This window comes from Cuculus canorus, chromosome 4 (genome assembly GCF_017976375.1).
Source record: "Cuculus canorus isolate bCucCan1 chromosome 4, bCucCan1.pri, whole genome shotgun sequence".
Classification (NCBI taxonomy): domain Eukaryota; kingdom Metazoa; phylum Chordata; class Aves; order Cuculiformes; family Cuculidae; genus Cuculus; species Cuculus canorus.
The window spans coordinates 8,982,942-9,111,455 of NC_071404.1; the positions used below are offsets into that span (position 1 = coordinate 8,982,942).

The window sequence follows — 128,514 nt, forward strand, 5'->3', positions numbered from 1 at the left end:
CACATCTAACAGTAGCACTGCCCCATGCAAGAAACAGAGTTTGAGTAACATTTTGGTTCGGGCTGGACAGTGTCCACTCGTGGAGTTGTGATCCATGGCACTACCTTCCAGCAAGTAAATCCCTCTCAGGGCAGCTCTGCTGCCTCCTATTGCTGTAACCCCAGACACTGTGCAGAGCTGGTAAGGAAACAGCTATGACTGCCATCAGTGCCCTAGGGAGGATTTGTCTGGGCTGCCCACCTGGGAGGGAAAAACCAAGAGCCTATGGAGAGGAGAGGACCTGGCCACAAAACCTTATGTCTTTTCTTCCTCTGTCTCAGGATATGAGAGGAAATCTGGGGAAAAGTGTGAAGCTGCTCTTTCTCTTCAGGAGCAGAACAAAATTTGATCCACCAATGATGCTGCGAAGGATGACGCACACACAACTTGCCCCTGTGCACCAGTGCTCTTGACAGGGACCTCAGGGTGATGAGCAAAAGATCCAACAGCTTGGGTGGGGAGAAAAAGGTTAAAAAAATGATTTTGCCCAAAGGAAAAGGAAATGAACCATGGCACAGAGTCCCATCTCCCTGCCTACCATCAAAGCTGCTGCTGCATGAACTTGGAGAGTCGAGACCCTGAGGACCAACCCTTGCCTTGCTCCCAAAACTTCAGCAACAACCATGGCCCATAAGAGAAGCAAAGGCTTCTCACCCTTCCCAGGAATCTTCTGTTCAAAATGACCGATTAAAACATGCTCACTGCCTTGCTCAGGAGAAGTCCTTCCAAGACCCTTACTGTAAAAGGTGACCACACAAACCATTAATGTGGACAAGGAGTGCATGAGGAAGCAAGCACAGTTCAAAGGCACTCTGCTGATCAGCAAGACAACATTTTCCCCTCAAATGACAGCCCTGCAAATGCAGGCTGTGGTTGAAGCCCCCTCCCAGGTCCAACAGCAGCATATGGTCTCAGAACAGTGCCCTTTTGGCTGTAACTGTGGCTCAGGGAGACTGCAGTCCTCCGCCACCCTACTATGTCTGCTGGCATAGGGACACCCTGCCTGTCAGGAAAGAAAGGAGACAGCTCAGGTTTCCAGTTCCCAGATAAGTCTCCCAGGCAGCCAGCAAACAACCCAGAGCAAACAGAGCAAATGGGACCAGAGAGACAGTAAAGTGACAGAGCAGTTTTCAGACAGCCGGAGTATTTTGAAAGCCAGGGGTGATCTGAGTGGAGTTGGCATCAGGTTTGCATGAAGGCAAGGCACAAATAGCCTTTGTTGGCCAAACTCCAACATGTCCTACAAAACTAAGAGAAGGAATTGGAGGACATCCTGCAGGGTGCAAGTGTTGTGCTTCCAAAGCATCCTTCAAAGGTAGGGCCTGACCCTTGTTGGCACCAATGGTACACAAAGGTGTTACTCAACCTGGGATGGTTATAGTTGCACTGCATGAAAGGTGTCCTTACCCTAATCTGTTTTTCAGGCTGTTCAATTGTTCATTTAATTTAACCTCTTCCCCAGCCCTGGGAGTCCAGGGGCTGTCGCCTCGCAGGGCTCTTCCCTCCCACAGTTTCTCCACGATCAGGTCCCTCTCTGGCCAGAGGAGCTGCCTCCAGAGCAGCTGTGTGCAGAGGACCTCCTGGTCCCCTGCATGGGCAGTGAGGCTCCCCTGGCACAGCTGGAGCTCAAGCCACCCAGCCCTGGGCAGGTGAGACTCTCAGCCACAGAAAGGCAGTTGTTCTCCAAGGCAAGACCCATAAGTGTCCCCCCCAGAGGGCAAGTCGGTGCCAAAGGACACTCTTCAGATGGGGTGACATGTCCCACATGGGCAGTGGTCTCCACCCCTGCCAATACACTACAGGTGGCCACAGCAACTGCAAGCTGTCCTGAAACTGAAGCCTTTACAACTAGTTAGATAACAGATATGGTCCATTAGTTTGGCAGCCTGACAGACCCTCGTGCCAAAAAGACCATCTCTACTCAAAAGAGACACTGTTAACAGTAACTCAAGAGGATGCAAAAGAAAAAATAAACAACAGTTGAGGCAGTTGGTGTAATTGGCCAGCAGACGAAAATAAATATATGCCAGCTTGTGAATACGGCTGCTGAGCATGATTCAGTGCATAAATCGTGTGGCACAGAGCACAGGGCAGGCAGGAATAAAATTAAGTAAGAGACAAAGGCCAGGCTGCCTCTTGGAGAATATCACCCTCCAACCACCCAGTTTTTCCCATTTCTGCTCATTTCACTCACATGTGTCCCCTGACTTCATTAATGTATGGGTTTCCCAGCCAGCCATAAAGTTTTTCAGGAGGGACATATGCCTGGGCCACTGCTAAAACAAATACCCAAACCCCCCAAAACCCAAGCAGAATTAAAAGAAGAAAATATTCAGCAGAAAATCCCAACCATTTCAAGTGCTCTTTGAGCACCATACATGAATAACAAAGAGTGAGCCTGCCATTTATTCCTTTGCGGATCACTTTTAAGATCAGCTTTTGTTCTGTGCTTTTTAGAGCAGCTCGAGTCCAATGGACAAAAATTCCATTCCCAGGAGCACACAAGAAAGAACCGGGAGCCCTGGGCTGCACATTTCACCTTTACTTTTTTTATTCTATACTATAAATGTTCAGCATGGTCTTAACACGCTGAGCCAGCGTCTTCCTTTATGCAGTGGGGCCGACAGCTTGGAAACTGGGACTCTGCAAAGAGGAAAGGAGGGTAGAGGCTACAGATGGTGGGAAACACCTAGAGAAAATGAGACCTCAGCCAGCGTAGATGAAACCCAAACATGAACATAACCACTGCTTCACAGATGCTGCTTCTGGATCTTAAAGGCAGCAGAGGAGAAAATATCTCCCCTTTTTGTATCCTGACCTGGATATGTATAAGGTAATTTAGACACCTACTCACCTCCTAGTTTAGCTGCACACCACTTGCTCTCATCAGCTCTCTATGTGAAACACCGACCTACCTTTTTTTTGCAGGAAAGCTCCAGTTCTTGCTCACACAAAGGTGGTTTCAAAGGCAGCAGAGCCCCAGTGCTCACGTTCTCTCCCACCCTCACAGAAACGTCCCAGTTTGTTGCCAGCTCAAGCCTGTCTTTTGCAAAGAGATGGGCTCTCTTTCCCACAGAGAAAGAACACAGTTTGTTCCCACTAAACAAACTCCTAACAAGAACTGGTTTTCCTGCCTTTTTCCTCAAACTGGTGGACTTCTTGTTTCCCCTTCAAATCCTGATTTATTCAATCTATCTTTTTCAAAAAACAGTCAAATCACAGCACAAAATAATGAGATCACTCCAAACTCTGCAGAAGATGTTATCATTGCTATCCTGATTCCCTCAGTCTTTGCTTTGACTGCCTTGTTTTCCTGAGGCATATGGGAAAATACTGCCTCTTAGGAAAAATATAGAAGTGAGAAGTCTCAAGGGCTTTGCCTCAGATAACAAAGACACTAGAATTTCTTTAACAATTATAGCTCTAATAACTAGAATTTTTCCTTTTTTTTTAATTATAGAAGAAATATTTGGGCCAGATTTTCAAAGATTAGTTCAAATCCCATTTAAACACGGCAAATAAATGGCCTGGTTTTCCCCCAGAACTTAGAAGCTCTTTGAAAAATCAGGTCATAAAAATCACAGCAGGACTACTGAAGGCAGAGACCTTCTACCAAACCTCGCCTCAAACAGCTTCCCAAGCCAGCAGAGTCATTCCTTTTAACAGCCTCCCATAGAGCCTGGGAAATAATGTCACACTGGTAGCATCGGACAGCTGGAGGACGTGGGGACCACTGAAGTTACTGTTGTTAGATATAGCTGGCATACTTAAGTAAATACATTTTCATGCTCTGATAGGATGCACAGTTTCACTGAAACCAAGGCCATCAGGATCCACAGCTGGCTTCCAGCCTAGCCTCGTACGTCCAGTACAGAAACCATTTCCTCCTTTGAATATGACAAATACATCCATAGAACAACCACAAAGTCTCCTACACATAAAGCATTTTAGGGTAAGGTAAACTAATTAAAAATGAATTGTGTTTCTTGCCCATTTAAAACCACACCGTTTCTTTAGAAAAGTCATTTGTGGGCACATGTGGTTGTGTGCAGACACATGGAGGCACTCGCTGCTGCACTCTCTGATAGTGAGGAGGCTGTAACGTGTATCTTTGTACTCATCCAATGTCCTCCAACTGCCTTGCAAGTATTAATTGACAATTCACATCCTGAGGACGTAGGTAAATATCAACTCCCCTGTTTTACAGACGAGTCAACTATTGCATAATGGCAGTCAATGTCATTCAGAAACTAAAACTAAAAGGTCATTTTCTGTTTCAAGCCCTATATTTCATTCCCTATGTTGTGTAATATTAGTTCATGTTATGTAAATACTTTTTCCCAGTATTTTGTATGTGTTCCTATCCTAAAATCCATAACTTCCTTTGTTGTCTGTTCGGCAGGTGAGTTGTGGCTGCCCCATCCCTGGAGGTGTTCAAGGCCAGGTTGGATGGGGCTCTGAGCAGCCTGAGCTAGTGGGAGGTGTCCCTGCCCATGGCAGGGGGGTTGGAATCAGATGATCTTTAAGGTCCCTTCCAGCTCAAACCATTCTATGATTAATGTTCTGTGTATTTATTGGAGATCTCCCTTATCCGTAGGCCTTCATCACATGTTGGAGTCCCCACAAGCTCCCACCCCTACAAAGCACCACCAAGCCCCACGCAGAGGTACTGGAGGGGATAGTTTGGACCCACACTTCGAGCAGATATCACTGGGACAAGCTGTGAACCACATACTTGGATGTTTAATTATTGTCCAGATACCTCTGCAACACAGAAATCTTGCATCGAGCCTGGGTGGAAGGCACGTCTGCCCAGGTAACCACTGGCAAATCTAAGCCATCACTTGAGGTTCATTTCCAGCGTTTGGCACACAACTCCCCTCTCCATTTGGACAAATGCCATTGATCAGAGGCTTTTTCACTCCCCACACTTCTGGGGCAATGACTGTGTTAAACCACACCTTGTAAAGGGGTAGGGTGTGATCTTAGGACAGACGGTTACTGGAGGGTGACATAACCACAGTGGTCATTTCTCAGCTGTGGGGCCATATCTGCTCTTACTGTTGGTACCTTCTCCTGCTGCTTCATTATTAAAGCAGGCAATGCTGTCCAGCTTTAGAATAACCTTGCTTGCAGCAGATGTAGCTCCAGGTTTCATATCCCTGAGTTCATCTTCTGTTTACTTTTCTCTTTTTGGCCAAACCTCTGGTAGAGCTCTGCTCAGGATGACAACACCAAGTTACAAAGGCTGGGTAAATAAGGAACAGGAGATGAATTTCTCTAATGGATACACATACAGCATCAAGATACCAGGGTCAAGCAGAAAATGTGATTTCTTCTCCCTCTCTCTTTTTTTTCTAAGAAATGAGTTCTTGTCACAGCTGCAACATAGATGGTGACAAGAGACTCTAGAGGCTGTTAATCCTCCCACCACCACTCCAGTGTTCCATGGATGATATCCTGGGGAAAAGAATTACTTTGACAAGACTGCAACAACGTGTGCATCCCAGGAAGATCACCATGGGAGTAGCCAGGAGCTGGCTTTGGCACCAGCCCAAGGAGAGTCATGATCTGCCACATTCCAACCATTCACCTGCTTCCTTGACTTGTTCCTCTTGGACCTGGGACAGAGCAGGCCTCACATTGCCTCCGCTTCCACATTGCACAAAGTATCCTTTTAAATAAATAGTAAAGATAACAAGCGTTTTTTACAAACGCATCTTCTCATTCTTAATTGTGGAATTACTGTGTTCATCCCACCACAAGGGTGGATCTCACATTTTTGACCCATATCCAGCAATCCAGTATCTATGTCGGTGCTTGAGGCTAAAATATCTTCTGGGCAATTTACCTTGAGCTTCAAACTGAATCCTCTTTGATGAGGACAACATGATGAGTATGTCGCAGTGATGCTGGAGGACTCGACCTAGGAATGATCACAGCTCAACGCAGGTTAGAAAGACAAAGGGTAAACAGCACTTACCAAAGGAGCCTTCTCTGCTCAGTGGCATTTGAAGTTATAAAGCACCTGCTAGGTTCCTAAAAGGACCATTTTACTCTTAGACGGGCTCTTTAACTACTTTTCTTTCTCTTTTTGCAGCACAGAAGGGGAAACACAAGTCTTGCTGACTGAAAACTTTGTTTCATGGAGTGAAAGCTGGCAATACTGAAGAGAAACATAAGCTCGAGAAGGAACTGTGCTCAAACGAATGCCCTATTGTGAGATAAGTTTTTCTTTTAGCAATGAATCAACATAATAATCCATCTGTAATACTAGATGCGTCTGCCTGAACTGCAGCAAAGGGCCATCTGCCCATCTGCATATATGTTCAAAATGCTGCTGGGACAATCACGATGGTCTCTTAATGAAAGGCACTTAGCAATTAGTACTTAAGTGAAATTATGCCCTAGTGGTTCTGAACCCTCATTTGTCCTTCCCACTCCAATGCAACAAGTGTCTGTAACTTTTTCCCTTTGTTTTTATTCCAGCAAACTCTTTTTTAAGGCCAGTGGGGAAGGGCGAACACTTTCCAATTCCTGCAACAGCAGGAGCCGAGTCAAGTTGTAATCAACATATGTCTGGTGTAAGCTGCGTGGCCGCGAATTAGAGGGGCAAACTGCTCATCGCTTCCAAAATATCCACCTGCTCAGGGGCCAGGCTGCAGCAAAGCCATCCACTACGTGGCTCCATCTGTCTGATAAACAGGCTGCAGATTTGCTGAAAGCTGAATCATTTTGCCTCTATTTACTTCCTTTCTTTCCCTCTCTTCTCCCCCTCCTCTACTAATTGGAGCTTGCTTGAAAGGTGCAGACACCCACAAAAACAATGCAGCACAATGAGGCCAGCACTGACGTTCGTTAAACCGCTTCAACCGAAATCGGTGCTTGGCTGAGGCTGAGCAGGCATAAAGGAGACAGACCTTGTCAGCCTCCAGCCAGAGCGGGAAAACTGAAAATAAATAACCAAGCTATGAAATGGTGCAGAAAAAAACCCATTTGGGGTGCATTGTATTACACTTCGAAAACGTAGCTGCAACCAAGATGTAAAGAGTGCTTTATAACACATGGGTCCTACTGGAAAACCAGGTAAGAGAACATGCCTGACGTTAAAAGCTTGGAGGACTTTCCAGCACTGTGCAGCAGAGGGGCAACTTGTAAGGGTGATTGGAGCATCCTTGTGTCTGCCCCGAGCTCTGCCACAGACTCCCTCCTTGGTTTTAAGGTAAATCCCCAATGATTAAATTGAGCACAAGACCTGAGCACAAACCCCAGAGGCTACAAGAAAGTAACGAAAAGTTTGTGTATCAGTGTTGTAATGACTAAGCACGGGTAGTCAGGAAAGCCCAACTTCATGCAGGAAGACTTTCCTTGCTGCCCATAGTGCAAAATAGTCCTGGCAGTCCTGTTACTGGTAAAATAAGGATATTTCTATCCCTGCTGCAAAAAAATTATGGCCATGAGGCTGAATTTCTCCCAGCCTGGAAAACGCAGACTGCTGTGTGGAGTGTCTAAGCCAGGACATATTATGGTCACAAATTTCTTTCCTCCAGCGGCTTAACTTCATGAGGGAAATGCTAGATTTCTCCACTAATCAGACCCTCCATTTCACTGACAGAGGACAGAGAGAAGAAAAAGAAAGAACTGATTGTGATTCTAAGTACATTTTAGTAAAAACATTCAACAACTTCTACTAGACAGTAAAGACATCCTAGGAAGGCACATTATTTTCCCAGTAGCCTGGAGTATCTCCATAGGAATCAGATACATTTTTAGATGGACTGCTTGCAAAAGACACTAAAATTAGACAGTAAAAACTATTTGCAAGAATTAGCATCATTAGAAGCACCAATTTTCTGGTGAGAGTGAGAAATGGAGAATGAGTCAGGTTTCAAACACCTGACAAGTCAAAAAAGGGTCTTTCTGGGGATAACACCTCCTCTCTGCATATGACAAGGAGATTTTTCTTCATGCTTTGTTGCTGCCTCATTGCGTTTCTCCCCAGCGGGGCACAGAGAGGATCTGAAAGATGCATCAAGTTACTCAGGCATTTAGGATGGGAAGACTATGGGAGAATAATGTTTCCCACACACCTGAAAGTGTTGCTACATGCAGCCAATACTGCTGCCAAGTGCAGTAAACTCCTCCACGGGTTGCAGATGGAGTTAAGGGAAACCTGCGCAATCACTGGGTTACAGGCACCGCTCTTGCAGGTGACCATGCCAGCACACAGCAGCACATTGCTCTTTTCCAGTCTCCTACTACATCATAGAATCACAGAATCATAGAATCACTAGGTTGGAAAGGACCCACTGGATCATCGAGTCCAACCATTCCTAACACTCTCTAAACCATGTCCCTAAGCACTTCATCCACCCGTCCCTTAAACACCTCCAGGGAAGGTGACTTAACCACCTCCCTGGGCAGCCTCTGCCAGTGCCCAATGACCCTTTCCATGAAAAGTTTTTATTCTATGGTGATTCTATGATGTAGTGGGAGACTGGAAAAGAGCAATGCGCTGCTGTGTGCTGGCATGGTCACCTGCAAGAGCAGTGCCTGTAACCCAGTGATTGCGCAGGTTTCCCTTAACTCCATCGGCTGAGCTCTACCCCTGCTGTGGGCTTGCTGGCTCTCTGTCAGTCGTTGTGGAGGTGCTGGTTGAGTTTCCTATCCTTTGCCAAACATGCAGAAATGCCCAGGAGCCTCTCTGAAGCCAATGGCACAGGTTCCACAGAACTTTGTGCTGTGGGCAGATGTGCTGCACTGGGACATCTCACCTTGCCATTGCCACTGTGTGGCTATGAAATCCACGGCTCCAGTGAAAGCTATTCTTGGAAAGCACATCATGTGCCTCCACCGCCATCAAAACCCCAGTGCACTGTGCACAGGTGGCAGAGACCAGGGGTGCTCTGCCCTGGGTACAGTCGTGGCACCACTCACATGGATTCCTTACATCCTTCTTTAGAGCAGAGTTGGGAGCGGGTGTGAAGAAATAGGATTGGCAATTCACCTGGGTGAAGGCTGAGCACTGTTTCAGGGGCTGGGACTTCAGGCACTGTTGAAATCCACCCTTCCAAACTTTGAACTGCAATTAGTCACATAAATTCATCTCTTGAATATTTAACTGCATTGTTCAGGGGTGGGAGGACAGTCAAGATGGTCTGACAGGCAGTGGAGGTCCGTGGCGGGGGGAGAACCTGACCATCATAGTGGCATGTTTGTGGGGGAGGAAGTTTCTTACATGGGCAGATTGGTAGATAGGTTCGCAAAGCCAAAGGAAAACAGCAGATAACGCATAAAATGAATGGAAGAGGGCTGCCCTTTGAGATGTTGAACTGAGCGGTGCAACCCGTGGAGGAGTTTACTGCACTTGGCAGCAGTATTGGCTGCATGTAGCAACACTTTCAGGTGTGTGGGAAACATTATTCTCCCATAGTCTTCCCATCCTAAATGCCTGAGTAACTTGATGCATCTTTCAGATCCTCTCTGTGCCCCGCTGGGGAGAAACGCAATGAGGCAGCAACAAAGCATGAAGAAAAATCTCCTTGTCATATGCAGAGAGGAGGTGTTATCCCCAGAAAGACCCTTTTTTGACTTGTCAGGTGTTTGAAACCTGACTCATTCTCCATTTCTCACTCTCACCAGAAAATTGGTGCTTCTAATGATGCTAATTCTTGCAAATAGTTTTTACTGTCTAATTTTAGTGTCTTTTGCAAGCAGCCCATCTAAAAATGTATCTGATTCCTATGGAGATACTCCAGGCTACTGGGAAAATAATGTGCCTTCCTAGGATGTCTTTACTGTCTAGTAGAAGTTGTTGAATGTTTTTACTAAAATGTACTTAGAATCACAATCAGTTCTTTCTTTTTCTTCTCTCTGTCCTCTGTCAGTGAAATGGAGGGTCTGATTAGTGGAGAAATCTAGCATTTCCCTCATGAAGTTAAGCCGCTGGAGGAAAGAAATTTGTGACCATAATATGTCCTGGCTTAGACACTCCACACAGCAGTCTGCGTTTTCCGGGCTGGGAGAAATTCAGCCACGTGGCAGAATGTTGGTCCTCAGCTCTGCCACCGCTCTTCCCACGATGGGCTGAGCTATGGCAGATGTGGAGGCTGATGCCCTGTCCCATCCCCAGGGAGATGCCTGATGCCCAGAGATGCCCTGATTCCTAGATGGAGGAACCCAACCCTTACTCCCTAAAGTGCACCTCCAAAGCTGAGATCCCATTTCACAGCCCAGCAGTAGGATGCATCTGCTTCATCCTAGAATCTCCTGTACCTGCTGCGGGAGCTGGGCTGAAGCCAGCGAGCATCAGCTGCATCGCAGCGCAGTCAGTGCTCTCCCAAACAAGGTGAGAACCTGGTGCCTTCCACCCTGTTGCAGAACAAATCCGACACCAGGGCAATAAGGGCAGGCAGGTAGAGCAGCCCACGAACCCCTGCGTATTGTTGGAGGAATGAAAAGAGGGGCAGTATCCTGGGATCAGCCAGCTCGCTGTGCCAAAGCCTGGATGCTTGTTGAAACACTACAATTTTTTTATACCCCCATGCGCGGTTTCAGACAAAGAAAGAGGTAAGGGAGGAGGAGCAGGGCTGTGGGCAGGAGGAGTTACTCAGACCCTCTTACAAAGGCCATTTGGGCTGACCTTTGGGATTTTCCCCCCTTCTTTTTGCACGTTCCTCATTGTGGTGCTGAAGGTAAAGTTTTGGCTGGCAAATGGCAAACCCCACCGCAAAGCATCGCGGGTGAGCGCAACGGCCCCATCTAACGAGCAAGCCCACGTTACAAAGCCCAGCTTACTGCTTCGGGTGGTGGCCCAGCTGCCTTCCTGTGCCCCCCTTCCATTTGCATAACTATCCATGGGGGAGAGCAGGGCAGGCTTGCAGCTGAACAGCTGGCCATTCACAAAATGGATTATATCACCCTTTTGTCCCCATGTCTGTCTCGCTCTTCTTGCATATTCAAGATTTTCACCCCCCAGCCGAGCATTGAGTGTGCTGGGGAGACGCAGCGGCACTCGAGGTGCTCCCAGCTCAGCCCCTCTCCAGCAATTTGGTTTGCTTGAGTATAGAAGTGCCCAAGAAAGAAAAGGGAAATAAATCAATCGGGGCAGAGCCTTTAGCGTGAGGGAAGTTGAAAGGAACACGGGGAAATGAGGTTGGATGTTACCATATGAAAGTGGATTTAGGAACAGGTGTAATGCTGAATACTGGAGTGTGTGAAAATGCAGCGTTAGATAAATTAGCTGGGAGGGGGGAGGAGGAAATACTTTTAGGAGTCACTCCTTTCCTGTCTGAGAGCCTCTAGGGTCACAGCTACCATTCGGAACAGCTCTTACTATGCAAGATACACGTCTTCAGGAGTTCAAGGTCTAGATAGCTTTATGAATGCACAAACAAGACTTGCAGCCCCAGTCCTTTCCTGCTTATGGCCTAAAATCACACTCTTTTCCTACAGAGCAATGGTTTTAGGACACATTTCTTGGTGAGAACTCAAAGAGGCTGGTGCCTAAAGATAAGCCCAGTCGTTCCCACTAGCTCTGACTAAAGTAGACTGATAGAAATGCCTTTAAATAATAATCTCCTATATTAAATTGTTTTTCTATTCAAATTTCTCAATTTCTATTGATATTTATGTTTCCCTCCCCCTTTGTTTCTGTCACCATTTGCCCTGACAGTCTCCAATATAAGGATCTGGAAAGCAGAACATTCACCTTAGACAACTCAAACACTCTCATCCTGCTGTAGATGATGGAGAAGAGCTCTATGATCAGGTAGCCCAACACTTTCCATTACAAGATCCTCATTTTAGACTTGTTTTCAATGGCTTAAAAGTCATAGAATCATAGAATTATCAGGCTGGAAAGGACCCACTGGATCATCGAGTCCAACCATTCCTAACACTCCCTTAAACCATGCCCATGCCCCTCAGCACTTCATCCACCCATTCCTTAAACATCTCCAAGGAAGGTGACTCGACCACCTACCTGGGCATCCTCTGCCAGTGCTCGATGACTCTTAAACTGGTGTTCCTCTCCACGGAAATCTTTAGTAAAAGGCGAAAGATTTGAACAATCTAAAGAGAAACCAGAGTATAAAAGTGTTCAGGTTTAAGTTCTTCTATGTTAGGTATTTGCTTTGGGCTCATGGTTCAACATTCTTTATGCAAAGTTAAGGAAAGAAAATATTATGCTTTGCTCAATTAAATCAAGCAAACAAGACAACTACCAATCATATGGTTAAGCAGCCCTAGCATCTATAGGGATTTTGTCAGGGTTACTGCGATCATCACAAAGCTACTATCAGAAAAGAGCATTTGTCATTCCTGTGAAATTTCATTCAATTTTGCCCCTGCTTTAAGGGCTGGAAAAATACATTGGTTTATAAACTCTTCTTTGAGATTTGAGACTTCAGCAGCTCAACTGTAAATATTTCATAGGATCTGGGCACCCGTCTGCCATGCCAGCTCCCTGCTGCTGCCTGGATAATGCATGCACCAATGAAATCCTTCTGATAAACCAGCTCTGGACACGATTTTCAAAACTAAGAGAGGATGATGGATGTAACCGAGCAGCACAGAGGACAGAACAACTTGATTGGGGTGGGGAGGCATTAGGGATGTTAATGAGCCTGAGGGGAGAACAGGAACTAGATCCAGACTTAAAAAAAAAATCCAGAATAAAACCATGCTCCCTAGGCACAGATATTGCTTTTTTAGTAATAAAAAGCTATGAAGACATCCACAAAACATGCATCTTATTCCCCTCTGGTGGATCCATGTTATCAGAGAAAAAACAAAGTAGCATTCTGTTAGGTCACATAGTGAACGACTTTGTTGTGAGTCTTAAGATCATGACAATGCTCATGACCAAACCTGGAGAATTAGTATGCTTTTGTATCTTTTTTTTTTCTAGTAGAGGAGTTTTATCACATAATGTATTTAGAACGATGTGCTCAAGAGAGATGAAAATGGCAAGGTTCCTCAGGATTAGCAAACAGCAGACACAAGGCTGCCTACAGACTTGTAGTTTTCTCTCATGTACCTTTCCCTGTTATGTAAGATTCTCTATCCATTTAACAGTGCGCTCCGTCCTTCACAGGAATACATCTCATTCAGTGGAAAGAGCCGTTGGGAGGATGAAGCAGAGTCACTCAGCAAAATCAGGTCGTTGTATGTTGGACCAAAGCCTCATTAGCTGCAAAAAAAGCAAAAGCTGCAGACAGTACAGCAGTGTCTTCTGTGCCTCTTTTCCAAGATATCCCTCTTCTTCTGCTTGAGAATTATGAGAATGGATTTTGAGGAATATCTGCTTTTCTGAGATGTAAACAGCTCTGTATTTTCATGAGCAATCCCATTGCTACTGCACACTTTGGAAGTAAGAGCTACAGCGCTGACCTTTCTCCTGCTGTAGTTAGCCAGCCATGAGTTCTGACACTTCCAGAAACCCACGTAGACTGTCTCAAACCTCAATCTGATATAGAATAACTGTAAGATTAAGCAGGGAAGAGCAAAGAGAAAAAGAAAGAGGGCAGCTGGGGCAGTTGCATGTCACCCCAGTCCATAGCTGAGTGCTCCAGGAATACATTCTCACTCCACACTGCTGCAGGGAGGAGTTCAACCATCTCTGGTTTGGGACACAAGTACCCAACAGAATAGACCTCACTTTAAATTCACATCATCCCTCACATCAGACAAACTTACCTGAATCAGGACACCACAGCTCTTTTTCCAAACTGAGGCGTTATAAAAAAAATTAATATTATGGTTTGGAATACCAAGAGTTTAAGAAGCAAAATGCTGCTCTAAGGAAGTTTTAGATTTGTCTCCATAGAGTTCATGCAATATTTCCCTGGCTCAAATCATTTGCAGCAGGGATCTCTAGGACACTCTTCAGCAAGAAAACAAAAAATCACACAAGCAGTACTTCTGCATGGGTCCAAGAAGCTGCAGACAGTGAAAGCACCCTCGTTTCCCCTATTAAACACTAGCTTTCAGCATACCAATGACTATTGTGCTGACCAGATGGTGGTAGAAGCAGGAACTTGGATGATGTTAATTACACACAAACTCTAAAACAAGCGATGTCAAAACTCACTTTGAAAACACACCAGAATGGGCTTCTAAGCATGTGGTAGCGATGCTCCTCTAAAACAGTGTTTTATCTGCGTTAAACAACTGAAATGCCTCTAAGAGGTGCAAGGATGAGCAGCCCCCACAGCAGGGCTGCAGACCCAGCGATCTGATGCTGAGGAGAAGGCACACAGAGGTGCGGTGGAAGTGGCGACCAACAGTTCCCGAACCAGGCCCTTTGCAGGCTGAGCACATGCAACCCACGCTAGCTCACCTCTCCATGGACAAGGCAGAAGCCTTTAAAGAAACATCCTGTGTGATTTGCTGAGCTGCGCTGGATGATTTCTAATGAGAGGATGAGCCCTGCAGTGGAAGCTCACTGTGCAAGCTCACAGCTCTATACTCCGGTACTTTGAAAAACAAACACCGTATAGACTGCAAAATGTGTTCAGTGAACAGACCGAGAAAAATTATTTTGACATTTGCCAACGAGGACTTTCTAGCAAGCCTGTGTGTTTTCAGAGGTTCCGCAGCAGCTAGCTTTACACCAACAGATGTAAATTACCTATAATTCCAAACGAAATGCAAACTGAATCAGCACCACCCTACCAGAATAGACTTGTTTTTCAGAAACACGGTTTAGGCGAAACTCACAACATAGGGGGCTGTGTTTCAGCAAATACCAGTTCTGAATAGGATCTACAGATTAGAGTTGAACCGTGAGCTGGGAGCTCCTGCCTCTGCTCAAGTACTTTCTCTTTGCCGTGGTATTCTCAACTCCTCTTCATCCAGCAGTTACTTACCATGTGATGTTTAGGTTTGCTTGGAGATGCAAGTTGATCGGATCCAAAGGAAAACAGGATGGTAAAGGACTGTGGAAAGTCAGCCATCCTTCTCCTTTGCCCTAAAGCAATCTGAAATTTAGCTACTGCCTTTGACAGATGCTTGCTCTTGGGCAGCGAGAGCCTGGAGAGCTTCCCAGCAGGAAGGGCCTGGGCATTCCCACTGATGGCAAGTTGAACGTGAGCCAACAGTGTGCCTTGGTGGGCAAGAGGACAAACACTTTCCTAGGGTGCATCAAGCACGGCATTGCTAGCTGGTCAAGGGAGGTGATTGTCCCACTCTACTCCACACTGGTGTGGCCCCACCTCGAGTATTGTGTGCAGTTTTGGGCACCACAGTAAAAAAAGGGTATTAAGCTATTGGAGAGCGTCCAGAGGAAGGCCACAAAGTTGGTGAAAAGTCTAGAGGGGAACTTGTATGAGGAGCGGCTGGAGTCACTCAGTCTTTTCAGACTGCAGGAGACTGAGGAGAGACCTCATAACAGTTTGCTGCTTCCTCACAAGGGAAGGAGGAGGAGACGGCACTGATCTCTTCTCTCTGGTGACCAATGATAGGATCCAAGGGAATGGCAGGAAGATGTGCCAGGGGAGGCTTAGGTTGGATATTAGGAAAACGTCCTTCACTCAGAGAGTGGTGGAGCACTGGAACAGGCTCTCCAGGGAAGAAGTCACAAAGCACAGCCTGAAAACACAGAAGAAGCACTTGGACAATACCTTCAGACATACGGTGTGAATATTGGGTTTGTCCTGTGCAGGGATAAGAGCTGGACTCGACAATCCTTGTGGGTCCCTTCTAACTCACATCAATCTGCAATTCTGTAAACAGATTCTGTTTGTGGAAGAGCTACCATCTCTCAACACATCAGTTCAGTGATTCCCTGCCCTTGTTTTTTCATATTTGGCCTTAGAAGGAACTATCGCTCACTCTAGCTGCAACTTAAGCTGAGTATACCAAGTGATTTGAATCTCAGTTCTTTCAGTGCATCCTCACAAGTGCATTTTCCCACATTTTCAAGATATCAGTCATGGCACTCTCCACTGCTCTCTCTAGTCCCAAGTGCAGCATCTCGAGTTGCATACTTACAGGTGCTCCTGTGAAACAGGATTATCTTGGGTCTCGCCAAATACATCCCCATTTGTGAACCTTAGCCTGAAGCTTGCTTTTCTACCACCAGCAGGACAGACTGCCAGATCCTTTATGTGCAATCATGCTGACTAGTTGGCCCGACCATGAATTTGTGCAGTTGTCTAACCGTATCTAAATTTAGTGCCTTGCTGAAAAGGATCATCTTTCCCCACCATCTCCTGTCGCAACCATTTGTACAAGTTGCCAAAACTATTTTGAATTCTAATGCTATCTTATCTTTCACATCTGTCCAGCTTCCTGTTGACTGCAAATTAAACGAGCATACTACTTTGTTATGCAGGTTGCTAATAAAAAAGAAAGATAAGTGATCCAGAGCAACTCCCACAACCCCATGTAACAGAGTCTTCCGTTCTGACACTGGGTGCAAGACGGAAGGAAACCACTCCCTGACCAGAGCTGCTTGCACAGCCTAGCTAAGCCCGCTACCAGGCACAACTCAATCTCTGAAACCACGCTTTCCCTTTTCACAAACCACCTCCTGTATTTGCCCAACAGTCACCACAGATTGCATCCTACATTCAAGTGCAATAAAGGTGCCAAATTCATTATCTGCAATTTCTTTACGAGTAAAGGCTTCAGATCTTGTGCATGATGCAAAGCCAAATCCTGCCCCATCTGAAGTTAAGTTTTAACCAATAATTCTTTCTAGTCTTGGTTCTCATGGGGGATTACGCTAGCATCTGTAGACAGAGTGCAGATTCCTTGCAGCAAATTTCCTCATTTGCCAGTGTAACTGCACAGCTGTTCAACTACTTATTTTCCTGTCACCCACTACTAAGAGACTAAACTAGATAATTACTGCTTCCTACTTTTACAAAACTTGTTCTTCAGTATATAAAACCACTCCTTTCTGTTTGTCTCCATGAAAGGGCTATTTAGAGCCATAGCAGCTGGCTTACTGGTAGACTGAGTCCTGTGTTACCATAAGCAAATGTACCTGTACCTTATCTAAGGAAATCCCCCTAAGCGTGGGGGTAGGAATGTGGCTTTGTGTTGACTGAAAACAGCGCAGCTATGGGTGGGAACTGCAGAACCTTACCTTTAAGGCTAGAGAAGTCAAATCATCGAGATCACAGCCAAACCGTATTTCAGAGCTAGAACAACTATTACCTGGTCTTCTACTCTCGTCTTTGCTCTATCACCACCCCATAATCAATAACTTCAGAGCTAGGTGTTTTTTTCTTGACAAAGCACATGTTACCTCCTTTTATTCATGCACTCTGAGGCATTTTCTTCTTTTACTTCTTCCAGAAACTTGTCTTCTTTGTGGGAGGAAGGGCCAAATGGATTGCCACATTAGCTTTCCCATTGCATGTCATTACACTTTTAAGTAGAGTGCTTTCAAATAGCTAAATGAGCTTTTAAGTGATCTCAGGTGTAGTATTGGCCTTTGCTATAATCCTGCATTAAAGCTGATTCACTTTTACTTACCTCCATTACTCAATTAAGAAGAAGAGAAGACAAAATGTAGTTCTGCACCTTGTAATTGCAGTCCAGGATGGAGCTGTGTTGTTCCATTACTAACAACGACTACTCACCGCGCTATCGCACATTCCCCATAGACCCACAAGGGGAACTGGCTATACCTCATCTGCTACTTCTTGAAGTAGCTGATTTTTGACGGTGTAGTAAGAATAGTGATCTTCAGTTGCACAAAACTATTTCAAATAGAGTATACCACCATCTGCACGCTCTGTGCTACATCAGAGCAAGTATCTGTGGGGCGAGACGCACACAATTAACAGGAGCTTCTGTAGGAACTGAAGTCTTTGCTCCAACAGCAACTCCTTTGTTTACTCATCTAGAAAAAAGGAGAATGATTTTCGTTGACAGTGAGCAGCTTCACTTTCTCCCACACAATATATATTAACATATCAAGAATCTAGCAAGTCTCTTCAGTGTTCTTGCATCTATCTTACCACGCACATATACCAGTATCAATATCAGATCACTGCCACTTGTAGGCTGAATATGCAGTAGAAGTCAGAAAAGAAAGGAAAAAGTCTAGAGCTTCTTACTGGCTATCCAAACTTTAAAAATGTTGTATAGATAGAGTCACCTAAGTAGGTTTAGTAATTAAAAGCCAATTCTCTTTTTGCGCACAGGCTGACCCTAATCACAAGGCTGGAGCCTGTGTCATATGCCTCAAAATACTGATATTTTGCTTTAATCACATTCTATTAGTCGACTTAAATTATGTTGCTGTATTTTTGGTTTTATGGCACACGTTACAGTAGGAGCTGGCTCATTTAAGCAGACTAACATGACTCACTGAAATGTCATAATCTAAGCTTCCCCATTTCCAACAAACTTAAAACCATTTCAAGATTAATTTCCTCTCTTTTTCAGAAAAACCCTTATTGTAGCTGAACTAAGTAAATAAGTATGTGTTGCAATAATCTGCCATGAATGCAGTATTACAGTTAAGATTAGTGTAAGTAATCACTGAGACATTTGGGATCCAGTATGAGTTATTCCCCAGCTTCCCAAACCAACATGACATCATTTTCTTCTCAGATGACCAAAAACTTGCCCTCCCCCTCCCACCAAGTTCTGCACAAAAGTACCACATTACAGAATCTGCCAAACTACACAAATTCATAAGACAAGTGCAAAGCAAAATGTCATTTTATTTAATCCAAGGACTATTTTCCTTCTAGTATTGCTGAAGGGATCACCTCCTGGGGAATTGATCATTACAAAGTCCCTGTCTAAAAGTTCAAGTGCTCTTGTTGTACATTCTTTTGAACCACAGAAAACATAACGACCAAGTAGGTGGCCAGCTACTTGCAGTTTTATCCCACCTAAATTAGCATTGCTTCAGGCTAGAAAACAATTCAAGTAGTAAAATTATGGAAACTGTCAACCTTTAAGGTCACTACCATAGTATTTTGATCAAAAAGTCCTGAACATATGAAAAGAACATTTGTACATGTTATGAAGATTTTTTTAACCAGACACCGTCAAAGATGGCAGTTAAGTATTTTGGACCAGTTGTCAACCAGATATTTAAGAGTTCTATCTGAAGGTTTATTACCAATTTCGTTATGCAATTCACTTTTCACATTAAGCTCTTTAACAAAAGCAACATATACCCGCACCAGAATCACTGTAGACAGATTTAGTTTTATAGAATGCCCTTCTGAAAATTCATTTCAAAATAGAGACACTTTTTCTCCAGAACTGTAAAAGCCATAAAAATGCAAAATATCTGTTAGGAAATTTTTAATCAAAATTATTCCTTAATGTTCAAAATAACATTTAACCTCCTACTTTTTTGTTGTCATCCACATAGTGATCAATAGACTAAACAGGTAACAATGGTTCACATTTTTCCCCCACCTGAAACATTTCTTCTAACACAGGCCCAAGATAGGCAATACAGAGATTCAGGGACATGGATTATGCATGGCAAAGGTAATCCTCTATCATTTTAATTTAGAACAACTCTGATTCTAGCACACAAATTGGAGTCTCAGTTGTTTTCAATCTGCTCCAGGTCCAAGTCCCCACAGTCTAGAGGAAAGATGCCTTCTTCAGTGCTCTCACAATCACTTGTGTCCTCATCGCTTTCACATACTGCAGCTGCTTGCTTATAATCCCTTGTTTTGAAGCTACCTTGGCAGGACCCATGATGCCTTACTTCATCCAGCTGTTCTTTCATCGGACTAGAACCAGGGGTGATGATGTTCATAAGATCATTTGAGTCACATGGGGATGACACAATTGTCTTCATTTGTGTGTCATCATCATCATCTTCATAGTCAAGGGAGCAAAGACTTTTGGAATTTTTCAAAGTCTGCAATTAAAAAAAAACAACATGAATATATTAACCATGACTGTAGGAACAGAATAAATTCCTTAAAGTTCTAAATGGATTGAGAGTACACACTCAAGAGTGCCACATGTGGAAAAAAGTAAAAGGAAGAACAGTATTTATTTACTACACAGATACTTTGCCTATGTAAATTCTCGTTACTGAGCAAAACTACCAGCCTACCTATGCAGAAACATTAAAAAAACTTAGATTTAGCCAACTACATGAGGAACAACAGACACTCAGTTTGATATATTAGCTTTCTGGCAAATCCAGAGCAAAGCATTTGGTAACATCAGCATTTGGGTCAGACAGCTGCACCACAGCATACTCAACAACTAATTTCTCAAAGTTCCCAAGCGTGCAGACAGTGAACCCTAAGGCTCCACCTCGGACAGTGAGAGCTTGCAAGGCAAATGGCACTCTTGGGTAACCTCAAAACAAGAGAAAAGCAGACTTCTACTGGGAGAATCTTAGTCCAGAGTCTGCCTAATTTGTCTTTACATTTAAACAAGAGTTCAAGAATTTGAGAAATTATGAAGAAGATATTGAAGACAAAGGGGAACTTGCCTTTATTTAGACAAAATAAAAATGAAAAGAAAACCTCAGTAAATGTGCTGCCACCCCTGTCCCTCAGGTAAAGGAATAAAATGCTTTGAGCTTCTGATGTAACTGTAAGGGATCCTTGACTAGAATCCAAAAGCAGCATTTAAGGAAAACAGGGCCACATAGGCAGAAGCTAGGTTTAATAAGTGAGAAACACCTAAATTCCGTCTCATACATGCACAGAGTGAGAGGAGGGTGAAATGTTCAGGGTTCATCTCAGAAGTGGTAACAGCCAGAAGAATAAAGTTGTGGCTTTCAATATGTTACTGCTCAAGTGACTTCAGCCTCACATACGCATGGCAATTGTTTTATTGCAAGTAGATCCACGGGGAACAAGACCAACTTTCACACCCATTTTCAGCTTCCTCCCCCAGTTTGTCATTTCTTAAGTATTTTAGATTTGTTGACACATTCAGATGAAATGGGAACATTGCAACATTCCCAGTATGCTATATTCCAGATGCTCTCCCAGAGCACTGGATAATCTTTCTACTTCACCACTGCACATCAGCAGCCACATGAGTGGCTTACCAGTATCTTTGGGTGGGTTTTAAACAACACTTCACAAATTCAGAGGAAATCTGAATGAGTCAACCTTGCCTGTAAGCACCCGGATGAAGGGGATGAGAGTGAGGAAGCCTCACTGAGGTCAAGTGATTTGCCTGATCCCTTAGGGTTGATCTCGCATAAGGAACATCTTGCAGACAACCCTACTGCCACTCTGCAAGTTAATACAGTTCCTTAGACATCCCTACATCAAATCTACAAGAAAGTCTGAGAAAGCTCAGGTAAAAGTAAAAAGAAAACCACTTGAGTTTCAGAGTTCAATCACAGCACAACTGGGCTGAGGAGTGATGAGCAGCACCCTCCTCACTACCAGCCAGAGGTTTGTTATGCATGTATCACACATAGCTCTTCTCTTGCTTAAAGAACTTTCATGTCTTACAATATACATTGGGTGAACAGTTAACAAGCCATAGGTTTCAGGCCAGAAGGATAAGGGATAACTTAGTTTGTCTGGACAGGCACAAACAAGACCTCATTTAGAAGCTGATTTATGCAACTACAAGACCCGTATCCAAAGATCAGCTTTCAGAAAAAACGACTATTGACCGTTGTTCTGTCAGGGGGAATTCAACATCTTTGTTAGCCATGGTTAAAATCCACATCCATTTGCAAGTAACTAGTGTCAACAAAACTGATAACCTTCCATGATCAAAAAGCTTTCCAGTTCCAAATTTCACTCTCCTACGAAAACAGTTCTGGTATAAAATGAATTCCTGTTCTCAAAACGTTTCTATATAGCTCAAGGCTTATTCAAGTACACACATTTGAGCTTCTTTTTATGACTAAGAGGTATGAACTTCTCTCGTATTTACTTAAAAGCAGAACAGTATATTTCTGAAGTTTGAAGTATTAAAGGATATTTTAATCCTAATTCTATCTCACTACTTCAAAAAAAGAACACCTTTCCTGTTGTGTAGCTCCATACAGCGGACAATATTTTCAGTTCTTTATCTTGTAGTAGGCACTGGGAAGGAAAGGGATCAAATAAAGGAACACTTTGAAAGTTCTGCTTTCAATGTTTCAGAAAGGAATTCCCAAGTCCCCCTTCAAAATATCTTTTATTCAATTTACTGCTAGAAATTAATCCAACCACACAGCTGTCTTTCTAGAAGGTTTGTGTACATAAATGGAAAATTGCCTGTTAGCTGTACTGTGCTGAAACCACTTGAATGGGAACTTTTAGCCAGTTTCAACACAACAGCAAGTGCATTCAACTGGTTCTTTGTTCACCCACTTGTCACAAGCGCACCAAACTAAAAATAGGTGGATTTATTATCTCACAGCACAATCCCACTTCTTTCACAAAGCAAAAGGTAGAAATTGCAATGCATTCAAGCCCTCTGAACTGCTGCTTTACATGTTACACTGGTACAGTACCACACCTTCCAAGCACAATTGTGCTCAGTGGGGAGCCTGCGAGTACTTGCTCAATGGTCCTCATTTTATAAAGGATGCTGGACTAACAAGACAAAAGAGTCCACAGTTGGCAATGGATAGAACTCAATCAGCTAAAAGTATTCTTTTGTGTGATGGAAAAAGGAAAAAAAAAAAAGAAACTTGGAGTTTTAAAAGAAGTGAGGCGATAAAATGCCTGAATATTAAGAAAAAAAACTTTGTACCGAAAACAATGGTGGGGAAGGAAATAAAAGAAATCTCTCTAGACCCTTGCCATACAAAGCAAACAAGAAAGGCCCAGAGCAGCTTGAAAGGAAGATAATGTCTGTACTCTTTACTAAACCTCCAGTTCAGAAACCCGCAATACATCACTTTCCAAATATAAAAAGCAATAAAAAGGTTGTTTTTGTTTTACTAACAAAACTGGAGCATTTGCTACAGTAGTCAAGGGGAAAAATAAGTCATTTACGTGCATGAAAACGCAGTGTATAATGAAGGCAGTCGTTCTCATGCTGCTTCCCCATGCCCCCATCATACACGAAGTCCACCCATTTTCCTCCTCAGCTTTGAATAGGGGTGGAAGATACAGCTGCTCTGAAGAGATGCAGCTGCAGCAGCTGGCACAAAGTGAGCAGCAGAGGAAGCCTGAAACCACCGAAAGTCCTGAGCCCATCCTACTGTTCCTCAGCGCTAGTCATCACAACAGGATGGGCTGCTCCCTGAAGCCACAGACTTTAAAATTAAACTACTTATCTGGCTTGCTTTCTGTCCCAACCTGAGAATTTTGCCTGTGACTGCACAACACAAGAGATGGTGCTTTAAGAAGTACTGGTACATAGGGTTTTTTGACTGCTAATGTCCTCCCCAGGGATATGAATGATGTGGGTGATGTACTGGTTGTCATGATGAGATAATCTTGGAATTTCCTGGAATATCAGCATCCAACCTAAGCGTCAAATGCTGAAGAGGCAGCCCAAGCACGGAGCAACAAACTACTTTTCCTGTTGCTTCCCTAGACCTAACCAGTCAATGGAGGTGGGGAAGGAGCAGGTTAGAAGGGCTGCATATGGCTTTAAAGGCTTCACAGCTCCTTATTTCACTTCCTGGACTTAAGTTTCCTATAGATTAGTCAGACTGGCTCAAAACCATAAGTCTTTGCTGTTAGTAACTCAAGCTACAGTTCAGTTTTGGAACAGAAGCACCACAGCATGACGTGTTTTTATCTTGGACACCAACCTATGCCTGAAGAAGTTACAGTTTAGCTCAGCGACAGTTAAATCCAACCATGGTACAAATTCATTACATGGAAAGCTTCACTAAACAATTTAAGAGGGGAAACAAGCAATATCTTCAAATTATAAGAACAAACTTACAAAAGACTGGTCCTAAACAGTTCATTGAATCACACTGAAAGCTGCCCTATGAGCCTACCATCACCTGACTGACATCACATCTTACACAAAGAGATATGAACAGCATCCCTTCCTGTAAACTAAATTTTCCAATCACACATCTAATTACTTGCATTAATATCATTACCTGTGACAATGAAAGTTGGAGACAGTGTTGACTGTAAATCATTAGAAATATCAGCTGTTTTTATAAATTAAAAAATACTCCATCAGTCCTAATCCCTGCATCTTCTACCGTTCGTACAGCAAAAATACAGTAAGGCAAGTGCTGTATTTATGTAACAAAATATTAACCTTTCTGTGGAGTAAAACTTTTGACATTTGACCCCAACTTTTCTATCTTGAATAGCACTGAGCATTTCATGAACACTTCAATGTTCAGAGATAACTGTAAGCTTCTTAAAGTAGTGAGGTTAAGAACTACTGCTTAACCCATATGAAGTAACGCTGACAGGAGGAAAACAATATATTATTTTTCATAACGTTATATGCTTGAGCCTTTCTAATACACTCTAAAAGTTAAGAAACGAAGTTAACTGGGAAAGAATTTTTCCCTGCTCAAATAAGAAATTGGAGGCACCCAAAATAAGATAAGCTTTAACTTTAAAGTGCCTAAATATTTCAGGTCGAAAACCAATGCAGATTTTTAAACTATGCATTTGAAGCAAAAAATAAGTCTTTTTTCTTGCATTGAGCTACAAATCAAGTTAGTTAAGAAAAAAAATCTATTTTTGTATTTTGTGGAAACAGAATCAAATCCCTAGAAAATTCTTGACACCTTCATAGGCAAAGTTTAAACTCTTATCAAATTAACTTCAAGAACCAAACATGCCGTTCACTTTTTGTAGCTCTGCAGTTATCCCTCATCTTCCTGGAAATTTGACACGTTTTTTATATCAAAAAAATGCAATGCTTATTTCATCATCCATAACTAGGAAGCAGAAAATACATTAATATACTGGATATGAATGAGAAAGTGCTAACACCCTCTGCTATTTTGCCACACAGGGAATGGTTATTATTTTTAAGTGTCTAATTACATCAGAGGTAAAATTACTGCTGCAGTTCCTGTAGTCAAATAAGGCAAATCTCATTTGCAAAGCCAAAGGCCTGGTTAAAAATCAATATAAGTTGACATGCAGCAATATGGCTATGACTTGAAATGAAAGTTGTTCACTACTTTGTCTCTGCTGTATCTTCAAAGATTATTTTAATTTTTTAGATGTAGGTGCCCAGGAAGAGAAGTAAACTGACATCGACTCATTTCACATCAGATGCTAAACAGCATCATGATATAACAGGCATTCATCTTCCACTAGCCAGACTGTTCCAGATTTAAACACGCAGTTTTCTGGTGTAGTCTACCATGAAAGTTGATCTATTTATTGGCCTAGATTTTAGTGTTTATATTCTAAATCGTGCCACAGCATCCTTAAAAATTTTGTTTATGAGCTGTAAGAATTTGTGATTTAATTTGGCTTTTTATTTAGTGCTATTAGTTGAAAAAAATACTATGGCTTAATGAAATGCAAATATTTAAGTGAAATACTAAATTTGCCTAATTATACTCACATATGCAAGAATATAAGGCTGTTCATTATGTGAGATAACTGGCAAAAGCTACTGAAACAGTTGAAGTCCACAAATGAGAAAACCAAAACGCACAAAGACTGGGGATGACTGGGGTACAGTCACACACTGGTCACCCGTACTGGTAGGGACATTTTGGGAGTGGACTCATGCACTGCACTCTTCAGACCTGCACAGCTGCCTTCTTCTTTAGCTGGGAAACTTTGTAAGACCCAATTAAAATCACTGCTGTCACACCAAATTCTAGGTAGCCAAGGGTGAAGTCACAGGCATGGCAGATCCTAAATACAGGTGGGATTACAACCACCATGGACCAAGTTCAACCAGAAAACCTGCCTTGCCCCTGCCTCAAAGTCAGACAAAAATTACTCATGATAGGCAACTCCACATATGAAAGTAAATTTCACATTCAAACTGAATATCCTCTCCACATCCTTTCTTTGTAGTGGGCTGCAAAGATCACCTAAACAACCAAGGGGGATTTTCTCCTTGGTTGCTTAGGTCATCTTTGCAAATTAAAAGTTTGTCAGTCTGAAGGTGTTTCTCTAAACTGAATTGAAGCAGACAAAACAGTACTGCTGTTTCTCATCCATTACTTTCTAAATTAAGTTTTGGTCAAATAGGCGCAGCTTAGTACAGAGCTAACACCACTTACAGGAAAGCCCAGGACTACTCATCATAAGGTTTACTTTGTTCAGTTGTTTTTAAAAGACAAATCAAAAGCTAAGTGAGTTAATGCCCTACTTCATGTAATACAGTCAAGAACACGATTCAACAGCAAAACTAACATGAAGGGGGTGAACACATATGGCAATTTTCCCCTTATATAAAACCCAGGCCAACATTAAACTGCATTTTAAAAAGTTTATAGTATGGAATTTTAATTAAGATGTTGGCATCTTACATTTTCTGAACTGATGAATTTGTGAACTGCAACCTTTTACCTTTCCTTTTTTCAGTAAGTATAAATCAGCAATCTTATGAGAATATGTGGAATTACAAACACCAGATCTACCTATTTCATCTGCATGTAATTAAGTAAAAAAAGTTTCAACTACTCTTAGTACCAGTGCAGCAAGCATAAATACCTACAGATGCTATGAATTATTCCATTAACTAGAACAGAAGAGGCTCACACAGTAGATTTAACTGTTCTGAACTGGCTGAGGATCAATATAGTGTCAAAAAGTGGAACACAATGACATTTGCTTTGTTCAGCTGAATAATACAGGACAAGAGTTATGGTCAGGGAGAAAGAAGATTAAGCCAAACAAGACAACTACTATATACAACAGCAGCATTTATCTGAAATGCACTGACGCATTCCAGAGGTCTCCTCAAAGGAAAAGAAGCACCACAGAGAAAAAACTCAAAAGGGCATAGAAATAGCAGAAATAGTGTTGGGAAGACAGGTTCCAGCTCTGTTCTTGCTTGCAGCAGCTGCGGTCAGCAGTCTCTTGCAGAACCAAAGCAACTGCTCTGCCTTAAGGGAGACAATAGTCTTCGCACACCTTCATCTAGTTATTTCCCTACTCCCTGCTTCACCCTATGCACATCTAACACTGATAGGTGATTTAACCACCGTCTGGGTTGATAAGAGCTGGACAACATGGAACTGAGCTTTCACTGTGCTTTAGAGCTGCAGAAGTTCAAGAGGCTTCAATCTGGTAAATTCGCATCAGCTAACTGCATTAATGAGTGATGGTGTGATGAACAAACAGCTGCAGCATTTGTGTTCATGCAAGGACAATGAAAACACCTGGTTTTGTAGTGGAACAGCACAGAGGGAAACAATGCAAGTACACACTCTCTTCCAGCAGAAATCACTCCTGTTTTGCCAGAGTTATTCCATCTTTTCCTTTTCAAGACCTTTTACCTTTCTTTTCAGAAGGGAAACAGGCTCTGGTAACAAGAAACAACTTGAAGTGTGTATTACCATCTTCATTAGTAATATAAAAAAAATATTTTATAGTGACTTAGTTAAACAAAGTCAAATTCATATGGATTTTAAGGACCCATCTAGTTTTCTGCATTTTAAATTGGGAAATAAGGTACTCTGCTTACATCATTAACATGAGATACACACACATCCCTTCACATCAATATATACTAACACACTTCAGTTGCTCAAAACACTGATACCTTTAAGCAGTGCAAGAAAACTCCTTAAAAAGAATGATTGCTTGCTGTATCATCTTTCAGTGTTCATCATTCAAGGTCCAAAACCAAGGACCACCCCAGGCAGCCAAAGCCTTCTAATGCATTATTGCCATGACAGGGCAATTAACAGACTTGCATACTACAATCAGTTCTAAACAAACATAAAGCTACCTTGACACTCTGGAGTTTTACTGGGCTTCTAGACTTCTAACTAAATGTGTTCAAACAAGTAAGAGAAAACATCGTGCCTGTGCTTTCACAACACACTGAATAATCAGTCATGTTTTGAAGTTCACTTTACCATGCCAAACTCTGTTCTCAAGTAACAGGGTTTAAGTTGACTGATTATGCACCAGAGTAACACAGGACAGGATTTGACCCTTGTGGCTTCAAAACATGACCATATTGGCTTCATTTCCTGCCATTTGTGTGTCATCTATTTTTATAGGGAACTTCTATTCCTGAGCAGTTTAGCCAAGGTCTTATTCCTTCATGACTTTGCTATGAGCTGCAAACAATTACTTTCACAACTGAATAACATGCACTGATTTTTGCGGAGTACGCCCATGTACCAACTTCTCTTAAAATTCTAGCATGTTCATTCCCCCCGCCCCCAGGTCAAATAGTAAGTTGATACGATGGGTCAAATTTATAAGACATTAGAGGAGTAAACTCCCAATCCTGATTCTAAGGCTGCCCTCATTAGTTACTGACAGATGTCAGCCTCACCTATATTATTGGGTTATGCTGGCACTCCATCATAACCAACATTTTAAAGCATTCTGTAATTGGGCCATAAAGTTCACCTCTGCCAGGGAGGGGGAGAGAAAAAGGGAAACACAACCTCAGCTTGGGAACAGCTCCCCCTTCTTCAGACCTGTTTTCCACTACAGAAATACTTAGTCCAAAACAAAGCCTTAAGATCTTGTTATCCAAATGCATGCAAGCACACATGGGCATATACACATGCTGACAAAGTACAAGTGCAATTACGAATCTTTCGCTCAACTCAAAGCAAACCCCACAATTTAACAAAAAAAAAATTTCTAGGAGCGTTGATTGAAACTAATTATTTCCAGAGACAAGTTAAGTTGAACATAACACATTTGTTTAGAAAGAACAGCATTAGCACTGTTCACCTTCAATCTGCAATATGTGTACTGCATTTTTCTAGCTTATATCTCATTTTGGACATTTCTGAAGCTATGTGTCTCAGGAAGTGTTTTTGACATCAAGTGGCAAGCCAGCTCTGTATATGGAACATTGAGTCAACTTGGGTTAAAATTTCTGTTTGATAAATACAATTTGGACAAGTTTCCTCATTGGCTCAAAATACTAAAGCTGACAACACTTCAGCAGTCAATGCTCAATGTTTGCTAAAATAAGTTAGGTCAGGAAACCACATATGTGGTCCTTGATCATCCAGCTGTGCTAAAAAACAATACATGTTTTAAAATACACCATACCAAGTCAGAAGAGAAGCAAAATATATGCAGCTTCTGTACAAGACAATCGACATTCAAAAATCCTAAAGCACTGTGATAACACAAAAATTGAGGTGAACTTCTCACTGTATAGCCCACTGCAGTTTTCCCATTTTGTAATAAAATCAGTGTGCATGAAAAAAGCTGTTGCATTAAAAAAGCTATACATTCAAGTATTACAAACACTTTGCTATAAAGACTTGAATTTATACTACCACAACTTGCAAGCTTCCTAGCATCCCATAAAGCCTTTTAAGTTTTAATCCCACAGTTACTTCTATAGTGAAAACTGAAATCAGAAACTCATCAGAAGTCTCATTTATTTAAAATTCAATTTCTGGTAATAGTTAAGCTTTATTGCAGAAGCACATGTCATCATCAGCCTATAAAGAACAGTACTTTCAAATAAATGAACAGATTAGCTATTTGATTATCTGCAGCTAACCTTAACACTACACTATCACCTCTCTGATCACTTATGCAGAAAACATCTGCTTACAACTGTACTCCCTTAGAAGCAGTGTTATCTAAGCCACTTAAAAATCCACACAAACTTCTCTTTGGTCAGTACATACTTGAAAAAGAGCATGTAAACAAGTCAGTATTTCCCATCCTAATGGAAGAACAAATTAACATCACTAATTGATGCAGATAGATTCAAATCAGTTCATTTTCACATGCTTGAGACATCTGTTTTGCTTTTATCACACCTATGTAGCAGTATATAGGTGCAGCAGGAACTGATCTCTGTAGTGCAAGACTAATAAAAGACAAAGTGACAGTTAAGATTTTCCAAAGTGGCTATAATAAACCTCTCCATAAAGAAAAACCTCAGGTGAATCAGTTTGGTTTAGATCTCTTTCAAAAGATGATACATTAAGTCAGAAAGTGACTGTCAAAGAGCAAGGGTAGTTTCACAACAGATAATATTCAGAGCACAGAAGACCAAGGCCTAGTTTCAGAATGAAAAGAGTTCTTCTGATCTAGTACTATAAGGATGCATTAATCTATTAGTTTGAGTACTGTGTTATCACAAGGAATGCAGACTATTCAAGAGAACCCCCTCTCTCCAAACTACCCTATGTTAAAATAAAAGGGGGATAACTCATTTTCTTATAAGTCTTAAAAAATTAAATTAGATTTTCATTTTTTTCCAAGAAATCTAGAAAAAAATTCTCACATTAATGATTAAAAACTACTCAAATCTTCTGCTAGCTGCCACCTCTTGTGATTTAGAGCAAGGAAGAAAAACTAATCCCCTGCCACCTGCCAAAACCCAGATGGTAAAACCTGAGAAAAGTGCTCTCACCTCTCTTTAAACCCTCTGGTGCAGCTTAGGCACATTAACTGTAAGTACCCTATATATAACACTGAACCATAGCTCTTAACTCAATATTGTATTGTATTCCAAACAACATCACCAATAATTTTAACATAATCCAATTTTATGACAGGCTAAGTAATAATTAAAGAAGAATATCCACAGCTGGCTGAAACCTGGCTTGAGAGTTAATAGATGGCCCCTTCTCTCATAATGTCAAATGCAGCTGGTCTGGTACTCATTAGCTCTTTCAACAACGAATACTTAGTTGTACACACAAGAACTTGCCAGAAAGGAAAACCAAATCTGCTGCAGATATTAAGCTGCCTCCTCCTCTCACTAGCATATTGCTTACAGAATAGTACCACAAACAGAGGTAATTTCAGGTCCAACAAAGCAACACAGCACTGAACAGCTCTGAGAAGCTCCAGCTATTTGCAAGACATTTGTTACAGAATGCCATTTACAAAAGAGGGGGGAAACCTCTGTCCTTCATAAGATTTTCTTTCCTTCACTACCCTCAAGGCTTATACTCCCCGGCTGCCAGAGCACAGGGAACCTCCAGCACAACGGCTCACTTCATTAAATGCCATTTCAGGCCTAATTTCACATTGTGACCCACTCTGCTGATGCAAAGGAAGCAAAATGCCAGATGCTCTCTGCGCCTGCTACCTCAGCAGCATTTCATTCACTACTCCAAAAAACTTCCAGGCATCCATTCAAAAGCCAGTACCCCCAGCCTGGTCTGTCCTGTCACAGGACAAAGTGCTGGCTTGTCTTCAGCTCACTTTTGATGCTTGCCTATCATCTCCCAGCCCAGCCTACTCCTATCTCCTTTCCTTCTTCCCAAGCCTGCTGGAATTTGAACTTTAAATGGACGCCCTCCGTGGCAACAATAGATAAAAAAGGAGCCTTTGATTGTTCATCCGTTGGGGGAAAGAAAGGAGATTCATCCTGGCTGCGACCTAGCAGGAACTCATCAAGCACAGCTCCCCTTCCATTGCAATGGGATGCCTTCGCCTGTAGCTACTCATTCAAGCTCCCTGTGTCTATGTTTCCATTCAAAGAGGATGAATTCTTCAGGTTTCCCCTGTTAAGGAATTAAATGTTGATCCTACGAATGAAGGGCAACACCAAGCTTGGAAAGCTGCCAAAAGGTTCTGTAACACTCAGCAGTTTGGAGTTAATTCAATACTTATTGATATCTAGCAGGATTTATAGCTGCTTTATTTATAAGGAAAAATCACAGAGCCATATTTAGACCTCGGTAATAAACTATTTTTAGCACCATCTGTTTTTCTAGTTTGTTCCCTTGCTTAGGCAAGAACATACTTTCACCCAGTTCCCTCTTCCTTGTCCATTTAAAAGAATCCACAGAACCTAAACCAAAGCACAAGCGAGGATCCCACTGAATATTTATTGCACAGCAATCCTCCTAATCATGTTTTGAAAATGAAAATTGCTGACAAAGGACAGTCCAAGCCGATGCAACAGTATATGTTGTCTTCAGTTACAAAACTGAAGAGTTTTTTTAACACAAGGGGCAATGTATTTCACACAAAAGAGGTTGCTATCTGGAAAGAAACAACTGATCGTTAACTGCATTAAGCCATCTGAAAAGTGTTCACACTCTTGGTAGTGCTTTTCTGAGCGACTGTTGCCAAGTTTCACCCTCATTAAACCCACAGATATTTTGTCATAAGCACACTCTGCCAGGCCAGGCTGCTGTTACAGGGGGGAACAGGATTCACAAGCAGCTGCTGCACGCACCTTGCCTCTACAAGATGAGGTGTTTTCAAGCTGCAACTGCCACCCAGTATAAAGCTCCCCCAAACCTCAAATTAGCTCTTCAAGCTAACATTTATAGTCTGCTTTTAGCATGGGACACGGCACTACTGGCCTCTGCAACACAACAAGAGGAAGAGAGTGAAGGGGTTGCCAGTTCTTTGGATGCTGAGTGAAACAAAGCTTTGAGTACTTGCATATGGATTAAATTCAGACACACACTGGACAGTAGCAATATATTCATCTCATCCTCCCGACACACAAGAGCTACCTTTTTATCCCAAATAGTAGCACAACTATTTTAAAGCTTTACTGTTGTGTCAGATTAAGAAATTTTATTTTAGAGCAAGGCAGAAAACTCATCCAAAATACAAGCTCATGGAGTTCTTTGCAAAGGGCAGCAGCAGTAAGGGTTGCAAGCTAACCAGGGCTAGGGCTTGCAGGACAATTCAAGCATTCCTGGGAAGTAGAAGACAGCAAAAATACAAGAATAAATTTCAGCATATAGCACATAGGTCAAAATCAAATTCTACAAATGCCTAACAGAGCCATTGCAACGGGTTCCAAAGAGTCTCTAGAACTTCAAAACTTACAAGCAATTAATATTATTAGTTAACATTGCTTTGGTACTGTCATTATGTGACAATAATTTGAGTGTGAATGACCAAACAGCCTTTGGGATGCTTCCTTCCACTCTATCACTTTCAGTGGAAAAAAACAGGGCACAGCACTTCTAAATGAAAGTACAACAACCTGCCAGGTAGGGGGAAGAGCTACTTGGCTGTGTCATCCACAGCCAGAATGCTGAAGCCTGCTCCTGGTGAGAGGCATCTCCACATGCCCTCTAGCAGGAACCACTGCACCCCATCTGCCAGACAAAGCTCAGTGGCTGCTACCAACTGGTGCGCTAAGCGGACTGTCCCTCTCAAGGGGAAAAAGCTCCAAATCTGTGCTACTTTGACAGGACGTATTTCAAAGGACAGTCTGCTTCAACCGAGCGGAGTTCAATAAAAACTGTTCAAAGGAGAGAATCAAAGCCTGCAGCACTTTCAGTGGCCATAGAAAGCATATGGACAAAAGCCAACATATACAGTAACCGTCACAGTAAGTTTAGGAGCTATTGCCAACTATCTTTAAGAGTAAAAACTAAGCTTGCAACTTGTAGTTCAATTCCCTAGGGCTGTTGCATAACCTGCAAATACATTACAACATGAGAACAAACTAATACTGGTGATTAACCAGGGATGTAATCAGAAGATGTGGAAGTCTTCAAAATGCAGCTTGTTGCAAGCATTGCACCAAGGCACCCAACTTCCACATGGGCAAGGATACCCACTTCTGTGCACTCAGTCTTTAACCACGTGCTTTAATCTCCCTTATCCCATTTACAAAGTTTACCCCTCATTAGCTAGTACCTATGCCTATGCAGTATGATTATGTATTAAGACAGGACTACAGGGATTCATGAATTAGTCTCAGAAAGCAAATAGACAAATTTATAGAAAGAAGAGCCAGGATAAGGCTTGTTAGGATCTTCCCATCCACCCTTCCCTTACATACCAGATAACAATGGAAAGATGACAGTTATTGGTCCTTAAAAATCAGTGATCAAAAAGAAAGGACTTGGTGATTGACTCTCTAGTCCATACCTATTTGAGAGACACCGGATGCCAGTGAACTGTGACAAGTCAGAAGAGTCTGCACAAACCCTATTTATACCCTAATCCACACAGTGATTTCTCTGCCCAACCCCAGTGCCTAGAAGAGGTCTAAGCAATTGTGGTCCACAACTCCAGCACTGAAACCCTTTCTCAGCCAGTATTCTTACACACCAAGTCTATGTCGAACTGACCGACATCAGATTACAGCTGTATCAAATTGTATACTGGCAAAAATCAGAAGCCATTAGCAGCTCTGCAATTTATCCTAGTTAGGTAGTGAATAATCTGTAAGTGATGTCTGAGTCAATCTTCAACCCTTGATTTTAAAAATAATGCTCCAAAAGCATCAAGGTACTTTTAGTCAAGAATGCGCCTTAAAAAAGGGGTTATACAATAGAAGTAGCTTTTAACTTCAATAAGCTTCTTACCACTACTTAGCATTTAGAACAGCATTACTTTAGTCCTCACCATTCAGCAACATGCCTCCACGTCAAGGCTCCAAAAGCAGAGCACAGGGGAAAAAAGCACAGAAAAACCTTTTCACTTTTTTTGAGATATATATAAAAATACATTTAAGTGCTCTTCAGTCACAAACAAATCACTGTCTCCTGAAACTAGCTGGAATGAACATACCAATACAATTCTACAAGGCCACTCATATTAACTTTAGTGTTAACTCTTCCTAATTTGGACTGGTATCACCCTTGATAAAATAACTTTTGCTAGGAACATGACACACACCCCAACTTCGATGACTACTCCCAGCAGTTCTGCATTTTCTACAGTTGCTGTATTTTCACAAGAACATGTTTGCTTATGTTAACTACAAATATTACGGAGGCCATTTGAGCAATTCTGTATTCTCTATCAAGCTAAAAGAGGGATTCAAAATCTTCAGTTAAGACCTGATTGCATCCTTCAAGTATTGCAAGTATATATTTACATAAGGATTCCTCCTACTCCTCCCTTAAACTGCCCCCACCTGATAAGGTAGCAACTAAATAGACTGGATCTCATTACATAATTAAATAGCTTCTCAAAAGATGGGGATGAATCAAGTTCTTTCCAGTACACTCAAGCCACTTAAGATCATTAATCACTACTTAACTACCTAGGGCCTTTGCTTTCTAACACTGAAGTAGCTTGAGCTCAGTAACAGAGGACACGAAATTCTTACTTCACACAGTTATTTGAACTCTCCAGGAGGCATCCTCTCCCTAGGAGAGGGGACAGCAGAGGCAGTTATTTCAGAGTATGAATAGCAGAAGACAGTATTTTTCAACCCAATGTATATATTCTTTAGTTAGAGATTTGAGGTGAATCTAGAAGTTAAACACACTCCACTGTGAAGTTAAGTATTTCTGTATCATTAAATCCCATTAATCCATTCCTGCTCACCTCACTTAGTACACAAGCACAAAGTACTTCAATTTAACAAGCTTAACAGTCATTTATCAATCTAACTGCATGCTTGCATGCCCTGAAAACACATCCTCCTGTGCCAACTACAAGCTTTACAAGATTAAAAAAAGCAAGGTTTTTGCTCAGGGCCATGTAGTTTTAACAAGCCTTGGAAATTGAACTTAAAGTGATTTCTGGTTCTGTAGTAACCCATGTCCAAGATACACGGGTTATCCTATCCAGATAATATTTTTAAATGCTTAACACAATGAACTTTATGCTTTGAGCACTTACAGCACCATACAATCACTTTGAAATCTCCAAGTCCATATTTTGATTCAGGTAAGTAGCCTTAAAACAAGTTACAGTGAATAACATTCTCAAAAAACATGCTTAGGCAAGCTATTATGCAAAAGTCAACTTTAATTAAAAGCTAAAAGGAAGGAAGGGAAGAGAAACACACTAATTTTACTTTAAAAACATTTAGAGCACATCAAGAATCTCAGCCTCTTGATCAATTTTATTATCATGCACTAATGAGAATTTCCAGTGAGGCTCTATATTGACTGCTTCAAGCACATCTGATTTCTGCCACTCTATGCACACAATAGAGCAGTTACAAGTAACCTTGAAACTCTACAAAATAGGACATGACTGTTAAGCCACAAGGCACCTGTCATATGCTTTATAAGATCTTACTTAAGATCTTTTATACTACTTATACAACATACCACTTCATATCACTCCATTATTTTTAGCCTACTACTTTAATCTAAATACCTTCATAAAACACATCTTTGCAAAAGGACAAATTTTAACACATCAGCAGAAGTGGAGTTGCTCAGCATTAGCATTAATTCAGAAAAATTTTACTACTGCTATACAATTTACTCCACAGTATACTTGTTTGGATACTGCAAAAACTGGCTTCTCACTGTTAACATACATGTCTCGAAAACAGCCAAAGCACGTCGTGATCAACAGGAAACAGAACTGAAAGCAGAGATAGTTAAAATATAACTAGACAAAAATAAAATAAAATTAAAAAAAAAAAGCAGCTTTATCTGGTATCAGCAACCTAGCCCGAAGAATAGTTGGAAACAGCAAAACCCTCTCCCAGAAGGGCAATACCTTTGCAGGGCTTTAACTGCCCAGTCCCTGGGTCTAAAAGACTATTAATTTCTGCATTCATAAAATGTGTATTTGGTGGCCTAAGCAATCACACAGGGAATTTGAGTTGTGACAAGCTATTTTACCTCTTGCATGAGAAAAGGGACCATGTAGGCCACATGGCTTCTAGACTTACTATTCAGGCTAGGCTGAGGCAAGGCAGTTTCTTTAGCAGGTCAGAAGCTAGAAACAGACGTTAGTGAGTGTGGTATCAGAGTCTTCTGCTACATACATCTTTCCTGGGTAAGGACAGGGCAGAAAGAGAAGAGACACATGACATACCAGTAACGCCAGTACAGTGCTGGAGCATCCAGCAGGCCCCAGTACTGATGTAGACCCAAGTATCAAAGCAGGAGACCTACTATTTCTCCTTCCCCTTACACCAACACGTATGGCATGTTCTTTTCCAAATCCTGTGCAAGCAGCTTCATGTCACTTTGGAAATAAAAGCTAATACTTTAGTAATAAAAGGAGTTACACAAAAACGTAATTGTACACAAAAAAAAATCTGGGATAAAATGTCAATACATTGGTATTCCTAATCAAAGCAAACTATGTAATGACATCTGAAGCTTTGGGGTACTGCAAATACTGAAAGTAGTTTGTCTACGGGCCTCCAAAATATAACATTTTATCTCACTGCATCACGAAAACAAACAGATCCACCTTTGTGCTAGAGATGCTGCAACTTCAAACATTCTACTGGTGTGAGCAAAAAGCTGGTTTTTTTGTGTGTGTCCCCAGATACTAAGACATGCTTCTCCATTTTTAGAGGAGAATGGACATTATTAACGGTGTGCACCTTCAAATGATTAACTGATCAAAATGGTCAAACTGGGAACAGTATTTGCCTTCAGCTTTTCTGCTGTAGTCATTGTCCTTCAAAACTCACACCCTTCCTTCGATTGTTGTGCTACATAGGCAAGATACAACTCATTCATATATATGTGGGGTCTTGTTACAACTTATCCTCTTAAAATAATGGGCTGTCAGACTGATATTATGATCGGGGAATAAGTTTTTAAAAACCAAGATCAAATTCCTTTGGTGATACCACAAAACAATTTGTGTAAAAGAATGTTACTGCTGCTTTCAAATTAAAACCAGAGGGTGTTTCCCTGCTACAGAAGAATGATGTTTGACAGTAAGACATCTTTTGTCAAATTATCATGTATCCCTTTCGTTATTTAAGCACAATTCAGTTAAACACATGCTCAAGTCAGATGAGTTTGCTGGCTTTCATGCAACTGGAAGCAATGGTCCTAGGTCAAAGACAAATTTGTTCAAGAAGCTGTAGAAAGTGAAATAAATTGATCCTCTCTCCCAGCTTCAGAGTCATTCTGCCTTTTTGCTTCCCCTATCATCCTTCTTTATAGTGCCCAGAAGAAAGGATTTTGGACCAAAAAAATAAAATTAACTGGCAAGAACATTAGCTCTGGAATATTTTAGTTACATTTAACAAACTATTCATTAAAATTATGTTTTAGTTTAGATCAGTTCATCAGTTCCTACACATAATTTGAGCACTCTAATACTCAGACATTTGCTTTAAGTTTCCAAGCTTGCCACATTAACAACGAAGTTATCAACACACAGAACTTCAGTGCTGGCTGCTTAGTATGCAGCTGGAGCAAGCAGAAACAGTTCCATCTTAAGAACCAAAGATATATCCACTATTTTCTCAAAGCTCTGTGAAGGCAGTTAAACTAGAGGTACTATTGAGCACATCCAGACTGATGGAACAGTCATTTCAAAGGGCACTGAATGAGCTAAGTTAATTAATTTTTTTAGTACTGCAAGCCCACGATTCTTAAAAAAGGCTGCTAGGTAGATGAAGTGTCATATACCAGTATTGCAACTTGAAGAAAAACCTAAAGGAAAGCTACCTAGGCTCATGTTTCATACAGGGTGGTGCAGCTGAGACTCCAGAAAGCTTGGACTAAGGGAAGCTCTTCACATTTTTGTAGTTTTACTTCTAAGTCAAAGTACTAGTTCAGCCATTACATATTTATCAAAAATAAACAAGAGATATATCTTTCTGACCTAGTAAAATTCAGCTTAATACAGAAAGACATACCTACTACTTCCCCCAATGATACCTCGTACTTCATACTTCATACTTCATGAATACTTCATCCCAGACTACCTTCTACTGCACTTCAGAGTTAAGAACTTCTGTTCAGGAACCGCATTTTGTTCTCCATCACTTCTTCATTACAACAGGACACCATCATATTTGCTGGTTAATGCAAATATTTACTTGAACTATTTAAGTTCATATTTAAACTAGACAGGTGATGCTTGATCAAAGCATTTTCCGTAAAGTCAGATACAAAACATAGCAGATGTGTTCACGTGGCAAAGCAACCTGAAAAATCTATGGTGTAATCTCCAATACTAGGAACAGTGCAGAGAAACTATAACCATGACAACAGTTAGTCACCTAGAAAAAAGTTGCAACACCTCCTGGTACCAAAATACAACCGATGAATCCTAACTTCATCTTGTGTTGCCCAAATAATAAGCAGTATTTTTCGCCCCAAACAGATACCTTTAATCTTGGTCACTGAAGAGCAAACTTGAAACCAGCTCCTTTTGTTACACATACATAAAAAGGAATCAGATTGGAGAATTAATTAAGAACTAAGAAAAACAAAGATTCCAAGACCTAAAGAAAAGCATGTTAAAGTAACTATTTTTTCTGGTTCCTGCTTGCACAGAGAGGTGAACAATTGCCAGCATCTAAATAGGAAGCAACAAACAAGACTTGAAAGAACTTTAGTCTCATTTACTCCTCTTTTCTTTTATATAGACTTGCCTGGAAAAGACTATATTGACTTCTGCCATAAGCAACTTTAATTTAACAAAAAGGAATGCACAGTAAGAACCTCATCCATCTGACCACTTGATTAATGGGAAATCCCCACATGGATGCCAGAAGCACTCAAATTCTAACCACACTGCAATGAGCATTGGGTGTCCTTCCTGCTGCCCTCTCCCCTCCACCACACCAGAAAAGCCCCTTTGATACTGTCTGCTCTCAGATAATTCTTCTAAAACACTGAGATCACCCTTGCTTTGTGCATATTTACACCATTCTCACTTTAAAATGGAAATTACCCTCCACACATACACAAGTCTTCACCCTTCTAATTTCAGCAACAAAACTGTACTTCCTATCAATATTGCAGCTGCATTTGATGTAAAACAATTTTATTCTTTCACTAAAATTCACAGCAGTCACTTATACTAAAATAGTCTCACAGATACAAGTCTGAATCAAGTTATTTTCTCCAATATGTTTATATAGCACACTGAATTCCAAGTCTTTTGGAACATCAAAAACCCCACAAAAGATGAGTTTTCTGCAGGAATCTAGCTAAAGTCTAGGACCTCATCTTCTTTCTGTGTGTACTGATCTCACAGGATGTTTCTTGGGTGGAGACCTGAAAAGTTTTTTTAAAAAACTCTGAACTATCTCTGAATTACTACTACTAGTCAGGTTTTCCTGCACATACCCATTTCTGCTGTCCAAAGAAAGAGACCTAAACCAGAACACAGTTCCAGAGAAAAACCTCAGCCCTGACACATCTTTAGCCCCTTAGAGCTGAAGAGATTACACCCTGCACAGCACAGCACTTAACTGCTATTCTTAACATATTCTGCTTACCCTTGTTGACATGGTCATAGCAGATTAAAACACTTTTCCATACGCTAGACAGGCAAGGCAGCTAAATGACCAGATTTAGTCCCCCCGAATCCAAAGCAGCTCATAACAACAGCATGACACAACTAGTCTTGAAAGTTACGCCTTATCCCAAAAGGAAAAGGGTTAGTTCTTCAAAACCACGCTATGGCATAGAGCTTGGCATAAAAAGTCAAGATATAGTCTGTATTAAAAACTTTAACAGCAACAAATTTGAGCTGCCTACAAAAAATAAACTAAGATTGAACCTCAACTGCTTACTCTACAGCAGTACATAGAGAAACGAGCCCAAAGGAAAATAAATGTTTCTTAAATATCATTAACTTTCATCCAGTGGTCATCAGGATCAGACAATTTAAGAATTACAGCTCTTCTAGCTGTATGTACTAAACAGCACCGGCATGTTTACCTCATGTGGCACACACACCTGCTCAACTCTTGTTCTATCTACCTCAATGAGCAGCTAAAACTTCATACATTAGTTTTCCCAGACAATGCAGCAATACCAAGAACCTCACGTGGGACCTAGCCAACATGCAGAACAACTAGACAAATATGGAAGCGGCCATCTACAGACAATGCATTTGAAGACTGACTACAAATGGAAAGACAAAATGCCCAAAGGAGTAGATTATACTAACACATTTCACTAGCTGAATGGCATCAGCCACATAAGGGAAGACTGGAACATTTAAGAACTCTAAAGAAATGATATCATGGACACATTTATAGAAAAGCACAAGATCACACCATCAAACTGCATCATCAGCTGGAAGGATCAGAGAAGGACAAGACAGACAAGTGACTACAGTCACCAACACAAAACAGCCGTAAAAGGAGACAGAGTAAGATAAAAGCAGACACAAATGCAGAAAATTAATTGCAGTGTTTCAAGAAGGGAGTTGCGAGGCAGGAAAGTTCGTAGAAAAGCTACTTCAGTAAAGTTGTCTTTATTTAGCATGGGGAAAAGGACCATCAGCAATAACTGTTCTCTAAATATACATACTGTAGAGGGACCGATAGGAACGGAAGAGCTGAAGACCAATTCTAGAGAACACATTCACATACGCGCAAGTGATACAACCAGCCACGAATAAGTTCAAGGGATTGCTCTCGCAACCTTATTCTTTGCACCAGCTTCCAATAGAAGCCAGCCGTGTTGAGAATGAACAACAAAATGCAGTTCCAGTTAAAACGCTTGTTAGCTGTGCTGTAATGCTAATCTTAAAAAAAAACCAAAACAAAACACAAACTTCTCCATTCACTTGCTTTTGCATTAAATTGAAGCCTAGAAATATGTATCATCTCTTTCAACAGCAGACTTAAGCTTGGCTATGCATCAGACAGCTACTACTATTTCAAGATTGATGTTTCAACAGTATTTAAGCCTAACCAAAAAGGTTGCGGAAGAGAAACTAGTAGGGTGGGATGTGTTACACAAACAAGCTTATCATAAGTCTCAATATACTTAAATAGATCATAAAAAAAATACTGTGAACACAAGTTGGTCAGTGAAGGGTGAAAGCAGCCTAGTACAAAATAAAATATTCTGAGAGCTCTATCTCAAATAGATTAAAACAACAAGAACAAACATTTAAACAGCATTTGTGACAGACTAGCACCTAAGGAAGATTTCTTTTGAGAAAAAAATATGAATAGAAACATTTATAAGAGGAACCTATCCCAAGTTCTATTCTTTTTATGGAGTACAGCAAGAGCAGAAAATAAATGAACTAATTAGAACTCACGTGTTTAGTTGATCAACAAGCTTCTGAAAGGAAAAAACTCATTAAAAGCAGAAAATACAAATGGAAAAAAGGCTTCACTAATAGTCATGCATACTCAATTCTGAGAACTATCCAGAAAATCTTGCTTGTTGGTTTTCAGGCTTCTAAAACCTAAAAATTAATTTGAAGTAGTAAAAAAAAAAAAAATCCAATCAGGCAGTACAATCTTTTTTTTAAAAAACAACACTTTCAAATGAATTAGTTATACTCAAGTCCTTTACTCGTTAGGGAAAGGAGCAACATGCTCTGCCTTACTCTGTGTACGTAAAGCCTTTTCAGATGGAGAGGGAGGAAAAGCAAAGCAGGCATGAATCACACTAAGAATTTAAATATGACTGATCTGGAAATGATGCATAGAAGGGGAAGGAGCTTTAATGCAGCAGGAGTTCACATTTATAGTTTACTAACAGTTTCATTGAGGTTTGTTCTTACAGATTAGAGATTATTACAAATACGACTGTTCACTACAAATGCATTTCAACATCCTGCCCTTCCTGTTCACTTTCTTCTCTGTAATCCTCAATTTTACAAGTTTCCAAGCATGAACTTCAAGGACCAGGTTATTTCTGCTGGAACTTAAAGGTAAACCTACTATGTGCATTACAAATTATCACAAAACTGAACTTGACCTCACTCTGAATAGATAATAGATCCAATGATCTACAGGCATGTTACAGTCTGTTTCATAATAAGGGAAAGACTTAACCACAAACAACAAAAAAACCCCAAGTATGACAGCAGCTAAAGCAACCAAACAGTACTGTTTCCTGTAAGATATCAAAGCAAAAAAGGTCCTTTTTTAAAAAAATAAACAGAGCAGAAATTCAAAGTGTCCCAAACCTGTCACTCATTATGGTCTGCAGACAATATGTTGTAGCACTAGTTTGAATCTCTTTCCTATTTAGGTCACAGATCCTGCTACTCCCACAAGTTTGTGCTCTGACATGGGCAGAGAAACACCTTAATTGCCACTATTAATTGGAGTGAACGGGGCAGTTCATTGATTTTTGTTTTGTATGACTGTCAACTGTATTTTTCACTACTCTGGACAAAAAGAATCTAACCCAAAGATAACTCACCAGTATGCAGGGAACTCCCAAGGTAGTGATCCAGCATGTATCAGTAGGCTCACATCTGAAGAAATACTATTTATTCTTATGAAGACATATGAAACTAAAAAACAGTCTCAAGAACATCAGTTTTGCAAACAGTACTGCTTGGGGAAATGATAATTGGAAGAGACAGGCACTGAGAGCTATTCATAGACCTAGAGTATAAACTAAAAAGGCTGCAGAGGACAGATTTCTTCCTTTTCCCCTCAAACGCCAGCAAACTCTCCTGAAGTACAAAGTATGCTTTTTTTTTTTTAAACCCATAGCTTCAAGGCAATGACTTCCAGATTGCTGGCAGTGATAGTAAAAAAAGATACCCCCAAATTCTGTTTGGGAACAAAACTTCTGGGAAGTTTTTACCCTTTTGCCACCATGATCTAGTTGTTGATCATGCCACACATCCTACTAATGAGACTTGTATCACGCCTCCCTGGAGGTCTTCTTCATATTTTTCAGAGTAAGAGCTAAGACAGAAATCACCAGAACCATGCTAAGTGGATTACAATGTAATACAGCAATGTTAAAGATTCTGAATCAGAGTTGTTGTAGAAATAGGTGTACTAAAATAATAAAAGTACAAGTCATAATGAGCACTGTTTCAATAAATGATGATCTCATTTCAATAAAGATGATCACATTCAAGCCAACCTGGATACTGGAAGGTGGCCCATTGTTATAACAGTAGTGTCTAAGAGGGAGGAATTTAAACCAGGTTTAAACAAAAAAAAAATTGATTGGTTATATGGAGGGAGTTCATACGGCTTCACAGATGCTTGATATTCCCAGGTCTGGCCACACGTGAGCCATCCAGAAAACATTTGGGTCACTAAATCCCAAGTCTAGCTAGTCAGGGAACAGCCGAGTAACTTGCATAAGGCAGTTTCTATAGAGGCACAAGATCAGCTTGGTACATTTATATAGGAACTGCAGACACTACCATCCATTGGTCATGTCACCATACAGAAGATTATCAAAGAACTCAATTGTACTGGATATTTATGCTAGAAGTTACAGAATATTTCTTATTGCCATGATAAAAATGGAGCAGGATCTAGCTATGCACAACAGCAGGAGGCCCAGCTGGTTTTCTGGACAGTTATTCTCTACAACAGAATCTAAACAGGATTTTGACACCAGACCAAAGAACTTCAAACATGCCTAAAGAGAAAGCAGCAAAGCAAGAGAGCAAAGGTAACGCAGAGCAAAGCCAAAAGTAATACACAAGAAGCAGAACCTGAGGAGTGGCAAGCTGTGTGAACTACTTAATTCAGCACATGCCCTGGTCTCTCACAGTAATGTAAGAAGAATTACTCCTGCTTCCAACATTCACCTCTCTCATTCTCCCTACAAAAGAAAGAGAACTTACACCAGCAAATAACAGTCCATAAAGTCCTTCTAAAAGATAAGCACATGCAGGCACACAGACAGAACCAGTAATGGGGAAAGAAGCTGGCAATACTGTGGAGGAAAAAGGATTTGACCATGTGGAGTTCGGAGACATCATGCTAGCCTGACAATTTCTAGTAAACACAGACATTTTGTAAGGATTCTTAACTGCCATTTGACAAAAATGTTGACTCCCAGTAGAACAGTTCCATACTTCAGGCCTGTACCACGTAACATTCATCCTAGAAGAAAAAGCCTTATGAGCCTAACGAATGGTTTGCTTTCTCAAGGCCTATAACTGAAGGAGCTTTTCAAGTTCTACTATCTACATTTATTTTATTGGGGTTTTTTATAACACAGCTCTGCAGAATAGCATCCAAATGCAAGTATAACAGAGTCAAAGACTAGAGGTTCTCCAAACCATATCTAAAACCATCGGACTAACCCCTTCAGGCAACAATGTTAAAGGTAAGAAACAGCGATCTGTCTTTGAAAAATAACTAGGTCAAGAAAATGCTCTGCTGTGGTTAGAAAAAAACATAAGGCCATTTCTTAACAAACTGTAACCTGTACAACTGTGGTTTGGAACGTAGTTATCAGTTATATTTCAGCATGGAAAACTTAAATGTTCTTGACAGCAAGATCATTTAAGGTACAAGATTGGAAAAAGTGTTCCTTTCTAATATTGCTGAACCTAAAAAAACTATTTTAAAAAAATTAAGACTTCATTAATTAGCAATTACAGCTATAGGTGAAGGAGCTTTTTCTTATAATGAAGGGGGGCATTACACAAGATTTGGATTATCCATGCTCCAGTGCATCTGAAATGGAGCCCTAGAGCACTCTCCCCTGTTTTTTAAGCTGTATAGGTAATTTATCTTGTTTGTGGCAGGAAGAGGTAAAAGCATCAAATTTTAGACTCACATTGTCACCTACAACTTAGCAAACTGCAGATTCATCCTCAGGAATCTGTACTGCCACCACAGTAAAACCTGTTCATGTAACTGCACCTGTTTATTATTGTATTGGGATAGCACCTGCTAGTCCTGCCCAAAGTACCTATCATTCACATCAACACTTGCTCCCGTAAGTCTGAGACTACATATCAAAGCTCTGATGTGCCCTACAGCTCCCTTCCTAAGAGTTCTCCTGCTTAAGACACCTAGAAACCTATTTCTAAAGGCCTACCTTCTCAGAATGGCTGCTTCTTGGAGAAGATACCAAAACCAACAGTTTCATTGCAAGACAACTTCACTGGTATCTGAGGATTATCAAGGAATTTTACTAGTTTTATACCAACCACGAACAACAGCATATGCACTGAAATAGCATGGATTCAGACAACCACTCATGTTCGCTACAGCCACAAGTGCTAGGGACAAAAGTCTTATGTTTAAGAAAGTGTGAGCTCTGATTGAGCACCCTGGGCTACTCAAAGTCCAATACTGCCAACTGGAAACTTTAACTTAAAGTAATTACTTGTAATACTTTTAAACTAAACTAAAGTTACTTATCTCAAAAATAATTAGGTGACCCTAACACTACTGCAGGTTTAAAATCATCTGTAATATATCAAGGATAGCCTTCCTGCTCAATTAAACCAAACGTGAAGCTAGTGTTACATGGACACCAATACAAGCAAAACATCACTTCTCTCCCAACCTGTACCAATGGTTGTTTATTTATAGATAAAACTAATTTCTGCTGCCCTAGAATAAACCCACAAGGAATAAGTGAACAAAAAAACCCAACAGGTAACCCTGTGAGAGCACTTCACATTGCTTTTGTAGCAAGATACAAAAAGCTGGCATTTAAAGCTTCGTATATTAGATGAGCCTCTCACCACAAGCAAGACATTGAGGTCCTGGAGCATGTCCAGAGAAGAGCAATGAAGCTGGTGAAGAGGATGGAGAACAAGTTTTACGAGGAGTGGCTGAGGGAACTGGGCTTACTTAGCCTGGAGAAGGCTCAGGAGAGACCTCATTGCTCTTTATAACTACCTAAAAGGAGGCTGTAGAGCAGTGGGTGTTGGTCTGTTCTCCCAAGTGACAGGACAAGAGGGAGTAGTTATAAATTGGGTAGAAAATGTTTCTCTAGCCCATCCCACAAAAAGGCAAAATACCTGTCAGATAAAGCTCAGTAGGACAGTAATTAACTACTACTCATTAGCCATCTCACTAATCTGTTATTGCTTCCTCACATGGAAAGTTCTTAAGGACCACAATATTCTGAAGCCTGGCAGTCAGAAGATGACTCACTTGCTTTGAGACAAAACATTATTACCAAAATATAATCCCAGTTCCATGCAGACATTGTAATCACCATTGTATTTGAAAGAGGAAAACAAGGAAAAGGAATTCAGCTTCCCTTCCTCTGAGTCCTCAAACCACAGGGGTGGCCAAGGGAGGGGAGTGAGGAAGGGGAAAAACAAATAAAGTGGTTTCTAGAATCAAAACTCCTATTAATTTCAAAGCAGACTAAAAAACCGCACAATGCTAACAAGCTACAGGACAATCACAGGAAAGCACAGCTTTAGGGAGGGTAACACATCATCACCAATGCCTTGCACACTGACATTTGCTTAACAACACGATTAAAACACCAACACAAGAACTCCAGCAATTGGAGAACACAAATTTAAAATTACACAAGAGTGTGAGAAGAAAGAAGTCTGCAAATCTTGATCAACACAACAGGGCAGAAACAGAGGAAAAAACAAGTGATAAAGCAAGACCAGTAATTCAGAACAAGGAAAAAACCCAGTTTAACAGGGTTTAACAGTTTTTCTCTATATGAATTACTTTTCCCCAAAAAAGTTAAGATCACTAAAAGCACTTTGTTGAATGGGGTAGGGTGGGTCTAGATCTCAGTTATGTCCCAGATTAAAAAAAAATTTGGAGGAAATTGTCAAAAAATGCAGTTTCAACAGTTGCACTGAACTGTACAGCTATTTGAACTGTAAGGTTCAAGAAATGGACATAAACAATTGCTATCAGGGATGTTTCTACTTTGTGGAAAAAGATTTTTTTTTTTTTCCAAACGGAAAAACAGAAATGCTGAAAACCTTGAAAAACAGGCATCCTTCCCAGTCTGATTTGCTGGACTCAACAAGTATCATCAAGCAAAGAGGATACAAATTTATGAACTCAGCTGGTCACCTAACCGTCTCCTAAATCTTGCTTTTGTAATAATTACATTCTTAAGTTAGCATTGTTCTGCCAGGAAACTCTTACAGCTTACACAATCAACTGCATGTATTGCAAACATAAGGTTCACACAAACTGTTCAAAAGAAAGGTTAATTCCACAGGGCAGTATCTCTATTAAATCAACAGCATTTTTTTCCCCATTTTGAGCTGAGTTATATGTTACATATGCACTTGGATAAAGCCTACAGGTGTTCCATGAAAAGCTCAGACAAGTCTGTTCAGTATCTGCACGCTATAGCACATTCTGGTATCCTGAGCTTTATAAGGCTTGTTATAAATTAAGTTATAACCTGAAGTGCCTTTCTTATAGTCAAATGTTGGAAATGTTTATACAATATGTACCTCCCCCTGAAAGAACAGTATAATCCAACATCTTCAATTTTAGGAACCTACCTAGGCTCTTTACTCGCTTCCACAGGAATTCATCACAGTACAGTAAAGAACTGAAACCCACGCTTAAGCCTCTGCTCCTCCCCATCAATAGTAAAAGTTCCCAACATCTGGTCCTTAATCCATCCTTTAGAGTTAGTCATGGTACAAAGGTTGTCTTTAGACAATGTTGCTACACACATTTTGGTGAAACTGAGCTCCTTGTACAGGAGCAGTTCTGATTTCACCTGGTACATTGCCTAATCTTATTAAAAGTAGTTAAAACTTAGTGTTGTTACATTGCTTGTTAGTAATTACGCATAATACTCATATATTAAAAAAAATAAAACCAGGATTTTCAAGCATTTCATATTCGAAACCATCCAAGAAGGGATGAGGTAACCCTGCCTATAGAAAACAAACACCAGTTTTCAAACACTGTGGTGTCAATAAGAACTACATATTTATAAATAAGCCTTTTAACTGATGTTATGTTAACAAAGTCACTCCTGAAATAGAAAAATGTAGAGACTTCCTACATCACTTTCACACAACAGATGTGCCATTCATCTATTTAGGTTTACAAGGATGAAAGAGCCATATAACTATGCCTGAAATGACAAAATCCAAACTCATAACTGATTGTCAGATAGCAACTTAAAGCCCAGTGGAAAATACAGATTCCTAACAAGGTTAAAAAGCTGTCTTGCATGAACTACTTATGCCACAAATGCGTTCTCTAGAAAAATTAATACCTCCCTGAAAACGCTACTGCTATTTAAGCAAGTTCCCACTCAAACATTGTACATGGCAAGAAACAAGCACTAGATGCTACACATGATTACGATGTTTAGAAAAATGCTAACAAGTACAGGGATATTTAAGTTACATAGACTCAAATACAGGAACAAATCCCTAGTTCCACAGACCCAATGTATCACAACTCAAGAAGCAGCATCAAGCTCTGAGGGACTGTTGGCTTTCCTCAAGTCTGAAATCTGTTTGAGAAGGAAAACATTTGAACTAAACACTCCCCAGTATACCCTCCCCCTCTACAGAACAAAGTTGTGTTGTTTCAGGGTTTTTTAAATATGTCTGGAGTTTAAGCCCAATTGTTAGTTATGCACATCTTCACTGCAGATCAGAGGAACACAGGCTTTGTTCCGACGCAATACAGGGTAATGAAATAATTTTGCTTTTTTAAGTTTTGAAAACAGCAGTTGATTTTTTTTTTCACAGAACTTCAGATAGGAAGCAGCATCTGTACAACACTTCATAAAGAAAAGTAAATAAAACTTAGGTGACTGAAAAGGTTCATCACTTTCCACAAGCTATTCATTTTGATTATCCTATTTTACTGAAGTACTTTGAAGAGCTTTAAATTATTAAGAGTCTCTAACTAAGTGAAAAGAATATTCTAAATGTTTGGCTGGAAATGAAGATCTAGCTTAACACTGTAGCTGGTCCTACTCGAGTCCTCAGAAAGCTCTGCAAGAAGCCACAAGTCCTTGACTATAATTTCTTACAGCAAAAACTACTGCTCCTGTAATTGCTCTAACTCAAGAAAAAACATTTCAGGCAAATAGTACAGTAATTCCTAACACTTTAACAAAACAGAAAGGAACAACTGGACACAGATATCCAGTCTCTAGACACAAATACTTAATATTTGCTGTCCCTCCTCCCACTCCGGCAGAAACTGCTTTCCAACATTTATTAAGAAAGCTCCTATGTTTTAACCAGAGGACCAGGAAGCTTAATTTCATAGAATCATGGAATGGCTTGGGTTGCATGGGACCTTAAGGATCATCTAGTTCGCCTAGTAATTTAAAGTTTTATTTCCATAAAATATTATCTGTTACCATTACAGTAGGAAAGAGATCCAAAAAGACATGCCACTATCTTAAGTGACAGCTTATAGCTTAAGCGAAACTGCATTTGCTTCCCACAAAAGGCTCTTTATCTGCTAAGGAAACCACATCCCTGGAGGCATTTAAAAGGCTACAGTGGACCAAATACTATAAAAATATATATATCGTGGGAAGTAACCATGCATCAGTAGAGAATTAGACAGGATGATTCAAAACATCTTTCCTCACCCATAATTTCCACAATTGTTTTTTACAGAGTGATAATAAGCCAACATAAATAGTCACCCACACAAACTTCAACTTAAACTGTTGCACACGTTCTCATTTAATTTGGGGATATGGGGGCCATAATCACTACATAGTAGATGCACATTGCTCAACTTCAAAAAAGCCAATTTAACCCTACAATCCAAACCAAAATACTTGGAAGTTGACCAGACATCTGTTACCCAGAGACAGGTGCAGAATCCAAGAGCTTCGGTGTTGTTTCACCCATGACAGTGGTGCTGGGGCTGTCACTGGCCATCACTGGAGTTCTTAAAAAGTCTCCCTGTCAAATGCCACAGCAGAGTAGGCATCTGAGGAAACTCTTCCAATCTTCCACATCCCTACTACTTTCAAAAAAGAAGTCCTTCCTGATCTTAGCAATTCTCTAGCTACTCAACTAATTTGCCAAGAATAAATATAAGCAGCTGGACTAACACGTGACTAGATCAAAGTTTACTTTTATTTCATTATTCAAAATCCTGCAGGCATAGCCATAGTTTATTTCCACTCTACCAGAGCTTAGAAAACCTACAAGTATATTATTTTATCCACTTCCATTTCACATTTGTCCTCCAGTCTTAACATCGTCCTTCAAGAAAAAAGACACTGTAGAAATGCTGAAGCCTTTTGCCCTCCTGCGTGTAGGGGTACATCATACAGACAAACGGAAGGAATTTTTTATGAGATCCATTGCTGACCATTTCTTCTCAGCTATAAATTAAGTTTACACTTAGAATTACACAAAGTGGATTTAAGTCACTGATTTTCAGCTGGACAACTTTGATATCCAGCTCCCTTACTCTGAACAAGGCCACTGAGCTTAAATTACTTTATGTCTTTAGAAATACAAATCATCTTACATTTTGCTTTCTTGGTTTATGATCACTTATAGAAATTACTACCATGGGAAGTGAAAAAAAAAAAGGCCTCAGAATCATTTTTCAAAGCAAAGGTAGTCCAGGATTACCTCTATTTTTCAAATGTGAAGTTAAAGGCTCCCCTATGAGTAGGTATTAAATTTTCAAATAAGAACCAAAAATCTGTCCCTGCCTCAACTGCTTCATTCATAGCTGCTCTTTTTGGTTCTTAATGTTACACACAAAGGGAAGCTACTAGTAAATTAACTGTGTGGCACGCTTGCTGCCATTTTATTGATCCAAATCAACCCCAGTGCAATCCTTCACAAGACATTGCTCATCTGTATTGTATTTTCCATATTCCAAAAGCCAAGGGCAACAAGGATGCCCTGAAGCAGAAAACACTCCCATACAGTGCAAGGACATCTACCACCTATTTTATCTGGCAAGCAGCAGTGCACATCAACGCATCACTGAACTGCAAATTCATCCACAGGCAGAAAAAACAGACCTATATTCTGAAGAGATGCTATACTAGATCTTCTTGCAAGAGTACCACAAGAGCTTAAGTAATTAAGACTTGCAATGGTGTCAAGTATCTTCCCTAAATCACCCTACACAAGTGTACTGTGCTATGCAGAGAACAGCCTTTGCTGACTTAACTGTATCCACAAGCAGAAAATACATCTACTCCAAATAACCTGTTTGTTCCCATTTTGGCAGAAGGCTATAACAGACAAGCTTTACATAAGCATCTCAAACTATTTAAAGCAACATCCTTACTATTTAGGGAACACAATCTGGATGAACCTTATGAGCCAGTACTTAACCTACTTCAGCCAGTCCAAGCTTGACTGACACGTTACCTTTGCTACCATTGTAAGGGACTCTTGATATCACTTCTTTATCTTGCACGTTAAAACAGTAGCCTGCAAGAAAGCCCAATGTGAGTGAGCAGTTATTTCACTACACTATTTACGTGTATGATACTGCTTTTTCTAAGGCCATACGCTTCAGTTCTACTTACAACAGAACACTGCTCGTGCAGCTTTGAGCATTAATCCACTTTGTTGTAACAAAGTGAACAAATCTACTGTAACTATACCTAAAGAGGACACATCTGGAAGTTTTCTAGACAACAAGAATTCAAAGAATCAAGGAGAATGCTTCACAGTTTACTTTTCTTAAAATTAGTGAGGCTAATTCATTTACCAGTCTGCATACTGACTATCACAGTGACCTCAAAGAGTGACAAAACAACATGAATGCCTAATAGTTCTCAGAGAGCAATTACAAGTTTGTTTCCTTGGTTTAGTTACTTAAAATAATTAGTATTACACCTTACCCTTGTATCTATCAACACTGGCTACTGCAAACTGGCATCTCACAAAGTAAAATTCAAGTAAGCAGCTGCAGAGATCCCACAAGAGAGATCAGGAGGTATTAAAAGTCTCTGCAGGAAAGGTAGCAGTCATCCGATCAAAGTTCAGTTGCAGCACTCCCAATTTGTTCTGCCCTTCATAAAATTCCATCCTTTCCCATCATACCCTTCAGGAAAATACATCCAACCCCAATCATCCCTACTGCATGTGCATTTTTAAACTGTACTGGAAAGTCGCTATCACCTAATCTCTCTGTTTATCCTCATACCTAAGTGATACCAGTCCCACTGTTTTGGTCAGAGTTGACAAGTCTTCATGACTCAGATGCCACCTTCTGTGAGAAGCCCTCCCTGCTACATCGATCCACAAAGCTACTACATCACTGTGACCCAAAGCATAAAATCGATTATCATAAAGCAGATAAAATTTAAGCTCATTTACTTCATGGATCAAAGTTACCCAAGTGTTTTGCTGATTCAAGATGTTAAAGTAAAAACAAAAAAAAAGAAAAAAACCCCAAGCATTTGAGTGTTTGGAGAAGGTGATGAACAGAATTCACACAAATTAAACTGTTGTGGAATACTGTAGATGTTCAAGATGAAGAGTTTAAAACAGATTATCAATAGAAAATAGAGCTATCAGCAGTTATAAGAGTTTGAATCCCCCAAGATGCACCTTGGCAGGAGCCAGGCCATCACACTGGAGGAAGTATCACATTGCACATTCATTGTTCCTGCATGGCTCAAAGCAGCTGTTCTGTCGGGCAGGATGCCAGCCTACAGTTTGGCCTGTCCTGGTGTGGCACTTAGGATTTTCTCAGTACCAAGAAAATCCACTAGCATAAAATCCAGACGACCTCAAAACGTTTCTCAGAAAGCAGAAGCACTTGTGAGGAAATCACAACTCCAGTCTCGAGTTCCTTCACTGTTTAGAGAACCTTAAAACTTCACATTGTTGTCTTATCTTGTCTAATGTTAATGCATGAGATGCTATAGCACTGAGCAGTTGACACCACTCCTTATTTAAAGCCAGCTATTTTGCACTATTTAAACAGACCAAAGACCACTTCAGAGAACACGTTAAAACACGTCTGGATTTCTTTTAAGCATGACACCAAGATTATTTTTTTGGCAACTCCATGCCACAGCATTGGGGAAGAGCAGCACAAGAATGTTAAGCACCAGAAAGACTTCAAACCACAGTGTGTTGTTTGATCTGAAACAGAGCAACATCTCACTGTCACAATAAAACTTGCTTACACACTGAAAAACACGTGCAAGCTCTTGGCTGTTCTTCACTTGTCACACCTCAGGATCAAGTGACGTAATTCATGAAGCAGAACATTTGAAAAAGCTCAGCAATTTCCTGGAGTGGAAGAACTCTTCAGTAAAGAAACATTTCAACCTTCCTACTGCCATTACCAGTCTAAATGCCACCTTTACTTACTCTGTGGTAGCCTCTGTGATAGAACTTACTAGCCGCACAAGTCCAAAGAGTCTCTTTGCCATGCAGTCATCTTGAAATAACAGAGCGACAAGATGCCTGCCTGCAGTGAATGCTCCTCACTGCAGCCAGCTTCTTACTTGGGTGACTGCACAACTAAGTAGGCATAGGTACTGTCTTCTGCTGTTCCACAGCCCATACAGCTATTCTCGCATGCTGACTGAGCACAGAAAGTCATTTGGAGTCCTTAGGGGCTGAAAACACCTATCATATTTTGTTATCACTTCCTACAGTCTTTTCTACTTGTTTTTACAGCTGTCTTGATGTTCTAGAAGGTCTGAAGTTTCACAAGTTTGTATTTTCAGCTTCGAGTCCAGAAAAAGATCCTTCCAGAATTTAGCACTATCTGAGACGTAAATGGTGGTGTACAGCAGTCTGCCTGATCCTTCCAATCTATATCTACGCACGTGAATTATTCATTTTAATGAAAATTAATGTAGTGTTTTCTACACAAGGTGAAGACCTAGCATATTCTTTTCCAAGGGGGCATATAATCCAAAACAGAGTGGTAGTACAGTGAAGTGTGAACGCGCGTGGAAGAAAATAAAATCCAGGTATATAGAAAGAAGCAGCTTAGTGTTCAAGAGCTGCCTGATTTCTTTCCTTCTTTTGTATAAAGGTATAAATCAGACCATTAAAGAGGGAACAGCAGAAGGAGCGAACCATGAACTAGTATAGAAACTAAGGACTGATTAATAATCTGAATTTACTCACCTATGAATTCTATTAAATCTTAAAAAGCAATGGGAACTATGCTTTCACAATTAGACTTTTGATTTTCTAGCACTTACACTTAGCAAATTAGCAGGGACTGAAGCAGCATCAACCCTGTACATTTTCCAAAGTTCAGCTAGCAAAACAGTTCACTAATGCAAAAACCACCAAACCAAACCAAAAATATCTTTCACCCCTTTCTCCTGCTAAAGATTCACCCAAACACATAGCTATCTGAGGACTTCATTCACATGTAACTGTACTTGCTTCAGGTTAAAGTAAATAAATCATTTAATTCTGATAAATATTGATTTGAGAAGCCTTGAGCAATTTGGCAGGTGTTTCAATGTCAACCTCTCAGAACTTCAGAGCACTGGCAGAAATGGCTGCAGACTCAAAACTCCTCTTTTCACAGCTGTGACTCCAATATACACTATTACACGAAGTAATAAACTCTCCCTCCCCAGCACCTACAGATCTATCATAACACGGGTCAACTACAACTTAAGTTCTCCACAATTCTCCAGTTACTGACCTGGTTCTGAGCAACTATTTAGCAAGTTTAGCTTTTTAGGAAGACTGAGGACATCAAAACACTTGCAATAAAGCTTAGAACAAAAATCCTTAAAAGCACCTGTTTTCAACATAGGTCTTTCATAAACTGACTTACAAGTGAATTTGAAATCACAGAAAAGGTATTTTTGGAAACAATAAGGAGCCATCAAAATACATGAAAGGGAGGTCTTACTGAACTTCCCCTTATCCTAGTCCTGATCTTCACTGAGCTATATGCAGATATAGGACACATCCACATCTTGTATGACACTTCAAAACAAGTCTTCTGTAGTATCAGCTTATAATATTTTGCACAGCAGTAATTTTGTTTAAGTTTAGAGAGAAAGAGAAATGTTTAAGATTACAATATTAAGTTTCAAAGCACATGCATTTGCCAGGAGTTGGGGCATGAGGAGAAGTTGGTCTATGTAGAAATGTAAGACTTCTAACAGTGTAATGGGTAAGCAAGTTGCCATTCTAAACACCCCCTACATTTCTCAAAATCTTAATTCAATTTGTACTTCAAATGTCTTCAGTACTTGCCTAGCTTTTAAACAGATGTTTTCATTAAAGTTTAGCATGTTTAAAGGTTGATGTATTTCCAAACTATACTTTGTGCCTTTGATTAAATACACAGTAGTATCTTTATAGGAAGATTCTACTGAAACAGCTAAAAAAAACCATCAGGCCTTGACACTGCAGAACGAACTTTGTTGCATAAAGTACTCTGCTTATCATAGAAACATCATTTCAAAATAGGTCCAACATGAAAAGTGACAGAGATTGGCTGAATATCAGTTCTGTGCGCTCCTGAATTCAGCAGCAAGCCTAAATAGCTAAAAATACCTTCTGCAGACATGGGCTCTCTCAGGTCCGCTCCATACACACCATCGTATGGATTATTTAGAAGGTATAACATGTGATCAAGTGAAATAATTCTGCCTGTCTGAAATACTGCATTTTATCCCTAGAGATTGAGGAATGCAAGCAGTGAGTCTAGCCAAGAAAGGAGCAGGCTTTAAATTTTACATTCTGTTTAAATAAAGGAACCGGCATTAGACCACACGGGCAGTTGAAACGCAAATCCACTCATGTTTCTGGAGTAGATTAGCGAACTAATCTCAGAAGTGATTAACACAGAGAAACTGGTAAGATCCGTTTAGCTAACTAGTAAACTTGCATCTTATCCAAAACTCAGAACAGTGTCTAGTCATATCTAGAACAGAACTGGTTATCAACCTTGACAATAAGCAAGCAAATAATTCTGGATGGCTTGCCACCCAACTACCTACCCCACAGCTTCACTGAAAAAAAGCTGTAATTTTAAAGAAGAAAATACTTAAGCTATGGGTAAGTTGTCTTACAAAAGTATAAGAGAAGGAGACAGATGCCATCATAGACTTTTAGCTAGGCAAAGTGGATATAAACTAGCTAATTCCAAGAATATTCCACCGTAGACAGTTCAGCAGTTCCAATATCTTACTAAAAATGCACAGAACTTTTCTTTCCTTACATTTTGTTACTTCTGCAAACTGTCTCCTCTCCATTACTCACACAAGCTTCTTCAAGTCCAGCATCTACTGAAGGCAGTAGGGTTATACTCTCACAAGCATGAGGTATTCTTTGACCATAACATAAGACTCAATTTTACATCTACAGAAATTAAAATAGCATCTTCAGTTTTAAACTGCAGCAGTTGCCTCTTGTGGACGTAGCAGCTTTGAAAAGTGAGCTGTGTACATGCATTAGTACTGCATGCAAGGTACAGGCATGAACAGAAGTTCAGTCGTTTTTAAATCAGCAACTTTACTCTCACTTGAGCAGTAGAATTCCAAGTGGAGTAAAACACTTCTCTATTGAGCTGGAACACCTGCAGTTACTGTATGAACACTACTTCTATTTCTGACTGCATATTAACAGTTTCTTTAGTCAATTCATTTATACATGGGTTTGCTTGCTCTTATTTAGCTTTATGGAATTACTCAAACAGTACAGGGACACTAAAACAGATCTGCACAAAATGACTTAGAAATCAAATGCTGTTCTCTGGCAACAGTGGCACATCTTTTTTGCTATCCCGTCTGCCTCTCTTCCCCATGGCTTCCTTGCATTCTAAAAACAAGCCATTTTCCTTTGGCCTCTGCTTCAAATATCTTTCCATAGCTCTTTTTACTGTATATGAAGTAAACGGGACTTCAAAATCTGGGCTTTGGGAGCAAAGAGTAGATAAGTTGCGACAGGGTATAGCACTGGCAAGGGTAAGAAGCCTGCTGTACTGCTGAAGGTAATATATCAGTACTAGAACACAAGCAAATCTAACCAGAAATTAGTTCAGTTTAACTAGAATTAGCTTTTCTGCAAAAGTCCCCTCCACACACTGAGGAAAGTAAAATCTCACCCGTGTCATTTTAAAAAAGTCTAACGATGGTCTGTTCCATCGTACATCCTCCTCCCGTCTGCGCTTTAGCCGGCTTTTCTTTTCATTCAGAACACAAGGCTGAGAGCGGCATCTCAACAAGCCCTGACGCCGGCTGAGCTCGGGTGTGGAGGTGGGAGTGCTGTTGGCTGAAGGCAAGAGATTTCCTGTCTCGGTGATGTGCTCCTGGGAGAGGGAGAGGCGGCGCCTTGGGTTAAAGTCACAAGGACCTCCAGAATTCCAGCGGGTACTTGAGCTTGTGCTGCCCTCGCTGCTGTCCACAAACCCGCTGCTGGCAGAGGAAGGTCTGGGTACTGGTGAGGTGTTGAAGCTGGTGATAGTGAAGACATTATTGAGCGACAGTATGTTTTGTGGCAGACTGATACTTGTGCTTCTCTGTAAGGTTGCACTTCCATGACTGTTGCAGCGTTGCAAGGTAGCGCTACCACCACTATTACACCGTCTCTTTGATACGGGAGTCCAAACCTTTGAGTTGCCAGGCTTCCACGGTGACCGACAGCGAGCAAGCTCATCTGGCTCAGAGAGGGACCTACAGTGGCGTTTCGTTGGTGGTGCCAAGGGTTGACCCGAGTTTTCATTAAGGTTTAATTCACTTATCCATCCTGATACCATGGATGTACTGGAAGATTCCTGCTGCCATTGCAGACTGCCATTGCTGGCAGTGCCAGTGCTGAATGGGCACAGTGGGAAAGGGTAAGCTAAATTCCTTGTTGTGTCAGTCTGAATTGGGCAACCCCCATTTAAAGCTTTCCAAGGACTTTCTTCTGAAAACAAAAGATAGATACAGGTGAAAGATGCAAAGGAAAAAGATTATTTATTTTAAACCTATTGTAATGTAAAGCTTAGAAGCATGAGCCACAAACACCCAGCTCTTAGTCAAAGTTTCACACTACATAACATTCATTTTTAAAGAGGTAGAAAATTCCAAAAACATGAAGACCAAAGTATTTCAGGAGACAATCCAGGCATTCTAGTATGTATGTACCTTGTTAAAGCTTCTTCCTGTACACTGAAGGATTACAGTACTGTGGTTCTTACTAAGTAAGAGGGTCAGCTTCCTTACCTGTTTCCATAGCACATATTATGACAACAAGCTGTATCAGTGACCTTAAGGTACAACTAAAATGGATTAAACAAGTAATGCGAGAACCCAGCAGGGAATATTGAGGGTTTAAAAAAAAAAAAATAGAGCAGGACAATCTCTTTATAGACTGTCCTCCACTTGCCTGTTACGCTTTTCCATTAAGAACACCCTACTATAAAAAAGTTGGAGATTTGTGTTCACATTCTGTGGTGTGAAATGTCTTACTTTAAATTAGAAGCAGTATAAAGTTAAATCAGACTACAGATTGTTTCCTTTTTTTGCTCATACTCAAAGTGTAGGGGGGGTGAAAAATCTTAATTCAATGCATAAAATGAAGCGAGTATTCCTTAAGAACCTCCTGCAAGCTTCACTGTGAATACAGACATAACCCATAGAGCACAATTTCTCATCTCAAGTGGCAACGCTGGGTTAAAAGCAGTCTGCCAGCGAAGCCTCTCAGTCTTTTGTAAAGTATTTCTTTGAGAACATTCTGCACATTTTACAGCTGTTCCACCATATTATACAATGAAGTGTAAGAACTACAGCAGACTTTGGATTTGCAAATTGAAAAGCAGCAAAACCGTTGGCCAGTTAACAGTGCTTCATGCTTGGTTAGAAAATTTGCTAATTTAAACCAATTAGCCAAGTAAGTTTCACTTATCCCAGCTTTAAAGAAAGACTATTAAAATACCAAGTTTTTTCCCTACATCTATTTTAAAAAACTGGATATAGCCTAAACGTTAAATACTTGCATATTCTTATAGTTGGCTGTGTAAACTAAATTTTAGAGTTAAACAGCTAAAAGATTCACTGAGTAGCTTTAAAAGTTGCAAATTCAAATAGTTGTACATGTTCCATGCCCAAAGTATGTCATGGATTATCCTGGTTTTGGATCTTATTTAAAGAACACCCTATTGTCTCAAAATCATTTAACTGTGCAGACAGCTGGCCTATTCAAACAACGTTTTATTAGAATTCCTCTGTCCTTCCTCCTCCATTCTTTCAGATGGGTACAACCACATACTGTGCTTTGCCTTAAGCATGTAAGCTCTTCAAGGCAGGGACTATCCATAATTCAATGCAAGTAAAATAGCCAACACAACGGGATCCAGATAATGTTAAACTCCCAGCATCTACTGTAGGACAATTTCCTAGCTTGGACTCGCCTGATCTTAAAAATCCTTAGGAAACTTTCTCACAGGCTGGGAGGTTCGTTCAAAGTTTACAGTAAAAAAAAAGTTAATAGTTGCATATGAGTTTTAATTATCCACATGGTAATGGTATTTAAGATAAAATACCAATTCCCTTTACACCTCACACAGATTCCCACTTTATGGGGAATCCCACTGTGCAAATAATCTTCCATGCTTAAAGATATGACAGAACAGGCAAAATTTCAAGTCCATCCCTTAATATAGCAGTAGAAAGTTTATACACCAATAACTGGCATTTTTATCTTTGCTACATACAATTTACTCTTCTTCCAATAGGAACAAGGAGAGGAAAAAACACTAGTATGAAGGCACTGTTCTTCAATTTATGGTTTGGACCAAGCTGGGTATTCTATGTGGTAAAGAAGTATAAGAAGGTAAGTAAAGATGTGAAAGCTTTCTGCTATGAGAAGAACCCAAAATGTTTAGCATGAAAAAAAGCAGTGCTGTGCTTCTGTACACCATAGCAGATATAGAACCAAAAAAGTGTTAAAAGGGCTTTTACTATGCAAAACAGATCACAAGTACAAAACTAACAACCAGCTATTCCCAGTATTGTTCAAAGACCAGCTTAAACCAGCAGGCTCTACAACAGCATGCTCCATCCCCCTCACCTTATTTACAAAAGAAAGGCTGCTTGCTATACCAATTACCTCCGTTAAACAGGAAGGGTTCTGAAGAACTTACCGTTGATTTCGAATGGGAACAAGCTGCCACTTTTGTTCAGCTTCTCAGATGAGTACTGAAATTAATCAGAAAAAAAGTTTTAACTGTGTGAAGGAACATACATCTCCAGGAAACTGCATGCAGTTTTCAGTTTCCCTGCATGCGCACTCAAAAATGTCTTTAAAAGGACGGGATTTTGCTGGGTATCTTGAAGATATTCCTGAACAGCTGATCTTTCTAAACAAAACCTCTGGCATCTAACTACTTGTAATGTTTTCTGAGATACTGCCAAGTATCAAACTGTTTTGAGAGTTGCAACATTACCCCATGTCAATGAACTGCAAAATTAAGAGTGATAATTTACTCTTAATGAAAATTACCCTTTGATCCAATTCTCATTTCAGTGCAGAGGAAATTACAGGCTGACAATTGGGTTTCCATTTTCAATCTTAAGGGTAAAAAGCGAAAGACTTCACCTTAAAGTTAGAGTCAGGAATAGCTTTATCTAAATTAAATATACAAACTCTCAAGGGTGCGCAGAATGAACATTGCCCAAATCAGACTTTACAAGTATTTTACATTTTCTTCAGAAGCAATGGAGCAAAATGTTTTATTTCAAGTATAAGACCCATTAAAAAAAAAATCTTTCCTGTCTAAAAAAATCACCCTTTGCAGACTGACAGCTTTTTACATCACTTTATTGGTCACTGTTCACTACTCAATGTAAAAGTCATGCTTAAAACAGTTTGTGTGTAAAGTGCTTCAGAGTTTGATTAAGCTTCAGCAGCAGCATCTGCAAAATAAAACAAGTTTGTATGCAGAATGCTTTCCATTATCTTTAATTTTACCTAGAAAATATTACTACAAAGGCATTCTTGAAGTATCTCGATTTCTTAAACAAAGAATAGACCTTGCTATCCAGCCTCCTATAAAGGAGTTACAAATAAATGGCTTAAGGCTCCATCAGAGCCCAAGGGCCATTATTTACCCCCTCATCACCACCCCCTGGACTGAGAGGAAGATTGCTTTAAAAAGAAAGCAACATAGTTTGTGTGAACATTGTTTTTTGTGTGTAGCCAAAGAAGATAGCATTGTACATAGACTTCCTTCCCAGATACAAAGTCAACTGCTACAAAGCTGTTCTTCCCCACTGTATAGCAACACAGGGCTAGTGACAACTTTATATCCCCGAGCCACACCTACAAGATACAAATACTAAGCTAAGGCAACACTCCCTTGGCATCATTGTTTTAGAGGTAGGAAATAACTGAATACATTAAAGCATACAACAGCAATTGGATTTTTCACCTTTTTATCAAAGCCTGCGTTTGAGACAAGCCATTTAATTTTTCCTTTACATTTGCATCTGTAGATGCATTTATAGCTTCCTTTTAAAGAAGACTACTTTAAGTAAACAATAGAACTCCATCAGATTTACTGTTAATTAGCCCTATTTGAACCATTTGAAGACTACAACTTGACAGGAGGGAGAGGAGTCACTTTCACTAGTTTGCTTTTCATAACTGTAGTTGCCAGTTATATAGGATATATATTTTAAAAACTAGTATCAATCATTTACTTTGAATGATTATTAAGGCATCCTATACAACACAAGTACATTAAGATAACAATAATAGTTACATTTCAGCTGTTCTTGAAGGAGAAAAACAAAGACTAGAGGTTTTTTAGCAAATTTCCCTCTCTCCAGTTTTCCCCAAATAAAAGGCAATACCAACCTATTTAATATCAGATAATAGCTACAGATAATACATTTTTGGAACAGAATTCTCCATCAAAGTCTTACAACTATCTTGAACTACATTTAAAAGGGCAATAAGAATGACTTAATAATAACATAATAATTAGGGATGTTTAAAAGACTATTGAAGGATGCTTAGAAGGAAAAGAACCTTAAGCACAATGTCATGTGGCAGTTAGATTAATATTCAGTTTTTACAAGTATTTTGAATCCAAACTCTGACAGGGAATCAGGCCAAAATATTCAACAAGGTCATTTTCCTGAAGCGGAAACTCAAGAGGTCATCCATGTCCCTCTTCCAACTACTGCTTTTTGAATGCACCTTTTAAAAAAAACACCAAGATCTGATGCCTCTGGAGAACTTTCCAAGTGGGAAAAAAGTGCATTTTAAAATAGATACACAAAACAATGAAACTAAGTTTCACCAAAGCTTGTAATTGTTTCCTTCATGCAAGAAAGTGGGTCTATTTTAAAATGCTTATTCAACAGTAGAACCTCTTTTGTGCATTTGAAGAGACTATATTCAAAAGGAAACGAACTACGTGGTATGACATTTAGGACAGTGCTGCAAGTTTAAATTGGCTTACCGAGTCTTAGCAGCTGTTCTTTCATTAAAATAGTCACTAAAAAAGACACCTAGTCTTGAACTGAGTAAACGGAAGAGGCAGGCAAGTAAGACTGACAATGAATTATAATTTACATCACTAATTTAAAAAGCATTCTTCGCTAGTGAAAACCTAACTGTAACAGAAATAATTCTGGCTATTTTTCTACATACACTCTAATCTACTACATTGAGAACTTCACAGCCTATGCTATCCTCCTCATTATTCTTAGAATGATCTGCTGATTTTCATAATTTTAAAATTAATTTCCTTTATTTCAAGGCATTTTCTTCCAGATTTCAAGTATATTTAAACTCTTCCAATTTATCAGCATCCTTCCCAAACCACAGAAAAGCTAGCATTTATTATTCAGGTACTAATTAACCACCACCATACAGATGTGATTTTCATTGTTTTAACAGGTCAACAAGACCTCCACCTGTCTACCCAATATCCTCCAAATATGACTAGTTAGGGACTAGTGAGGAGAAGCATTTGACCTGTCTTTTCTCAGAACATGAATAAGTGATTAAGTCAAGTCCCACCTGAAGACTCAGCCCTGAAGTCTTTTGCCTAGTGTCTTTCCATCCAAGGAACTCAGCCCAATTCTAAGTCTTCAAAAACAAGTCAGTTCATAAAAATTAATAATGAAAACCCACATGCAAAGAAGGGATTTAAAGCAGAGCTTCCTTCCACAAACACTTGCCCGGAGACGGTTACATTTCCTTCTTAACACCACACCCTAAAGTCTTGCATCTCACATACTGTTACTTCACAAACCAATAGAAGCTTCTACATTAACACCAAGAAAAGTAAAAGCTTACCCAGAACACATAGAAAACACCAAGACTTAGGTTAAAATTCAAGACGTCTATGTTCAAGGAAAGAGAGATCAGCTCTTTGATTTAATGATACTGTCAACTCATGAAAGCCACTATGTTCCCAGAGAACATCTCATTGTTGTGAGGTAGAGTTAAGCTACCTTAACTCTACCTCAAGCAGGGATACTCTACCTTTTGATCCCGTGTTTCCTTGAGATAAAAGCCTGGGACAGCCTTCCTGCTTCTACAGCCAGAAAACAAATACTTTGGTTGTTTTTTTCCTGAAGGCAGGTGCAACGCAACCAAGTGATGTTGTCTGAGTCAAATTTGAGTCAAGTTTTGTAAGACTCAGTCTCACCTAAGTAACTTCATTTTTTAAAAGCTAATAATGTTTTTCCGACAGTTTCTCTCTAGAAATGAGTGTGGGACACTGGTAAGCAGAAAGGCCAATGCTTATAACTTATTCCTGTAGTAACCAAGGTGATCCCCAAGCTGGCAAAAAGGGGCTGCACCTGCAAGGAGGGGCAGACAGGACAGGTGATCCAAAACTGACCAAAGTATTCCACCCCATATACATCATACTCAGTATAAAACTGAGACACCACGAGGTGGTCTTCTGCAATGGCCAACATCCGGAGAGGACCTTGTCTGTCTGGCTGCTCCTGATCTAAGATCTGTGCATTCCTGAATCCAGTTCCTAAGCCCAGATGCCACCTAGCCATGGACCCATTCCCTCACATCTGCTCTACAGTATTTGTGGTAATAGAGTCAGAGGGGTGGGGTCCCATCCACCTTGCAAACCAGACCTAACTTCAGTGGCTGAATTCTGGCTGATCTACCTGCTTCAATGTTATGTAGTGCTGAGTTACTTTTAATCTACTTTGCATTTCACATTTACATGTTATTTCTGTAGATGCTTACCAGATTAATATTGTACGTCTTACAAGCCAGATCATCCAAGCTCTGGTTCTGCAGCTTTTCTGTTATTAGTGTTACCATGGTAGTTGTTCCTTTTCCACTGCTCAGACAGAAGTGTTGGAGGCTCTTCGGTCTCTTGTTTCAATACTCATGAGCCATTTCTGTTTTGGTTTGAAGTCTTGAGATTTATGCTTCCATCATATTGCCAATGCTTATTTCCAAAAGCTGTCAGTGTATCATGTCTGATTTTTCTGTAAAATTGGAGCAGAAAAAAGAAAAAGTGAGAAGAATTCTTGTGTATATCATAATTAGTGTTGTAGTAAGAGTATTCATGTTTGGACCACTCATCCACACATATATACCACTCCAATCAATACTATTGCCTGGCATTTCATATTACATGCCTCTGTTCATGAAAGAATACTCCTATTGAGATGTCATTGATTACAACTTCAGAAGGGACTCATATATCGCAAAGATCAGGATACTATTTGCCTGTTTCCTACTACTAAACTGATTCTACTCAGAATTTTTTCCAAGGCAGAGGGAAATATTTAACTTTTCCCTTATTTTAGCTACCACATCTTAGCCAGGTGTGCCAAAACAGCACACGGAACATACAGATGCTTACCATACTGTTCTGTATGTTTAACACCATCTGCCACTTTAAGACGTTCTACCATACTTTTTCATTGCTAAAACCTTAAAAGCAGAGTGGAACTGTGCCTAGCACAAATACTATACCCACTTTCCAAACCCTCAGCTACTTTAAATACATTCCCTATGTTTCTTCTTTTTTAAAGGTTACATAATTGCTACCTGTCAAACACCAGATCTTAAACTTGTAAGAAGGACAGACTACTATACACTTAAAAGCATCACTGACAAAAGCTTAGATATCTTCATTCCTTGAGCAGTGCTCTAAATCAAAAGCACTAGGTTCACTGCCTGCCTATTTCTATCCTAAATGCCTCCTACATAATTTTTCCCCTCTTTCCTCAGCATCAGTAACCCTCAACTGCTGCAATATCATTCCTTGCCATCTTCCAAAAGTCTTTATTAGCTGGTTATTTTTACCACAGCAAATGGACTGCTGCACTTTCCTCAACTCCACCTTATTCTTCCAGTGCAAGAACCAGAACAAAACCAGAAGACTTCATCTTCCTTCTTCTATCACCAAGTTTTTCAGGCTCACCACACTTCTCAAGTTCACCGCCAGCTTTCAAAACCAGGTTTATATCAGTATGAATTGCAATTTCTTCACACTACCTTTGATGAACAACTCCTCTAACCTTGCCTTACTGTGTTAACAAAAACATCTTTCCTCAACTCATGCTAACAAAACATTCATGACATGCACTAACCCTTCTTGCTTATGATTTAAATTGGTCAAGTGTATTCAGTAACTGCTATGGAATAAAAAGAGAAGAGATCCACACACAGGTATTTCCAAATCTAAACAAAGCAACATGAGCCTTAGGGAAGGCACACCGATGCTGTTAGGACCAGAAGTTAACTTCCATTTGCTAGGTTTCAAAGTGTACAATAAAAAAAGGAATAGCAGAAAATAATAATTTTAAATTAATGTTTCCACAGATATTGACACTTTCCTACACGGCTACTTATCAGCTGTTTAAATAACCAGTAGCAGCAACAAAAAAAAAAGCCACTTGAGTCCATGACCCAAGTTAAACCCACTTGAAACTAAGATATTAATAGTACAAACGGTGTATTAGATTATCTTTTAAACCTGTTTCCTTTGAGTACCTCCTCAAATATGTTTTTCATATGCTAACCATACATTATCTTACCTTCACAGAAGTTTGCTATACAGCAGCCTCCCTTAGCATGAGGGCTGTTGCACAATTATAATTTCTACCCATTTTTAACTCATTCTCCTATCTACTTCTATTTGCTATAAGATACAATGTTTACATGTGCTCCTCAACCATAAATAATGCTGCCTAGATATGTACAGATTCCATTGGTCTGGTTTTACTGAATGTGTCCTATCTTTCAGGAAAGTACCCAACAACCTGAAATATTTACCACATCTTCTTCTGAAATAACACCAAGTCAGATACCAAAACCACTCGAGTTCATGCACTGGTAAAAGCTGCGTGCATCCTTTGCCAAGGCACAGTGCAGTTCATGAAATGCTATGCAAGTTTAAGGGAAAGTGTGTGAATAGAGAAGTATTTAAAGTAGCACGATCAAACACCCGCAACGTCTCTTTTAAATCTGGTAAAGTTAAAACTAGATCTAGAAATCCAGGACAGGAGTCAAAAGAAAGGCTGACTGGGGGTCAGAAATTTTCCATATACAGACTGAAAATACACTGAAGCTGAGGAGCTTAGTAACTGGCACAAAGACTTTCAGATTCACTTTAAGGATTAAGATTTCCACAACTAAGAGGCTACTATTAAGAACCAGCTGAAAAGTTCAGCAGGTGTTTAATTGCTTTTCTGTTCAGAAGGGCCATATAAGAATGTGTGGGCTTTCTTCCTCAAGGAAAAGAGCAAATCCAATAAAACTACCAAAGACAGGGAGGAACAAGGTTGTGATCTGTAATCAGTTAACTACAACACAGTTATATTTTGCTTAGTTCTTCTAATATTCAAATGTTTCACTGAAGTTTTAAGTCAGCATAATACAAGCTAGAACACGGAGAGAGCAGACAGAAGGGTATCAGTCCTTAGTTAATGAACCAGTGTGCTTAGTTGCATGAAAAGATAAAGGGGAGGCAAATGAAATCACAGGAGCATGGCATTTTCAGAATCAAGCTGAACTATACAGTTATCCACATTCTTAAATCCCACCAGATACAGAAAGTAAAGAGCTGCAACTGTTCAGGCCTATACTGACAGCATACAACCCCATCTATTCTGAAACACAAGCAAAATGGAAATTCCCAAAAAAGTTTATCATTTTAGCCACTCACACTTAACAGCAATCCTTTTTCAAATGAGACATGCTCCACTAAGAAAATTTTTTAAGTATGTACTTAAGGGCTACATGGGATTGGGGTGGAAAAGTGATGTTAGCCAGACAAGCCTTCACATACCAGCTCCCAGTTTCTACTACCCCCTTCCATCAGCAAATTCCATTTCTCAATACCAAGTACAAGCCCTAAGAATATGAGTCCTAGTTCAGATCAGAAGCATGCTGTGGAAGTGAATTATCTCCCCAACCTCACTTAATGTGTTTTATCACACATCGCAGATGAGTCTCACCCAGAAGCAACCCTCTCTGACAAAGCCAGGAGTTGGACTGCAGTCACCATTAGGTGTTCAGCACAGGGCACTAGACTTAATGCTGCTCCAAAGCAAGCCACCAGGCTAGACATATGCTGTGGACATCAGTACTGTTTTACACAACAAATTTATTCCTACTGGGCAGCCCTTCTTGCTAATGACAACATAATGAATGCTTAAGAGGAAAAAATTACCATCATCACACTCCTACCAACAAAAGCCATTCCAGGTTGCAGTTTGACGTACCTTAGCTGCCATCACAACTGCCAAACACATTTTCTCCTCCAGGCATTTGTTGCTCACAGAAGTAGGCCAGAACAAGTGGTTTTGCTACTATGCAGAGAACTAGATCAAGGAATTTTTGTAGTTGGATAAAAACAACACACTTCAGTTTGTTTCCAGTAAAGGTTGTTTTCCAGCTGGATCAGTTCTCCAGTTTGGTTTGCCATGAACTGGACACAACTGCTTGTGTGGGCACGCTGTGGGATGCCAACACTGCTTATCAAGGTGCTGGTCCAACTACAGCAGCAGGGAAAAAATAAAAGCCACACCAGAAAGCCAGTTGACACTCACCTTTCCCACATCGAGCCAGGCAGATGCGCCTACAATTAGAAATTAGATGTCCCCTTCCGAAGCAAGGTTTGAACATGTTTTGCTCCTTTTTTTTTTTTTCCTTTTCCCAATGCACATTCCCTTGACTAGTCAAACTTCCCAGCTCAAAGCGATCTTAAATCTGGCCCACAGCCTCAGCTCCTCAACTCAAAGTAACCAAAGTCCTGGTTCACTCTAGTTGAGGTATTTATTCTCTACCAGGAACTGCTTCCCTCATATTTGCTAGTTAGTATTGGCTATTAAGAGGCAATTAAGAGCCACTCTAGCTTCACTATGGTGTTGTCATTTTAAAACTTCATCAATAGCTTTTTCAAGCTATACAGGCTTTTGGCCCTCAATACCTCCTGTAAGGAAATTTCTTATGCTACAGAAAACCCTTCATGGTTATCTTCATACCTTTGGGAGTTTGCCTCAAGATCCTCCACTGCGGTATATACTTAATGTACCCACAGAGATGTTAAGCTGTTTATTTTATGTACTTTTTCTACCATGCTCTCTTTCCAGAGCTGGTTAAAGGCAGCTAACTTTCTTTTTCAGTCTCTCCTTATCATGCCCTTTATGCTTATCAGGCTGAATCCCTCTCAAACTGCTTGGCACTTCAAACTAATTGGATTTTCAGTAATGGGAACCATTTGACCATTCTGGCTAGGGCAATGAGAACGCTGAATTTGCATTTCTTCAGCTGCCTCATGGCATAGATCTTAGCACAATCAAGTTCTGCCCACCACTGCGAGTACATGCCCTGCTTTCTCTAAAGCCTGTAAGCGCAGCCCAAAGATATACACTGCGGCTGTCACCAAGTCTCTACAAGTAGGAGCTGAGCCAGGCATGCAAATTCAAACACTCAGCTCCTCCAAGTCTTGAGGTAACAGTAATAGTCCCTGCAGCTCCAAGCTGGATGAAATCCCACAAGACTATGGCCATCTTTTCCTTAGCGCACCATCCTCTAAGGAGCCTAAGCAGGTAGAGGAGTGAGAAGGCCAAGCCACCCAAGATAAATATGCATAACAAAAGATGTTACTCACTCTGTCCTGTGAAAGACTTAATCTAACTAGAATCTTTAAATTGGCTGGTAGAGGTGAGAAGTGGGAAGGAAAATAAGCTATTTTTATTGCTGAAAGGTAGACTAATGAAAATAAAATAAATGGAATATAAAAAACAAACTCCAAATGCAAGCCAACGATAACATTCCTCGCAGCTGGAGAATGAGCTGTGATGAAATCAGTACCATCATTATCTCTGATTTGAAGTCTTTTTCTATGACACATTCTGAAGTCTGAGAAAAGAGAAGCTATATTATTCTCTCTCTAAACTACTACTAAAGAGAGGTTTTATGTCTTTAAAAAATTAGCCCCATGTCGTAATGACTTGTAAAGCCTCTGCCAAATTAAGGGTGAAGAGAGAAGAAAAGCACTCATGTCACGAATTCTGTATCTTCTCAGTGACGTCACTGATGTCTTTTTCGGGGAGACTACTAAAAATATGTATCACCCAACCCCTCAGTCAATTACAGGATGTCAGAGGCTCATCCAATTTGACAACTTACTTTCAAATTGATGAAGAGCCCTGATGAAGAACATAAAGCCAATTCAAAAATCTCTTCTTGGCTCTAAGAGTAAGGCAGCCAGACTCATTTCCAACCCACTCCTCCTCCTCTGCATCCTGCAGGACAAAATGTTCCAGCAACAGCTCATCTCACTGGGAAAATTTACATGTGTTTGAAACACTTCTAACAATTTCTCCTCTGTCTCTGGAAGTTCCATCTTGGATAGAGAAGAAAAGATCACAAGACTTCAGATGATTTCCCCATAACACAAATGTAGGTGTTTCTTGATGATTGCAATTCCATTTTTAATGCTTATGGGACTAAAATTGGTGAGAACACAGAAGGCTGTTCCTTCTTTTCTGTTCCTTCACATTACTTCCTACTCTTCACTCAGAACTACATGGAACCCTTATAACCAACAATTTCATAAAGACGTGCTTAGCCAGCTCCCAGCAGCAGATGATTTTGCTACTAGACTGTAGATGAAAGATGTGATTTTTTTGCCTCCTGGCACTTTCTGCAGTGTCCAAGAAGCATTTCAAAATTGAAACATCATGTAAAACTGATCAAGTTTTAACAGACCATTGTCTGTCCCATCCTAGTTTTGCTTGAGGCAAGACTAAGTTGGAAGACTAGCTTTTTAGAAACTGTTAAAGTAATACTTTATGTCATCTGAAAAAAGCAACATACTGTCTAGTTTCTTGCAGTGCAAACTTCAAGCATCCAAATGTAAAGAGAACATTCTACTCCTAAAACTACGCATTATTTACCACAGCCCTAAGAAGTTCACAGGGAGGCTAAGCATTCCTTGCAACATAAGTCTATTAGTAATAGCTTTAGACCAAAAAGGTTCTTGACAATAGGCTTTTAAAGAGAATTATTTGGCACCTGTCCTTTTTAGCACTAATCTGTAGAGTGGTTATTCTGCAGCTTTCCAAAATTCCACATCAAGTCTAAAAAAATAATCAGAGCTTTAATTAGAAAGTTTCCTGCAGCTAAAAATTATCCATTATTGTTTTAAGGAATCGGTGCTCAAGGGGGACACCTCAGTTTCCAGTATGCTACACTTTAGGGATCCACCTCTTAATGCACAATTAACAAGTACCCCTTTGTTTCTTTAGGTTCTCCACAAGAGGTATAAAAAGTCTATTAGAACAACAGCTTTTAACCAAGGGGGACAGTAAAAGAATATGGTTTATAAATACTTTGTATTCTGTATAAATTGTTTCACAACTATCTAGCAAAGCCTGTTTCAGTAGTAGTTCCTTTCCCTGATGAGTTCATATGTGACAAAATAAGATAGGGCTCAAAAAACACCCTCTACACAGACTACAACCCAAAATAAGGCCGAAGAAGTTAGTTCCAACACTAATAATTCAGAATTTCTTTGAAAGACTGAAGAGATTGCTTGAACTATAGAACCTCTCAACTTCCTCCACGCAGTGCTTTAGTAACCCAGCTTTTATTACAAAGAAGCCTCAACATTATGAGGTGTTCAAGCCTCGGTTAAGGCTGCCACGACACCAGGACAAAACTGCAAAAGGAACAAGAAAAAGACACTAGAAGGCATCTTTTGTATTAAATGATGGCTACTAGAGTTAAGTTTCTCAGATATTCCACAGGCTCAGGAAGCACAAGCAAAATCAAGAGCTCAAAAAAACATCTGCTAAAGAACATATTTCACCAACTGTGCAAGGCATGGCTGTATTCCGCTGTTCTAAGGAAAAACAAGGATTTGAGTTCTTATTGCCTCCAAAAAGAGAAGAGAACCAACATTAGGTCCACTTACTTCAAATACAATTTGAATTTTCTAATTCAATTATTAGAATTCTAATTCAATATCCATCAAGATATAGAATCAAGATCAGGAACATCTAATTCAGTAATTAGAAAATCAATATTCTCATCACTATGTAGCCCAGAATTTTGCTGCATATCAACTCTAAAGCACCATCATTTTCAACACCGACTGGTCACCAAGACAGCTGTGACAATATGAACAGTTACTAAAATAAGGCTGCATCCTACACACTCATTTCTACTCTACCTCCCACATTTCAGATGCAAGAGCTCCTATGAGAAGGAAGCAAAGCCTCAACCATCACATACAGCCTTTGGGCTCTGTTTTACTTAACAAAACGCAACACATTTTGGCAAATCCCTTGAACTCAAAAGGAACAAGTAGTGCTGAATGTTCTGATTGAAAAAACAGATCTTGTTCAAAGACTCCCATGTGGGATGGAGAAAACCTGCAAGCAGAAGCACCAGAAGCAAACCAAAAAATATCCTGGCTTAAGATGGTGGTTTCCAGCTTGCAGAAGTCTCAGCCAGATGATGTGCTGGAAATAAGTTAAAGGTAATATTTAGTTTACTGATTTCTCATTCTTCACATGCAGCATTCATCCAGCTTGGCGAAGGAATACATACAAATCAAAGATTTTAAATTGCTTAATAAAATTTGAATTCAAAACAGAAGAGTTTACTCTGTTACACGAACTGTTGTCTGTAATAAATACTACCCTTTATTTCTCAAGTTACTATCAGGTGGTTTGCATTTGTCTTCAAACCAAGAGGAAAGTCTTCCAGAAGGGCAAAGGAAGGGTGGAGATGTGGATTGTTTGGCATTTGTCACAGTTTATAAAGTATATTTCTCAAAAAACCAGAAGCAGCAGAGAAGGAAGCTCACAAGACTTTTTTCAAGTCATACCTAATTAAAGCAGAGAATGTATCACCACAGAAAACTATGGCTAAGAACTCTGCCCAGCCAGAGGGATGATGCACTTCTTACTGATATGAGTTGGCTATAAGTCTCATCTTTCTCCCAGGTTTACACCCATCTTTCAGACTTGAAGACCTAACGTTCATATCACAGACAAGTCATCCTGCATCTTTTAAAGTATCTTTGTCAGACAACAACAGATGAGCTGTGCCTTGCATCTGACCGTGCACCAAGACATTTTTCCAAGATGCATTTTTACTTACATTATCTTTCCTAAAATAACCTATCGTTACTTAAATGACAGGCAAGGATTTCATTAATTCTGCTAAAGGATATTTACATCTACTATGTTTAGATTTCCATCTGAATTGGCTATCAGCATTGGCCGATGGCCACTCGCCTCCCTGCAATGTGCAATCTGGACTCTTTCCTTGCTCTCCTCAGCAATACTGCAAGAAGCACAAGACTCCGTTGTACAGAGCTAAGGAACAGAAGTCTGGCCTACTGAGGCTTTTGTACACGAATGCCAAGCCCTTTGCTTCTACCGTAATTATGACCTAAATGTGCTAACAGTCATTATTTCAAGAATATGCTAGCTCAAACTAAGAATTATTGCCTGCTTAAGTAGTTCAGAACAAAACCCAGTGGGCAATCACCACTTAAGAGCATTGCTGTAACTTTCAATCTATGATATTACTAAAAGCCTGGAGCTTATGTCCTACACAAATTATTTCCACCTCTACATACTGTTTTTATAAATATTCTATTTAAAACCAATGGAAGTATTTATTTAGTTTACAAGGCCTCCAGTAAGATACAAAATTCAGATTGTTATAAATAATAATTTATACAGTGAATATTAGTGTTTGAAGAAGTATACATACCACCAACCTAAGCCTACCACACTCCCACTAAAGAAAGTGAACCAGATTATACAAGACCCTCAAGATTTTCTTTTACTCTAAGGCTTGCGGGGGGGGGGGGGGGGGAAAAAACAGATGAAGATTAACTAGCCATACTACTGAAATATTTGCTTCACTCCATCAGTTAGAAGAAAATACAAGTAAGAGAAAAAAGAAAAGGAGTAGTATCATCTACTTTCTCTTAGTGCTTACCCTTAAACAGGAGAAGAGTCAAGCAGGCACATATAGGTGCTTTAAAACCACTCAGGCCTGAAAAACCTGTAGCACTGACCTTAACTTGCATGGCAGTGACAACAATCACTCCACACACGTTACTCCTACATGAAAGACTGAAATAACACCAGTACTGAAGGACTGTTACCTTACTAAACCCTATGGGCTTGGAGCTGAGGGATTAGACAGATCTCTCCTATACATCCTGCTCTCAAAACACACACAGCTAATAAGCCTCCTCCTATTTGCCTTTAGGTTCATTCTGAAGAGTTTCAGGCATCTGGTCGGCTTGTTTAAAACAAAAAGCCCAACAAGTAACTTTGTTTTTATGATCCCAAGTGTGAAATGTTCTTGCTGGAGCCCCCAGGCCAGGTGAAAACCACTTGCATTAAGATGCTACTTCATGGCATTTCAGGGATCTAATGAGCTATATAATCTGCACACAGGGAAGTCTCCCCGACATTAGCTTGTGTACAATGATGGAAATAAAAAAATGAGGAACCTATGGTAGTCCAAATATTTTTCAGTAACTAGTACAGCTGGTGAACTGCAGATACTGCTAAATTTAGAACTCAAGTGCTTAACAGTGTTCTGTAAATATCCATATATCTCTGGATACTGCTTACAGTAACACGAAACACACTTTTTCCCAAGCCTTACTGCTCTAGTTCTTCATATTACCAGTAATATTTCCCTCCCATGACAAAGTACCGTGCCTAATTAAGTGGTGTAAGAAAAGTTTCAGGTTTTGCCTCAATTCTCCAGAAGCTCATTGTGTAACTGTACTGAATAAGCACATGTATGTGTATATCCTTATTTTAGCAGTTTATGACCAATATACAGTTCACATGCTTTCATATAAAACCCAAAAGTCTAAAAAGAGAAAGCAAATTAAAGGAAGTGCTACGCAAGAGTAAAGTTTTATGTAGACTGGCATACAGTAGTTAAAGCTTGCTGCTGTATTATCTGTCTTGAAAGAGCACAAATTGCATTAAACAGATACAAGATATGGTGTGTAACAGACAACCAAGTTCCCTCTCATGGCCCAAACTTGTTCTCAATCATGGCTGACCATCTGTAACTTGTTACTCAAGAAACTTGAACTCATCTGGCAGGAGACACCACCTCAAGAGGCAGCACATCAAAAGAACTTAAGCTTTCCAACACCCATCCAGTTAGATGAGCTATTAGAATTCAGAAAAAAGCCTAAACAACACACAGCTTTCGCATAAAGAATTTTCTTTAACATGGAGAGGTATTGGGTGTTACACTAGAATACTAGAACACTGAATGCTAATTTGAAGACTCTGTTGTTGTTGCTCCTTACTTTGCTAAACTACAGTTCATACCAAATTAATTATTTGTTGGTTTCCAACTTCTGGTTTGCACTTCCCATGAGTTTTCAAACGGTGAAGTCTTTGAAGAGATCTGCACTACAGATACTGTTCTACTACACCTTAGCCCTAGCCCACAAATGCTCCAAGGCTGAGCATGCTACAAATTAAAGTCCATTAAGATAATGGAATGAAATTCAAAGACAAAAGCAGTACACAGGTCAGTACTGTGTGCGCGTTCAACATTTGGTCCAGACATGCAGGTGTCACCAGGGTCATCCCTCTGCCACACTTAAGGTACTCAACAAAAATTAGTTCAGATGAGCTATGCAGCTTAAGTCTTCTTAGTTCACTAGACCATTCCAAATGCAAGGTAACTGCTTTCTTTGTCTATGCATTCAGTCTTCAACAGCACACTGAACATCTGGATTCAGGAAACACTGCGCTAGAGGTCAAGACACAAACCAAGGGGTACACATCTGCAGTATGTATTATATTTAGAAAAAGCATTCGTAGTAATTACATGAAATCTTGTGAGACAGTTATATCATGTAAGAGAAGATGATCCTGTTAAGTCAGAAAAAGACCTAGTGAACTCCATTTTAAACTACATCAGTGTGATTTTTTTCCTTTAAATGCTGAAAGACAACCTTCTGCTTGATGGAAAAACTCAGTATTTTCACTATGTATTACCTCAACACTATCAGATGCTTAAGGAATGAGTCATTAATTTCACAAGCCAGTTCTGTGGAAAGATTTATTTGCCAAAGTGGATTCATAGAAGTCACTGGGACTTCAAATCATGAAGTTTACTCATGCAGTACAGGCTATAAAGTCTTAGTGCAAAACCATGCTCCTGTATGGGAAGCAAATGAGCACAAGGTGCCAATCAGTACACAAGTATTATGGCCCACAGGTCAGTTAGTATAAGTTAGAATAATTCTATTTTATTTGAGTTAACAAATGCTTGGTAAAAAAGCAAAAGTTGAGGAAAGAAGAAAGCCTTTAGTTTTAATCCTCAGTGATCAGGACAGAAGTTTAGCAGTTTTAAATGGTGGCATGTAAGTCACTTGACTAGCAAGTCAAGCATATAGCATCTGCAGTGAACAGTGCAAGAGAGGACAGGACTATGAGCGTCTGGAAGGGAAATGTGTGTCCTCCCACTTGGGTAATTATGTTTACAGATGACTGCACTCTGACAAGATCAGCTGCTAGTAACCAAGCTGAAGGACAAAACAGTAAAGATTGATCAGATAAAGTCACCAGTAAGACAGATGCAAGTGTGTCTTTTCAGCTCTTAACTTGAAAGCTCTCAATCTTACAAATGATCTTTCAATACTGATAAAAAGTGTGCTTTATCTAAATACACTTTAAAATAAGCCTCTGAAATTACATCTGAGTTTCTGGCATCTTCACTCATGCGAAGGTTAAGCACACTGCAGTCTGCATAAAGCAGTAACACCTTTTCTCCTGGAGATCTGAAACAAACCACTATGTTAGGGGAAGTCACTAGCTGAGCACCTGGAATCAAGAAGTACTGAAGAGATAAACAAGGTCTTGACAGCTGCAGCCTTTTCTGCAGGTGCAAGAGGCATTTACTTCATTTCAGTTTGGCTCAGTTTAACCATTAGTTCAACAACTAGCTCAGAATTTAGAAACAGGTTTGGCTTCATTTGATTCTCTCAGATCTTGCATTCAATTGATAAAAAAGGGAGAGGAAGGGCAACCAGGTCCAAAGTTTAAGGCTGTATATTTAACAGGACTATAAAATTCGGTCTCAAGGACAAACAGTATTTTGCAACTGATTATATTAAAGTCTGAGCATCACACAATACATGAGACTCCCACAGGAAAGTATTATCCCACCTTAAGAATCTGACCACAATCCCCTCTGTACCACCCTCATTCCCATAACCAAGCTTGCCCAGCAGCCCCACTGACAGCAGGATGCAGCTAACAAAACAAACCTGAAGAAAGAATCCCAACAACAAAATCCCTCTTTCTGTGGATTATCAGGGAGCTTGGAGCAGTTAATTCCGCTGAAGGTGTTAGCAACTACATAATTATATCCCACCGTAAATATCAAACCTGGAATATGCCTTGCTGTACAAGTGAGGGCATAAATGCTGCACACAAGCAGCTCGGCACAAATCCAGATTTTACCCACATCTCCAATACAGAACCAGCCATCCCCTCCTGAAGGATAGTATTGGAGATACTTCTCAGTCTTACTATTTCACAGCAAAAGTTGAAGTTTTGGGATAGCAGCTTAAAGCTACTTATATCTTTAAAGTTTGCAGAGGAAACTGATTTTATTTTAAGATATAGTATTACACAAATAGAAGTTTAAAAGCCCTTTTAATTTTTTATAAAATTAAAAACAAGCAATCACACTTCATCTTGCATGTCAAAACACAAACAAGTATTAACATCCTAAGGTACATTCAATGTACATTTCACCATCCAAATTGCTTCTAACTTCAACACCAGGAGATGCTGCCTTACTTTTTTGGCAACATATTGTGGGTTAAATGATCACTGAAGTAATCTTAACTAACAAATATTCCGTGTCTTTACAGAAGGATTAGACTTTCTAAATCTCTGCTCAATCCAAGACTGAAGCATGGTTTGAAAGGATAGATGTCTGTCTCCTTAAGAGCACACTGTGCAAAGAACAGTTAGAAGACAAATTACTGTAGCCAACTGCATCAAAACTAGCTACACTCAAATATATCTCGGGTGATGAGAATAAACTGCTACATATTACATATACATTGCATATACAGATACATATTGCATATACAGATACATATTGCAGAGACTACAAACAGGGCAACAATCAGAGCAAAACTAAGGAAATTCCTGGAATTTAGAGATGTAAAGTAGTTTGAAACAGTTTACAGAGAGATGCTGGAGAGGCAGCAACCATGAGTATTTACAGAACTGTGTCAAGCAATCCCAGAGACAGGGCTTAGAGAAAAACATTTCTATAAAGCACAAGATTCATTATGTGAATCAACCTTGGCACGGGAGACATCATGAGAACTAAGATTTCAAAGAGCAAATGTTGCACCCATAGAGATGTCAACAAATGCTTTCAAATACCGAATGCAAGAGAAGTACCCTAAAGAACATTTTACCCCAAGCAGTGAGGCTTATTCTTTAATGCCAAGCTTGAGAGGCAAGAGAAATTTAACCTGAAGAATATGAAGTTTAAAACAACCCTATCTACAGATGACTTCAGGGTCACTCTACACCACCTGGAATTACTTGCAAGGTACCAGATTTAGGTTGCTATGTGATATATTTGAGTACAGACATGAACAGGCATGCTTTTTAAAAGAAAAGTTTTGGACATGAGTTTCTGAAGTTAGGCCTGCCTTCATTCCATGTCCATCTTCAGAAAAAGGTCAAAATTCATGTGACTGGTCTCCAATTCCCCACATTCCAGCAGAATCCCAGGGGAGGAATCTTTTGTGAGCACTAAAAGGCAATAAGGAGATTAGTAGCACCCACCAGGTTCACTTTAACATCAGAATAACAGGGTTTAGGGACAAGAGAGACCTTATAGAGGTCACATACACCGGGTTAAAGACTTCTGCTGTCGGCAACCAAGCAAAGGCTGTAGAGTGAACGCAATGCTTGGTGGATAACCACACACAGCAGTTGTCAGTGGTGCATGGGAGAACACACCAAACAGGAACCCAGCTCTGTTCACCCATTTCTTTGTTTCCCATCAACCACCGCTGGCAGAGCAGGCTTGTTACAAGCAGGAGAAAGGCAGGAAGAATGGCAAAGCAGCATTAAAACTGCATAACTCAAACCAGAAAATTGTTCCGCAAGTGATAGGATACAATTCTGTTCTGAAAGGTACGCTAAAGCAGGATTAACAGAGCAAACAGGAAGGAGAGTTCCTTCAGAAGCTGTGGGCTAGGTTGGATCAACAAGCTGACCTTGAAACAAGTGTTAAGCTCTTGTAAGAAAGTCAAGCGTATGGGGATGCATAAACAGCAATACCAGCTCCAGGGCACATGAAAAAGTCTTTTTACTCCACTCAGCACAGGAAAGCCTCAGTTGAAGTATAAAGTTGAGCTGTAAGCACCACACTCAAAGACCAATGTGAATGAACTTGAGAGCAGAACAGGAACGATTAGAGCTGAAAAAATATGACCTCTTGGTAAGAACTGAATACACTAGTTTTATTTAGGCCAAAAGTATCACAAGGCTGCAGGGTGAAGGGTAAGACAAGGGAACGGGAACATGACAAGAACAGTTCAAATGTTTCTTATAAGATTACTACAGGGGAAAGAACAGCTGTCCTTCATGCCCATAGAATTTGGCAACAAGCTTGACCTGCAGTAAGGAAGATGTCTAGTTCCACATTCAAACGCAGGTTTAATGCAGAGGACAGTAAAGTGCTGCATGATGAGAAAGAGCTTCTCAAGCTTCTTGCATCAACCACATTAGATGTGCAATACTGGTATGGGGCAGGGGACTCTCACAACCAGCTTACACCTTTTCCAGTCCTAATTTTTAATTTTTAAATTACCACCTCAATTTCAAGCCACTGTTAACATCTTTGCTTATCCTTCTACAGTGTATGTTTACTTTGAATGAGGTGACACTTCTGATTTTTCAAATGAAAACCTCAGGATTTGTGTGTTCAGATTATTTTATCGTACAACAAGACAACAGTCACACCTGCTTCATAGCTCCTTCATGCAGAAATAAATAACTCAGATAATCTCCCATGGCAGTACGTAATATTGCAGTATCCCCTTGTACCTTTCTCCTCTGACCAACAGAAGCAGATTACTTCAGAAGGATGTGCGTGCTTAGCCTTCTAACAACATAGAACAGTGATGTAATAGCTTTCATTGATGTGGTGTCACAAAGCACTGCCACACAAACATATGCATGCACCTTTTACTACAACTATAGCCTTAGGCTTGCTTAGGACTTCCAGAGGATGGAAAATGCTGCGCACAAACTAAATGCTCCAAATAAAATCTAATATGCACAGAATTTTACAGATCCAGATACAGGAGTTGAAGCAGACAGCATCAGTTACAGCCAGTCAAAGGAAGTCAGGCCTGAGATACATTACACATTCACATTTAAACTGCAAAATCTGAAGTCACTAAACTGGGGAAGAACTAACTGTGCACAAAGCAGACACCTACAAAGATGAGGCTCTGAGAAGACCTTATAGCAACCTTCCAGTACCTGAAGGGGGCCTACAAGGAGGCTGGGGAGGGACTGTTTACAGAGGCTTGTAGTGATAGGACCAGAGGCAATGGGTATAAACTGGAGAGGGGCAGATTTAGACTAGACATAAGAAGGAATTTCTTCACAATGAGGGTGGTGAGGCACTGGCACAGGCTGCCCCGGGAAGCTGCAGCTGCCCCATTCCTGTAGGTGTCTAAGGCCAGGTTTCATGGGGCTTTGAAAAGCCTGATCCAGTGGGATGTATCCCTGCCCACAGCAGCGGGGTTGGAACTAGATGATCTTTAAGGTCCCTTCCACCCCAAAGTATTCTATGATTCTACGATAAGATGAGGACCTAGGTCCTCGCACTCCCTCACACCAGAAGGAATACATATCATAGCTAAGCCAATTCAAGCAAGTAGTTATTGAATGCTGTTTTCATTACTCCTTTCTCTTCCTCACTTTAAATACTGCATCAAATTATGCTCTGGAGCACAGCAGTAGTCTTGAGGCATACTTACAAGCCACTACACCCCATTCCAAGTAGGACATAATGAATAATTATTTTCCACTACTATTAGAGTGGGATAACTGAGCAAAAACGGTACTTTTTCAAATTAGGAGTGTAATTCTGTCAGTTCATCACAATACAAATAGATCCATACAAATAGATCCTAGGTACCTAAACAGGGACCATGACTTAAAAAAATCACACCCTCAAGCAGACCACAGAAGTCTTGTGTTATGAAAATAAAACTGGTTCATACCATGATTAAAAAAACACCTGTAACCTCAGTGGCCATCTGTGTTAACTCAGAAATGCTGAGCTGCAAGATAGAACGCAGTGGATCCAGACCCATGCAGCCTCAAGCACATTTCCACAATTCTGTTGATTCATGATTTAGATCACACCTGAGGCTCTGAACTTCATCCTTTTAATATTATGCATACTACTTTTGGACTGTGGAATACAAAGCAACAGGGTTTGTCAGATCCAAATGACATACAGATTTTTGTCACTTGCATTCTTCCTTAAATAGGATAAATTTTCATCCCTCTAAAACCAAAGAGGACAAATCAACAAAAAACCTGAAGACAGAAAAGTGCATTATTTATTGAGAAATCAGCAGGAGCTGAAGGAAGCTGTACCCTTAAAACAAGAATTTTCCCTATACGCAACCTCTGGAGGGTAGAATAAAGAACACAAACATCACAGTTTTCAGCTGTATGAAATGGAGGAGTACTTTACTACTACAAATTCTAAAGCCATAATTAGGAAGGTGAAACATAATACATGTGCACTGTACTGAAGGAATGATTTAGGGCCACTGACATCAACATGAACAGCACAGAGCAAAAATTAAACATGCTGCAATAATAATTTGAAGTGCCCCAAAAACGTTAAAAAACGTATCTACCCTACAAATTAAAAAAACCTTCCAAACCCCTCAAAGGCATTAATGCTGTTCACAATGTTATTTGAGATGCAAATTAGAGACCTAAAGTTAATGTAACACCAACAGAAGTTCCTATTATTACCATTCATCGCTCAAGGGGAGGCAACAGAGAGAAGAGAAGCCACAGCCTTGTTCTATGAGGTCTTAATAGGAGAGTAAAGGGTTTCTTCCTTTTTAAAGTTAACCCACCTTAACTTTAGCATAGCAATTTCCAAATATTAAACGTGATCCTTCATAAGACCAGAAGACTTAAGTGCATTAGCAAATAAAAAACAAGCCAGCTGCTGAGGCAGGCTGGATGAGGGGGAGTGTTAAAGAGAAACAAGTAGTCTTCAGAGAAGAGGAATTCAGATCCTGTCTTCCAGTCTAAAGCACAAAAGCAAAGGTAAAGACAGTGTTGCTGCAGTTATTTCTTCAACTATTTCCTGTACCAGCTGGGTTCCAGTTTTAAAGCTCAGCAAATGCAGAAAGAGCTTTCTCTCATCTCAAATGCCTTTCCCACAATGACATGTGGGTCTTACTACACTGAGCCAGTTTTGCAAATGACACTTCTAATGACAGCTCTAGGCAAAACATTGTTTGATTTCACACTCCTCACTCTATCCGTACAGACTTACACACACCAAGGAGAAACAACTGCCACCACTGGCACCGAACATACAACACTGCAGGCCTGCAATTCAATACATCACTGGAAGTATTCTTCCCACTACCACGGGAACAATATTGTCCCACCAAATTCAGAGTAACCACGCTAATAATGATGTAATCAGAACCCCTGATCCTACCGTTAACAGAAACAAGCAAAACCTAAGAGATGGCCTGCATTTCACTAAAACATAATGAAGTTCCAACAGTAGAAAGCCAATTATATTAGGGTTTAGGGTTTTTTTTCTTTTTACAACTCAGTGGATTTCCTAATCGAAACATTTCATATTTTCAAAGTATGATATTCAACTGCTTGCTTAAAAAAATACTGCTGTCAGTAGCCTAAGAGCCATAACCCAGATAACATATTTAGTAAGAACCCTACCTACTTCCTCCCTTCAACCTAAAAATTAGCAGAAATACAGCCTTCAGAAGTTATTTCTGCCCACTACAAGGCAGTAGAAGTTCACTTGCCAGCTTGTTGATGATATTTCCCAAACTGACTGAACAGAAAAGCCAAAACAGTACAAAAGTATAACTCACAATAATAAAGAGTTTAAAACTACCTCGATTTCAGGGCTTTCCATACTCAATAGTACTGCAATACCCAGTTGGTTCATCACAGAAAAAATTGTAAAACAGCCTAGAAAGGAGTTAAAAGCATGTGTTTTTTTTATCACAGGCCTCCTTTTCAGGAGGGAAGAAAACCCTCAAAGAAAGCCATTTTCTGAAAATATGACCATCCCAAACTCCTTGGCAGTGTTTACAGTTAAGAGAAACCAACAAAGTGCCAATTTTTTATGCAGACCCTCTTTCACCACTTGGATTACAATACTTTACTGCTGACTAAGATCTTGTTAACCACATAAGCTTCATGACATAACCAAAAAACAAGTTATCAACATAAATAGCTACCTCTCAGATATACACAGTCAGTAGATTCAGAATTAGCCCCCAAGAAACCATCAGCCACTACACTACACCGGGTTCGATTAGCTGTTCTCCTAACAATGAATTTCTCCCCTAAAATTAATGAACAGGGCTACCTTCTGCTCATTAGCTCTTCCTTCAGGGGTGCTCATAAAGCCCTCACAGGTTTGTGTGTAGTTTCATCCCCCTCATAAGCTTATGTTACTTACATTATCTCAAATAAAAGTTACAGCTACCTCTGTAATGGACAGGAATCTCTCACAGGTCCTACCATAATTTATTTAAAAATTCTAGTTTATATGTAGTTTGAATAAGACTAAACACAACATCCTACGAACATTTACCTGCAAGACCATTATTACATAAACACCAGATCACAAGAATGTAGTAAACTAAAACCAGTCCAAGTTTATTTCATAAAAATAAAAATGAAAGTTTAAAGTAAGCTAAAAGCAGCACAAAACTTGTGGGCTTGCAGAGGAGAGAGAAAATGGCTGTTGCCAAAAGGAGAAGTTTCTGTTTCTATTATCACCTTCAAAATACACAAAAATAAGTGTAAATCACAGTAGGAATACTAATATTTTCCACTAAAAGCAATAACAAGTCTCATTAAACCATTTAAGAAAACTCAAAGCACAACTAGAAAGGGCAAATTCTTAAAACTCAAAAAGAGCACCAGAAAAAGTGTAGGAGCAAGGAAAGAATAGTTTTAAGTACACCATGCTTCTAAAGGGAATAATCTATCAAACCACAGGAGGTGACTAGAACTGCCATCATCACTGCTAACACAAAGGAATGTAGATTGGGGGGAGGCAACAGAGGAAGGGGAAGAAAGAACGTGGAAGGGAAAAGGAGAAGGAACTAAAGAAGGGAGCTGCAGTAATGGCTACCAGACTCTCAAGCATTCCTGTAGGAAAGAATAAATTCTTCATGCCATTTTAAAATAAAGCAACCCATGCAATAAAAGCATTCATCTCAGTAACATTAAGCTTTCAGTTTATCTGCCCTTCATATCTTCATACAGTTTTACGCCATATACTAAACTTCCAAACCTCAACACAAAGGTAGTGAATGCAAATAGTATTTTTTCTTTCAGCCTCCTCATTCTTCTGAATTAGAGTAGCCTGCACAAAAATAGCTTTGCAAGAGGAAGTACGGAAGTTTAACTACACCAAATTTAAAATATCCCTTTACAGTTATTTAATCAACTTTAATTATCAAGAGACAACAGCTATGGGTTACACATGGCAGGAAAAGGCTGCCAGAAGAGAGCCAGATTACCACAGCATGGAGCAGCCAGAAGGGTTATCATTAGGTGGATGATCTTGCAGACTAATATTTTATGTCTAACAGGCAGTGTGTTCATCTGATGAAAACTGGATTCTTGTTACTGACGAAAAAAATACGTATTATTAAAAATAATAGAGAATATGAATTCTGTTTCCCAGAAATTCAAAATAAATAAGTAGTAAGTCCATTTTCTAGTTAGAAGGTCCACCAGCCCATGTAAAACTACTTGGAGCATATATTTTAGTTCCCTACCCGTTCTCATCTCCTACCTCAAAATAAAATTCTTCCAGGCATTTTCAGAAACACAATAATTGTAAAGATACAAACTTTGGGCTTGATCATGTATGCTACATCTCCTGTAAAACCAGATCAAGTCACATGCTTTGTTAGGAAAGTTTTTGTGATTCAGCAAACATTGTACTCCAGATTTCATAAGCCCAACTCGAAGCAAATAGACTATTCACAATTAAAACACATCTAGAAGCATTTCAGCTTGCCACAAGATACATAAACTTGCCGATTCTTGCCAAAAATGGCTTTGACGAAAATATTTTCAGCAGTCAAGCATATGAATGGGAGGCAATGTAACAGCAAAGGCTGTAATAACTGTTCTCAGGAGCTTATTTTAATGTAAGCACAGTGAACCAGAAAATAGATTTGACCAGCTGGCTCGACTCATCCCGAGGCCTAGAACTCAGCATGCACGTTAAAAGCCAATGTCTTATCTGCTCTGACTCACTACGCTGCTCTCAAGCCTGCAACCTGAAAGTTGCAGTGCTGCTACACAGCTCTATTTCTGTAACAACTGCTTTCAGAACGCTTGTGATGGATAGACACGAAGAGAAAAAGCCTTAACTTTCAGAGGGCTACCAAAAGAGTTCCCATAACCAAGGCAAGGCTGAACCAGAGGACTGCCTACAGCAGCCAGCCTCTCCCACGGGACCCAAGGCGACCTCCTTAAGGAGCACCTCAAATTTCAGCAACGCCACCTATTTAGCCTCCGTGAAGGCAAAAAGGCATTTAATAAGCCAAACGATCAGAACAAAGCCACGTTACTGCCCTTTGAAGGGCTGAAATGATACAAAGACCCTATTCACTCCTAGATCTTGGACTTTATAACCCAACTGGTCATTATGCTTAGGAGCCATCAATTAGTAATCAACTTTCCTATAGCTAAGGAAAGGGGAGGAAGAAAACAACCAGGGGTTTCACCCAGGAACCACGGTGGAAGGCAGCTATTGTGGAAAAACACGCACCGACTGTGACGTAACCCTATCCTTGAGCAAGAGAGGGGGGAACGGGTGGTCCCCGGGCCGTGCTCCCGCAAAGGCGCATTCCGGGCAGCGGCACAAAGGGATGGGATCAGGATGGGATGGGACCAGGATGGCATCAGGGTGGGGATGAGATGAAGGTGAGGACGGGACCGGGATGGGGACGGGACCCGGAGCCCCCGCATCATGCCAGGCCCTGCCCCGCCACGGGGCCAACCTCACCCCCAGTCCGAGCAGCCATTATTAACGCTAATAAGTCCGATTTTGGTTATTTTGAGGGGCTGGGTTGTTTTGTTGGGTTTTTTTCCGTCTGCCAAGGCTGCCAGCAGCCGCCGTTCCGCTGCCCCACGAAGCTCTCTGGGGACGGAGCGGAGCTGTGCCAGGAGGGCCCGAGCCCCAACACCGAGGAGCAGCAACGCGACACAGGCCCCTCGGTACCCACCTCCGAGGGGGGGGCAGCCCCAGGATAGCTCCACCTGACCCCCACACCCCCTCGCAGGGTATCCAGTGTGCCCCCTCGCGGTCCCCACGGAGCCCCCCGGGCCCGCCCGCCTGGGCCCGGCGCTGCCCCCGCCACCGCCGGTACCTGCTCCCGTGCGGGCCGCCTCCCCTCCGCCTATGGCCCGGGCTGCTGAATGGCAACCGAACAAAACACAGCTGGCCCCGCCCCCTCGCGCCAAACCCGCGCTCCCATTGGCCGAGCCGCCCGCCCGCCGAACTTTAACCCGCTCTGCCATTGGCTGGTGGGGCTCGTGGTTCCGCCCATAGGGGGCGGGGCTAGCGGGGAGCGTTGCTATTAGGGACGCACGGGTGCGCTGCTAGTGAGGACACGGCGAACTACATCCCCCAGGAGGCTTTGCGGCGGAGCGGAGGCAGTCTCTGATTGGCTGGCGAGGGGAGGGGGGAAGGCGCTCTGATTGCCATTACGTCATCGCGTCCCTGGACGGAGCCGCAGGAAGGCGGGGACGCGGCTGCGCATGCGCGCGGGAGGGGGCGGGGCTGCGGCCTGGCTTGGAGGGGGGCGGCGGGATTCAGCGAGCAGCGAGGTTCAGGAACCCGGCTGGGGAAGTGAGGGTCCCCAGGGCTGTGGCAGCCACAGGGGGAGCAGTGGCATCGGAGATAGAATCATAGAACGGTTTGGGTTGGAAGGGACCTTAAGGTCCATCCAGTTCCCAACCCCCCGCCATGGGCAGAGGCACTTCCCACTGGATCAGCTTCCTCACAGCCCCATCCAACCTGGCCTTGAACACCTCCAGGGATGGGGCAGCCACAACCTTCCTGGGCAACCTGTGCCAGTGCCTCACCACTCTCATGGTGAAGAAATTCCTCCTTATGTCTAATCTAAATCTGCCCCTCTCCAGTTTATACCCATTGCCCCTAGTCCTATCACTACCTGCCTTTGTAAACAGTCCCTCCACAGCTTTTTTGTAGCCCCTTCAGGTATTGAAGGTTGTGGCAGTCCTAGAAGGAGCAGCAGTGGCAGTGGGGATGTGGCAGCCCCAGACGGAGCAGCAGTGACACCAGGGATGTGGCCGTCCAAGGAGGGGCAGCAGTAGCACTGGTTGCGCACCAGCCATAACTTGCCCAAACCAGCTGCCACTGCTTCCTTTCATAGAATGGTAGCATGAACCATGGGCTCATGGAATGGTTTGGGCTAGAAGGGACCTTAAACACCATCCAGATAAAGCCCAACCTGGCTTTGAACACTTCCAGGGAGGACGCATCCATGACTTCCCTGTGGCAGTCCCCGAGTGGCCTCTGGCACTTCCCTCAGCCATGACTTGCCCTAAGCAGCTGCCACTGTTTCCTTTCATAGAATCACGGAATCACAGAATGGTTTGGGTTGGAAGGGACCTTAAAGATCATCCAGTTCCAATTCCCCTGCCATGGGCAGGGACGCCTCCCACTAGATCAGGCCGCTCCCATCCAACCTGGCCTTGAACACTTACAGGGATGGGGCAGCCACAGCTTCCCTGGGCAGCCTGTGCCAGTGCCTCACCACCTTCATCGTGAAGAATTTCATCCTAATGTCTAATCTAAATCTTCCTCCTTCCAAGTTAAAGCCATTCCCCCTCGTGCTGTCCCTACGTGCCCAGGTTCTTCCCTGCTGCCTGCACAGCCGCTGTGTTACGACGTGGTTACACTGCCCTCTGCTTGCCTGCTCCGGGCTTGCCCCACCGGGCAGCTTCCAGACCAACCTGCTGGTAATAACCTCATCTTCATCGCCCACAGGGGTCCCGCATGGACCGAACTAATGCCATCTTCTCTCGTCTCTCGAAATGGAGGCCAAGAGAAAAAAAAAAAAATCTGCTCCTTATGCTGCAAGAAATGTTCCTATGGGAGTTTTACAAAAGCAGTTATGAGTCAACCGTAGTGAGGAAGTGGGATGTGTTTGGACAACAATTACATTGAACACTTGTCAGGGCAGAGGCTGCTTTATGTGGATGCATAATCCTTAACATCATGAGAAACCAAACCCTGATTTACTGTTGCCTACAGGCCTAACATTACTGAGGTAAACATATTTTTTATTAATGGTGACTATTAGCAAGCTCTTCTCTTCACTTTAACAAGCATCTGTGATTTCAACCTTCTGCAACCTGTTCTTCAGTGTTCGCACATGGAGTTGTATTTCACTCCCTCACCTTTCTTTTGACCCAGAAGTTTTTCAGCTGACTTTACCTTATTATCCTGTAAGATTTTGCTGAATTACGAGACAGTGCTGCAATAACCTGAGTTAACGTTACAATACAGAGTCCAAATCAAAACCGTGTTCCTGGGGTGTCCTCACTTCAGCTTGCTCATTTTCCAGAATTTCAGATCTTAACCTTAAGAGACTGATAACTTAAAAAATTACCAGGTTTTGCTGCTTGTTCTTCACCACTTTCTTCTTTTCTTTTACAACCTGTACAACCCCTACAGCGCTTGCTTTCTTTAAAATTTTGCCTGTTTATTTTGTTTTGATAAACCTTAGGCTGAAAGCTTTTCACAGTTTTCCAAGATTCCTTTCCCAAATTATACAATGACTATTTAAATGAGAGTACTAGTTGTCTGTAAGATAAACACCTACCTCTCTTTAGAAAGATCTTTCAAGTGATTAAAGGTACACAGAGAAAAGTACACAGCTTTCTCCCATAGTTCAGTCCTGGCTCTTGAAATACTTTCTGGTTGTGCTCATTTTGCTCCTGGCCTAATTGTGAATTCTAGTGCATGGGAAACTGTAGTTCATCTGCTTTCATGAGCCTACTCATATGTTTGGCAGAGATTTGGCTCCATCCTGTAATCAGTTTTGTACACAGAATTCCCCACTGAAAACAATTTATCCCTGAAGCATTTCATTGCTAAATCCTTATCCAAACTTAGAAATAACAAATTTTTTTTAATAAATGAAGTCATAATATAATTTTATCTTTCACAACCTTTTATCTAAGTATTTCACTGGAGTTGAGCAGCTCAGGCATGAGATTTTCATGTAAAACTGGTTTTCCCTCACCTACAATTTTGATGATTTTCATCATTTTGAAACATTAATGTTTCAATCAGTTAAGCCACAATGCTTTCTTCTGGCCTCCTGCACTATTTCTGCTACAAATAAGGTACAACCAGAGGGAACTCTGTTTCTGGAACCAAACTGCCTCTGGATTGCAATGATTTACTTCCAGCGATGGGGAAGGCATGTGAGCAGAGCTACAGCTGCACTCAGCCTGCAGCCAGTGCTTCTGCTCTCAACTTCCCCAGGCTGGATATTTCCAACTAGGGTAAAAACTTTGCAGTAATTAAATTATCTTATGGGTTAGATAACTCTTAAATGTTCTGTTCTTCTGTAATGCTCCCCTGTGATTTCTCCCATGATATCTTTTATCACTTTCCATTCTTTTCTCCGACTTTATCAGCTTTTTTTCCCATTGCAACAGTGGCTGATACTCTCTTCTGTTGGGGTGGAGCTGCCTTCAACTCTTTGTAGTCCAAAAACAGGTGGTAAGCTGAACCCTAAACTAGTGATGTTACAGAGGTGGTACCTCCTGTGATCAGGTGGTTGCATCCCAAAAATTTATCACATAGGTAAATCACATGCAACGGTCAACAAATACTAAGGGACTGGAATGGGAGATAGGAGTGAGCGATCATATCTGAGACAGGGCAGGTGGCAGTTTTAATCGATGTCATTCGGTATTCAACAATAGTTGTCTTTTATTTTATACTCGAGTAAATCTCTGGCAGGGATCCAGTTTATAATTCACATCTTGGTAAACACAGACCTAAATTTTGCCCATGACAAGGTTCAATCGTAATTGTCTAGCACTTTAAATATCTAATTACAAACATGCTACCACATGTTAGAGTGGTCTGTTCACTCAGCTGTGGGTCTCCAAGAAAGGCCATCTGTTTCCAACAAAACAGTGAGACACGAATATAGACAAGTTTCTAAATTAAAAAAAAAAAAAAAGATTAAAAAAACCCTAAAGAGAGACACAAAACTGTCTTTATAGTAAAGCACAGGCTGAAATAGATGCAATCAGAATGAACCTCAGGAGAAGGTTTTTACCTAAAGGAATTGATGCATGACGTGATTGCCATAAGATATCCTTCTAGGGATTGTTTTATGCACGTAAACTACTGGAGTAAGCACATACCAGTCTTCATTACAAATGCGGGTGATAGATGCAGTTTGGTCCATCCTGACCCCTGTTTTCTGTAAAGGAACAGTAGTGCCTTCTACACACTATCTCATGGCCTAGTTCCTATATCCTATATTCAAGAAAGGGAATGTTTTCCCCTTCTTGGTCGATACGTATGAGTAACCCTCTGGCTTTACCTCTCACGCAAACCCAACAGCTAAACCTTAACACTGTGTGTGTTACTGCTAAGCTGTTGCCAATGCAGGCAAATTGCCACCTAAGATCAGAAAAGGAAACAGAAGACTATGCAACTCAGTTCTTTTTTTTGTCATTATTTTCATACTGTTTGTCGATAAAGAGCCCAGCAGCTATTTGATGTACTTAAAATAATGAAGTGCAGAAATAGTTCAGACATGCTATAACGTGCACAGCTGCTTGTAAGATTCAGATGAGTATTTCCAACACTGTTTCAATTTGGTTGAGAGGTATTTTGCTGTGTACGCTGATCACTTCTTACTTAGCATTGGTAAGCCAAGAGTTAGTGTATTTACTACACTAACTCTTACAATGAGCTATAGAAGCAAGACAAGTGAATTGGGATAGCAAGTCTCAGGTAAATTTACCCAAGTCATGGTATTTCTCTTGTTGTAGCAATCATTGTTAATAAATCTGTTTCCCCATAAAATATGTGTAATGGAAAAGGGGCCTCTGCTTTAAAAGACAAATTTATGAAGGCCTGTCTGAAAGATTCCAGATCCAGGAAAATCTGTCACTGATCCTGTTTCCCTCAGGGTCGCACTCACCCTCAGGAGCAAGGGGGAAATGTGGATTCCATCTCCCAGCCCAGGGAGTCCCAGCGCAAGGGAGTGAAGAAAGAAACTGGACTGACTTTGGAGTCCAACATAGAGCAGGTACAGGAGACACTACTCGAGTATTGAGGAGTCCTGTGATATACCGCATGTTTTGAGGGGATGTTTGAGCATGGCTGAGCCTCATCAAAGATGCTTTTCATGCTTCTCCATTCTTTCTGTTTAGCAGTTTCACAGCTGAGCATGCGGGTCCTAGGCACAAGAGGAAGCTCTGCCGTTAATTGTATGTATCGGTTGGTGGGTTTAATGTAAACCTTGCTCAGGCACAAAAAGATGAGTTTTCTTTATGATGTACTTTTCCTTACTTATATTGAAGGGCTTGTTACGGATGAGATAAAACAATGAGAATGCTGAATAAATAAGCTGAAATTGAGAAGCAAAGCAGTGTTCAGCATCAAAATCTGAAGCGACTAGAGGGCTGACACACTGGGATATTAGAGTCAGGGGTCTCTCATATACCACTGCACGTTAGCTAGACATTATTTTCTTTGTGAACTCTTAAAAGGATTTTGAAAATGTTGAGTTAATCATGACCAGATCAGGTTTTATTGGATTTCATGGAAGGATGACTCCATCCTGTGCCCCCTGTACACAGCTGACTTTTCCTACAACCAGCCTTTCACCTCCACTACCTGCTATTCCAGCTACACACTTGTCTGCTTCTTTTTAAATTGAGCCATCTGGCCAGGATATACTTCATTTTTCAGGGTGTGGATTAGCCACAGGATTTCAGAAAGGGCAAATCAAGCTCCAAGTGCTGAGCCTACACAGCATTGTTCTGTTTTTCACTGCAGTCCCCTAGGAACAGTCCCGCTCATGAGAACACTAGATTGCAAAGAGTTCAGCCAAAGCATCTTCTGCCTGCTCAAGTTTCTAGTCCGTCCTATATGTGATTCCAAGTACCTTGTTCTTCTGGCAGTGTACAGCACTTCGTTCCAAGACCTTCCCTACACTTGCCTGCTTTATAAAATGGCTCAATCGCCTTCTGAGTGACTCTTTTGTGAGTCCAGAACTTTTCCTCAATTTTTCTCTCCTTGATAAAAGCCAGAAATAGCAAAGGCGCATCAGTTGCCTGCATCCTGGTACATCCAGGAGGGCTTGAGTTCTCAGGTTTGTGGTTTTTTCTGCCAGGATAGGGCTTATAGAGTTTTCGCAAACTCTTCTAGTGATTTCCAATACAGACGGTAGGGAAGAGAGATCACTAACAAATACATTTTATTAATAAGCACTGTTATTTAAAACATGCTCTGCACAACATAACACACTTGTTATGTTTCACCAGGCTTAATACAGAATTTCATCTGCTTCTTCTTTTTTATCAGTTGGGTTTTTTGGTTGGTTTTGTTTTGGTTTATTTTGTTGTGGGGTTTTTTATTTTATTTTAAGGAGATAGTGGTTAGCTTTGTTCTGGTACTTTTATTGTGTATTCAGAAACCTGAAGTAGCAAGAAGCAAATTAAATTTCCTGTGGAAGTAGCCTTGTAAGAATTTTTTATACCTGCACAGATATTATTTACTTTTATTCTGTTTACTGAAAAAATCTACCTAAAGTGGTGGAAGATGTGCAACGGGCAGTGGCGTTGAGTCAGGCCTTAATATCTTTTACCAGTTTCCAGGAAACAAAGATCTTTCAAACATGAAGGTTTACTGGAAAACAAAGTGGTTGTAATCCAGTAATACCTGTATTTCACTTCATCTCATTGCTAAATTGACTGTGGTTAGATAAAGAAGAAATTATTTTAACTATCGAAATAGGGATTTAAGGATGGATTTTCATTTTCATTTCAGATGAGCAGAGCGATAAATATCCAAGATTTTAAACATGGATCCTTCACATAGATTTCTGCATATATTCGTCAGCTATATTCTTGTATTGAAGGTTTTTCTTTTATATCTTACATTTATAGACAATTTCCCCTCCAGAAGGCAATTCAAACACCGTGTTTCTATTCATGGTCCCAGACCTGCCTCCTCTTCTCAAACTAAAATTGCAGCCTGTCTCTCAGAAGTCCCTTCCCAGATATGTAATCGACAGACCGAGACCATTGTGTCTCAAATAGAACTTTTAATTTGCTTTCACTTTTCTCCTCAGCTAATACAATCTCATCTCATTCCTATCTATCCATTCAAACTGCTGCCACAATGGCTGTGTAGCCATGCTCTTTAGCCATGCTAGCCCTCTTCTTCTAACTCTCCACTGGCATTATTTTTGTTGTATCAACCACATAGTGTCCGTCTTTCCATTCAAAGCTCTTCGTAGCCTCTTCCATCTCTATCTACCTTTCACTAAAGCAAAGGCGGCTTCTGCCTCTTGAGCCCTCCAGACAGTATGAACTGCACCATAAGGCCACCTAGTGTGACCTCTACTCACCTCAAGCCTTTACATTTAGCAAAGATACTCATATATTAAACCCAAAGGTTTCAATTAAACTAAAGCATTTTAGTTCTCAGGAGACTACCCTGTGTTTCACAAGCAGAAAACAAGAGTGATCACCATTGCCTCGGGCTTTTACGATGGCCAGAATCATTCAGGAGGTCAACCAGGCTGTTGGTTGTAGAGGAAAGGTAAAGAAAAAGACAAATAAGCCTTCTTGTCCCTGCTCCCCTGATTGGGAGGGAAATGTCTTCCTGACCCCCAATCAACTCTGTGCAAGGGAGAAACAGACATCCATCAGTACTGTAGAAAAAGGGTTTTCCTTCTTGCTTCAAAGCACCCACTTAAACTATTCTGTGTTTCGAGCTATCAGACTTGAAGGATGCCTCTGAAGAAGGGAGGAGATAATGCTTGAGCTAATAGATTTTAAAAGTCTATTTCAATGACATTTGGTGTCTCTTGGATGTGTTTCAAGAGGCAATTCCTGACGGAATCTTTTTCTGCAGATGGGGTAAGTTCATGGAACAGATCCTCCTAGAAGCTGTGCTAACGCACGTGGAGGACAGGGAGGTGATTAATGGCAGCCAGCATGGCCTCACCAGGGGCAAGTCCTGTCTGACCGACTTGATGGCTTTCTATGATGGAGTAACCGCAGCGGTGGACACGGGTAAACTGACGGATGTGATCTGTCTAGACTTCTGTAAAGCCTTTGACACGGTCCCCCACAACATCTTTCTCTCTAAATTGGAGAGATATGCATTTGATGGATGGACAGTAAGGTTGGTAAGAAACTGGTTGGATGGTCGTATTCAGAGAGTAGTGGTCAAAGGTTTGAAGTCCAGATGGAGATCTGTGACAAGTGGTGTCCCTCAGGGGTCTGTACTGGGACCGGTGCTATTCAATATCTTTATCAATGATATTGACAGTGACATCAAGTGCACCCTCAGCAAGTTTGAGGATGACACCAAGCTGAGTCGTGTAGTTGCCACAACAGAAGGACAGGATATCATCCAGAGGGACCTGGACAGACAGGAGAAGTGGGTCTCTGAGAACCTCATGAGGTTCAACAAAGCCAAGTGTAAGGTCCTGCACCTGGGTTGGCGCAATCCCCATTTTCTGTGCACAAGGGGGGTGACGTGCTTGAGAGCAGCCCTGCAGAAAAGGACTTGGAGTGCTGGTTGATGAGAAGTTTGAGATGAGCTGGCAATGTGTTCTAGCAGCCCAGAAGGCCAACAGTATCCTGGCTGGCTCAAAAGAAGCGAGGCCAGCAGGTCGAGGGAAGTGATTCTGCCCCTCTATTCCTCTCTTGTGAGACCTCATCTGGAATACTGTGTCCAGTTCTGGAATCTTCAACATAAGAAGGTGATGGAGCTGTTGGAATAGGTCCAGAGGAGGGCCACAAAGATGATCAGAAGGCTGGACCACCTTCCCTACAAGGACAGGCTGAGCGAGTTGGGCTTGTTGAGCCTGGAGAAGAGAAGGGTCTGAGGAGACTTTACAGCGACTTTCCAGTACCTAAAGGGAGCCTACAGGAAAGCTGAAGAGGGAATATTCATAAAGGCTTGTGGGGATAGGACAAGGGGGAACGGGTATAAACTGGAGAGGGGCAGATTTGGACTGGACATTAGGAAGAATTTCTTCACTATGAGAGTGGTGAGACACTGGCACAGGTTGCCCAGGGAAGCTGTGGCTGCCCCATTCCTGGAGGTGTTCAAGGCCAGGTTGGATGGGGCCTTGGGCAGTGTTATCCAGTGGGATGTCCCTGCCCATGGCAGGGGGGTTGGAACAAGATGATCTTTAAGGTCTCTTCCAACCCTAACTATTCTACGAGTCTGTGATTCTATGATTCTGTGATTCTAAGTGCAAAGCCTCACAAGTTTGGCTTTTTTAACGCATTCTCTGTTGTCTAAGACTGCAGGAACTGATTAAGTGGCTTTGTCTTCAGTGGGAAGACTTGTAAGGTATCTTCTGTTCAGTTGGCTTCTATAAATTGTGTGCAACCTCCAAAAGGCCTCTAAACCTTTGCCAAATTCAGCTGAAGTTCTCCAATTTGTTTTAAACGTATAACAACATATACAGATATGCATGGACAGGCATAGATGACATGCCCTGGTGGCTTTGTGTTTGGAAAAGGAAAGTCAGGGAGCAATAATTTCTCCCTCATCTCTGAAACTACTGGCTGAAGACAGGAGATTTGGTTATAGCTGTTATTTTAATACTGAACTGAGATTATTAAAAGTATTTTGAAGGATATGCACAAAGCTGTGCTCCCAGAAATAAAGAAATGAGCAGGAAGAGTACAATACAGGTACTGGGTTCAGGAAGAACCAGCGATACCCTCCAGCCCCAAACGTAGCCCCTACAGAGGCTCCATAGTTTCTTCTCGAAGCTAGTGAAGGATCTCATGGTTTAGTTTAAATCAGTGCTGAGTGCAGTGCATTGCTAAGTAAGCAGCAATCATTGTTTAAAATATATCTGCGATTTCAAATTGCTTTATATCTAACACAATGAGGGCCACTAGGATCCATTACACAAATCAGCCATGGAACCTCTATCTCCTCATTAAACTACCAATGGACACCTCTTGGCTTTCTTCTGTGCCAGTCTTCAGGCTTTGGAGAAACTCCTCTGGATGTCTGCAAGGTGATATCATTATCTCCTCTCATAGCCCCTCTCAAGCTTTGACATTGCTCCGAGATCTACAGAAGCTTGACAAAGCCTGCTAGTGGTGTGCTGAAGATGCTGCTGACCCAGGCTGATCACCACACAAATACTCTTTGCCCTTAATGCTAGTGGCTGCCTGGTTCTTTCCTCTTGCCTCAGCCTTCCTTTGCCTATTCTTCAGGCAAGGACTTTATCGTTGTTCTGTGTTGATGCAGTGCCCAGTGTAACAGCGACCTGGACCATCATTAGAGCTCGTAGGTGCTTTGAGTGGATAAATAATTATGGTAATCTGCAAGCAATTGCTTTGAGGGTTTGAGGAGCGGTGCTTTCTGTAAATCAAAGATTGTAGCTTGCCCCCTCAAAATTCAGTTAAAATATTCCACATACTGATCTGCCGATCCCAAATGTAGAGAGGCCACTGTAAACAACTAAAAGAATTTCCCTCCGTTGTAAACAACTAAAAGAATTTCCCTTCCCCCTGCCCTAAGAGTTATCATCAAATATGTTTTTTGAGGAAGAAGTGCAATTTTTGAGTCTATTTCCTGTTTCAGTTCTTTTTCAAATGTTCTAAAGCCAGTGGGTACTTCATTTATAATAAGCATCTCAAACTTTGTCTTTAAGATATCTGTACTATTTTTTTACAAGTGATACACTTTAAAGCTCATTTTATAGGTATGTATGTCTGTATTCAAACAATTAAAAGCAAACTTCACAACAGCAATGTAAGGCTCTGCCTGTTTTTTTCCTAGTTACCAGCCTTGTACAAATTAAAAGCACATTAGCCACTTTGAAAATAAATCTGACTGCAGTTCAGCCTCTTCTCTTTGGAGTTTTAGTTTGAAGATACTGCCTAAGCCACTTGAGTGAATTTCCTGATTTTGCTCGGTTGCTCAATTTCCTGTTGGGCTCACATTTTGCCTAATTCAAGACAAAAAGACCCCTATAAATGGGATGAATGATTGAAATTGCAGAGCTGGACATAGTAATTTGATTGCAGTTCAGCATGTGCCTCTCTGAACAGAGGTAGAATTTCTGAGACATGCATATAAGTAACTCTAAAAACGTCTTTAATTCAGCTCTTTTTCCCCTTATTAAATTACTCATCTACGTATCCGAATATCTGTTATCAAAGGTCTTCTTGTTTGCAAGTTTTAATGTGTGTGCGTGACAGGTTTTCCCCTCTTATGACATCACTCTTAAGTCTCTAAAACAGGACAAAAATAAAACAATAGGAAGTGCTACAGTCTGTTATTCATAAAAGCTCTCTAGCAGTACTTAGGAGTACATTTAAAGCGGATCTCCTTCCCTGCATCATTTTCCCAGTGATAGGCTTTACATTCAACTTTTAAATATCCAGGACTGTGAATGGAACTAAATAATGCTTTAGCAAAAGCCTATAAATGGATACGTAATACACACAATTTCAGTCTCTAACCTGATTGTTCCACACATCCTTTCTTTACATCTTGCCTGTCACGCTGTACATAATTACCAGGCTATAAGAGCTTAAAGTAAAACTGGACTTTTTTCCAATGTTCCTTCCCCAGTGAAGAAAACTGCCTACTTAGGTTTCGTTAGCTGTTAGAGCGGCAGAAGACTTTATGAATTGAAGGATGCACTTTGCTGTTCTATCGAACACCACCAGTCTCATCTTTTCTGGGAAGGATTTCCCTGGCGGAGAACACAGCCTTTCCACGTGCCATGGTCCAGGAGCTACCCAGCGTATGACCCGCGTGGGGCTGGAAGCTTTAGGGGTTCAAATTGCATAGATAGAGCCAAAACCAAAATCATGAGAGGATAATGGAGAAGGACTTGGGGTGCTGATTGATGAAAAGCTCGACATGAGCGGGCAATGTTTGCTCGCAGCCCAGGAGGCCAACTGCATCCTGGCTGCATCAAAAGAAGCGTGGCCAGCAGGGCGAGGGAGGGGATTCTGCCCCTCTACTCCTTTCTTGTGAGACCTCATCTGGAGTATTGTGTCCAGTTGTGGAATCTTCAGCGTAAGAAGGGTATGGAGCTGTCAGAAGGGGTCCAGAGGAGGCTACAAAGATGATCAGAGGGCTGGAGCACCTCGCATTAGAGGACAGGCTGAGAGAGTTGGGCTGGTTCAGCCTGGAGAAAAGAAGGCTCAGAGGAGATCTTATAGTGACCTTCCAGTAACTGAAGAGGCTACAAGAAAGCTGAAGAGGGGTTATTCCTAAAGGCTTGTAGTGACAGGGCTAGGCCAATGGGTATAAACTGGAGAGGGGCAGATTTAGACTGGACATTAGGAAGAATTTCTTCACTATGAGAGTGGTGAGGCACTGGCACAGGTTGCCCAGAGAAGCTGTGGCTGCCCCATCCCTGGAGGTGTTCAAGGCCAGGCTGGATGGGGCCTTGGGCAGCCTGGTCTGGTGGGAGGTGTCCCTGCCCATGGCAGGGGGTTGAAACTGGATGATCTTTTAAGGTCCCTTCCAACCCGAACTATTTTATGGTTCTGTGACAACATTCAGTTATAAAGTGAATTTCTGCACTATCTCAAGTATCTCTTCTCTCAAGAGCTTGCTGGTGGAGTGGGTACCAAATTATTAATTTAGGTCAACTGAACACCTATATTTGTTAAACTAAAACATTAGTTTGGCTGTGGACGCTTGGGCCTGACGATTCTGAAAGGGCTGTTCTGAACCACATTTCCAGCAGCCTGATTTGCTTCCGATGTGACAGACAGATCCTGCAGGAAGTGAAAATGCTATGTCTTCTTTGCTGAAAATTATTATTATGATTATTATTCCGAAGCAGTGCTCTTGCATGTGTCTTTTTTTTCCGATGGTCTGTTAGTGGCGGGGATCTTGCTATCTTGTACATCTGGTTAATGGCCTAAAACATCATCACTGTTTACAGTTATTTCTAACAGGAACCAAGATCAAAGATCAAGTTAATGGAAGAAAGAACAATGAAAGATGAGAGCCAGCCCTCTGTTAGGAGGGACTATGTTCTGCCCTTGCAGAGCTTTATCTGATAAGTATTTTTCCACCTCTGACAACTACAAGCCAGATCCTGTGATGTTTATATTGACCAGCTTTGTATTTAAAACTATATCGATAAGATCGCATTTAGTTTGGGCGCTTTTTTAACCCACTGTCCTTTCACTTCTTGGAAAAAAAGCATTCTACCTAGCAAGAACTACATGATACTGCCTCAAAAAGTACTGTGCTTTGGTGTCCTTATGACCACAAACTGAGCCTTTTCATAATTATGGACTAGATCTGAAGGTTACATCATCTTCTGGGTCTTGCAAATAGGACGATATAGGTTGAGAGAAGGAAAATAACTTTTCAGAAGAGCCAGGTACACAGGGATCCAACAGCCTCTTGGAACCTTGCAGATTGGGTAGCTCTGACGGTGGGCTTCACATTTCCATCTGCGTAGCAGCCGATTTAAAAATGCATATATAACACAAACAGGGTCGAGATACTATGACTGATTTGGGTGGTTCTATTTTTATGTTATTTTGTTTTTAAGCTAGCTAGGAGCAGCCACGGTTTAAATTGAAGCTGTCACTTCCATGTAATTGAAGAGGGATTTACAGAAGATGCAGATGCTTTCCATACCGAACGTTGTGCATGTACAGAATGAGAAGTAACAATTACAATTAATTTCTGAACCCATGCTCTGGAGCCAGGAAGCAGCAACGTGGCTCCTTATCACCATAAATGCATGGGGGAGGGGGTTTTATTGGGGTTTTATGAGTTTTTTTCAATGCTGTCAGAACCTGGAAGTTGTGAAATGCCTGATATCTTTTGCATGCATTTGTCCAAGCTGGCACGAAGGTGCTCTGTCTAGCAAGGTCTGCAGGCTGGGACAGCAAAGGCTCCGGCAGCCCTTGAGAGGTTTAGCTAAAAGTGACCATCAGACAGAAGCGGTGAGTGTTGCGTTCCGCGTGTTATCTCTGGGAGTCAGCACCACAGCCTTCCCCCTCCACCTTCCCTGCAAATCCTGGCAGCGCTGAGATAACATTTTGTTCAAGGTCTGCTCATGCCAGGTTATAAAGTTAGGAAAATGAGTACCTTGAGGAAGCAAGGGTGGATTTTCTGTTTGCTTAATTTATGGGCCAAGTCCAGCCTGGTACAAAGGAAGCCCAGCTGTCGGTGTCCTTTGTCACCCAGCTTTTCCAGGATGTGATTTTGCAATGGCAGGACATGAAAGGGAGTCGGAAGAACACTCCGCAGTGATGGTAGCTGACTACTGTGTTTCTGGTTACAATTAACAGCACATTCTCACCGACTCTCTCCAGTTCTGCTTGTTCACAGGCCCGGGGCAACAGGAATATCTTTCTTTTGTCCCACACTCCTCCATCACCATGGCAACAAATGGGCAAATATTAGAAATAATTTTAATTTTTTTTTTTTTCCAAGTAGACTGGTAAGTTTTCAAGACCACACACGCGCAGAGAGTACAGGTAGTTCAAACTCGGGGATTAACACTTTAAAACCATGGATTTAACCTGTACCTTGGGCTGTCGCCTGGCTCCCTGCCAATGCCCATGGGAAAACATCCTCACAAAGTCACAGAGGGCATTAGTGACTGCACAGGTACGTGGGGAATGCCCACTGCCAGCCTGTGGTTGTTGTCACCAGCAGTTACGGGGAGGTTGAGGTCCTTTCCAGGACCACCCTGAGCTCATCCTAATAGTGCAGCTGGTGGAAACAAAGGTCAGCCCTTGTGCAGGGGTTTAGAAGTTGAACTTGCACTCCCAAGGGTAGCCCGGAGCCCTTAGGGACACTGCAGTCACCAGTCGCTGTGGCCTGGGAAGCGAAGACAACAATAAACACTGGGCTTTAGACAAACGTAAACTTCTGATTTCTGGTTCAGAGTCTGGGAAGAGATCCTTGCCAGCTGCAGCTGCTGGAAGGTACAGTGTCTTGGCATGGTCATGAGACTAATGGATCACCTGGCATCAGACTCGAGGAAGCCTGGAGGCTCTCATCTGCAACCTCTGGATCCAGCAGTTAGCCAGAAGGTCTCGAGTCTTTTCCTAACCAGCAATTCGTTCAAGCACCCTGCAACATCTGTATCACTAGGGTATTTCATGGGAAAGTTTTCTTTTTGTTGGTTACGTGTTGCTGCTTGCACATGTTTTTTTGCCCTGTATCTAGACCATCTATTCCTTTCAAGTGACAGACACTAAAAGTAGTAAGCTGTAAAAACATGTACCACCAGAGTTATAAAGAAAATCTCTTGGGAGACGGTAAAACAAACCCAGTCCCAAACACCCTCCCCTCTCCCGTGTTGCCAAACCACCTCCTTTTCTACCGCACTGCCAACAACTCAGTTCTTCCACAATACCTACAGGGAGGGAGGTAGTAGCAGATTAAAAAGCTGGGTTCCTCCCTCCCTGAGGTTTCCCAGCACGTATTGCGGGCTTGGGGAATACAAGGGAAGAGGAGAGGAAAGGCTGGCTCTGCCCTGCATTGGGCCAAGCAACTTTTCAGCTGTATAAAATATATTATATTAAATTCCAATCTCGCTGGAGCCGGTGTTGAAAGATTTCAGCAAGGCCAACACTTGACCTTTAGCAGACAATAGCCCCGGCCCTAATTGGCAACAGCTCATTGTGTGTTTTCATGTGTTTTGAACAGGCGGGTTTCATGCTCATTCCCATGTAGGCTCAGGTCTGGGGCTGCGAGAGGGAAGCAGCGAAGGTTTGGTGATTTCTGATTGTTCTATAATGCCACCTGCTGACTCGAGGGCGACAGCAGCCAGTGTATCAAAAGTCCTTTCACGGAGCCCCGCTTTTAACTTCAGTGCTATTTATATTAATGGGATCATTCAATGCATTTCACTCATGTTCTGATTTAGAGTCCAAGGACAGACCCGCGTTACAAATACTAAGTGAACACCGTAAGATATATTGGGCACTAACTATACTGGCTATTGTGCTTCAGCTGGGCTGCAACTAGAAAATATAGTGAGGAGGTGATTGGAAAGGTCTCGATACTCGAAATATTAAAATGTTGTGTTTATATTGTACTCCGCTTTTTCATGACTGATGCAAGCTGCAAGCGTTTGTGTGCCAGCACTATGATGCGTCTTCACTAAGTGAACGAGGTGATAGGAGGGGAAAAACATAAGTGGCTTCTTTACTCCCAAGGGAGGCCAGGATCTTACTCCCTCTACCAGGATGATTTCATTATCCATAGCAATTCATGCAAAGATATATGAAGTAGTAAAGAGACCCCCCATCCAGAAAAAAAAAGCTCCGAATCACCTACTTTGCAAAGCCTGGGAAAGTTCAAACAGATCTGGAGTGAACACCACGACACTGATTTAATCCTTTAACAAACTGAAAAAATCACAGCCCTTTTATCTAACAAGAACTCTCACTTCCTGGACTCATCCCATTATGCCAGTGGGTCCTTGTTCTTCACCACTTCCCTGTCTTGACTGAAATCCTGTTTTCACCCCTATCTCTGTCTGAACCCTTTATCAAAGTATCTCTCTTGCGGGGCATACATGCCCCGAGCACACCTCAGCTGTTCCTGCTGCTCTGCCCAAGCTCTACCGGTCCTCTCACGTCCTCTCAGGTTCACTTTCTCTTAGCTCTGGTTACACTTTTGCTCCCGGCACTGACCTTGCTCATCAGCTCCATAAATAACTATTCATTCAGGTCTCTACCAGCACCTGCAACAAATCTTTCTGTCTTGCTTATGAGTTCCAGGTTTACGCTCAGGTTGACTTCTGACATGGGCAACTTGATGCTCTCCAGCGCAGTGGAGACAGGCACTGCAAAGCCTTTGCACCACTCTTCTCCTTCTGGCACCTTAATGGGGTCTAATTTTTTGTGCTGGCCTCCCACGCACTTAATAAAAGACGCATATTCAAGCAGGCTTTGTGCCCAGAAGGCAATTAAGCATCCAACTGTCCGATCTGTGTGGCCAAATCCTTGACGTTCCCGGGGGTTCTCAGGTGCAGGTTCACACTGGTTCATCAGGTTTCCATAGGGGGGAGGAAATGTAATTTAGCTCTTTCAGTCTTAGTCATTGAAAATAAAAGGGGAGTAAGTGAAGCTTGTCTTTGGTTGTAGGAATGGCAAACAGACCAGGCATGATTCTTTATCTTCAAGCGAAATTTGCAAGTGAACAAGGCATTATAATTGATGCAGATTTAAAGATATAAGGTGAGGCTATTCAATGTTTAGGTTTAAATGACAAACCTTATCTTGCTTTTCCCATCCCCTCCCTTTTCTTCCCTTGCAGAACAGAATGCTGAACAATAATTTCTTCAGACCAAATCTTCAGAACTGCTGTTCCCCACAACTCCAGTGATTTTTAGAGCAGATGGGGATATTCAGCCACGTTGACACCCCACCTCAACCCCTTCAGACCTTTCTTTCAACACAAGCTGACCATGGAAATGCCATAATACCTGAGACATGCTCTGGGTCTGTCTGTGCCACTAACAAAAATATTACACAAGATATAAACAATCCAAAGCCACAACACAGAAAATAACCAGTGCATTAGCCCACATGCACATAGAATGGTTTAGGTTGGAAGCAACCTTAAAGATCATGCAATTCCATGCCCCTGCCATGGGCAGGGACACCACCCACCCGACCAGGCTGCCCAGGGGCCCATCCAGCCTGGCCTTGAACACCTGCAGGGACGGGGCAGCCACAACTTCCCTGGGCAACCTGTGCCAGTGTCTCGCTACTCTCACAGGGAAGAAGTTCTTCATAATGTCTAAATCTGCCCCTCTCCAGTTTATACCCATTGGCCCTATCACTACAAGCCTTTGTAAACAGTCCCTCTCCAGCTTTCTTGTAGCCCCTTCAGGTACTGGAAGGTCGCTATAAGATCTCCTCGAACCATTCTCTTCTCCAGGCTCAACCAGCCCAACTCTCTCAGCCTGTCCTCGTACAGGAGGTGCTCCAGCCCTCCAATCATCTTTGTAGCTTCCTCTGGACCCATTCCAACAGCTCCATTACCTTCTTATGTTGAGGATTCCAGAACTACAGACAATACTCCAGATGAGTTCTCACAAGAGAGGAATAGAGGGGCAGTATCCTCTCCCTTCACCTGCTGGCCCTGCTTCTTTTGATGCAACCCAGGACACAGTTGGTTTCTGCACTGTGAGCACACGTTGCTGGTTCATATCAAGCTTCTCATCAACCAGCACCCCAAGTCCTTCTCTGCAGGGCTGCTCTCAATCACATCATCCTCCATCCCGTATTGAAATTGTGGAAGGGATACAAAGTCTGCCTGACTGATGTCAAGATGTAGACACTGAAGCTATATCCTGTCTATTTAATTCCAGATCAGACTCTGGACTGTTAATTGTGCACCCTGCTAAACAAGCTGTACCTTTCCTCAAAAAGCTGTGGCCTATGCCCTTCAGAACCTTCCTTGGGAATGCCTGGTCACGGCTTGAGAAATAGCCAGCATTCCTAAAAGGCAGTATGGGCAGTCCAGAGCCATCCCTGGCTCCCTTTGTGCTCCTCTATCATTATATCGGCAGGCTTTACATTCCCAAGGATGTCTGGCCCCTCTTTATGCTGCACGCCAGGGCTCACCAAACATACACACCCTCTGTTTCATACCATGAAAACACCATCGCGACAGGATGCAGCACAGCTGTTGCATTGCTTTGGACATTTTGAACCTCAAAATATGATGTCTTAGGCCTACAAGACCACCACATGGGCCCATGGAAGACCACAGCAGCATTTGTAGGAGTTGGACTTAATGATCCTTTGTGGGTCCCTTCCGACTCAGGATATTCTATGATTCTATATACATACGATACGTAGCCAGGCTGTGCCATTTTTCTTTGGACCAGAAAACAGCATCTGCTCCTGTTTTGTTTAGCAACATAAATGTCACCAAGGAAAAAAGTGTTTCCACCTCCTAGGACTTATGAGAGGGGAAAGTCTTATGCTATAAACTCTGTTAGGAGTTTAACCCTGACTCTGAAACACTGGAAAACACCATAGAAGACTTGGTCTCTTCCAGTTGTTTAGGCAGTGAGAACAGGGAGGTTAGAAAACGATAGGGAATGAATGATGCTAGAAAAATAGTCTAGGATGAATGGAAAAGTAAAGAAAAATTATTTTGTAGTGGTGTAACCAAATGGCAGTGTTGTTTTTATAGTGGTGTTACCAAATTACTATACTAATTCATTGCATACTTATAAGTGAGGATCTTCAAACATCCAGAGATGGATCTGTCCAGACATGGATCATAACCTTTACCTATCTCCAGTCACACCAGCTTCCTTTGCACATAGTTGGGCACTGTACTGATTTTGCCCTCCAACTGTAACTAAGTCAGGAAAGATAAAGTGTGCAAAGGAACAAAAGCTGCAAAATACTCAAACTTCAATACAAAGCAAGATACTACGGGAGCTATAGGTCCTCGCTTTTGGATTTGTGTTTTCCAGCTATTACAGAGGACCTTGAAAATGAGCTGTTGTTTGACTAAAGACGATGCCACCCACTGAAATATCTGTCTGCACAGAGAGGGAGACAACACATTGGAGAACAAATGGAATCTAGGCACACCTTGGCATCCTGAGCTCTATTATTTATATTTTTATGCTTATAGCTAGGAATTGTTGAAATAGCTCTGGAATTGTTCAAATTTCTGTGGGATTCTTCTGTTGTATGGAAATAAAGGAATACCTCAAAAGCTGAGTGGATCAACTTTACTTGGTCACGTCTCTAAGAGGAAGAAGAACCTGCATCAGATTGGGATAACAAGTCTTAGAACAAGGTATCTAAGAAAAGTACTTATTTTTGGTTTGTGCCCTTGGTGAAAAAGAGTTCCTATTTCACAAAAGAAAGAGAGGGAGCGAAAGGCAGTCAAACAAGAAAGAGTGTTTCAGTACTGCATGGAAGCGTTCATTCCATTAGTATGTCTCTACAGCCACCTCTGGCTCTGTTCATAGTATCGCTGGATTCTTGCAGGTTAAAAAAGGATGTTCCCTTCAGAAGCTGACCTGAGGGAATTGGGATGAGAGGGGAGCAGTGAGGACACTGAGCAGTTTTGCTTTAGCAGGCCTGATAGTGACAGAGGGAAGGGGTGTTTGGAAGGCACTCCGTGCTGCTGAGATACGATGGTGTGGCTGTCCTTTGCTGGAATCACCAGGTTGGACAGCAGCGACAGAGTGGGCTCCTTGGTCTTTTCCTGGATATTTATAAATCACAGTTCTCTTTCCAGAGAAGATGAAAGGTTTGAAAAAAAGGGGAACTGCCATCATTTTCCCATTTTTCAAAGGGCTGGCAGCCTCTGCGAGGATGCCCAGCAGCTGCACACAGCATCATGCTGTTTCTCCAGCTTGCAGTTTTCCAAATGACGGTCACCTTCCTCCCTGTCCCACTTGACTTGGCTGTCGGAAGTTCATTCAGTCTCAATTTCTACCTAATAAATATTCCTGCTGCCCCAACCTTTCATTTTACCCATAAATATCATAAATATATCTTTTCTCCACACCCCTAAATCCTTAATAATACTGCCAAATAAACCACCTGCAGCATCCTCATGGACAATAGAAAACAGCAAGCCTGGGAGTCTGAAGAGTTAGAGGACAGCTATCCCACATTAGAGCAGAGCAGATATTCCACACAGCCATACTTTGTTATAGCAGTACGAGTCTAACTCAGTTTCCATTTTCTCGTGCCTTTTTTTCCTAAGACAGACAGCCCTAAGGATAGAAATTGGCAATGGAATTTTTTCCCAGTGCAGTTTGTCTCCTCACAAACCAGACTGAAATCACTAAGTTTTATTGGAAGCAGGCAAAGATTGCACATCCCAGCTCTGTGAGGTGACAGGTGATCCCTGCTGCAAATAACAAGAGGTGAGGATAATCAGTATTTTAAAGCGGCCACTAGGACTTCAGTCATCTGGGCTGGACTTTAACTAGAGATATATAGGAAGAGTGTTGAACCCTCACTTAATTCTCCTTTTAATTTCTTGATCTAGCAGATGTCCATTCTGTGTATTACCCTGCAAGACGCAAAAAAAGTAAATAACAGACTGTAAAGATTTTAAGTAATACCTACATAAAAACTTAGATTTTTAAATTCTGGTACATTTCTGTGTGACTGTTCAGTATTACTCACTCAGCTGTGCAATACGTGTTATGGATGTTTGTTTGCTTTAGTGAGCAGATCATAGAATCATTAGGCTGGAAAAGAACTGTGAGATCATTAACTCCAGCTGTACCTGTCCACTACAAAATCATGTCTCCAAGCACTTAATCTACCTGTCTTTTAAATACCCCCAAGGATGGTGACTCCACCACCTCCCTGGGAGGCTGATGCAGTGCTTGAGAACCCCTTCTGTGAAGAAATTTTTCCTAATGTCCAATCTAAACTTCTGCTGATGCAACCTAAGGCCATTCCCTCTTGTCTTATCACCTGTCACCTGGGGGAAGAGACCAACACCCTCCTCTCTACAACCTCCTTTCAGGTAGTTGTAGAGAGCAATAAGGTCTCCTTTTAGCCTCCTTTCCTCCAGGCTAAACAACCCCAGTTCCCTCAGTCGCTCCTCCTAAGACTTTTTCTCCAGCCCCTTCACCAGCTTCACTTCTGAGCAAACCAGAAGGTTGTAGGTTTAGTAAGGAGTTAGTATTTAATTGTATTTTTTTATTTTATTAGTTATATATTAATTATATTTTCAGTGCTTGAAAAGAGAGGAAGAGAGAATCTGAGAAAAACTTGTTCTGGATGTTTACTCTGGAGACACAAAAGTCTGAAAACGCACTTTGAACAAACAATTGAAGAAGTTCTGCCCAGTCTTTTTGCTGCTTTCTAGGATTACTGGTGCAAATTATAGCAATGCTGATATTTTCATCGCAGTTTGGAAATGAAAGATGCACGAGAAATCACATTAGAGACCAAAAGTATCTACTTAATATTTGCAGCAAACACTAGACGGGATAATGTCCAGACAAAAGGGGAAGCACCAGAAAGGGACAGCTTGCTTACTCACCTTAGAGCAATCTTGAGCCTTTGCACTTTAGTAATCTTCCCAACCCAAGTCCAGATGTTAAGGCTGGCTGGAGGGAGGGAGGAAAGGAGGATATACAGAAGAAAAAGCACCAGATATCCAAGACTGGGAGTTATGCAGTCTCAGGCATCCATAACAGATGGGAGGTCACCAGTTCTTTCATGTACAGGATGAAGGTTTGAAACTGGAAAATAGCTACTGTTGTCCTGTGCTACTTCCCAGGCCACGAAGGTTGTGCCACTGGCCCACCACAGCTAATGAGGATCCTCAACAGGGAAACCCAGCTTGCTAGTAGAGTTAAAGGTGACGTAGGACCACCTCATCATCCCATCCAGGAGGACCATCACTGACTACCAGATTACAGCTAAGCCACGATAATGACAGTTGTGCTCCCGTTACACCCATGTCCATCACCCTGGGCAAAGAGCAGGTACTGCAGATAGAAACTTTGGGAAACAGCCTTGAAAACACAATCAGCAATGATGGATGAGGCATTGCTGTGTGTAAACTGGCAAGAGCACACAGAACCAGCGCCAGAGAGGTTGCGCTCCCCATCTACCATCGGTGCGGCCTCGGTGCTGTGCCCAAAAAAGGAAACTGTAAGTACCAAGAAGCTCTGCAGGGTTTCTCTCTTTTGTAGTACGAACTGGAGTGCCTGACTTAGAGGCTCACTTACACTTTTTCCATAGTGGACTGTTTAATCCAGTGCCCCAAACCAAATAAATAACTATTAACACTAAATTTTCAGGTCCTTGTGCAAAGCTTCTGCTGATTTTCACTTGTAATTTATGTAATATAAATATTACTATGGGAAAGGGAATAAATGTGGGGTGGGAATTAGTGGCGTAATTCATACCTGTGGGGATGAAATGCTAGGATGGGAGAAAGTCTTGCATTTAAGACTTCCACTGCTTTTCAGAGACCTGGGGCTACGAAAATCACCCAGCTTCACCTCCTGAGTACCACAGGGCATGGGGTTTCGTGTAGACATTTTCACACAAGCCCAGGAGAAAGACATCTTATTTTCATTAGGAGACTCCAAGAGATTTGGCACTTATCTCTTGGCAGGGGCAGCCACCACTGTCACCAGTCTGCGCCATAACTGTAAGTAGCTACTTCAGGCTTTGTATCACCCACCAATTTGTGATTGGGGAAGGTATGAAATGAACACCTTTACAGGGCATTGTGGACTGTGGAAGGGAGGTGCCACGGAAAGACAGCTTACAGTTAAAGTCAAGTCACGAGGGTGTCTGGACCAAACAGAGAGACGGGCATTTCTGCAGCCACTGGCCTTCAGTGTCATTTTTGCAAGTGCCTTAATTGTATCGTCTTTCAGTTATAATTCATGTTACACAAGACAGAGGGAAAATGGAAAAAAAAGTGTTTGTAGTTTGAATAGGTCAGCCAGAAGACTGATGGATTCAACACTTTCTTGGATGACTAGTTGCTCAGGAGACATAACAGGAAAGGAAGGATAGTCTTATGTCAAACAATGGAGACATTGAGAGGTTTGGAATATTTTGATTCCATCGACAAAAAATTGCTGGCATTTGCCAATAAAATCAGGAAAATATTCACTCAAGAGCAAAACGCCTGTCTTTCAAGCACTGTCCTAATGCTGAAAGATGCCTTGTTTGTTGATGGGAGTAATTAATACAAGGTTTGCCTGAAAGGAGAGCAGCTTGTGAGGCTGGAGAAGGTTAGTGTGTGAGATAGCATCTGCTCTCCACAACTAGATAGTCTGTTCAGTTGCCACAGACATCACCATGTCTTGGCATGGCTGTGGACTTGCAGACTGAAGAGCCCCGCTGAGTTTGTCTCATGGGTCACCCCCTAATAGCTGCAAGCATTAGGTGCTTCAGAACAACAGGCGAGAATCCAAGGAGGATCAACGTAACACAACCACGGATGTTTGTTCATTTACAAGCATGAGATTTATATCTCCTTTAAATTAAGGATATGAGCCACTCCAAGCAGCAAAATGAGGCAGTATTAACCTTCCCAGAGTGTTCATAACTGTCTTTGCTTGATTTCCTTTTCTTAAGGAAAGTTTCGATTACAGTACTGGCTAGAGCTCAAGAGAGCTTTAAGAAAAGCCCCTTATATCCTGATAGTATTTAAAAGGGCTATGGACAACTGATGCTTCATCTTCAGTTTCTTCAACTATCTTTAAAAGAAGTGTCATCTGAAATGCTTCCCAGATGACTGGATTGAGGAAAAAAGATATATTAGGAAGTGTCATCATAAATGCCCCATTGCAACATGAAGAACAAGGAAAAGAAGCAGTGTTCCAGCAACCTCGGAACCAGGTTGTTCACACCTGGCAGAGATAAAAAAACTTGGTCTGTGGTGCAAGTTAAAGTTCTTTTTTATTTATACTGTGGTATTAAAAAGAAATATTTGTATCTGTTAAATATTTACTGCCCAAAGCAGAAGGTCATCTTCATGGCAGGGGAGTTGGAACTGGATGGTCTTTAAGGTCTCTTCCAACCCCAACTATTCTATGATTCTATGATTCTATGATTCTATGATTCTATGATTCTTGTCTTATAATAAATTACAAGGCAGAAGTGCAACAAGGGAAGCAGTCTCTGCCATGCCTCTAACCTCCTGTGTGACGATGGGCAAGTAGGTTCTCCTCTGTGCTTCCGCTTCCCCTTCTGTAATTTAGGCTGATGTTAGCCACCTTCCTGGGGAAGCACTGGTACGTAAAAGCCATGCCTGACTGCATTTTCACATGCATTTTCTCTGTACAGTAAGAGTTCCTCAATCTCTCCGTACAACTGAATAGATTTTACATTTCTCCAAACACCTTCAAAAGGAACATGAGCCTTTGTCCGGCTGCAGTTTATTAACCCAGCTCTTTTCACGGGCAGCACAGGCTGTTGCTCTTTGCTGCCCTGGGATGCTGAAATCTTGTACCGCACACCGCACTTTGATGTGGCATTGGCACAACGAGGATGATCCCCTCTGGCAATGCACAGAGTGAAACCGTACAGCAAAATGCCAAGTCCAGGCAAGGTCAGGACGCATTCCGTAGACTCTTCTGTTGCCACCACTGCCTCCTTTTCGCTTTTCCCGTCCTGTAGCAATTATTGCTCATCAGCACAGATTAACAATTGCACAAGCAAACCCTTGGAACAAATGAATTCAGGGCCAAGGGCCAACCTTAGTCAGTGAAGCTTTGCCACCAATTTTAAATGGGATTGGGATTTAGCCCTGCAGCCTTCCCCCGTATTTCCTCTTTTCACCCATTCATGTGCTGCGCATGTGTAGCTTAATGGTGGCTCTCCCAGCTTCGGACGAGGCACTCCCGGGTATGAGCTCCAAAAGTTGCACCCGTAACCTCCTGGTGTTCTTCTCCACCCACTCCCTAGCCCTGTCTTTCTGCTAAGAATTTTTCCATCCATATTATGGTTTCTTTTAAAAGGCAGGAGAATAAAGACAAAAATAGATCTCAATTCATTCATACAGGTTTCTGTTGGGCTGTGAAGATTTTAAAGGTCCTCTCACCTCATCTCTTGTTTATCTGGTAGCCTCGGGACTCATCTACATGAAAGAGTTGCACCCATTCAACTAGATGTTAATTTAAACCAATTCATTACACTAATACAAACCCCGGAGCAAGCAGAGGGGTGGATGCTCCTGCAGTGTATTAAAACCAGACTCCTATCGGTTTGCTTTAATCTGGTGAGAAACTAAACCAAAGTAAGGAGCGCCCATGGACAGGTTTGCTCTGGTTTTACAGAACAGACGGAAAAGAGCAATGCAAATCACGCCAGGGAGTTCTCACTCAGCAAAGCTCTGCTGTTCATTCACCCACAGGGACCAAGTCATGACTTGAAACAAATGCCTTCCACCCCAGCACAGCTGTCTCCGGTGCAAGACTTTGATTTCCTTTCTTGCAGAAGAGAAGCAATCTGTCTCCATCTTAATGCTCTAGAGGATTCTTTGAGGCATTCGGATAAACCCTCCTCAGCAGACAAACTCCAGCAGATCTAGATGTGCTCCTCAAAAGTGCTACTGCTCCCCACTGCCCACGCCCGGCAGGCAGCACAGCCACCAGAGAGCAGGCAGCGAGGAACGTGTGTCCTGGGCCATTCAGGTCACAGCCCAGAACCTTCACACAACCTGCCAAGGACAGGGTGGGAAGGGAGGCAGCAGGTTTTCTAGAAGATTGGTTGGAAAGTCAGCACACAACTCTTGCTGGATGTGCCATGACCTTCTGTGCAACGGGAAGCAGACAAGCAGGGAGGAGCTTCTCATGCCATTCCAGCAAAGTTCACCACAGCTGATCTGTCCATGCCCTTGATCCTGACCTCAATGATGACTGCTCAGGAGAGATCTGAAACCACCAAAAAAATGGCCAGGAGTCTTCCACATACACCTGGCTGCCATAAGCTTCTCTCTTGCACTGGAGTGCATTGTGGAGGTCTCATGCCTCTTACCCCACCCATTGCTTTACTTCATGGCCAGTGTCCCTGCAGGTGGTAATAAAGTGTTTCATATCAGTGTTTCCACACCACAGTTATGGATGCTAAATAAGTAGTCAGGGAGCATATATCCACAGTTTCAATACAGGATGGGGAATAATGTGATTGAGAGCAGCCCTGCAGAGAAGGACTTGGGGGTGCTGGTTGATAAGAAGCTCAACATGAGCCGGCAAGGTGGGCTCACAGCCCAGAAGGCCAAACCGTGTCCTGGGCTGCATCAAAAGAAGCGTGGCCAGCAGGGCGAGGGAGGGGATTCTGCCTCTGTATTCCTCTTGTGAGATCTCATCTGGAATACTGTGTCCAGTTCTGGAATCCTCAACGTAAGAAGGATATGGAGCTGTTGGAACAGGTCCAGAGGAGGCTACAAAGATGATCGGAGGGCTGGAGCACCTTTCCTATGAGGACAGGCTGAGAGAGTTGGGGTTGTTCAGCCTCGAGAAGAGAAAGCTCTGAGGAGATTTATAGTGACCTTCCAGTACCTGAAGGAGCTACAAGAAAGCTGAGGAGGGACTGTTTACAAAGACTTGTAGTGATAGGGCCAATGGGTATAAACTGGAGAGGGGCAGATTTAGACTGGACATTAGGAAGAATTTCTTCACTGAGAGGGTGCTGAGGCACTGGCACAGGTTGCCCAGGGAAGTTGTGGCTGCCCCGTCCTCGGAGGTGTTCAAGACCAGGTTGGATGGGGCCTTGGGCAGCCTGATCCAGTGGGAGGTGTCCCTGCTCATCACAGGGGATTGGAATGGGATGATCTTTAAGGTTCCTTCCAACTCAAACCATTCTATGATTCTGTGCTATAGCCCTCCTGAAAAACTGTGATGTCAGTGTGAGCCAGAAAAAGAAAAGAAGTACAAGGAACACTACTCCAAAGTCTCAAACACAGCCACAATTCAATGAAAACAATCATACACACACAAAAAAAAACCAAACCAAAATGAGGGATGGGACTGGAGCATTTCTGCTTTACAGCTTTGTCCTCTTGACAGTGTGTGGAAAAGACTAAACCACCTGTTGTCAATATCTAATGAGCATTATGGAGAACATGAAGCCAGGCTTCTTTCAGAGTTGCAGTGAGAAGATGAGATGCAATAGATCCACGCTGCATCAATGGAATTCCAATGGACATTAAGAAAAAATGCTTCATGATGAGAGTGGTTAAACATGGGGCCAGAGAGCTCGTGGTATCTCCATCTGTGGACATACTCAAAACTAAATCAAACAAGACCCTGAGCAAACTGATCTAATAGTGAAGCTATCGTTCAAGTGGGAGGAGGTTCAACCTGATTTTTTTTTAAGTCCCTGCTGACCTAAATTATTCTGTTTTATTCAAGCAAATAAGACAGAAATTGCTTATCTGAAGCCAGAGTACCCCATGTTCCATAGACTGGGGCTATCACACAGCTAGTAAATTCACTGGGCAATTACCCAGATGATCATTCTTCCTGAAGAGAGAAGGCAATAGGAAATTAAGAGACAGGAGTGTCTGCCAAATGGTACCAATCACTGCACTGCAATTCATAGAATCGTAGAATGGTTTGGGCTGGAAGAGGCCTTAAAGATCATCCAATTCCAACCACCCACGTGAGCAGTGACACCTTCCTTGGATCAGGTTGCTCATAGCCTCGTTCAACCTGGCCTTGAACACCTCCAGGGATGGGGCATCCACAGCTTCTCTGGGTAACCTGTGCCAGTGCCTCAGTACCCACACAGAGAAAGAAAAAATGTTCTTAATATCTAATCTAAATCTCCCTTCTTTCAGCTTAAAACCATTACCCCTCATCCTGTCATTGTTCTCCTTGATAAAGAGCCCCTCTCCAGCCTTCCTGGAGTCCCTTTCATTACTGGAAGGCTGCTATAAGGTCTCCCCAGAGCCTTCTCTCTTCTCCAGGCTGAAAAAACTCAACTCTCTCAGCCTGTCCTCACATGGGAGGTGCTCCGACAGTCTGATCATCTTCACAGCCTCCTCTGGACTCACTCTAACAGATCCATGTCTTTCCTGTGCTGAGGGCTCCAGAACTGAACACCGAACTCTAGGTGAGGTCTCAAGAGCAGAGTAGAGGGGCAGAATCACTACCCTTGACCTGCTGGTCACACCTCTTTTGAAGCAGCCCAATATAGGGTTGGCTTCCTTTTTTTTTATCTGAACATTCCATAGAGTAACACAAAAGATTTCACATCAGGAAGGTGCAAGTGAAAAAGTGGAAGCCCACAGAAAAGCTCTTCTGCAGCCACCCACCTGCTAAGTGAGCCACACCAAGATATGTTGGCCCCAGGTGTCCCACCTCGGTTAGGGAAATTGCTAAAATGTTTGCAGTGTTGATAATATCATCTGGCTGGGTCTGATACTCTAAAGCTACATCAGAGAGGTGTGCTCTGAGCAGCACTACACCACTGTTCACAGCAGTCACAACTTCTAAACTTCCATCATTGTGAGTATTCAAGGCAGGAAGAGAAACAGAGGCAGTGTTAGTATGTGCAAAACCCCTTAGTAGATATGGGTAGGGGTGGTGGTGTTATTATTTAAAGGGGGGGAAAAGAAAAACAGAGTATATAGGTATATAGATTTTACCAATATTTGAGTATTTTGGGGTTTGTTTTGATTGTTACACATATTCCAGGAAAAGCTTTTGAGTTCATGTTGTTAACATGAAATTTTCATCATACTGGAGCAATCCTGGTTGCTTTCATCTAAAGATCTTAAATTATTATGCCAAAGTTTTCATGGATTCAAAGACACAATTAAATTAATTTGCAGGAGGAAGGCATGCCAAGGGCCATGAAACAAAAAAGCGTGATCTTTAACTCAGGAAGCCTTTAAGCCACAGACAGCTGGAAGCCAGGAGAGCGTACCAGAGAAGTTTCAGAATATGCTTCTGTTCTCACACCTTCCTTTCTAGCACCAACAAAGACAGGATACTGGCTACATGCTATCATGTTCTTAACCAGCTCCTCGACATCTCTGGTCAGAGGGAGGTGATGATGGATACTTCCTCGATTTCACTCATCCATTCATCCTGGGAATTGATTCTTGCAGTTTGCCCACACTGCAGCACCTTAAATTCGTGGAGACTGAGGGTACAACTTACCCCTTTCTCCTCAGCCCTCCCTGACATTAACCCTTCACTGTGTTGATTCAGAACGCCTTCAAGATGCAAACTCCTTTCTTTTTCCCCTGTGTGGTTGTCTGCCCGCTTAACGAGTTGACTCAACATGTGCTAGAGCTGCCAGGCACAAGGGAGAGGAAGTGAAAGCACAGCTGGAAGCAGAAGGGAGAAGAGCAAGATTTTCCTTCATCATGACAAGCTGCTAAATATGCTTTTGCCATAAGAGAACTTCTGCCTTTGGGCACAGCTTCACCCGACCTGAAGATCTTTGGTGCTTCTCCAATGCACTCTCTCAGCCTCCAGATCCTTCTCCATTTTTGCACTGGCTCTGGCCTTTTTTGTGACCTCCATTGAGCTAAATCAACTGGCTGATATACCAGTTATTTGGCTTAAAAATTGGTCTGGCAACAACAAGAAATGGTACAAAATAAGTAGCAGGACTGTGTGGTTGGCTGGAGATAAAAGAAGAGGGGGAAGAGTAGAAGAAAACAAGGTCCTCTCTTTCAGCAGCAGTGAATTGTTCAACTGCTTATACATAACTTTATCTCCATCTTTTGAGTATCTTTTCCTTTGCAAGGGCCAGGATGTTTGCACAACACCCCCAGAATCACTTGCCATTAGCAAAGCAGCACCAGTCTTCACACCAAACGTATCAGATCTTCCAGGCTTGAAAATTTGTCACAGAAGCTGGAGGAGAGAGGTCACGTGCACTTCCCCCAAGCACAAGGCTGCTTTGAGTACTATTTAGCGCTTTGTCATTTGGTCAGGATGGGGGAAGCTGTCCCAAAAAGAGATGAGAAGCACCAGGGAGAGGCTGGGACATCACAAATGGACATTAAATCATAGCAGCATTGCCAACCTTAACACTTTTGAACTGCTACACTTGCAAGAACCTAAACCATGGCAAGAAAAGAAGAAAAACCATTTCCTTGTGTAGTATTTGCTGCACAGAGATTCCAAGGGGCAAACCACCAGAAATAGATTTTTAATAAGTTGCAGACTTAATGTGCAAAGTTGTCTATTTGGTGCATCCATTAGATGAGTTGGTGATCTCAGCACAACTCCCACACAGTAAGGTGCTCACTGTGTTTTCCAGTGTTCCATGCCCATGGGGATTGAAGAAGAAGTAACTGGTTTAAAGTACCACAAAATAAGAAGAGTATCTATAGGAACAGTTTCTTTAATAGTATAGATACTGAAACACTGGAAATGACTCCCTAAAGAGGTTTCAGAATCCTGCAGATGCAGCTGGGGTTAGGAAGAAGACTGGCAATGTGATGGGTGAAGCTGATCTACCTTGGGCAAGGACATTGTCTTGAGGTCTCTTCCACTCTTAAATGATGTTGCACATTACCTAGACCTCGTTTCAGCTGTTGAACTTGATTCACCTCTTCCACCCCACTCCACAAAGCAGATGTGGTTATAAGTTATCACTGGAGTAGAAGGATCGGTAAAGAGTGTAAGAATGCAGGAGCAACTAACAGATTTTAAATTCTGTTGGACTGTGACTCATGTAAACAATTTCCAAGTGTCTGCGACCTTCAGCATGACCCAGTCCTCAGTGGTTATGCAACACAAACAGAAAATGAGTCTGCTCTGCTGCACTTTTTCGACAACACGATATAACCGCAAAGGATGGAGGAGCAAGTTCTCATAGATCTGACAGAGCTTTCTGAAAGCCCTGTGATAATTCCTGTGAGATGCCTCACAGACATCCTCATCTTGCCCCTAGCTGTTCATGGAAGATGCTAAAGAGAATCACATTACGACTGTAGATGCGAGAATTCAAATCTGACCACCCACGTGGGCTGTCACACCAGCTGGGTGCCTGGTGGAGGCCCCGTGGTCAGAAACTGTGTTCAGCAAGTCCGCAAGAAAAGCAGCCCAGCACAACTAACACACTGCTGTGGCCTAGAATAAGAAGTCAGGTGGAGGCAGAAAACCTGGTATAATACAACTTGAATTACTTTTCTATCACAGGCGGTGTTTGTGGCCTTCCTAAACACCTAATCTTGAGCCATTTGAAGTCAGTGTGGGGGGTTCCATTTACTACAGCAGATCTTGTACCACACAAGTTATCTATAAAGCATTTATAGATTAGTATCCTTCAGCTCCTGAAGTCTATTAAGCAGCTACCTGGTCAAATTTGTACGAGTGCTGGAGTTATTTTCGAGTATGAAGTCTAGGCTTAGTTGAGGGGAAAGCATGCTTAGAGAAGGAATCTTAATTAAATTATTTTTAAAAGTATAAAAGTGATCCTCCTGTTACCAGGGAAACTTTATGATTTTTCATATTCCGTTGGTCTGAAGGGCAGTTTCTGTTTGCTCAGAAAGTGTTGCAGAAAGCTGACAGAGGCTTTAAGAAATTATACTGAAAGGGGTAGCATAGTTGTCACCGGGCTTGTCTTTTGTCTGGTTAAAGAGATTAGAACTCAGGCAGTGGTAAGCTTTTGATGATGAAGAGACACTTCTCTTCAGGTTTCTGCACACAAGAGACCTCTGTATTTCATGTCTGCTCCATTAAATATACCCACCCCAATATAAGATATTAAATCTTCGGACACAGAAGATAAACTATATTTCAATTGTATTTAACATATGGTGCAGTTATTGCGTACTCACAGCTGTAAAATAAAGAAAATGAATGAGAATAAAAACACTTTCTTCAGCCAGCCTACAAATGCTGACAGAAGAAACAAGAACCTTTATCTCATCTCGTTTGGACAGCATGGGAAAGACGGGGGGGGAGCAGCCAGAGCAGCTGCAAAAAATTGTGTTTCAAATTCACTACAAATCATCTTCTTGCTGTAATTTCTGACAAATGGTTTTCTTGCCCAACAGTTTTTAGGTTGATCCCGTAGGACTGCTGGGATAATCATCCTGACACTGCAGATAACAGGATTGTGATCATCTATCTTAAGATTCAAGTACATTCACCATGGTTGAATGACCACCACCATTTTGAGAGAATGAGAATAGTTTTCCCCCCAAAAAAGACAACAGCACAAAGAGCACATATGGAGAAAGTGAAGCCTCTGCATTATAGAACAACACATCATTTTTATTTTCAGTTTGCCACGTGGTCCTTATCATTTCACCCACATTCTGCCCAATAATCAAGGGAAGGAGGCTTGGCTGGTGCATCTGGTTCTGGATGGATCTATTTGTGGCTGTTGCTATTGCAGCAACAGCAAAAATGCTTTTTTTTAATAGAAGAATCTAGGCTCTGTCCCAGACTATAAGAGACCTATTCCGACAACAAATATTTTTATCTACAGAGTGAAAGAACCTTTACTCCAGACTGGTCTTGTGTGGAGCTATTCCGGTCATGTATGTGTAAATGATGAAGAGAAGCATGCCTGTTCTCATTGTTTGGCTATGGCTGGTACAATTCTGTCTTTTCCCTATGGAAGAGGAAAAATCGGATATTTAAGCAATATTAATATTATAGAACTACGGAGCTGTTGTTTTCTTTAGTTACAGTGAATTTTGCCTTTTAAAGCTCATTTGTCTTCTTCAAACCAAATGAGAAAAAATACAAAATAGCACTGAGTTGCTTATCAATATAAAGCACTCAGCTGAGATTCTCTGATCCATAGCTGAATGCTGATAATGGTCCGACTGATTTATAGAAGCCACCACCTTGATCCATGGGTTTTCTGTGTGAATGCACTCAAGTCCTTGACAAGACATACAATCTGAGCAAATTCTAAGTTAAGCAGAGTCCTACATATCCATGGTGATCATAAAAAGATTGCACTCCAAGATGTGAGGAATTTGACATTAATAAAGCTGTGCTACTCCCCGCTAGGCTCTGTCCTGACACAGAAGATGTGCCACGTTACTTCACTTGCAAACTAGCAGCAACCCAGGGCACATTAACTTACAAACTAGCAGCAACCCAAGAACATTAACTGAGATACTGCCGTGCAAAGGGCTGTAAGTCTGGATTTACTTTCTTGCCCAAGGAATTCTTCAGCACCGACATCTTCTCCTTAAACAGTTGTCACGTATTGCACATAATTCTCTTCTACCAGAAATACCTGGCAGGTCTTGTAATTTCTGTCCTAATGTTGCGAAGTGCTCTCCCATTTTGCACTCTGTGTTCACACAGCAGCGATTGTCATTCTCAGGTTATGTAAGATACCCGCTTTAAAAGAAGACAATCAGAAGAGGCAGAGGTAAATGACTCCACAAAAAAATCATCACTGATGCATGCTGTACCACAATCTTAGCCAATGGGATCTAAGAAGGGGTCCTTTTGCTTCCATTTTCCCAGTGCTGCAGGCAGGCTGGTAAAGCAAGCAGTGTACAAAGCACAGGATGCCCAAACTCTTCTGGAAAGAGTTGGCTAAGTAAATAGTTTTGTTCAGATTGCACCAAAAGTAACTCGGAGTACAGCAAAAGCTTCTTACCTTCTTTCTTTCAATTGCAAAGCTTATGCGATAGGACCCTTATGCTCTCACTGCATGGTTTATATATTCCTTGTGCGTGGGAGTGAGTGCTCCGGGATTTGAGAAGGGAGGGGGAAGGAGGAAAAGTCCTAACAAAACATTTAAATGTAATTCCTTTGATGGTGCAGCTGTGAGAGGGCAGCTATCTGAGACCATTTTGCTATGATATTTCAGAGGCTGCACAATTTTACTGTCTTTTATTAAATCTGCTTCATTGGCAGCATAGGAATCACGTTTCCATGGCCAGCCTCTCCTCAAGTCTTCTCTCCTGTCTGCAGAGCAGACCTCTATCCTACATTCATACACAGCACCAACCAATGCTTTACTTTCCCCTTTTCTTGTGGCCCGGTCTGTTTCCCACCTTCTCTTCCAAACAAGAGGTATTTCCTAACCAGTGCAAACAAAAAAAGTGAGAATGAGCCCAATTTGCTTTGTGAGACAACTGCACAATAGCCCTCAAATGAGAAAAACTAAGTCAGGGTGTTATGCCGGGGAATCAGACAACCTACTTCCAGGTTTATTCCTAATTCCTTTACATGCCTGTGCACTCCTTACATTATGCCCGATGGATGTATTGCTAAATCCTGGTCTCCACAGTGCAAGGGTTACAGAGCAGAGGCGCTGCAGCCAAGGGCAATGCAGCAGCAGCAGGAATTGAGATAGCGTAGCCGGATAATGCAGCCATACTCTTCAGATCCCGTGCACAGTGCTACGCTGAGCAATTCATCCAAGAGCCCAGATCACTGCTAGCTTCCACCTGTCTACACCACGCTCTTGCACGGAGAAGGTATCTCCCTATCAAATAGAACAGAAACACCTGCCTTAACAGATAGGAACCGTGCGGCTAAATGACTTTACTGGGGATATTTTCAGAACAAAACACACTGTGAGGCATTTCTCTGTGCTTCAATGTTCGCTTCTGCGAATCTGCAACCTCTGCCTCCCAAACTAATTTGCCGTTTCCCTCTAACATCAGTTAAACCAGTAGCTAAGGTGACAAATGCAAAAGTGCTGCAGCATCAGGTTCATGCGAGTGGACTGCAGTTTCTCGGATAAATGACCACAGGCAAGGCAAGGAATCAGCTACCTGCAGGCTTGATGTTATATTGCAATGGAAAGGGAGAAGCAGGGCAGTTTTTGCCCTTCTCTTTTCAGCTTTACCATCCATATTCAATAACACCCGTGGAAGTTTTTCAAGCTGATGTGCATAAAACACTCTTCTAGAATAAACATAATAACTGAGCCTTTTCTGATAGGGCTGAACCATTCAGAAACATAGCAAAGAAATGATGAGACACAGCAAAAAAATTCTCCTGAACGGCTAGAGCCTCTCACAAGCAGCACCGTGACACGCCTGACTGGTTACAGAGTGAAACCCAAATGCTCTCTCTCCCAAACCATTCATTCTCGGCTTCATAGCCTAGCACCTGCCTCCCTGGCTAAGCTTCCCAGTACCGCTGCACACTTGATATTTGCATCGTTTCTATCAGGTCTGCAAAAACAAGAAACTTCTGTCCCGCTCTCAACTGCATCTCACGGCATCTAGAAAGGGGGAGGCGTGGGGAGGGCAAGTGTTACCTAGGAGCTTCAGGATTTTCTCCGATAGACTTGGTTCATTTTCTCTGAAGCTTCTGTGTTTTCTTTCTTTCCCCTTTTACCCCACTTCTCTCAATGGTCTGATGCCCTCAGAGAGCCCAGGAGCAGACACCAGCTGGCCCTAGCAAAGGCCACATCCCCCACTGCCTGTGTTGTTCTCTCCAGTTCAGCTATATGGATCCCTTAATTGCATGCATGTCTTTCAGGCTATTCTCCATGCATGAGCTGTCAGCAAAAACCTTGCTGGAAACACTGGAATTTCACATTTTTCATGGAGATTTTCCATATCAAGTGGGCAGTTTTACATTTTCCATGAAATTCCTAATGACTACAAAAAAACTACAGCCACCGTGTTTGGAAGGACTTGCTCAGCTTGCCTTCAGGCCCCATTTGAGTGTTAAATGCATGTGTGTGAATTTACTTAGCATATAATTTCAGGGATAGGATTGGAATATTTTTTTACTGCGGATGACAGGAGAGAAGCATGCATTCATCCATTCATTCATAAACTCAACTTGTGGCACTGCACACTGGGGAAGGGATCTTTCGCATCATTTTTAAAACAGAAAGAGTGCAAAGCCCTGTCAACTGACAATATCCATCCAAGCTGTCATTGCCAATCACTTGAATGGACTGCAGCAGAGAGTATTTTCCACAATGAGATACCAATGGGGGTGACCATTAGGTCAGGAATCTTATTTTCTCAGCTCACCAACCCCTGCAAATAAATTCTCACCAAAAGGAGAGAAAAGCCTCATTGATTTGACAAGCGATCAGGCACTGCAGTTGTCATTTTCCCAGCAGTTGCTAGCATATTTTTTGCCTGGTGTGCGAGATATGAATTTCCCAACTTAACCTATCAAGCTCTTAAAGGGATCATCCCTTTTTCATCTGCATCTGTGTGAAAAGTAGAACTCACAGCAATCAGATTCTGAAAGCAAAATACCATTCTCAGCTTTAATATAAGATTCGTTCATTTACAACAAAGTTCACCCAGGGATCTACTTTGCTGTTAATAGTCAGACATATTCAACCCACAAGAATGTGTTTTTTCCCCTATCAATGCCTATTTTAATTTGTAAAACACATCTTACAAAGTTTGCTTGTTTGTCTTTATGAATGCATCGAAACCAAACCAAGAGAGGTTATGAAAGCAAGAAAAACTGCACCCTTCAATGAAAAAAGTCACATTTCCAAGTCTCTGTATTCTTAGAGACATACAGGGATTTTTCATAACTTTTTAAAATGCTGCACTAATAAAATAAGAAAAAAAAGAAACAAAAATATTTCTGCTGAGTTCCAGAAATGGGCCTAAATTCTGCTTGTGGTTCTACTGAAACCAGATTGGTGCTGGAAGAGAAAGTATACTTTACTGTGTTACCCAAATCCACTTCACCTCTAAGAACCATAGCTTGAAAATTGATGTTAGTTTGGGAGTGTTTGGAGGGAACATCTTAGCATCATTCGAAATGAATTTATTTGCTGATGTAAAAACATAGACTAGATAGTAGAGAATATCACTGAAAGGGTAGTCAAGCACTGGCAGAGGCTGCCCAGGGGAGTGGTTGATTCACCATCCCTGGAGGTGTTTAAAAGACGTGTAGATGTGGCACTCAGGGACCTGTTTAGTGGTGGACTCGGCAGTGGTAGGTTTACACTTGGACTCAATGATCTTAAAGGTCTTTTCTAACGTAAATGATTCTGTGACTTCACTGACATTTTTACAGGGAAGCTCTTCGGGAACACTTTCTGAGCACAAGGAGAGCCTGGTCCCTCCCTGCAGAACAATTAAGAGCCCGCAGGGACATGTGAGTCCATGGTTTAACTGCCTGCTCCACAGCAGGCATAGCAAGGGTCTGAATCCGAGCTCCCCAGAGGGACATCTTTGCTTTTTTTCATTAAAGTCTGATATACAGAAACTTTTCATGTCCTGAGAAGCCTGTCCATGACCAGCTCTAGACGCTCTCTGAAGAGCTCTCTGAGGTACCTACCACCTGCTTGAATACAACTGCTTCAACCAGCTCAGATTATGATTTGCAAAACCTGTAATTCCATCCAGCCATCCTTAGTTCCCAATGATAACACTGAATTGTCTTGCTTAATCTATGCTGTGATGATAATTCAGAGAAATCGTGACGTTCACCAATACTGGGAGCATTTATGTCAACACATCGGAAGATTTTTTAAATATTATATATAAAATATTTTCATCTCAATAAATAATGTATCTGTATTTACTGTTGGGAGAAGAAACTGGAAAAGGCAGAATACTTCTTTGTGTCTTCTAAAGGACAGCCAGAATGCCATGGAAATTAGATTGTCAGGTAAAGCCTCACCTTTGTGCTTTATGCTTTATGCCACAGTTGGTATAGCATAAAGATTGCTCCTGCCGGTTTAAGTTTGTCCAAGGAGAATGAGGGGAAGGAGTTTTATGGTCAAATGTCAGAATTCTAATTGATTATTTTGGCAAATTGGTTTGATAGACTTAGTATTGAATGCATTTAGCGTCTTCAGACCGTTCTTTGTTAGTCGGCACTCTATAGCTCTATACTAGCCTTATCTTTGGAGTACATTGCTCCAGAAATTCTAGCAGCATATTGAGGAACAGTCTGTTTCCAGATAAGCCTGGATGGCTTAAAATGTCTTCTTTCTTTGTTCAAGGACAGGGCACCAGCAGAATGTCACTTTATTCCTTATAGGTCTTTAATTCTACCTTTGCTGTGCCTTTGCATACAATGTTCAGCTGAAAGCAGTTTCTACATCAGACCGACTCTCAATCACTTTTCCTAGCATTCTTTCCCCTGTGCACCAGACACGATAACCTTATATTCTTTTCAGTTGTTGCCAATTCCTTGCTTTGATTTCATATCCAACATCCCAACTACAATGTATAATTTTAATTCATACTGCAATGCTTTTAGAGCACTGGCAATTCAGTAGGTGTGAGAGACAAAGATATTCTAACAAATATCAAAAAATATAGACTCGATGTTCAGGAATATTCTGAAGATAATTAGCTGTGGATAAAATCCTGAAATTGATTTGCTCTGGAAAATCTCAAACTCTGAGGAAAAAATCAGTTTTCTCTATTCCTTGCAAAATAATGTAATAAAGTGTCTTCATCGAGCAGTTTAAATAATCGTTTTTCAGATACTTCCACTATATAGCACTAAGGATGTTAAATGCAAGCAGGCTGGTAGTATCTGTTAGGAGGACTTTTTTTGCCCCCTGAAGTCCATTTTTTTCCTGTCTGCTGTTAAGTTACTATTATCTTCCATTCCTTGTAATAATGGGCTTAAGATCAAGTGAAACTGGAAATGGAAAGAACAGTGAAAGATGACAGACTTGAAGGGATTTTATTGGAACTATGGGTTGCTCCCGGGGTCAGAATCAGTGAGTATAATTAGATTCCTGGCATTTACAACAAATGTAAAGCAACTCCGAGATCTCTTTTGTGTGCATGTAATTAAACATGCACTTTTACTGCCCTCTGCAGCATTGCAAAGTGACTTTGATTCGAGCACATGAAAGCTGGCTGAAAGAGCAGGCACAAATCTTCATCTCTATATTGCACTCATATTTCTGAAAACAAAGAATTTTGCAGAAGAAACAGAATAGCCGCTTTCTAAAGAAACACAAAAGAAAACGCTGTTTTTAAGCATAATTAGAGCTATTCCAGTACCTCCCAGGAACTTTCCCAATAGAAACTTGAATAGACAGAAAGCTCCCAGCACAGACAGCTGAACCCCAGTTTAACTCACAAAGTAGGTTTCAAATTTCCACTTAAAACTAAGCTATTTCTCAAGTGTATGAATCAGCACTTTTTGGCCGAATTGGTTTGCTCGTGTGCAATTCCAGGGAGGTAAGTGGCAAGGTCAAAGAATTGCACTGGCAATCCAAAAATACAGTGGGAGCCACAAGTGACAGATGCTGGATCTTGACACCTTGCGTGTTTTGTATTTAGGTACTACCCTGTCCTGGTTTTAACAGAATCATAGAATTGTTTGGTTGGAAAAGACCACTGAGATCAAGTCCAATTGTACCTGCCCGCCACCAAAAGCATATCCCTAAGCACCTCATTTACCCATCTTTTAAATACCTAAAGGGATGGCGATTCAAGCCTCCCTGGGCAGCCTCTGCCACTGCCGGATAACCCTTTCAGTGAAGAAATTTTTCCTGTTGTCCAATCTGAACCTCCCCTGGCGCAACTGAAGGCCATTCCCTCTCGTCCTATTCCCTATCACCTGGGAGAAGAGACCAACACCCACCTCACTACAACCTCTTTTCAGGCAGTTGTAGACAGTGATAAGGTCTCCCCTCCTTTTTTCCAGGCTTAACAACCCCAGTTCTCCAGCCGCTTCACCAGCTTCGTTGCCCTTCTCTGGACACGCTCCAGTCTCTCAATGTCCTTCTTGTAGTGAGGGGCCAAAAACTGAACATAGGATTCAAGGTGCAGCCTCACTACTGCTGAGTACAGGGACACAATCACTTCCCTGCTCCTGCTGGCCACACTGTTTCTGATACAAGCCAAGATGCCATTGGCCTTCTTGCCCACCTGGGCACACTGCTGGCTCATATTCAGTCAGTCAACCAATACCCCCCAGGGTCCTTCTGCCAGGCAGCTTTCCAGCCACTCTTCCCCAAGCCTATAGTGTTGCACAGGGTTGTTGCGTCTCAAGTGCAGTACCCAACACCTGCCCTTTTTAAACCTTCTTTTTTTTGCTAGAATAGTTTTCTTCCTAGTAGATGGTATAATACCATATTTTTGTATATTCTCTATAATATAACGTTGATAATACACTGATGTTTTAGGTGTTGCTAAGTAGTGTTCATACCAAGTCGAAGGCTTTTCAGTTTTCCAAGCCCTGCCAGCAGGGAGGTGAACAAGAAGCTGGCAGGGGGCAGTCAGGACCCAAGCTGGCCAAAGGGATATTTCATACCGTATGAAGTTATGCTCAATATATAAAATGGGGAGCTGGCAGGAGCACTGTGATTGCTGCTCAGGGACAGGCTAGGCATCAGTCATTGTGTGGTGAGAAATTGTGTTGTGCATCGCTCATTTTGTATATTCCATTAATAAGACAGCAAAGGAAAAGACCAATAAACTGTCTTTATCTCAACCCATGACTTGTTTGGGTTTTTTTTTCTCCTGCTTCTCCTCCCCATCCTACCGGGGCAAGGGTGGAGGAATGAGCAAGCAGCTGCAGGGTTAGCTGCTGGCTGGGGTTAAGCCACAACATACCCTGATGCCACAACATTAAATACTACATGTATAAAATCAATTCTGCTCAGCAATATTGCTTTCTCTCCTAACCAATTTATCATATACTCTAACCACAGTGTTTTCTTTGAAAATAAATGGACTTTCGACACTTCCCAAGGTAACTTCGATGTCTTATTTACACAATATTTTGCCAAAATTATCCCGGTTCGTCAGGAAGCACTCAAAGAGTTACTTATACAGTTATTAACCAATCTTCTCTCATTTTGAGAAACCATGTGGAAGAAAACATGTAATAAGAGGATCCAGGAAGTTCAAGTCTTTTACCAAACCAGTTTTGATACAGAAATGCTTGAATCCCAGCAGACTTCCCATAGATCCATACTCAAGCATATGGACATAGCTGTTCTGTGTATGCCTTGCCTCTGTACCGGGGGCTTTGTCTGCATTAGCAACGTGATACAGCAGATAATCCTGAAATTAACTTCAGTAAACACACACAAACAAAATGTTGTTGGAATGGCATTTTTTACTTAAAAATGGATTAATGGAACAAAGATGGTTTTAGTTTGGCTTCCTTAAAAAGACTTAAATTGTTGTATTGTCAAGTCTTTTTCAAAACATTTCCCATCCCAACTCTTGAACCGAACCAGCTTTCCAGGTTTTTAACAAAAGGGTAGGTGTGTTCCTTTACGCTTTTCGGGACAACTAAGTAACAAAGGAAGCCCAAATTAATGCTCAAGTGAAGGACAAATTGAGACAGCTTAGCTCTTAAACATTCTGCTTGTCATCCTGTCGGCACCTGTGTACTGACTATCCCATCAATGCAGATGGAGCTTTAAATTAGCCAAAGCTAAGACAGCCGTCAGCTAGCCCAGCATGGTATAAAGGATGCTGAAAGAGGACAAGACTTGGTGTGAAGGGAGCAAGAGAAACATAAAACAGAAGCCATAAATGTATAAAAAACAAGGTTTACAAGTCCTGCCTATATAACAACCTGTTCATTTTTATTTTTAAAGGAATTTAACCTAATAAGTCTAAAGTTTGA

General features: G+C 41.5%; 1 protein-coding gene and 1 pseudogene across 2 annotated transcripts; both read right to left on the minus strand.

The window, feature by feature from the left end:
* Nucleotides 1-12,038: 12,038 nt before the first annotated feature.
* On the minus strand, nucleotides 12,039-12,131 carry LOC128852208 (U5 spliceosomal RNA; annotated as a pseudogene).
* Nucleotides 12,132-18,705: 6,574 nt separating this feature from the next.
* FAM53A (family with sequence similarity 53 member A) lies at nucleotides 18,706-86,761 on the minus strand. 2 transcript variants are annotated; one of them, XM_054065564.1, is made up of 5 exons: nucleotides 86,674-86,761; nucleotides 64,686-64,933; nucleotides 60,601-60,655; nucleotides 57,580-58,379; nucleotides 18,706-19,894 (listed from the first exon to the last, which is right to left on the minus strand). In XM_054065564.1, exons 2-5 carry the CDS (start codon nucleotides 64,761-64,763, stop codon nucleotides 19,571-19,573), a joined length of 1,257 nt encoding a protein of 418 aa, XP_053921539.1. In that variant the 5' UTR covers nucleotides 64,764-64,933; nucleotides 86,674-86,761; the 3' UTR covers nucleotides 18,706-19,570. The 2 variants fall into 2 exon arrangements, with proteins under 2 accessions (XP_053921539.1, XP_053921538.1); XM_054065563.1 differs by having other exon boundaries at nucleotides 57,580-58,382.
* Between the last annotated feature and the right edge of the window lie 41,753 nt (nucleotides 86,762-128,514).

Bases quoted from the DNA above. Each gene is read 5' to 3' on its own strand.
- FAM53A (XM_054065563.1), bottom strand. From the start codon at position 64,763: ATGGTAACACTAATAACAGAAAAGCTGCAGAACCAGAGCTTGGATGAT. The intron at 60,656-64,685 runs GTAAGCATCTAC...GATTAATTTCAG, and splicing joins AGACGTACAATATTAATCTG to TACTCATCTGAGAAGCTGAA. The intron at 58,383-60,600 runs GTAAGTTCTTCA...TTTTGTTTTCAG, and splicing joins GTTCCCATTCGAAATCAACG to AAGAAAGTCCTTGGAAAGCT.